Genomic DNA, 144,179 nt, shown 5'->3' on the forward strand with positions numbered 1-144,179 from the left:
CTTGTAGTCCAAGCTTGGGAGGCTGAAGCTGAGGGATCACTTGATTCCAGGGGGTAAAGGCTGCAGTGAGCAATGATCATGCCACTGCACTTCAGTCTGGACAACAAAGCGAGACCCTGTCCCCTCTGTTCCCCTTAAAAAAAAAAAAAAAAAAAAAAAAAGACAGATTTTTCTTTTCTTCATCTTTAAAATAAGAATGATAATATTACCTACACCAAATATAGTTGTGAAGATTAAGTGGCAGAATACATTTAAAGCCCTGAAAGCAATAGTTATGCGTATCAAGTGTATGATAAATGATAGTGCAAGATGAGAGATACAAAAAATGTAGTCTTTCCTATAATTAAAATATTAGCAACTATGTACACATGCATGGATTAGTATGTAATCATACACTTCCTTCCCCTATAGTTGAGAGGGCATAGACGTAATAACATCCAAGAACAACAAGCAAACCCAGCACCCAGATCTTGGTGTCTAATATCTTTCTGCAATAAAAGGAATCACAGATTCTTAGGGGAAATGGCTGATTCTAGGACTGGAGCAACAAATACACAAGATGAGCCTGGAGCATCCTGTAGTGCCAGAAAGTGAAGAAGTGCTCAATGAACCCCCACAATGATGGGGGTATGTCAAAGGGACACAGGAACCAGGTGAAAGCTGTCAATGGCCAAAACTAAAGAAATTTGAACAACAAAATAAAGTAGTATTATGTTATTTAAAAAACTTATGAAATAAATATCCTTGAGTCCATACTGACATAAATACATAGTCTTAAAAAAATAAAACAAATAGGAGAGAATAGACAAATTTCCTGTGCTTAAAAAATTCCAAATAATTTGTGTGAATACTCTGCCTCAAAGAGATGGAGCATAACTCCTCGCTTCTTACACGTGGGCTGAGCAAAGTGACTTGCCTCCTAAGAGTACAGTATGGACAAGAGAAAAACAAAAAAGAGAAACTCATCAGTGGAGACACCTGAGAAACACTACCTCAGCCAGGTGATCAACTTTAGCATCAACAGTGACACATTATGTTGCTAGTATGTATCCTTGATAGGATTTGATCAGAGCGCCAGTTTACTTTTGTGGTTTTCCTACCAAAAACCCATAACCCGAATCCAATCATAAGAAAAATATTAAACAAATCCCAATCTGGGGACATTATATAAAATACCTGACCAATACTCTTCAAAACTGCCAAGGTCATCAAAAACACGAAATGTCTGAGAAACTGTCACAGTCAAGAGGAGCCTAAGGAATTAACAAAACAATGACTTCATGTAATTGGGTATCCTGGATGGTATCCTGAACCAGCAAAACGACATTAGATAAAAATTTTAAAAACTCTGAATAAAGTGTGAATTCCGGTTAATAATAATACATTGATACTGAATCATTAATTGTGAGGACTGTATCAAACCAATGTAAGACATTAATAATAAGAGAAACTGGGCGAGGAGCCTAAGGGAACTGTTGGCACTATTTTGAAAACGCTTTTGTAAACCAAAAACTATCCTAAAATAAAAGTTTATTTTAAAAGGCAAATGTCATTAGAAAACTCGTGTGACTGTATGAAATTATTTTTAAAGCAAAAAAATGCAACATACATGTAAAGCATTTTTACATATCTTTATTGATTTTGACCAATTCTCAGTCCCTTTAAATATTTTCTACTTCTTCATGGTCATTTTCTCAATATAGAGCTACTTCATTATCACTAGAATTTGAAGGACTTTGATCAGTATTAGTAATAGGAGAAAAAACTATGACGATAAAGAATTTTTTAAAATCTGGATTTCAGTGCCACCTTTTGGACTAGCAACAAATGTGACCAACAACTCACTTGGCCCCCGATGTTTCCATTGTCCTCATCTGTAATTGTGTTCTAAACTATATTTTATTAAATGCAAACATTTGTAAGTATTAAAATATATTACCTTAGTCATTAATAACTGATAAAATCAACATCTTATCTAGGAAGTCTTCTATAGACTATAGTTGGCATAACCAAATCAGCTATTACTAATCTCTGATAGCAGATAAATTAGAAAAGAAATAAATTAAATAAAAAAATTATAAAAACAAGTCTACTGCTTGATGAATTTGGTTAAACCTCTCAGAAATTTAATTGTTGCCAAATATTCTAAATATTCTATAAACAACTTAAAAATCCTGGCAGAATTTCCTTATTTATACCATTTGTCAATATACTACTTATTTATAGTATCGTATATAGCAAAGCTGTAGACATTTTAACAGTTCTCAAGGAATTTCAATTTTATTTCAAAGCATTATAAACCAGAGGTTTCACAATACTGAGTAGTAGATACTTTTGATGGGAACCTTGCTTTTAGCAATACTATAATGTAATATTTTAGTGTTACACAAAATTAAAACAATTTATTTCCAACTGGATAGCAACAACTTGATATTATAACCAAGAAAATTAAAATGAAAGGTAGCCATGTGCATTTTTTAAGTTAGCAGTCATATTTCACTAGGCCATTTAAAATATTTCAATACCTTAGAGATAAATGAGAAAAAATTCTGTCAGATTTAAATGCAAATATTGAACATTGCATGTGAAAGATCTCTCAACATTCTCCTACTACTGCAACTCTTTCTCCAAAAATTCTAGATTTTTGTACCTCTTTTCCACTAGTATTAATTAGATTCCTAGGCAATTTAGCTGACACCTTAAAAATGTCAAAGACCCGGTTGAAATTTTAGAAACAAAAAAAAGGAAAAATAAATTGTGAAGACCAGGAAACCTGATAATGAAAACAACCAGGTGTGTTGGGCTGGAAGGAAGTGGTGTTCAAATGAGGAATCTTCCTGGATTTGAGTCTGAGTTCGCATGTCATTATGCAAGAAAGAGATAACCAGAGATGGGATATTTAAGAGACTAGAATTTTTCAAATCATCAAGGAGAGACTGGCATTCTACACTAAGGAAAAGTATGTACAAATATATGGTAGGCTCTAGAAAACCCACACAGTCCCAGATTGCTGGATGAAGGCTAAGATTGTATTTACTGATTTCTATAGAAAGTAGTAGGTACAATGCTGCTGAAGAAGTTGTGCATGTGATTAACTGTGATGCCAGGCTGGCTTGGAAGAAATGGGCATAGGATCATTGATGACTTGACAAAAAACTGAGAGTAAATGTATGAGATTTAGATTTTGTAGAATTTGAGAAAATAAAATAACACAGGCTGAAAGAAAACAGAAATTGTTATTGTTTTTTGCTCTCATGTAAAACAAGTCTAGAAAACAGGCAGTCTCGGGTAGAACAGCATTCCATAAAATCAAAGAACCGTTCTCCTCCTTCTATCTTGTCCTCTGTCCTTCAGCTCATGGTTTCCTTCCCATGGGCCAAAGGAGGGCTGGAACTCCAGATAGAACATGAGCTGTTGAGCCAAAAAGCAGAAAAAAATAAAATAAAATAAGTCCCTCCTCTCAACTACCTTTACGGAAAATTATACACAAAATGTTGCTCATATATTTTGAGCAGAACTTAGTCATTTGGCTAAGACTAGCTGTAGTAGATGCTGGAAAATAATAGTCTTTTTTTGGATAGTCACGCTTACTACAAATCATGGGTTCTATCCACAAGGTGGAAAGAGAAAGGATATTGGGAGCATTTTAATATAATATAATTTAGTAATAACCCAATACTTCAAAAATAAAATAGTTATAGATGATGACAATGTCCAGCAGTATCTGTTTTCTAAAGTATAGAGAACATAAAAGACATATATTTGGTTGTACTGAGGAGCTTAGAAGGAAAAAGTTGAGGTGAGGAAGTTGGATGGATTATGCACAAGAACATTGAAATCAATCAGAGCAATAACAGAATGTGCAAAGAATAGGAACTAAAGAATATTCAAAATCCTCACTGAAGTTTGAGAGAAAACTAAGTCAGTTAATAACTGTATAATTGGAAGGTGTGATTTTTCATAAGAAGGGTATTTTTTAACAGAAGAGGAGAATCCTAGTACAGAGTTGATAGATTTTTAACTTCAGCCCTTCAGGTCAGGAGATCCAGAAAGTAAGGAAGGTAAGTGAAGAGCTCTCAGCAATATTGGTAGTAAAAAGAGCATGGTCCCACAGATTTGATGTGTAATGACACCTTTTTCATTCACTAATTTCATAATTATTAGCAAGGTACAAAACTATCTTGTTTCCTCATTTAAGAATTGAGAATAATATCTGCCTCAAAAGTGTATGGTAAAGATTAAAAAAAAAAAAAAGAAAACACTAAAACATTGCTGAACTCATAGTAGAATCTCAAATAATGTTAACCACACTCTCTTCTTCCTACAGTTTCCAATCTGTCTGTAGTGGGAGTTTGCTTTTTTAACTTTATAGTCGTTTCTATAAAAATTTAGGATGGAGAACAAGAATATCATGGGCAGATAATGCATTATTTAACCTTCAATTAAGACAGTTCACATTAGCCTTAATTTATTATGAATGAGGAATCTCTGTTAGGTCATAAATTCAGTCACTTGTTTTCTTAGTACCCTCTATTAGGCATTAGGAGAGAAAGGGTGCTGTGAGTCTCAGTGACATGTACGAACAATAAGCAAATATCCTCCCAGGGTGCCTCTTTGCTAAAAGCCTGCCATATGTCCACAATGCACTGAAGCATTAACAGCACATCTCATTTTATATCCCCGTTTGACAAGCACAACTTAAAGCAAGGATGAGCTTGCACTAAGTGTGCTTGTCTAATTCCCATTACTGCTAATTATGTGCACACAGCAGGAAGACCACATCTCTTCAAAATAAGGCTTACTTTTCAAGAGAGACAGAGGATAAAAGTCAGTAAATTTTCAAAGTACCAAATGATTTCTTACCATTATTAGCATTTTATGTACCTGTGGATATTTTATTTTATAACCTTAACCATTATTCAGTTGTGGCCACAGGCCCTATATGAGCTTTCAAAAAATAAAGTCATTCCTAATCTGTTGCCTGGCAAGACCTAGCAGCAATTTGTCTTCATAAAGAACCCTTGCCATGCTATTTCCTGAATTGCAGACTAGAAAATTTGCTTCAAGATTAAGAGGCACCAGTGAAAAGAATGAAATACATAAAAATAAAAACTTTCCTATCTCTTTATTTGAATTCTATTAAACTAGTGCATGTCGTTTTAAAAAGGAGATAAGGAAATTTTCGACCGGTTTTTCTGTTGATTTTCTATTTTGATTTTTCTGATTATACAAGGAAGTGCTTATGAAATGCTTTGGGCATAATAGCACAATACATGTCATTATAGGATACACTGTACAAACACATTTCTCTGTGCAGTTTTCCCCAGGATATTTATGCTGCAAACAAAAGTTAATATCTAACAACTTTTTCAGTCTTTCACCCTCAATTGTATATTTTTAAGATGTTGAAGATTACAGAACATCAGAGAGAAAGTATATGTTGATAAGATAAAAACACGGTATTACTAAAGCTGCAGAGCCTGACATATCGCTATAATAAACCAAATTGAGCATATTCTTGTGTCAAGATCTGCCTGTGTTTTTAGAAACATTCATTTTCTTATGAAATATCCAATAGTAAAACAAAATCCCTTTCTGCATCACAATGTAGGTAGCAAAATAATCCAAATTCCAATGCTTGGAAATACGTAGATTTCTACTTACCTTCTTTATCCCAATTTGAATGAATATATAATTTCATTTTTATCCATGTCAACTTGCAATCTCTGAAGATTGTTTAATGATTCTATGGCTTTTATTAAATGATTCTACAGCAGATTTCAGGTCTCTGTAAATTCTCCTTGAGATTTCATACTTTGAGCCTTTCCATTTTAATTTTATCATCAGGAGTGTTTGAGGCATTTCATGGGAAAAAAAAAAAAAAACTATGTCTGCCAAATGATTCCTTTAAAGTCAATTTTTATAAAGGGTGTTTTTGATTAAATGGTATGTGATCATTGTATTCAGTTCACGGGAAAGTAAGTGTGTTCCTCAGAGGGGGATGCGGAGACGTGGGATTCAGTTTATGGACAGTAAGGATTAGACAGTTCGTTTCTTTAACTTTACCCTATTCTCTTTAAATTACACATGATTTCATGGGTGTCAACTTCAAAATGGAAAAAGACCAAAGGCAAAAACACATGCTTTGTCTTATTTAGTTGCTTAAGTCTTTCAATTGCGGTCAAAACATGATTGTGAAAATTTCAATTTAAAACTACGTTTATGATGAGTATAAAACGGACCCCCAAACTTCAATTAATCGTAGCAATTGTACCTTTTCTTTGAAAGATTTAAAAGTTGCACTCCTAAGTTCCTGAGAGAGCAGCTCTGATTATTTGATTCCCTACTTACTCCCCAGGTGAGCTCCAGAAGCTACTCCAAGCTACATCTAGGGTCATTTTTTTCTTCTAGGGCATAGAGAGGTAGATATCCTGCAAATAAGAAAACACCTACCTCTTCTCGGCTTCAAACCATTCATTCTTCCCATTCTTAAAATATCAGAATGAAGTATACTTTCTAGGCCAGCTTTAGGACTGGGTCTAGAATACTGCCCAGCAAAAATGTCCCATCCAACAACTGAATCAGTTTATTGAGCAACTTCCACAACTAGAGATAAAATGTGAATGCTCACAGAGAGATTATGTTGACTCTATTGACACTGATGGGTGACCAGAGTAAGAGTTTCAGAATGAACAAATGAAAAACAACTGTGGACTAGCAAGACATTCTTCATAAGTTATGTAAGTGAAAAATAATTTTAAGAGGTCTGGAATTGGTTCAACCTGGCTGGTTATTCTTGGCAATAGTGGGATTAGTTGATTATTTCTCCTGTTTAAATTAGTTAAATACTCAGAAATTGATTGAGGTTACAAATCAAGCTTCTAGAAAGAGAATAAACAAGCAGCTGTAAATGTTTGTGAAGATGCCTCACTAAAGGGACAGCCAAATTACCTGGCTCCAGCCTGGCCCTTTGACTCACCCAATCAAACCAGCTGCCAAGTCTCTCCCCAGAAGGTGGCCATTAGGCTCCTGGCTAAGAGGCAGGAATTACAATATAAACAGCTTTTTTTCTACATATTTCTTCTCCACCTCTTCAATGTTAACAGTATTGGGAAATAAGAAAAAAATCAAAAATATAAGGGTTAAAAAATGAATGTGATTTCTAAACAAAGATGATTTATAAACCATTCAAATAAATGCATTTGCAAAAAAAAAATAGATTCTTTTTCTACTTTTGTATTAAATAAAATTTGTCACACAAATTTACTCATCATACCTACCTATTAGATGTTAGTTTCCTTTAAAAATAAGCATTTACTACCTGAAATTCATAAACTATATTCATCTGTAGGCAAAAACTTGGTCTTTTTCTTGTATTCCATAACTCTGACACTGGCGCAAAACAACCATCCAAATTCAAAGCCTCAAATGTATGTTTGCCATTTCACTTACCCTTACCTCTAATCCTAGCCCTCCTTCCATTGCTCTTACAGTCACTCATTCCAATTCCCCTGAGGTTCAGTCATGGCCTCCAGAACAACTTGTCTGACTCTGATTCTGCCTTGTGCAATGCACTGTGTGCATTCCTGAGAAAGTAATCTTTACATGTCTTATTTCTGGTTATATACCATGCCCCAATGGCTTCAACAGCTCCTAGAAACCTACAAAATAAAGACCAAGTACTTTATTTGCTAAGTATTCCAGAAAGGTTTTCAAGACCACACTCTGATTTGACTTCAACTTCTCTCGCACTCTGTCCCATTGCTCCTCTTCAAATCACACTATGTTCCAGTCAATTAGATCCTCAACTCACACCAGTCCTGCAAACCCTCCTTCTCTTGCCTTGTCTGCTGTATCCACTGCCTGAGTTGCTTCTTCTATGGTCAGCTTCCTCAACTACGCCATATGAGGAATCTCTTCAGATTCCTTCTCAGGAAAGCCTTTGTTAAAAGCCCAAAATAGGTCAGGACCTCTCCTTCACACCTTCTGAAATCAGTGTTTCTCCTTGTAGTATTTGTAGCATGTGTGATTAATTAAATATTTGCAAAATTATTTGTCTAATTCTGTTTCTGTCACAAGATAGCAAGAGCCATGAGGACAAACACTGGTATCTATTTTTTTCTTTGTATTCCCAGCACCTGGAAATGAAATAATTATTTCATTTAATAATAATATTTAATAAAAGGAACCTTGCAATTTTTCAGTTCCTTTACTAGAGTAGTTCTCAGACAGAAGGTGCACTACAGTAATGCATTGTGATAATGATGTGTGTGTCTTATCTTCAGCCTTTATGTTTTAGTTACCTTTGTCTCCCTGATAGCATCTTGGACAAATCTGTGCAGATACTGCTCAGTAAATTTTTTTTAATCTAGTGGGAAGGAAAAATTATTAAATGCATACTGTTTTTCCACACTGAAAGCCCACATTGAAAAACTAACCTTTGGCAGACTGAGATAATTAGCTCTGATTTCAGATAATTTTTTAAATTTGATGTGTTTATTTTTATAATTGTCTAAAATTTTCTACATAAGCACATCCTGGATATCTGGCTTATAACCAAATGCTGCTTCATCATTTCAGCACCTGTTGCATTTTTCTTTACTACAACATTGAGACTCAATAGTTCACTTTAATTGTTGAGGCTAATGACAAAAGAACAGATGTGGACTTAATACACAAGTAATATTTTCATGATGAATGAAGGTTAGATAGATATCACTGAGCACTCTTGAAACAATGGTTATGAAGCTGTTTTGATGAAGAATAGCGGAGGACATTTTGAATTATCCCCTAGCATATGGTGGCATAGGCATGCCAAACTTAAAAGAACCTGCCTGTAGCTCTTGGTTTCATATTTACATTTTGAGCAATGGTTCAGTTTCAGCAAACAATATCATCTGTCACAGTAAAGCAATGTTTCTATATAAAATTTCTTGTGCTGTTTTAGTTTTGCTTGCATTTAGTTGGTAAGCTTATTTTGGAGAGTATGAATCAGGGGTAGAAATTATGGGAAACTACTCACCATCCCTAGCTACCAGGACCACTGGGTAGAACAATAGAAATACAGTATTACAGTATTAGTAGATTTAATGTTTCACATTGTTTTAAACCATAAAACAAAAATTAGTCATTTTCTATTATTTCACATTCAATAATCTTATAAAAGAGGGTAGTATATTAATAAACACAAACTGCTCAAACACTTTAAAATATTGATGATGATGACAAATAAAAATAATTTAAAACTACATTGAGGAGGGGTATAATAATTTCTTTTTCAATTAAAAGAGGTCATACATTTCTCAACTTTGAGAAACATTGTTCTTAGCTTCTCAGTACGCACCGCACCCCCCACCCCAACTTTTAGTAACAGCACCCCACACTTCTCTTGGAAAACCACTCTCCTCCTTGTGGTTTTAGCAGAACTATAAACCATGCTGTTGCTGCTTGTCTTATCTAAGCTATAACCACATGATTCACATTAGAGCAATCATATTCTCTCAACCAGGAATTTGGATATTGTTTGGAGAGACATAAAAGTAGAAGACAGATGGATTTGGGCTATTTCCAATGAAAATAATTGTGAGTTTTTGCTACTGAGATCCCTGAAGCTACAGTGGGTTTCTGTTCTTTCTTGAATCCTTCTTGAGCCTCTCATTTTATATAATGAGTAATGCATTATCCTTCTTACAAACTTTTTCTTCTCTTTTCTTTCATTTTTGCCTAAGTTGATCAGTTGATTTATTTTGGTTACCACCAAGAATCTTAACCAATGCAGTAATCTAAGCAAACCTAACCCAAAGTCACACAAAATTCAGAGGAGAATTTGAGAAATTGAGAAAAAGTATTCAAGAGCTTACAGAAAGATAAGGAAGATAAAAGCAATACCGTGTATAACATTTTCTTTCTTTCTCTGTCTGGTTTATAAGTTTTGAATTCACTTATTAATACATTTTGAAACTGATGTCTCACACCTGACCAAATGTTTCTTGAAAGCAAGAAGTAATTCGTATTCATGTGGTATCTCTAGCATCTCACAGAAGGCTTGGCACACCAAATAGGCAGTCAATAAATATACTTTGAACTGATAAGTTTCACCTCCAAGGTTTATGGTTACAACAGTAGGTCAATAAAGAAACAGTTTTTAAAATTTATAAAGTTTATTGTAAAAAGAGGCACAGGTGAGTTTTCCAGTTACTGGAGAATGATCTTTAGTATTATTGCCATAAACATCCTCCAGTCTACAGTAGGCTGCTTTAGGTTAGAAAATGGTGTTTACCTTTGTACCTCCACAATCCAAAAAATGCCTTATATATAGCTATCACCTCAATCACTGTTTAGTCAATTAATGTAAACTGAGATTAGATCTGTCATTCTAGAGTTTATTTTCAGGATATAAATCAATGTGACTTGAATTTGAAGACAATGTTTACATCATACTCTAGTTTACACATATTGTTGCTCTACTGAAATTAATATCAAACTATCTCTGTTGCTTACCAAATTTCTTCCTTTAAACTAGGATGCCATACAGCAGCACGAGTTCCTCCAATTGTCTATACTAGGTCTGTTGAGGTCTAAGGTGAGAACCACTGAGCATTGAACGGTAAGTTAATTTGTAATACTAACTCTTTCGGGTGTACCGTCATTGTCAACATCTTTATTAAAATATTTTCAGTCATTTTTGCTGAAGTACATGATACAGAAGAGATCACTTTCACCTATGCACTGGTGACCTAGCTAGTTTTTTCATAGAGCATTAAGCACGAGCTAGTCATGCTCAGAAATAATGCCACACATCTACAATCATCTGATCTTTGACAAACCTGACAAAAACAAGCAATGGGGAAAGGATTCCCTACTTAATAAGTGGCATTGGGAAAACTGGCTATCCATATGCAGAAAACTGAAACTGGTCCCCTTCCTTACACCTTATACAAAATTTAACTCAAGATGGATTAAAGACTTAAATTTAAGACCTAAAACCATAAAAACCCTAGAATAAAACCTAGGCAATACCATTCAGGACATAGGCATGACCAAAGGCTTCATGGTTAAAACACCAAAAGCATGGCAACAAAAGCCAAAATTGACACATGGTGTATAATTAAACTAAAGAGTTTTTGCACAGCAAAAGAAACTATAATCAGAGTGAACAGGCAACCTACAGAATGGGAGAAAATTTTTGCAATCTATACATCTGACAAAGGTCTAATATCCAGAATCTACAAGGAACTTAAACAAATTTACAAGAAAGAAACAAACAACTGCATCAAAAAGTGGGCAAAGGATATGAACAGACACTTCTCAAAAGAAGACATTTATGCGGCAACAAGCATATGAAAAAAAGCTCATTAACACTGGTCATTACAGAAATGCAAATCAAAACCCCAATGAGATGCTATCTCACACTAATTAAAATGGTGATCATTAAAAAGTCAGGAAACAACAGATGCTGGAAAGGATGTGGAGCAATAGGAATGCTTTTACACTCTTAGTGGGAGTGTAAATTACTTCAACCATTGTGGAAGACAGTGTGGCAATTCCTCAAGGATCTACAACAAGAAATACCATTTGATCCAGCAATCCCATTGCTGTGTATATACCCAAAGAAATATAAATCATTCTACTCTAAAGATACATGCACACATTTATTGCAGCACTATTCACAGTAGCAAAAACTTGGAACCAACCCAAATGCCCATCAGTGATAGACTGGATAAAGAAAATGTGGCACATATACACCGTGGAATACTATGCAGCCATGAAAAAGGATGAGTTTGGCCAGGCATGGTGGCTCACACCTGTAATCTAAGCACTTTGGGAAGCTGAGGCAGGAGGACCACAAGGTCAGGAGATCAAGACCATCTGGCTATCATGGTTAAACCCCGCTTCTACTAAAATACAAAAAAATTAGCCAGGTGTGGTGGCGGGCACCTGTAGTCCCAGCTACTTGGGAGGCTGAGGCAGGAGAATGTCGTGAACCCGGGAGACGGAGCTGGCAGTGAGCCGAGATCACGCCACTGCACTCCAGCCTGGGCGACAGAGCAAGACATTGTCTCAAAAAAAAAAAAAAAAAAAAAAAAAAGGATGAGTTCATGTCCTTTGCAAGGACATAGATGAACCTAGAAACCATAATTCTCAGCAAACTAACACAGGAACAGAAAACCAAACACCATATGTTCTCATTCTTAAGTGGGAGTTGAACAATAAGAACACATGGACACAGGGAGGGTAACATCACACAGTGAGGCCTGTTGGGGATGGGGGACTAGTGGAGGGATAGCATTAGGAGAAATACTTTGCCTTGTATACTATCTTGTATATGTGTATGTTTGTGGTTATTTATTTTCACTGTTTCATACCTGTCCCTTAAAATGTATCCTAAAAATGAGTAGATTTAGGAATTAAATATATTTTTCTCTAAAATTTAGAACAGCTCAGGGTGACTATAAGTTTGAAGAGAGATATGAAGGCAGCAAATCTGATCATACATTTTATGCAAAAATAAAAAGTCAACAATGAACAAGTAAGGAAACAGCAAGTCATCATTTTATAGCAGAATTTAATTGACCAGTGCAGCTCAAAATATCATGGGGTTGGCACCTAAAGAAAGTCATGGCATCAAGTTTTAAATTAAAAGCTCATTTTACCTCTTCTAAACAATTATCAAAGGATGTTGGTAAGTTATAGAAATTATAGCATCACCAATTGGCATTCAGAGTTCTGATAGCGGTCCTCGTGGTTTCCCAGTAAGAGAGCTGATTAACATAATGAGTGGATGCTTGAAATCCATTGTTCATAGTTTTATCAACATGGTAATGATAATAATAACCAGGAATCCCTCATTAGTTACGTATATACAAATTATATATATTCTCGAATTACATAGTTTTATTCTCACTATTTCTTTTTATATTATTATTTAAAATAATAGTTGCTATTTATGAACTTCTTACTGTATTCCCAGCACTATGCCAAGAACTTTATGGAAATCATCTTTCATTTAATGCTTACAGTGACCAAATTAAAGAGATGCTATTATTATTTTCATTTTATAGTTAAGAGAACTGAGACTTTGAAAGGACTTTTTGATCTAATTAGTGGCAGAACCTGACCACTTCCCAGATCTGTCTAATTCCTGAATCTGCATTCTTAGCCACAAACTTACACTGCTTGAGTAGAGAAATACTGAAAACCATACAATTCAAAAATTTTATTTTCATGACTAACATGGCTCATAATTTTTTAAATTTTATCTTAACTAAAAACAGAAAAAAATTAAATTCTTGAAATGCAAATAGAAGACGCTTGCTTTATTAAGCAAATCTGCTGTTAAACCTTGATCTTCAATTCCACTGACTCTTCATAGTATCACCACTAGCAATGCCAGATTCATAAACATTGTGTACCAAAAATTAGAGCAAGTTTTTCTCTTCAACTCAGCGTATTTTACTGAAATAGAATGCTTTATTTAAACAGATGTGCCAAATAATCACTAAACATTAGTTTCTAAATTATAGGCACGTAATTTAGAGTAGAAAAGAAAGAATATTATACCTAAATAATCAAATCTCAACAAAAACGTTAACAGGTGTCAAATACTGCATAGTTCTGCACAGTAATCTCTAAGCTTGATGATATTCAATATATTAGAAATCTCTTAAATCATACACAGCATATACCATAGGCTTCCCTGGATTGTGTAACTTACAGAATTTTTAAAGATGGCTTTACATCAAAAGCATTTTATCCTCCTCAGGACCTTCAAATTTTATCTAGCTACATTTTTACAACTTAGGAGAAAATATAACCTTGGTTATCTGTATGGTATCCCATTTACCCACCACTTTCATATCCACAAAAGTAGAAAGTTAAGAAGTGTCATGAAAATCCGATGTTCCTAAGAACCCTTTGATGGCCTTTTCTTTAGTTATTAATATCCAAGGTCACCATTCTTCCCATTTTGAGAAACTTTATCTCCCTTTTTCTGATTCTTATTTCTGCCCACAAAGAGCTAAATATGACACTACCGTTAGTGGACTATATTTTATTCTGGATTTCCATAGAAATAATATATATTTTTGTGGGATAATTTCCTATTCAGACCATAGTATCTGAGTTTATATTTTAACCTAAAACATCATTTTTAAACAAAAATTTAAGTGACTTATCTGTATTTGTCTAAGACTTCCATACATTGAAAACTAAGATTCCAACCCACAATCCTTTCATCTGATTGTAGAAATCCCACCATTGCTAGGTCCCAAGACTGTAGTCTTTCATGGCAATGTACACAGAGGTGTAGATATATTAAGTACCTCATGCCCTCATAACAGAATAATGTATAATACAATCATTCCTAAAATGTGGAACACTCAACATTCAGAGTACTTGTTCACCAATAAAACATTTTTAATTTTAGTGGTAGTATGTTTATTGAACATATATCAGAATATATTACTAATATATTAAACTGTAATATTAAGTAAATGATAGTAAGGGTGATATATGAATGAGGCAAAACTTATGAAATTCTACAGGAATTACTGAGGTTTAAAAATAATGATTTAATTGTAATATAATTGAAACTTGACTGTTCTCAAAAGAACATCAAAATTAGGCCAAGCTAAGGTATTATAACTAATTCATAGTTTGTACCTAAAGTAGAAAATACAGGAATAATTTCTCGCTGTGTTAATGAATAATATCTTCAGGCATTCTCAAAGCTAATGTTTTATTAAATGTGACATTATAAACATTAACTTTTACAAACCAAGCCAAGAAGTAAAATATGCTGAATTTTAAATAATGTATAACATTCATAGATTTTTCTCCCACTCAAATTTATGCTTTACCCTGTAAGGACGATAAATAACAGTGGCTTGAAAAGATTTGTAAGTACTTCTTATTAGGCTCTCAAGATATTTATTTGAGACAGAAATATTAAGAATCATGTAAAATCAAGTAAAACTGATGGTAAGTAAGTTCTATTCCTAATGGCACACCCAATAAGCATGTGAGGGAAAGCAAGTTTTACTTATTTGAATGTAAAGGAGAACGCAGTAGATTTCTGTTCAATTAGGTGAAGGTTTGAGCTTTGTCCATTCTTGGCTTCCTCAAATTGTGTGAATTTGTGGCTTTAAAAAAAACTTTAAATGAACGTTAAGTTATGTCTTTTGTTTTATTTTGAACATAGGCTTCGCTTTGAGCTACTACATTCAGGAATAATGCCTATTCACTAATACCATAAATGTTGCAGGAACAGGAAACCAAATACAGCATGTTCTCGCATATAAATGGGAGCTAAACATTGAGACACATGGACATAAAGATGTGAAAAATAGACACTAGAGACTACTAGAGAGAGGAACGAAAGAGGTGGGTTGAAAAACTACCTATGAGGTACTATGCTTGCTACCTGAGTAGCGGGATCATTTGAACACTAAACCTCAGCAATTTAACCATGTGACAAACCTGCACATGCACACCCTGAAACTAAAAGTTAAAATACATATATATATAAAAAATATATTACAATAGAGTATTCGAAACACAAGTGGTTGAATAACAAGTCAGTGGTGTCACAATCCAGAAGCAAATAAGAGATAGATAATTCTATGTTTAAAAGTTTAATGTATAATTTACTGTATATAAATGATATCTCGTTAAACAAAGTTTAGTGGTGGGGGTGGAGCAAGATGGCAGAATAGGAACAGCTCCAGGCTCCAGCTCCCAGCACAAGCGACACAGAAGATGGGAGATTTCTGCATTTTCAACTGAGATACGGGGTTCATCTCACTAGGGAGTGCCGGACAATCAGTGCTGGTCAGTTCCTGCAGCCCAACCAGCGAGAGCTGAAGCAGGGGTAGGCATTGCCTTACCTGGGAAGCACAAGGGGGAAGGGAATCCCTTTTCCTAGCCGGGGGAACTGAGACACACAACACCTTCAAAATCGGGTAACTCCCACCCCAATACTGCACTTTACCAAGGGTCTTAGCAAATGGCACACCAGGAGATTATATCCCACACCTGATCGGGAGGGTCCCATGCCCACGGAGCCTCCCTCATTGCTAGCACAGCAGTCTGCAATCTAACTGCAAGGCAGCAGGGAGGCTGGGAGAGGGGCGCCCGCCATTGCTGAGGCTTACGTAGGTAAACAAAGCATCCAGGAAGCTCGAACTGGGTGGAGCCCACAGCAGCTCAAGGAGGCCTGCCTGTCTCTGTAGACTCCACCTCTGGGGACAGGGCACAGCTAAACAAAAAGCAGCAGAAACCTCTGCAGATGCAAACAACCCTGTCTGACAGCTTTGAAGAGAGCAGTGGATCTCTCAACAGGGAGGTTGAGATCTGAGAATTGACAGACTGCCTGCTCAAGTGGGTCCCTGATCCCTGAGTAGCCTAACTGGGAGACATCTCCCACTAGGTGCAGACCAATACCCCACACCTCACACGGCGGGGTACACCCCTGAGATGAAGCTTCCAAAGCAAGAATCAGACAGGTACCCTCGCTGTTCAGCAATATTCTATCTTCTGCAGCCTCTGCTGCTGATACACAGGCAAACAGGGTCTGGAGTGGACCTTAAGCAATCTCCAACAGACCTACAGCTGAGGATCCTGACTGTTAGAAGGAAAACTAACAAACAGGAAGGACACCCACACGAAAACCCCATCAGTACGTCACCAACATCAAAGAGCAAAGGCAGATAGAACCAAAAGATGGGATAAAAGCAGTGAGAAAAGGTGGAAATTCAAAAAATCAGAGCGCATCTCCCCCTCCAAAGGAACACAGCTTATCAAACAGTAATGGATCAAAGCTGGACGGAGAATGACTTTGACGAGTTCAGAGAAGAAGGCTTTAGTCCATCAAACTTCTCAGAGCTAAAGGAGGAATTACGTACCCAGCGCAAAGAAACTAAAAATCTTGAAAAAAGAATGGAAGAATGGATAACTAGAATAATCAATGCAGAGAACGCCATAAACGAACTGACAGAGATAAAAACCAAACACAAGAAATATGTGACAAATACACAAGCTTCAGTAACCGACTCGATCAACTGGAAGAAAGAGTATCAGCGACTGAAGATCAAATGAATGAAATGAAGCGATAAGAGAAGTCTAAAAAAAAAGAGGAAAAAGAAATGAACAAAGCCTTCAAGAAGTGTGGGATAATGTGAAAAGACCAAATCTACATCTGATTGGGGTGCCTGAAAGTGAGGGGGAAAATGGAACCAAGTTGGAAAACACTCTGCAGGATATCATCCAGGAGAACTTCCCCAATCTAGTAAGGCAGGCCAACATTCAAATTCAGGAAATACAGAGAACGCCACAAAGATACTCCTCAAGAAGAGCAACTCCAAGACACATAATTGTCAGATTCGCCAAAGTTGAAATGAAGGAAAAAATGTTAAGGGCAGCCAGAGAGAAAGGTCGAGTTACCCACAAAGGGAAGCTCATCAGACTAACAGCACATCTCTCGGCAGAAACTCTACAAGCCAGAAGAGAGTGGGAGCCAATATTCAACATTCTCAAAGAAAAGAATATTCAACCCAGAATTTCATATCCAGCCAAACTAAGTTTCAGAAGTGAAGGAGAAATAAAATCCTTTACAGACAAGCAAATGCTTAGAGATTTTGTCAACACCAGGCCTGCCCTACAAGAGACCCTGAAGGAAGCACTAATCATGGAAAGGAACAACCAGTACCAGCCATTGCAAAAATATGCCAAAACATAAAGACCGTCGATGCTAGGAAGAAACTGCATCAACTAATGAGCAAAATAACCAGCTAATATCGTAATGACAGGATCAAGTTCACACATAACAATATTAACCTTAAATGTAAATGGACTAAATGGTCCAATTGAAAGACACAGACTGACAAATTGGATAAAGAGTGAACACTCATCAATTTGCTGTATTCAGGAGACCCATCTCACATGCAGAGACACACATAGGCTCAAAATAAAGGGATGGAGGAAAATCTACCAAGCAAATGGAGAACAAAAAAAAGCAGGGGTTGCAATCCTAGTCTCTGATAAAACAGACTTTAAACCATCAAAGATCAAAAGAGACAAAGAAGGCCATTACATAATGGTAAAGGGATCAATTCATCAGGAAGAGCTAACTATCCTAAATATATATGCACCCAATATGGGAGCCCGAGATTCATAAAGCAAGTCCTTAGAGACTTACAAAGAGACTTAGACTCCCATACAATAATAACTGGAGACTTCAACACCCCACTGTCAACATTGGACAGATCAACAAGACAGAAAGTTAACAAGGATATCCAGGAATTGAACTCAACTCTGCACCAAGTGGACCTAATAGAAATCTTCAGAATGCTCCACCCCAAATCAACAGAATATACATTCTTCTCAGAACCACATCACACTTATTCCAAAATTGACCACATAATTGGAAGCAAAGCACTCCTCAGCAAATGTACAAGAACAGAAATTATAACAAACTGTCTCTCAGACCACAGTGCAATCAAACTAGAACTCAGGACAAAGAAACTCAATCAAGACTGCTCAACTACATGGAAATTGAACAACCTGCTCCTGAATGACTACTGGGTACACAACGAAATGAAGGCAGAAATAAAGATGTTCTTTGAAACCAATAAGAACAAAGATGCAACATACCAGAATCTCTGGGACACATTTAAAGCAGTGTGTAGAGGGAAATTTATAGCACTAAATGCCCACAAGAGAAAGCTGGAAAGATCTAAAATTGACACCTAACATCACAATTAAAAGAACTAGAGAAGCAAGAGCAAACACATTCAAAGGCTAGCAGAAGGCAAGAAATAACTAAGATCAGAGCAGAACTGAAGGAGATAGAGACACAAAAAACCCTCCAAAAAACCAATGAATCCAGGAGTTGGTTTTTTGAAAAGATCAACAAAATTGATAGACTGCTAGCAAGACTAATAAAGAAGAAAAGAGAGAGCAATCAAATAGATAGACACAATAAAAATGATAAAGGGGATATCACCACTGACCCCACAGAAATACAAACTACCATCAGAGAATACTATAAACACCTCTATGCAAATAAACTAGAAAATCTAGAAGAAATGGATAATTTCCTAGACATTTACACTCTCCCAAGACTAAACCAGGAAGAAGCTGAATCCCTGAATAGACCAATAGCAGGCTCTGAAATTGAGGCAATAATTAATAGCTTGCCAACCAAAAAAAGTCCAGGACTGGACAGATTCACAGCCGAATTCTACCAGAGGTACAAGGAGCTGGTACCATTCCTTCTGAAACTATTCCAATCAATAAATAAAGAGGGAATATTCCCTAACTCATTTTATGAGGCCAACATCATCCTGATACCAAAGCCTGGCAGAGACACAACAACAAAAAAGAGAATTTTAGACCAATATCCCTGATGAACATCGATGCAAAAATCCTCAATAAAATACTGGCAAACTGAATCCAGCAGCACATCAAAAAGCTTATCCACCATGATCAAGTGGGCTTCATCCGTGGGATGCAAGGCTGGTTCAACATACACAAATCAATAAATATAATCCAGCATATCAACAGAACCAAAGATAAAAACCACATGATTATCTCAATAGATGCAGAAAAGACCTTTGACAAAATTCAACAGCCCTTCATGCTAAAAACTCTCAATAAATTCGGTATTGATGGAACGTTTCTCAAAATAATAAGAGCTATGTATGATAAACCCACAACCAATATCATACTGAATGGGCAAAAACTGGAAGCATTCCCTTTGAAAACTGGCATAAGACAGGGATGCCCTCTCTCACCACTCCTATTCAACATAGGGTTGGAAGTTCTGGCTAGGGCAATCAGGTAAGAGAAAGAAATAAAGCGTATTCAGTTAGGAAAAGAAGAAGTCAAATTGTCTCTGTTTGCAGATGACATGATCGCATATTTAGAAAACCCCATCATCTCAGCCCAAAATCTCCTTAAGCTGATAAGCAACTTCAGCAAAGTCTCAGGATACAAAATTAATGTGCAAAAATCACAAGCATTCTTATACACCAGTAACACACAAACAGAGAGCCAAATCATGAATGAACTTCCATTCACAATTGCTTCAAAGAGAATAAAATACCTAGGAATCCAACTTACAAGGGATATAAAGGACCTCTTCAAGGAGAACTACAAACCACTGCTCAGTGAAATAAAAGAGGACACAAACAAATGGAAGAACATACCATGCTCATGGATAGGAAGAATCAATATTGTGAAAATGGCCATACTGCCCAAAGGAATTTATACATTCTTTATGATTCAATGCCATCCCCATCAAGCTACCAATGAGTTTCTTCACAGAATTGGAAAAAACTACTTTAAAGTTCATATGGAACCAAAAAAGCGCCTGCATTGCCAAGACAATCCTAAGTCAAAAGAACAAAGCTGGAGGCATCACGCTACCTGACTTCAAACTATACTACAAGGCTACAGTAACCAAAACATAGTACTGGCACCAAAACAGAGATATAGACCATGGAACAGAACAGAGTCCTCAGAAATAATACCACACATCTACAGCCATCTGATCTTTGACAAACCTGAGAAAAACAAGAAATGGGGAAAGGATTCCCTATTTAATAAATGGTGTTGGGAAAATTGGCTAGCCATAACTAGAAAGCTGAAACTGGATCCTTTCCTTACTCCTTATACGAAAATTAATTCAAGATGGATTAGAGACTTAAATGTTATAACTAATACCATAAAAACCCTAGAAGAAAACCTAGGTAACACCATTCAGGACATAGGCATGGGCAAGGACTTCATGTCTAAAACACCAAAAGAAACGGCAACAAAAGCCAAAGTTGACAAATGGGATCTAATTAAACTAAAGAGCTTCTGCACAGCAAAAGAAACTACCATCAGAATGAACAGGCAACCTACAGAATGGGAGAAAATTTTTGCAATCTACTCATCTGACAAAGGGCTAATATCCAGAACCTACAAAGAACTCAAACAAATTTACAAGAAAAAAGCAAACAACCCCATCCAAAAGTCGGCAAAGGATATGAACAGTCATTCCTCAAAAGAAGACATTTGTACAGCCAACAGACACATGAAAAAATGCTCGTCATCACTCACCATCAGAGAAATGCAAATCAAAACCACAATGAGACACCATCTCACACCAGTTAGAATGGCAATCCTTAAAAAGTCAGGAAACAACAGGTGCTGGAGAGGATGTGGAAAAATAGGAACACTTTTACACTGTTGGTGGGATTGTAAACTAGTTCAACCATTATGGAAAACAGTATGGCGATGCCTCAAGGATCTAGAACTAGAAGTACCATATGATCCAGCCATCACATTACTGGGTATATACCCAAAGGATTATAAATCATGCTGCTGTAAAGACACATGCACACATATGTTCATTGTGGCACTATTCACAATAGCAAAGACTTGGAATCAACCCAAATGTCCATCAGTGACAGACTGGATTAAGAAAATGTGGCACATATACACCATGGAATACTATGCAGCCACAAAAATGGATGATTTTGTGTCCTTTGTAGGGACATGGATGCAGCTGGAAACCATCATTCTCAGCAAACTATCACAAGAACAGAAAACCAAACACCGCATGTTCTCACTCATAGGTGGGAACTGAACAATGAGATCACTTGGACTCGGGAAGGGGAACATCACACACCGAGGCCTATTATGGGGAGGGGAGTTCATTCATGATTTGGCTCTCTGCCTATTATGGGGAGGGATTGCATTGGGAGTTATACCTGATGTAAATGACGAGTTGCTGGGTGCTGACGAGTTGATGGGTGCAGCACACCAACATGGCACAAGTATACATATATAAGAAACCTGTGTGTTGTGCACATGTACCCTAGAACTTAAACTATAATAACAATAAAAAAAAAAGAATTGAAGAAGACCTCCAAAAAAAAAAAAAAACTTAGTGGGAAAAACATAGGAAGACCTATGTAGTGAAACTGATAAAAGAATTACAGAATTAACCAGCACCTGGTAATAATGAGTGCTGACTGACAATCATTTCATGGAATAACACAAAAATATCAAATTATACTATAAAAAGCTTTGTCATAAAAATTATGACAGACAGTAGCTCAGAGGCAAATTAGACAGCTGAGCCTGAGGCACTCTAGTCGGCTTGTAATAAATCAAATATATGTCCAGTGAGACTAAAATATATACAGCTTCAACACAGTAAAAGGACTGGCAAAGTCATTAAGAATTATTGTTAGAGATACACAGCATCTGCACAAAATAATAATCATAATCAGAAATCCATCATGTTGACTGACCTTCCTCTCCACTATCTACCCAGAGGAAGAGAAAGTATTTGTTTAGGGTGCAGGAATTAAGAAAAAATTTCTCTCTGGGCCGGACATTTTGTGGCTCACAACTGTAATTCCAGCACTTTGGGAGGCCAAGGCGGGTGGATTGCTTGAGCTCAGGAATTCCAGACCAGCCTGGACAACATGGCGAAACCCCATCTCTACAAACACACATACACAAACACACACATGCACACACACACACACACACACACATAATTAGCCAGCGGCAGTGGCACACACCTGTAGTTCCAAGTTTCAGTTACTTGTGAGGATGAGGGGGAGGATCACCTGAGCCCAGGGAGGTTGAGGCTACAGAGAGGCGTGATCATGCCACTGCACTCCAGCCTTGGTGACAGAGTAAGACCCTGTCTAAAAAGAGAAAAAACAAAGATCTGTCTGCCTTCAAATTTATGAAAGGATTTACATTGAGTACCCATTCTTACCACTCTGATTTTTTTTTTTTAACTTTTCAGTTCAGGGGTACTTGTACAGGTTTGTTACACAGGTAAACTTGCATCATAGGGGTTTGTTGTACCGATTATTTCATCACCCGGATAGAGGCCTAGTACACATTAGTTATTTTCCCTGATATCTGTTGTTCCCCTCTATGTGTCCATATGCTCTCACCACTCTGATTTTGTATTTGTAAGTATTTCTCCTTCTCACATGTTGCTTTTAGTTTGCCTTTTCCTCCTTTTTCTTTTCCAGTTTAGTTCTGACTATATTCAGTTATTTATAGTATAGTGTTCATGACTGTCATGATAATCACTGGTCCTTATGAGTCTCCTTAGTTTCTGTATCTGTTATATATTTATCAATTATTTCCAGCACCATTCATTTACTTCCTTCAACCAAACTTCCAAGTTGCATATAGATTTATCTATGATATATAATAGTATTATATGTGACTATAACTTACAATTTAAAACAATGGTGTTAAACAAATTTTCTCTATTGTACTCTTTCCATTCAAATTATGTATCTTGATATTCATGTTGCTATACAGTCTAAGTCTATTCCTTCTATCCTGTATATAGTATCCCAAAGCATACATATGGCACATTTGCTTATCCAATACACCTAGCAGCAACAAACATCTGCATATCAGCCTCCCTGCACACCATGGGAATGTGTCCCAGGAGTAGATATCCAATAGCAAAATGACTATGCTTTGCAATATGCACGTATATCAACTGATTTTTTTTTTATTTAATATTACTCTCACTCAGGGATTCAACTTCTTCCTGGTTTAGTCTTGGGAGAGTATGTGTCCAGGAATTTATCTATTTCTTTTAGATTTTCTAGTTTATCTGCATAGAGGTGTTTATAGTATTCTCTGATGGTAGTTTGTATTTTTGTGGGGTCGGTGGTGATATCCCCTTTATCATTTTTTATTGCATCTATTTGATTCTTCTCTCTTTTCTTCTTTATTAGTCTTGCTAGTGGTCTATCAATTTTGTTGACGTTTTCAAAAAACCAACTCCTGGATTCATTGATTTTTTGAAGGGTTTTTTGTGTCTCTTATCTCCTTCAGTTCTGCTCTGATCTTAGTTATTTCTTGCCTTCTGCTAGCTTTTGAATGTGTTTGCTCTTGCTTCTCTAGTTCTTTTAATTGTGATGTTAGGTGTCAATTTTAGATCTTTTCTGCTTTCTCTTGTGGGCATTTAGTGCTATAAATTTCCCTCCACACACTGCATTAAACGTGTCCCAGAGATTCTGGTATGTTGTGTCTTCGTTCTCATTGGTTTCAAAGAACATCTTTATTTCTGCCTTCATTTCGTTATGTACCCAGTAGTCATTCAGGAGCAGGTTGTTCAATTTCCATGTAGTTGAGTGGTTTTGAGTGAGTTTCTTAATCCGGAGTTCTAGTTTGATTGCACTGTGGTCTGAGAGACAGTTTGTTATAATTTCTGTTCTTTCTATGTAGCACTTTCTAATTGGTTCTTGTTGATATAAAGAATGTTGCTGCTCTCCACACAGCATTTTTACAACTGGAACTTTTTTTAAAAAAATCTTATTTTTTCATGAGAAGTACTTTGATTATTTTGATTTTTCAATGTAAATAATCAAATGACATATAATTTGAAAATAAATTGTCCCTTCCTCTCAAATCTTGTGGATTTTAAAAATTTCTTCCTGTTGTTTTGCAGGATCCATCTAAAATCTCTCCATTTATTATTATGCTTGCTATAAGGTTTTAGTGTATATCTTCTCCTAGATTAAAGAATTTCCCTTTCTGCCTATTTGAGGGTGGAGGGTGGAGGGTGGAAGGATCAGGAAAAATAACTGATGGGTACTAGGCTTAATACATGAGTGATGAAATAATCTATACAACAAACCCCCGTGACACAAATTTACCTACGTAACAAACCTACACATGTTCCCTTGAACTTAAAACTTAAAAAATTAAAAATAAAAGAATTTCCCTTTATAATCCCAGCTTTCTGAGAGCTTCCTATCATCTATTTTTTTTATTTTATTGTGTTTTTATTCACCTATGGAATTGATTGTAGTTTTTTAGTCTTTTTATGATTAATTGCACAGATAGTTTGTATAAATGTTTATTACTTTTGCTGCTAACACAAATGCCCATGATAGAAAATGTACAACATATAGCCAATTTTTAAAAAGAAAATAGTCACTAATAATCTCAACACTCAGAGAAAATGTCTTAATGATTTTGTATATTTCCTTCCAGGTTTTTTTTTCTTATTTACGCACATTTACATATTTTTTAGATAAAATTTGGAGTACATGTGGCCTGAGAAGCTTGCACTCTTTTGTTCATTTAAAATTATATTGTGAAAATTTTGCAGAATCATTGCTAGTATTATACGTGTGTAGCCTGTATCAAAGATATTTCAACAATTGCATATATTAAATATTTAGGTTGCTTTCAATGCTGATACTTAATGCTCTTTACATAAATGCTTATTAAAACAAGTCTGTTGTTCAAAAACCCTGGATTTCTAGGGAACATATTTATTGAGACTGTGTCATATGAGTTTTCAAAAATTTCCTTAGAAATAGTACTAAGTTCCTTTTCAAAAATATAATAGCAAATACAGCATTTAGCTGGGCATGGTGGCATGCACCTGTGGTCCCAGCTACTCAGGAGGCTAAGGCAAGAGGCTCACCTGAGCCTGGGAAGTCGAGGCTGCAGAGAGTCATGATCATACAACTGCACTCCAGCATGAACGACAGAGTGAGACTCTGTCTCAAAAAAAATTTTTTTCAGTTATATGTATATAATATATATTATACATTTATAATAGCAGTTAACAATGATTCCAGCCAAATACAAGAGTGCTCATGTAATCATACTTGTCAAATTTGAGTAAGTGCAATAAAGAAATTATTAACCAAAATCTTACTTTCTCCTACCCATAAATATGACACTATTTTACAGTTTGAAAGAATGTTTAAAACAGAATTACATATTCATAAATGTAGAAATGAAATTCAATGCTAAGTAGTCTAAATGATGCAGTACTTTGAAAACTATTAATATATTTGTTGTCTCAGCAAAAACATATATCAACAATAACTAGTTAATACATTGACAATTGCATTTAATATTCAGTAACCTGGCTCTCTCCCTCTAACTCTACATAATCTGAGTTTTGGCCCTTTTTTAAATAGCTATTCTCTTTCACTTGTGTCTTTACCAGTACTGTTTATATTTTCAGTTGTTCAGAGACCTAACTTTTGGCTGTATTTATCATCTGTATTTCTTGTTTGCTTCCTGTTACATTAGTTTCTGCATTTCTCTTTAACATTTTCTTCCTTCTGCTTATTTTGGCTTTATTACATGAGTCTCTTTTTACTTTTTAAGATACTTAGCTTTGAATGTTAAATCTTTTACCCCAATGTGGGTATTTAAGACTGTAGACACTCTCCTAAATATGACATTAATAGCAACCTACTGGCCGGGCGCGGTGGCTCAAGCCTGTAATCCCAGCACTTTGGGAGGCCGAGACGGGTGGATCACGAGGTCAGGAGATCGAGACCATCCTGGTGAACATGGTGAAACCCCGTCTCTACTAAAAAATACAAAAAACTAGCCGGGCGAGGTGGCGGCGCCTGTAGTCCCAGCTACTCGGGAGGCTGAGGCAGGAGAATGGCGTGAACCCGGGAGGCGGAGCTTGCAGTGAGCTGAGATCCGGCCACTGCAACTCCAGCCCGGGAGACAGAGCGAGACTCCGTTTCAAAAAAAAAAAAAAAAAAAAAAAAAAAATAGCAACCTACAAACTTTTAATGATAAATACTACTAAAAACACACTGTATTACATTATAGACTGGGGGCTATTAATGCTCAGAAATTTAATGAGGTTTATTTTATACCCTATATGAAACATGAGCTATTTTAATAAATTTTCTGCATAGGCTTGAAAATAGTACATTCTCTAATTCTTCAATTTAATATTATGCATGTCAGTTTGAACAAGTTTAGTAAGTATGCTGTTCAAATTATCTGCAGTTTCATTGGTTTTATTATACACCTAGTTGAGCAGTTACTGAGTTATTTTAAAATATTGTAATATGATCGTAGATAGTCCTTGTGAGTTTATAAATATCGGCTTTATGTATTATTAGACTAAGTTATTTAGTGTACACCAGGTTAGGACTGTTGCATCTTCCTGGACTATATAACTTTTTACTATTTTCTAATGATTTTTGTCGTATATATATATACATGTATATATTATCTGTGTCTGTGTGTGTATAGAGAGAAAAATGTAGATCCCTCTTAGAAAAAAATATAAAATTGTATTCTTAATCCTACTTGACAAACCTTGTATGTTACTTTCATCCTTTCACATTTATTGTAATTAACAACATATTTTAGTGTAGTGTTGCCATTCATATTGTACTGTTTGTCTTCCTATTTCAATTTATTTTTCTATGTTTCTGACTACTTATAGATTGATCAAGAGGTTATATCCTTTCTTTTATTCCACTCCTACAAATTAATAAAATATACTCTCTAAACTTTTTTTGTGTTCGCCTTAGATATCTTAACAGGCACACTTAATATATAAATTTAGTGATCTTTACCTTTCCTTCAAGCAACAGATGGATCTTTAATGATTTAACTCTGTTCATTCTTTGCCAATTTATGTTATTTTTTCCAGTATTTTAGTTTCATCTTTTACTTAAACCCCGTAAGTCAGATATTATTTTATGATTTCATAAGGTCATTGCTAATTTAGGTGTACCTATATATTTTTCAACATCTTTGCTCATAATTTTTTCCCTTATTTTTAGCATCTTTAGATTACTTTCTTTTGTATCAGGCCAGTGATGTATTTTTAAAACTTATTTTTATGTTTAATCTAGCATTTTTAAATTAATGGATCTCCCAGAGTAATTAGACTCTTGTTTTATCTGAAATTATTTATATTCTTTACTTTTTTAAATTATTCAAATAAGTTTTACTTGAAAACCAGACGCTAATTTTTAAATACACTATTTGATTCAATTAGCTAATATATTATTGAAGACTATTGCATCTATGTTCATAAATGAAATTGGCCTATAATTTTGTACAACCATATCTAGTTTTGCTACCAAATTCTGCTATCCTCAAAAAACACTTCCTGCTTGTCTTTCACTGAGCCTATTATTTAATTGAACTATGAGAAAACATGCAAACCTAAAATATGAAGCCAAGTAAGGGATAGATAGAAATTCGAGGGGGTTTAGAAGTTTAAACAGTGCTTGACCAAAAAAAAAATGAGCCAACATTTGCAAAAACAAATTTTACTGACATTCCCAACTTACTGTTCTTCATTATGAAATGTGAGTCGATTATATACCAACTTTTTAGGAATATCAAATAATAGGAGACAAACTTGACTGAAACTTTTACTGTTTTATAAACTAGGAAAGATTGTCAAAATGTATATGTTCATATAAATATAAACATAAATGTATATATTTAGTATGTTAAATATTAACAAAATTTGTTGTATTATAAGCATAAATTATAAGATATATATTTAGATGAATGCTTGACTACATTCATCTAAGTAGAATTACAAATTTGGGAAAATAGATACTGCAGAGTATGGCTTTTCCATTTCTTAAAAAAAAAGTATTGAACTCGCTCTTAGAAGAGTTTTAAAATTTCCAGCTGATATTCACAAAGGCATGATTTAGCGCAGTATTCTCTTTTCCTGTGTTGGCACAGTATCTGGCATGTGGAAGTTACTATGTATTCATATACTTTTATTGTGATAACATCCCTCACTTTTTCCCTAGCCTTAGAATAACGGTCAAGAAACTATTGTATTTTTCCTATCATTGAACTATTCCAGAGATACTGGTACTTGTTTGATCTCTATCTCTTTCACTCACAAAGCAGGAAATTGTCTTCTTAACCTCAGTTTTTCTTCTTGACAATAAAAAAGCTATTTACAGTATGACATAATATATTGACTCATTAATTAGCCTTAACTGATCACAATTGATTAGTTTGACAAGCAAATGACTTAATAGAAACAATTCTATAAGCAGTGATAAATAGAACTAAAAGTATAAAATTATGAATGTGATTAAAAATACTTTCACCATGATCAAAAAAATCAAATAAGAATACAGTAGGTGTTTAGTTTTAAGCTCTCTATGTAATAAGTGGATTTAAAATATTTTCTTTCTTTCTTTGTTTTGTTTCTGATGCCAGGCCTGGAGTGCAATGACGGAATCACAGCTTATTGCATCCTCAAATTCCTGGACTCAAGCCTTCTTCTTCTCAAGCCTTCTTCCTCAGCCTCCTGAGTAGCTGGGACTACAAATGTGCACCACCATGCCCAGCCAATTTTTAAAATTTTTTGTAGCTACCAGGTCTCACTATATTTCCCAGGCTGGTCTCAATTTCCTGGACCCAAGCAATTATCTTTCACCACTTCCCAAAGTGTTAGAATTACAGTCATGAGACACCATGCCCAATAAAATATATTTTCTTATTGTTCTGCAACAGGTAGGTGGATCATTAAATTTTGTGATTAATTTTATGAGGAGAAAAGTAAAACTATAGCAAATAGATATTTGCTGAAGTAGTAAATAGAAAACTCATACTCACTTGCAAGAGAATTCTGGAAACCAACTGATAGCTTTAACTCTGATTTCTTTCCCTAGATAACTTTTATTCAATACATGGAAAGTAAAACAACTCAGGTGGAAACAGATCAAAACATTTGAAGAAAGTAATGTCATCGAATTTATGAGAAAGGAGCGCTGACTAGTGAGAGGGAAAAGAAGAAAACAGTCAAGAATTATGTGCCTAAATACTTCACCCTGAACACTATTCATGTTATACAATGAAAAACTGTGGATGAATCTTGACATTATTTATCTGGCTTGATATCTCTCTCAATACAACAGATTTTGAAAGCCGACTTCTATTTGAGGATATAAATACATATTCTTCCTTTTTGTCCAAATCAAGGAAGCATCAAGCACTTAAATAAAAGACACTAAAAATTGTCACTGAACATATCACACAATATAAGCAGCAACTCTGATAAACTAAATTGTCATTTTTTTAGATTTTTTTTAAGATACAGGTAGAAGCATGGATCCAAAGTAACACACCAATGTATTACAGATGTCAGTTGTTCTAAGTGTAGTATAATGAATATCCCATCATTATCATCATCTTCTATTCTCTAGGTACCATAGAAAACCAGAATTAAGCAATCTTTTACATTCCATATGTATTTGTCTTGGAATTATTTTGATATAATGGAATTTGGTGGTTAAGGATATGGCTTGGCCGGGCGCGGTGGCTCAAGCCTGTAATCCCAGCACTTTGGGAGGCCGAGACGGGCGGATCACGAGGCCAGGAGATCCAGAGACGATCCCGGCTAACACGGTGAAACCCCGTCTCTACTAAAAAAATACAAAAAAACTAGCCGGGCGAGATGGCGGGCGCCTGTAGTCCCAGCTACTCGGGAGGCTGAGGCAGGAGAATGGCGTAAACCCGGGAGGCGGAGCTTGCAGTGAGCTGAGATCCGGCCACTGCACTCCAGCCTGGGTGACAGAGCAAGACTCCGTCTCAAAAAAAAAAAAAAAAAAAAAAAAAAAAGGATATGGCTTGACCCAGATTATCCCTGTTCAAATAGTGGCTTCAACATTTCCTCACTGTGTGACATGCTCTGGTGAATTAATTTGCTCACTGTGCTTCGGTTGTTGAAACTATCAGGAAACTTTTTTTCTTAATAATGGTACCACCCTTAAAGGGTCATTTTGAGGGTAAAATAAAGCATATCAAGTGCTTGGAGACATACAGCACTTAGAAAACAAATTTTGCTGTTTTATTATTGTGAATACTTGAATACATTATTATTTTTTATTACTATTAACATTGTTCTTAATCCTTAACTTTTCCCCCTTTTTGTCCTTCCTGGGAGATAGAAATATTAACAATTTGAGGTTGTTATGACTGTGGTGTAACTATACAACTTGCTGATTCTGAAATAATTTATTCTTTTTCACTCTCTACCCCTGGAGTCTATATCAAGTTAAAGTCTCTTGTTTTTGAAAGTAAAAAAAAAAAAAAGATATACATAATGAATAAATAAAGCATATAGTTAATATTTCACAACTAACCTTTAGCAGAAAAAGACTGTCAAATTATCTTCCATGTAATTCATCACTGTCCTTTATTTTCTGAAAAAGTGGAGAGATGTCCTTGATCCACACAGCTTCACAGGACATATTTGATTAGTTCCTAAGGATACACATGAAATGTCAAGGAAATATTACTACTAGGGATTTTAATACCTTAATGAGATCCTTTTATTCTCCCTTCCTCTGCTCTATTACCTTTTCTTATGGATCCCAGTTGCTTATTACTTTGGCAACAATAGATGATGTTACTGATGTGACTACAGAGTCTCTAGACTAAAATTTAAGTTCTTTAGCTGATGATAAAATTGTCAGAAATTCATTGTAACAAAGATGTTCATTTTTTCTCCCACTTCTTTGCTCTTAGGACCTTTACAAAGGCTTACTCTACAACCTCCAAGTCCCAACCAGAAACTTGAATTCAGAATTATGAGAAAAGAATATGCACTTGGGAACCATATAGGCTGAGCTAACTTAATGCTGTGGTGGATAAACAAAACATATTTGAATAGTTCCTAGTATAATGTTCAGTTTTTAAAAAAGTACTCAATTAACCTTAATTCCTTTTTCTGCTTCTTTTCTTTTGAAGTGTCACTTTTTTGCCCTTAATTGTGCTCTGTATTTTAGATGTCTTCCAATTGTCAAAAGTCTTATCTATCCTTCTTACCCAACTCACCTTTCACCTTCTTAACTAAGCCTCCTAATATCACTATTAAAGAATTTGAATTTTTTAGTTCTTTGAGAGTAGTAACAATATCTTCTGTCAGAGTTTCTAAAAGAGTAAGTGGCTTGAACACAATGAAAAAGTAAATTCCTTTGAATGAACTATTTGAAACTGGAATGTGAATTTGGGTGTGAGGTCAAGAATACTGGCATGCATAAGGATCCAACTTGTGCTGCGTAGAAATCAAATAGGCTGTATCAAAAGTAAACCAAGATGCAGCTGGAAGCCATTATCCTAAGCAAATTAATACAGGAATAGAAAACCAAATACCACATGCTCTCACTGATAAGTGGGAGCTAAGTATTGAGTACACATGGACATAAAGATGGGGATGATAGAAACTGGGACTACAGGGGAGAGATAAAAAGGGGAAATGGGCTGGAAAACTACTTATTAGCTAATTGAGTACTATGCTCACTACCAGTGTACCGGGATCATCTGTATTCCAAATTTCAGCATCACAAAACATTCCCATGTAACAAACCTGCACATATACCCTTAATCTAAAATAAAAGTTGAATTTTTTTTTATTTTACTTTAAGTTGTGGAATACACGTGTAGAATGTGGAGGCTTGTTACATAGGTATACATGTGTCATGGTGGTTTGCTGCACCTATTGATCTGTACTTTAAGTTCCCTCCCCTCGTCCCCCCACCCCCCAACAGGCCCTGGTGTTTGTTGTTCTCCTCCCTGTGTCCATGTGTTCTCATTGTTCAAATTCCACTTAAGCAAGCATGCAGTGTTTGCTTTTCTCTTCCTGTGTTAGTTTGCTGAGGATGATGGCTTCCAACTTCATCCATATCCTGGCAAAGAGCATATTCTCACTCCTTTTTATGGCTTCATAGTATTCCATGGTATACTATGGAATGTACCACATTTTCTTTATCCAGTCTATCACTGATGGGCATTTGAGTTTTTTTTTTTTTTTAAAGTAAACCAAGGTTCTAATATTGGGGGGCAAGCACATAATAAAAGCACAAACTTTTAACTATTAAGTGGGAGTCTCAACATGAACCTTTAGCCTTAGAGAGCAAAACCAGTGCAGGGAAATTTTCTTAAACATGAATAGCACATTGTTCATATACTATGACTCTGTTTTTTCTACTAAACCTTTCTATTGCTCTGCAGCTAGAAGGTACTTATTTAGACTTTATGTAAATAATATTATTTCTACCTACTGAACTCTTGCTAGAATGGCCTGCTAGCATTTGTAGTTCTATATTCACATAATTATGGTACTTGTACATTCCAGTTTGCATGACAAATAAATTCTACAGTTTTCTTAGCAGGGACTTCTATGATAAGGGGGGAAAATGCCTAAGGATGTGATTGAAATAACTACATTGCAGAAATAACTAAAAATAAGACCACCAAAACTATGAACATTGATTCTATACAGGAAATAAATTATTCTGGAACAAAAATAAATTTTCAGAAATATGTACAATGAATATCAGGGTAATAATAAATACCAGAAAAATCAAAATGCAATTATGTAAAATGTTATTTTGGCACTGAAAGATTAAGTAACAGCTATATTATGAGAAGGATTGGATTTGCAAAGAGTGAAATGTAGGGAAGATTTCAAAAGTAGTAGGATATTCAAAGGTTAACAATTGTTGCATGTAGGAGTAAGGGAGATGAATAAATTAAAATCATTTCAAGTATCCATGCAACCACTGAAATGATTCATTTTATTATTTGTCAATTTACAAGAATGTTGGTTGTAAAATACACAAGCAAGCCAAAAATTAAAAAATGTCAAATTTTTGAAAGCATGTAGACCCATTGTTAACAGTGTTTTGAGATTTTCTGTGTTTGTTTTTCTTTGTTTGGTTTGGTTTTAGGCAGTTATAACCATTTGATAGTTTCAGGTTCCTTTCAACAAAAAGATAAGCATAAATGGGACCTTTTTTCAACTTTTCTTTATGGTGCAATAATTATTTTATTGTCCATTTTTCACAATTTGCAAACAAGATTAGAGTACAATAAATAACTTGGAACATATATGACTATATATATATATATGTCTGTATATATTTGCAAAGTATACCTATAGTTTTAGAAATAAAATTACTGAAATAAAAGGTAAAAACATTTTACATATTTATATATTTCACAAAATTTCTCTAAAAATTATTAGAATATAGAATACTAGAGTATTATACACCTACTAGAGCAGTGGCCTTCTGCTCATATTTTCAATAACGCAATCAATATTTTTTAAATGTTGATTTTAAGTGTTGTTAAAACGTTCCAATGGAAGCACTTTTTCCTCTCTCTCCAGTACAGCAAAAGTGAAAGGATTATTTCTATAACAAGGCCAACAAGAGAGAAGACATACATGCAAATGTAAATCCCAACTAAGAAAACAGCTCAAACTCTCACAGAAGGTTTATAGTGAAAAACGTAGTCCACATAATAATTAAAATAATATTCTGTTATGCATAAATTCTTTGTAGGTTTTCTCCAACTAGTCCAAAGATGAACTTTTCCTCACTTTAGAGAAAAATTGTGCTGAATCAGAAAATAATTTCCAACTCAAATATTAGTCTTATTAAAAATATAACAAATTATCTGATGTCTGTGATAGTAAAAATTAAGACTGTCTTCTGAGTATAGACTAAGTTTTTTTGTGCCTTTCTTAATATGTTTAAATTTAGAATCCACTGACTACTGTACATTAATTTGCCAATTTAAACTTTCCAGTTTTTTCAAACAAAATATCATATTATATGATATCAGGATTGAAGTAAGGACTCTAGGGATGTTGTATTTTCTTTAAATTTAATATAAAGGAGTGAACTAGAAATATAATTATATTCAACTTACAAAATTAAATTTAAGACCACCGCTTACCTGAGTCCTTCAAACACTCATTTAATCGATATGTGTTTTTAACGCTAACAGTTACATGCTTACTCAGAGAGCTTAATTAAGAAATACAATGATGAAATTAGCAAAGGTACTAAAAGAGGCCATCTGGACATTTAGTCTTTCAGCCCATAGACTATCTGTATTTATTTTATGTTTTTAAAATTCATCTAGGAACAATTTAGAGAACCAATATAGCAATGCCAGATGTACTTTGCAAGATGATTAGGAAGCAGATGGTTTTATGATCACATTTGTGTTTTAAAAGGTGTTATTCTATTATATAAGGTTCACATTCACAACACATGCTTCTTGTTTAATATCGTGGATGGTGTCATCCCATCAGAGCTTCTCACACATTTCTCTTCCTTGCATCTGTTCAGTAAGTATGCAGACTGATTCTCTTAGCAAGGTGTATAAATTATCTCATACATTGTTGGAAGAATGGTATATTACGCAGTCCTAATTTTCTTATTGACATGATAACATCAGTAAAACTTATACTATAGGCAACCGTGGAAAATCAACACAGATGCCTAAAAGCCAACTTGAGTTGTGTCCAGTTAGATTTGATGTGACACTTCACTTTTACTTAACTAAGCTCAAAGGTACAACATACTCTGAAAGTAAGTCTGTATTAAGAGACTATAACTGTGATTTTTCTTGGCTTACTCAATTACTAATAAAAATATTAGGCTTTAGTTAACCATGATAGAGAATAAATGTGATTATAGTAACAGACGTGCCCTAGTGAAGAAAGCAATTAAGCATTATGCCTTTTGCTCATGCAGTAAATTTTGATTTTCTCACTTTTTTAAGATATAGTTAAATGTAAGAAAAGCATTTCAGAAAAAGCTTGCATTGGCTATAAACTCAGTCTGTGTCCTGACATCCTGTCACTGTTCCCTGCCTGACTTGTGTAAGTAGCCTAATTTTGGATCTGAATGATCCAGTGGGAATGATCCTATTACCTAAACTGACTAGATTAGTGCTACTGTGAGAAGATAATCTCATTCATTCAATTAGCATTTATTTACCACCTGCTAAATGGTCCTAGGCTACTCACTGGGAATGCAGATATATGTAGATCATTGCACATGCCCTCAAGGGGATCATAGTCCAATGGTAAAGTAGGCATGCAAGTAATCATATGTATATGTACATATTCAGAAACATGTATTTCAGAGAGGATAACATATTGCACATGCATATTCTATAATTACACAAGTATTATATACAATAATTGTTTTAATATAATAATCATATTTAAAATATACAAATAATCATATATCAGAGAGATTACTATTATTGTAATATTGTATTATTGTAATAATATTACAATAATAGTAATTATATTATTATTTATAAAAACTTCAGTTAATGACATTCATTCTGAAGTATTAAAGGGGAAGTTTATGGACATCTGAGATGTCCTAAAATGTACCTTTAAAATGTACCTAAAATAAGATGGATTAATGGTGGAGAGATAGATAGATGATAGATAGATAGATAGATAGATAGATAGGTACACAGATAGATAAATAGATAATGTTGTAAAGCAAATATAGTAAAATGTTAATGATAGAATCCAGGTCGTGGGTTACACGTATTTACTCTCAACTTTTCGGTATGTTTGAAAATTTTTTTCATAATAAAATGCTAGAAAGGAAAAGAAAGTAGGATGGCTGAGAGTGATCAGATGTTTGAGAGTTAAAATATGGTAAATGGAATCAAGAAAAAGTTTGCTGAATGTATTAGTCCATTTTCACGCTGCTGATAAAGACATACTTAAGACTGGGAAGAAACAGAGGTTTAATGGACTTACAGTTCCACATGGGGGAGGCATCACAATCATGGCAGAAGGCAAGTCATGTCTTACATGGATGGCAGCAGGCAAAGAGAGAGAGTTTGTGCAAAGAAACTCCCATTTTTAAAACCATGAGATTTCATGAGACCCATTCACTGTCATGAGACTAGCATGGGAAAGACCCACCCCCATAATTCAAACATCTCCCACTGTGTCCCTCCCACAACACATGGGAATTACCGGATTTACAAGATGAGATTTTGGTGGGGACACAGAGCCAAATAATATCACTTGCTTTGGCAAAGTCTCTTAGCTCCTTTAGCGCATTTGCCCTTGCCTCATGGTATTCTAAATTCCTTCTTTTATCTGGTCCTGCACTCTATTTATACAGTTTGTCGAAGCAAGAAGATTAACATTTCCGTGTGTATTCTAGGACTTCTGAATTCTGCTTTGACCAGAGGCCTTTTTTTTTTTTCTTTCCGTGTGTGTGCATGTGTGTGGGTGTGTGTGTGTTTAATACTTTCTGTAGCCTTTATCTGTGTTCTTTGATTTTTGGCCTTTTGACTAGGGAAGGGAAGACACTCTCAGCGTCCAGGTGTAAGTGCTACATGGGATGTGAAAAGGAGGCAGACATTCTTTTTATTTTTATGTAAATGTGATGCTTCATAATATTATCTCACCAAACTGCATTGAGTGTTTTTGAGTAGATAGGTAATTGTCTGGAAAGAAAAGTGACAAGTTGGTAGGCAAATCAGCAGAAACTTTTTAAAAAGATGGTTACTATTACCTTTCTGTACAGGAGGCTAACCTGTAGTCTATACTCTGGACAGGAGAATATATTTTTAGTTGTCCCAGTTTTTTAAAAAAATCAGTAATTCTCTTAATATATCACATAAGGAGAACAGGTAGTAGAAAAAACTATCAATCATAGTTAGAGAATTATCAGTCTAGAATAATATATAATAAAATAGAGAACTTGAGAGTCCTGCAATCAATATTTCAATGGATTAAAAAAATGAAACCAACTGGAAGTAAAATATAGAAGGCGACAATAGAGTTTAGTGGCCCAGGAGAAAATTCAATGTGTGCTGAATCCTCAAGGACGTATTGGTGTTTCATTGTACTAGATTTGGTCTCAAACAGAATAAGCAGAAATGGAAAGTAGGAAATATCTTGAATTACCCTTGACTAATATTTCTTTTTGATTAATTAGAAGATAATGATGGTAAGTAGTAATTTGCCATTTCCTCACATTGGGAATTGGACAGAGAAAGCATATCTTCAATTTGTCAAAAAAAAAAAAAATCAGAAGTAAATTTATGAAACCTTTGGGGTAGGGAGTGCTGCTGTCCCTTTTGTCTTGTGGAATTGAGGTAGTCGATGTAGAGATCTATCTACCACCCTAGTTTTACAGGTGATGATCCTGAAGTTCAAGATGACGTGACTCTCCCAGGGCCACAGCAGTAATAAATTTTCATATTGGCACTAGACACAGAAGCATTCTGATTCATAGTCTGTGGCTCTTAAATCTCTAAAAATTTTCTTGGCAGCATCTAGCTATTCATCAAATTTTAGCCTCCTCAGTCTTGGAAAGGTATCAGCACGTCAATGTAGAATTATTTTCAGATCTTTGTAACATTGAGTCAAAAAACCAGTTTAACTCAGAGTCCCTTTAAAATTATCTAAATTCAGCATTTTTATGAGGATTCATTTAATCCATTGCTCAGCATGCTTTTGTGTACATACTGACGTAGCTTTTTATTCATCTTAGTGACTATTAATAGTAGTTTTGAATATTAAGAAAATCTGACTTTGCTATTTTTTATTAATAATATTCTCAATTTAACCAAGTACTCAATATCAGCATGCACAAAATGCACGTCCCTGTTAATAGCATAGATATTCAGCTAGATGCTGGGAATAAGATGGTGAGCAAAATCAGACACGGTTCCAACTAATACTGGGCTTAGAGTTTAGTGGGGAGACAGACATTTAACAAGCACAGTAGTGGTCACATAATTTTAAAAATTACAGAAAATAACATGCCCAATAAAAGCACATGATAAAGACCTTCAACAAATATGTATTGAATGAATTATTGGACACTGACCACATATGGGAAATGGTAGACTGATTTGAAGTGAGATGGTAATTTTAAGATGCATCAAATTGTTAAGGGCTTTGAAAGGCAGGATAGGACTTTAGACCTTGTACAATAAAATGTATGGATAAAGAGAGTCATTGAAGCTTATAAAAGAAAAAACAAAATGATCCTCTTATGTTTTGGGAAGAAAGGTTTTGATATGAGTGAGAGAATGGCATTGTAGGGTGTAAAACAAGAAACAAGCAGATCAGTTTGCTGGCAATTTTAACAGTTTAGGTAAGAGATAATGAGAGACTGAACAAAGGTAGTGAGATAGAGAATGAGGAATGAATTTAAAAGACATTTCATGGATACTTATGACAGAAACTGGTGACAAATAATCCTTTGAGGTGTCAGGGATAAGATAAATGAGATATTAAAATTCATCCAATGTTTCTGGTTTAAATGACTAAGATTACATCAGTAAATAAGACAGAACGAAGAATAAGTTTTGTAAATAAAGTTGAGGAAGAAAAACAGCCACTCCTGATATTGGAGAACTGATCTACAACTCACAGTCAGGCTTCAGTGTCGTTACAAGTTGGTTTGATGCTCAAAACTAGGCCATAGTGTTCTGCTCTTGAACATAAACAGTCTCACAGAATATCAACATCAAATGAGGTTACTCTGAGACCATGACTAAGTGAAACTAAAAAAATGGTCATTGCTCAACCACAAAATACCAAATATTCCTTTCCCCAAATAAAATGTGACTGTTTTTATAAACCAATTTCAATTTTATCTTCACTGTAGTCAGCCCTCCTCTATACATAAGATTTATTGAGATATTCATGGATTTTCCTTCTGCTTTCTGAAAGCACCCAATTTAGATCTAACTCCTGCTTCATCAGATCCTCTCCAAAATTACTCAAGCAAACCCATAATTCTATAAATGCTTTCAAACACCTTCTTACCGAGACCCTGTGTTTCCCTATAGTGTGCATTCTCCCTCATTGAAACAAGTAATAAATCTAACTCATTTAACTACAGCTGTGCTTCTGGTGGTCTTTGGCTGAAGGTCATTGCATGGCAATAGGCCTAATATTAGACAATGTCATCTTGAAGTGTTTCTTGGGATATAAGATACTACTGGAAATACAGTTGCTATGTTGTGTCATTCATTTTCTTTTGGTTCATTAAGTTCTTAGAGATACACTTTTCTGAGGAAAATCATTCTGGAGGAACCTAAAAAGGGACCAAAAAATTCAGAATTGCTTAAGAATCTACTATCAGTGTCTTCTGATAAATTCTGTGTATCCAAAAAGAAAGCAACCATGTAAAAGGTTAACTTAGATAAAAGTAATGTAAATGTCTTTGTGTGTATTAACATGCTATAAAAAGTACCATTCAAGGCAAAAAATAAATAGGAGGAGAAGAGGTAATTTTTATAAAAAAATGGAGCAGTGAGGCCTGCTTTTTGTTAAAAAGATTTTCTAAGGTTTGTCATAAATATTGCCATTTGTGCAATTACAGTATGACATTATATGGTAACTGGTCATACATAACAATCTACTGCATAAATAGAATGACTTGGATTAATCCGGTATGTTTTGTAGCATATATACAGTTAAAACCCAGCATGAAAGGTTAAATAGGAAATATTGCCCAATATTGCTTACAAGTAAAATGCTCCATTGTGATGAGATTATTTGGTTTAATATCATATTACTCTCTGATACCTTTTAAACTTTTTGGGAACAGGTATAATTTGTAGAAGAATCTTGATTCAGTTTAAGTGTAGGTTTTTAAAACTATTAATGTCCTTTTTATATTTTTATAAAAATGTACAAGGAAATTACTTTTGAAGAAAATGAGCTTCTATTTAAATGTTGAAATATTTGTATGCTGTGAGTTTAAGAAGCCTTTAATTACCTGTAAGTTTTAGAGAACCATCTGCTTTCCATGATTGTAAAAAAGAAAAAACTATGAAAACATCATTTTAAAGGCTCCCTACAGATTATATTGATTGTCAAGTATATTTAATAAAGTATTAATCAAATGCAAAAAGTAGAGACATTCCTACATATTGGTGTGTCACAGCATTCCCTAATAACATTATTGTCTTTGTTTTTAAGCCCAGACTTCTGCAGATATTATCCTGTCCCACAGCCCAGCCCTTAGTATTTCGTTGCACTATACAGTTGGTTGTTACAGACATAAACATAGATCAGGGGTTTTCAACCTTAGCACTATTGACATTTGGGCTGGATAATTTTTTGTCGAATCAATAGTGTCCATGTGGCTAGGTCAGGTATGAAAAAGTCTGATGTGAAGCAACCACTACCTGATGAGGCTTATAGCTTAGACAGTGATACATGTTGGGAGGCAAGAGAGGAAGCAGTAACTGACTCAGCCAACACAGTCAAGTCTTGTCAATCAATGGCAAAGGACTGGGATGATGATCTCATACTAAAGCGCTCTGAAACCCAGCTTAGTGCCTAAGAGGTCACTGGTGACATTAACAAGTAGACTTTCAGTAGAGTGGTAACAAGTAGTTACCAAAGTTCAGTGAGCACACTGAGGAATCTCTGTAAAATAATGAAGCAGAGATATCATGCTTGACTATGAATTGGGCAAAATAACAGAGCTTCTCTCTCTTACTCTTCTTCTTACTAGAGAAACAGCATTTGATTTCTTCAAGCAGAGGCTAGGTGACCTGCTAATTTTACCTCTCCAGGCTATATATCTTGCCTCTCTCTTGGTCTTGATGGAGAAGTGGCCCAACAAATTTGCTACAAATCCTTTATTCCCTGATGGACAGATTAAAAATGTTTTCTCTGAACAGGCTTACATTGTAAACCTTAAGTAAAACTATTTAGAGTTGAATTTCCAAATAAACAAGTTATTTGGGAATAATATACAAGGATTAAAATTGCAATTCAACGCACACAATCCAGAGTAGCTTTAGATGTGTCTGAAAAACGAAAAGAAAGGCTGGAATTTTATTGAGAAAAAGAGAAAAGGTATGTACATTGTTTTGAAAGAAAGTTCATTGGCACTGGCAGTGTTGAGCTGAATGAGCATAGGAACTTCTGAGCTCTGAGTAGTAAGTGGCAGCAGTTACTACAAAAGATGTAATCTTCAAGTGATGTTTTTTTCTGTTGAATTGCAAAAATACTTCCTGGAACAGGGACTTGGGTGTCTTTCCTCATGGCTTCCCAATTCCATTTTAGTTGGGTATGACATGAATGTCTCCATTTTGAATAAACAACTTTCACAATATCATTCACTTTACTCTCGTTCAAACTTCTATCTTTATGTTTAAGTATAATGCAGCAAAATTTCCTTTAGAGATTATTCAATAATTTACAGATCCATACATTTCCAGGTATTCTGAAACCTACTTCTATCAGTCTACTAAGATTCATGTATTTTGTGTTTTGCCTTAAAACACCTTACTTCAGTTTTTCAAATGTTTAATAACTTAAGAAAACTATCATTTTTTAGGAGGGATGTGTGTAGAAAATATATTTAAGAAATTAAAAAGGTTTTAATTTCTAGGCATAACAATGTTTTTGGAGACTTTAGGGGTTTATGAAAGATCATTTGGAAGCTTTATTCTATTTGTGAAATAGTGTGTCTTCTACTACCTTACTTTTATCTAACTAATTTCCTCCAGTGGAAACTTTTTCTTCCTATTATTCAGCTTCCTATTAAAGTGCCTTCCTTCCTTGAAAATGAAACTCAAATTCCACCTCTTGTAGTAAGCATTCTCGTCAAACTGCTTACTCACTGCCCTATTATACTCCAATAGTGCCTCACACTCTTACTACAGTACTTAATGTAGTCTATCTTGGTATTAGAATCAATTGAGTTAGTACTCTAAGTCCACGGTGGACATGGACAATGTCTTCATCATTTTTGTATCTCCTATTGAACCTAGTACAATGCTTTGTAAAACAGATACTCAAAAATGTTTATTAAAATGAATCAAAGCCAATCACGATGTTGAAAAGAATCTGAACTGGGTTTTAATAAGGTTTTCTGAACTTTAAATTATTACAGGCTTTGTTACAATAATCTTGAGCCTATCTTGGGCTAATTGGCAAATAATTAAAAGAAGTAAATTGTATATGTGAAGGAAAGTATAGTTTATAAATTGTATTACCTCATTAATTATTGATATTAATAAGTAATTAGATGAATGGGAATTAATGACATGGTGGCTACCAACTATTAATGTAATTTATACATTCATATCATAGAGCTGTTATAAAACCGCTACCAGTGATTTTATGTCAAAAGACTTGGACTGTCTCCTTATTACCTCTATGACCTTAGGTATATTTTTATTCATAAAATATGAATCCCTCACATGTACCATGCCTATCTCACAAAGTTACTGTTAAGATCAAATGAAATAATAAAAATAACAGTAAGTTATTTAGAGGTAAATATTCATCAAGAACTCTATACTGTGCTTTCATTTAAATATCACAACAATCCTGTGAGATAGATTTTCACTCCTATTTTCACAAATAAAGAAGCCTTGGCACAGAGCGCTTACATAGTTTCCCCAAGATCATATAGTTATTAAGAGGTAGAATTAGAATTTAATATCAGATAGTCTGATTCCAGAGCCAAAGTTCTTAGCCCAAATGTTAAATTGCTAAGTAAGTATTAGCTCTATCACTTTGAATTTTATAAAACTTGGAGTCATGACATTAACTACTTACTGAAAATTTTTAAGATATAAAATTTCTAGAATAAAACTTTCTTAGATTTCCTAGAGACATAAAGTAACAAATCTAATCAAAATGCTCCATAAAAATTAAAATGCAATTTATGCCAGAAATATATTAGAAGGTTGATTTAGTAAAGCTGTTAACTTAGTGACTTGTCAATTATCTGCCTCTTATACAGTAGCTGGTTACACTCTTTAGTTTGTCATATATTTTTTAAAAACAGAATCTTAAATGAATCCATTAGTGTTTCACTTAGACACTTTATTGTTTAGTGACTTAAAATCAAAATTTGAAATCTTAAGGTGTTAATCCTAACCATTAAATAAATATAAGACCTGGTATATCCATCTATTTTCTTTCTAATTCAGAAAATGCTATGCATACCATATTTAGATTGCTTTCCTCAACATCTGCAATTTGGATTACAATGTGCAATTTGGAGAACAACACTGCCACCCAGGGGATAGAGGATTGAAAGTGCAAAGTCAAAATAAAATTTGAGAGCAGTGGTACTGGATTGTGGATGAAACACTCAGTTGTGTTGCAATCTGTTGTGAGGTGAATTACTAACAATAGTTCAAATCCCAAAGATTGTAAACAACATGGTATAAAAAAGATAAGATTCTAAATAATAACTTCTCTTTTTTCTATTCATTTAAGTAAAAGAGAAAAATATAGAGTTACATCTACTTTCTTAATAATGGCCCATAACTTTCTAACAGCTGCGATACAATTAGAACACATATGGGGAAAATGCCTTAAAAAGAAAAACAACATATCAAAGCAATTAAGGCCCCTAGTAAAATAGAAAAAAAAAACCTGGATTTGATTAAATTATTCACCATGAAAAACATCAAATATCATTCTAAGTTGTGAAATTTTAAAGCTCTTCCTATTAAAGTCAGGAAAAAGTAAAGGGTACTCACTATCACTGTTATTACTTACACGGTTATTACATTTGTTTGGAAATTCTAATAAATATAATCATTCAAAACAAAATAATTGCTATAAATACTGAAAGAGGTAATTATCTTTCTAATAATATGACTACAAACTTAAAAATCCTTCTCACTTCCAAAAAAATACTTGAAAAAGTGACTGGAAAACATATACAAAAAAAATCATGATTTATAGTTTGTATCTATATTGGTAACCAGCTAAAGTATATGGAAATGAGAGAATATATTCCTTTCACAATTGCAACAACAACTATGAGACTACATTTTAAATTTTATTTGGTTTAAAAGTTAATAACACATGGTACAAAATTTATAAGGTACAAAAGGAAACATGGTAGAAAGATTTTACCTGTTTATCCAGCTCCTCACTTCCCCTGTAAAGAACAAAGATACTACACAAACAATTGTGGTTTATGTGTGTATGTGTATACATATCTTTCTTTCTAAAACACACAAACAATAGCATACTATTGTGTAGTGATACTTGATTTATTCATTGCACAATATATCATGAAAAGCCTTTCATTCCAATAAAGAGCTGATTATTCTTTTTAATGGATTATTAATCAGTTACATATTGATGGACAAGTTCCCTCCAATCTTCTATTATTACAAACACTTATATACTGAATAGCTTTTTACATGCATCAGTAATTTGTACCAGTGTAATGTTACCATATTTTTCTAGAAGTGTAATTGCTAGTCCAAGGGTAAACATATTTATTTAACAGTTTTATTGAGCTTTAATTGACACACAGCTGCATATATATAAAGTATACATTTGATAACTTTTGACATGTGTATCTACTGTGATAGCATCACGAAAATCAAGATAATGAACATATCAATTACCCTCCAAAACTTCCTCATGACCATTTTAATTTTTTTTCTGGCATCTTTCTATCCCTCCTCTCTCACTTCAGCAGGCAACCATTGATCTATTTTTGTAACTATACATTAGTTTGCATTTCCTAGAATTTTATATAAAAGAACTAATATAGTATGTACTCTTTTTGTCTTGATTCTGCCACTCAGCATAATTATTTTGAAATTCATCCATGTTGTAGTGTGTGTCATTGCTTTCTTTTACTGGATGATGTTAGTGTGTGTGCGTGTGTGTGTGTATGTGTGTGTGGGTATCAGAGTTTATTCATTTGCCTGTCGAATAAAGTTTTGTATTGTTTTTATCATTTGGCTATTAAAAGTATAACTTCTCTGAATATTTAAGCACAAGACTCTGTATGGACACGTAGTTCCATTTCTCTATTAATCTAGATGAGAAGGCCTAGATCATATACTAGAAACTTCTTTTAAAACTCTGTCTATAAATTGTACTACGTTACATTCCCACTAATGATGTTTGAGAGTTCCAGGTACTCCGCATCCTACTTGGTATAATCAGACTTTTTATTTTAGCCATTCTAGTAGGTAGGTAATGAAATCACATTATGGTTTTAATTCGCATTTCCCTGATGTCTAATGATGCTGAACATATTTTCATGTGCTTATTTGCTATTCGCATATCTTTCAAGAGTGAAATATCTGTTCAAATCTTCTGCCTGTTTTCTTAACTTTTGTTTTTGGAGAGCTCTTTACATAGTCAAGGTTAAAGTCCTTTATAAAATACGTAATTTTCAAAACTTTTCTCTCCATGTGTGGTTTCTCTTTTGACTATCCTCCCAGTGTCTTTTGAAGAGTAGAAGTTCTGTTGTTGATTCAGTCCAATTTTTAAATGTATTTTTATGTGGATTCTGCTTTTTGTCTAATATCCTGGAAATTTTTGCCTAACCCAAGGTCACAATATTTTTTTCAATTGAAAATATTTTTTTCTTAATTTTTTGTATTGTTAATTTTTATGGATACATAGTAGGTGTATATATTTATGGGGTACATGAGATATCTTGATGCAGGTATACAATGTGTAATAATCACATCAGGGTAAATGGGGTATTCATCACCTCCAGTATTTATTTCTCTGTTTTATGAATGTTCCAATTATACTCTTTTAGTTAGTTTTAAATGCACAATAAATTATTCTTGACTGTAGTCATATACTAGATCATATTCATTCTATATACCTATATTTTTGTACCCATTAACCACCCCACTTCCCCCATCCACTACACTTCTCAGCCTCTGGTAACCATCATTCTATTCTCTATCTTCCTGAGTTCAATTGTTTTAATTTTTAGCTCCCACAAATAAGTGAGGACATGTGAAGTTTGTTTTTTTCTATGCCTGGCTTATTTCACTTAACATCATGTCCTACAGTTCCTTCCATGTTACTGCAAATAACAGGATCTCATTTTTATGACTGAATGTATTTCATTGCATGTATGCATCACAATTTCTTTATCCATTTATCTGTTGATGAACATTAGGTTGATTCCAAATCTTGGCTATTATGAATAGTGCTGCAATAAATATGGAAGTGCAGGCATCTCTCTGATAGTCTGATTTCCTTCATTTTGGGTATATACCTAGCAGTGGAATTGCTGTAACATATGGTAGTTCTATTGTTAGTTTTTTGAGGAATCTCCACATTGTTCTCCATAGTGGATGTACTAATTTACATTCCCACCAATAGTGTAACAGAGGTTTCCTTTTCTTCACATTCTCACTAGCATTTGTTATTGTCTGTCTTCTGGATAAAAGTCATTGTAACTGGAATGAGAAGACATCTCATTGTAGTTTTCATTTGCTTTTCTCTGACGATCAAGATATTGAGAATCTTCTTATACCTGTTTGCCATTTTTATGTCTTTGAGAAATATCTATTAGATATTTTGCTCATTTTTAAATCAGATTATTAGATTTTTTTCTACTAAGTTGTCAGGACTCCTTATATAGTCTGGTTATTAACCCTTTGTCAGATGAATAGTTCCCAAATATTTTCTCCCATTCTGTGAGTTTTCTCTTCACTATGTTGATTGTTTCCTTTGTTGTGTGGAAGCGTTTTAACTTGACGTGATCCCATTTGTCCACTTTTGCTTTGGTTGACTGTGCTTGTAGACTATTACTCAATAAATCTTCATTCAGACCAATGTCCTGGAGAGCTTCCCCAAAGTTTTCTTTAAATAGCTTTATAGATTCAGGTCTTAGATTTAAGTCTTTAATCCATTTTTATTTGATTTTTATATATGGTGAGAGATGGGGGTCTAGTTTCATTCTTCTGCATATGAATATCCTGTTTCCTAGCAGCACTTATTCAAGAAAATGTCCTTTTCCCAATGCATGTGCTTGGCACCTTTGTAAAAATTGAGTTCACTGTAAATGTGTGGATTTACTTCTGGGTTCTCTACTCTGTTCCATTGGTCTGTGTGTCTGTTTCTGTGCCAGTACCATGTTATTTTGGTTTCTATCACTCTGTAGAATAATTTGAAGCCAGATAATATGATTCCTCCAGTTTTAGTCTTTTTGCTTAGGCTAGCTATGGCTATTCTGGGTCTTTTGTGGTTCCGTATAAATTTTAGGATATTTTGTCTATATCGGTGAAAAACGTCATTGATATTTTGGTAGGATTGCATTGGATCTGTAGGTTGCTTTGGGTAGTAAGGACATTTAAAAAATATTGATACTTCCAATTCATAAACATGGAATATCTTTCCATTTTTGTGTGTGTCCTCTTCAATTTCTTGCATCATAGTTTTTCTTGCATTGTAGTTTTCATTGTAGAGATCTGAGATCTTTCACTTCTTTAAGTTTATACCTAGGTAATTAATTTTATTTGTAGCTATTATACGTGGGATTACTTTCTTGATTTTTCACATGGTTCACTGAACACAGAAATGCTACTGATTTTTGTATGCTGATTTTGCATCCTGCAACTTTAATCAATTTATCAGTTCTAATCGCTTTTTGGTGGAGATGTTGTTTTTCCAAATATAAGATCATATAATCTGCAAAACCAGGATAATTTTACTTCCTTTCCAATTTAGATGTTATTTCCTTCTCTTGTCTGATTGCTCTGGCTAAGACTTTCAGTACTATGTTTAATAACAGTGGTTAAAGTGAGCATCCTTGTCTTGTTCTAGATCTTAGCAGAAAATCTTTCAGGTTTTCACCAATCATTATGATATTGGCTGTTTCTGTCACGTGGCTTTTATTATGTTCAGATATGTTCTTTGTATACTCTGTTAAGTTTTTATTGTGAAGGAATGCTAAACTTATCAAATGTTTCCTCAGCATCGGTTAAAATTATCATATTTTTGTCATTTATTCTGTTGATATGATGTGTCATATCAATTGATTTGCATATGATGAACCATCCTTGCATCCCTGGGATAAATCTCACTTTGTCATGATGAATGATTTTTTAATGTGTTGTTGAATTCAGTTTGCTAGTATTTTGTTGAGAATTTTTGCATCAATGTTGATAGAGATATTCTGTAGTTTGCTTTTCTAGATGTGTCTTTAGCTTTGGTATTAGGGTAATACTGGCTTCATAGAATGATTTTGGAAGTATTCTCTTCTTTGTTTTTCAGGATAATTTGAGTAGGGCTGTTCTTAGTTCTTCTTTAAGTGCACAGTAAAATTCAGCAGTGAAGCCATCAAGCCCCAGGCTTTTCTTTGCTGGAAAACTTTTTATTAAGGCTTCTATCTTATCACTTGTTATTGGTTTATTCAGGTTTTGGATTTCTTCATGGTTCAATCTTGGTACATTGTATGTGTCTAGGAATTTATCCTTTCTTCTAAGTTTTCCAATTTGTTAGCATGTAGTTGCTTACAGTACAAAGTTTTTGTCCTATGATTTCTTGAAGTTCTATAGGTTTTACATTTGGATATAAACTCAACCATTTTGAGTTGTTTTTCTAGATGGTGTTACATGTGGGTGAAAGTGGTGTGTGTGCACGTGTGTGTGTTCCATATAGATATCCAATTATTCAGGCACAATTTGTTAAGAAAACTAACTTTTCCTCACAGAATTGCCTTTGAAACTCTCAAAAATCATGTGTTCATACATGTGTGAGTAAGCTTTTCAATTTTATTGTTTGCTAAACATCCATGGTTAGTTGTAATCTATAATAGTATGACTAAAACTTAAGAAAAGTGCAAAATGAGAATAATGGTAGTAATCCAGCTTGTTAGATAAGAAAGAGATTACTTTGATGTAGTCATGGAAGAATTCTCAAGGAAAGTGGGTGTTGCGAACTGAATTGTTTCCCCCGCCCTTCAAATTCATATGTTGAAGACCTAACCCTGAGTATGATGCTATTCAGAGATAAAATCTTTAGGGATGTAATAAGTTTAAATAAGGCCATAATGCTAGGACTCCAATAGGATTGGTGCCACTATAAGAAGAGGAAAACACCAGAAAGCTCTCTCTCCACATGTGTACAGCAGAAAGGTCACATGGGGTTGTGGCCACAAAAAGGTGGCTATTTGCAAGCAAAGAAGAGAACTTGTACCAGAAACTAATCCTGATGGTACTTTGATCTTGGACTTCAAGCATCCTAAATAAATCTGTGTTGTGTAAGCTATCCAGATTGTGGTATTTTATTTTGGCACCCCAAACTGACTAACACAGTGGGATCTAAGAAACTCTTGAAGAACCTGACATTGAAAAACTTGAGTCTCTATGGAATGTGTTTGTGGACCCTTAGTTCCACTAATTGGAACACTGTAATAAAAAGAAAAAAAGGTCTCAAACTAGTTACTTTTAATTATAATAGCTTTGTCATTTCATACATCTGACAGCATTGAATTGATCCAGGTCAGCCCTCCATGAATAAAACAGTGAGACAGTTTGCTTCTTAGAGAAACTTTCAACCTAATTAACACAAATACATTATTATTACTGGAGAAACTGGGCATTGCTTAATGAAAGCCAGTTAGTAGAACTACCTTTGTTATCAAACAAAATAATTTTTGAGACTGTAGGAAGTCTCAAAAAAGAGGCAGGAAGATTGAGTTGGAGGTGATATACCTGGAACAAATGATTTCACATTAATATTGTGAAAATGGAACAATACTAATCTCTTTAAAAACAAGAGTATCTAAGGTTGTTGAGAGCTTTTAATATAAAAGAATAACCAGTACACAAATTATTTCAAATTAAAGTAGACTGTCATAAATAGTATAGTATGCCCCACTGGTAGACTATCATAAATACTATAAATATGACCCACTGGTGAGCAAAATTAAACTTATCTCTGGGGCTGTGGAAATAATTCTTAAAAGAGATGGATGGAATTTGACCTGGTCTTGAGAAGTAGCACTTGAGAAAGCAGATGCAGCAGAGGAAGCCTCATAGCTAATGGAGACAGCATGGGCTAAGGAGGAAAACAACTAAGCAAGTGCTGATCCTGAGGAGACTGGTGGTTTAAGAACTGAGATTTTAGGGATCAAAAGAAGTGGTCAAGAGAAAAGGCTGCAAAGCTTTTTAGAGTTACAGGAAAATTTTGTATTAATAATACATTTTCTGAAGCATTATGGGATCATAACTCCTTTCTCCCAAATTTAAAGACAGATTTTCCATAAAGCTCTCTATTTTTCTTGATTATTTGACATTCCTCCCTATGTATTTATATGCAAAGTACACTACTCACCTGGAGATGAAAAAGCTCCTACACTGCAGGAGTTCAGCTTTAATGACAGAAAGTAGACAAAGTAAACAATTACAATTCAGTGTACGATTTAGTAATGGCAAAACTACCTTCATGTAACACTGGTCAAACAAGAAGTCAGCTGTTAAATCCATTTGTGTCCAAATAATGCACCAAACTAAAAGAATACCTATTTCATTTACCAAGTCAGAGCTATTCTAAGTGGAGTTCAGTTTTATGAGTTAACAGCATGGGGTCTGGACAAGGCTGGTTTCTTGGGCAAAGGCTTAGAAGTGGGCCTTGGTTAACTGTGCTTTGGGAACATCTTAAAACTATTAGTAATTTCATTTTGGAATTTGAGTTTTGTAAGTGAAGTCCAGCGGGATAATGGAACATGTGCCAAGGCCTTGTTGTCTCAGGTCATGTGTGGTCCTATCTCCCACAGCCTCCCCAGGTGGACTCTCTGGTTTCCTGCTCTCTTGTCTCCACCCAGCAACTGCTGCCACCTTGTTCCAGTGCATACACCCCTACCTGAGTCTTGGGGCAGGGGTCTCAGGCACCTTTGAGGGTCTGCCCTAACAACCTAATGTCTCTGTGCTTTAGGGAGCATCTCATTAAATAATAAATTTTAAAACACCATGAAGAGTCAAGAGACACTATAGAAGAAACTGGTTATTTTATTTGTTTTGTTTTGCGACGAAGTTTCACTCTTGTTGCCCAGTCTGGAATGGTCTTGGCTCACTGGGACCTCCGCCTCCCGAGTTCAAGTGATTATCCTGCCTCAGCCTCCCAAGTAGCTGGGATCACAAGCATGCGTCACCACGCTCAGTTAATTTTGCATTTTTAGTAGAGACGGGGTTTTGTTTCTGGAATTGGTTCCTTCCGGTGGGTTCTTGGTCTCACCAACTTCAAGAATGAAGCCGCGGACCCTCGCAGTGAGTGTTACAGTTCTTAAAGATGGTGTGTCCGGAGTTTGTTTCTTCAGATGTTCAGATGTGTCCGGAGTTTCTTCCTTCTGGTGGGTTGGTGGTCTTGCTGACTTCAGGAGTGAAGCCACAGACCTTTGCAGTGAGTGTTACAGCTCTTAAAGGTGGCACATCCAGAGTTGTTCATTCCTCCCGGTGGGTTCGTGGTCTCGCTGGCTTTCATGAGTGAAGCTGCAGACCTTCCCCGTAAATGTTAACAGCTCATAAAGGCAGTGCGGACCCAAAGAGTGACCAGCAGCAAGATTTATTGTGAAGAGCAAAACAACAAAGCTTCACCAGAACAGGTTACCCCACTGGTGGCTGGGGTGGCCTGCTTTTATTCCCTTATTTGGCACCACCCACATCCTGCTGATTGGTCCATTTTACAGAGTGCTGATTGGTGTTTACAATCCGTTAGCTAGACACACAGTGCTGACTGGTGCATTCACAATCCTTTAGCTAGACACAAAAGTTCTCCAAGTCCCCACCCAATTAGCTAGACACAGAGGGCTGATTGGTGTGTTTACAATCCTTTAGCTAGACACAAAAGTTCTCCAAGTCCCCACCCAATTAGCTAGACACAGAGCACTGATTGGTGTGTTTACAAACCTTTAGCTAGACAGAGTGCTGACTGGTGTGTTCACAAACCTTTGGCTAGACCCAGAGCACTGATTGGTGCATTTACAATCCTTTAGCTAGACAGAAAAGTTCTCCAAGTCCTCAACCGACCCAGAAGCTCAGCTAGCTTCACCTCTCAGTTTCTCCATGTTAGTCAGGCTGGTCTCCAATTCCCGACCTCAGGTGATCCGCCCGCCTCGGCCTCCCAAAGTGCTGCGATTACAGGCATGAGCCACTGTCCCCTGCTGGAAGAAACGTTTTTCCTGTATTTTAAATGAAGGGGCCTGGATTTTCATTTTGCACTGCACCCCACATATTATGTAGCTGGACTTGAAGTCCTATAGCAGTGGACAGTACCAGGCAAGTGACTCTGGGCAAGGCACTGGGTGCCTCTGAAGTCACTTTACACATCTGTAAAATAATTGTTCAGAGCAGAGTTGGGTGGCTCACTCCTGTAGTACTAGCTATTTGGAAGGCTGAGGTGACAGGATGGCTTGCATCCAGGAGTTTGAGGCTGCAGTGAGCTATAAATGTGCCACTGCACACCAGCCTGGATGACAGACAGACCAGGTCTCTAACAAAATAATAATAATTATAATAGAATAATAATATCTATCTTGTTGGATTTCTGTGGAGATTTTGAGCTAATTTATGTAAAGCTCTTGGATCAGCATTTGACACATTTTAATGGTCAATACTAGAAAGTGTTGACAATTATACATTACCTAATTCAAACACATTCCCTTACGTGTCCTATGCCCGCCGGCTAATATTTCTAAACAGCCATTCCCACAGGCAGTACCAAATGTGTATCCTGGTTTTTCTTCAAACGTTCATTCCTTAAATTTAAACCCTTCTATAGTGTGCAGGAAAAAATGTTCGCACCTCAGCTATAATGTGAGGTTGGAACAAAAAGCTGTGAGGATTTAAAAAGGCGTGTTTGTTAGAAAAGCAAAACATATTCACAAACACTAGATTTAAAAAAATGGAAGCAAAAAATCGTTCATTCAAGTGCTTGACCATTTCACAAGAGCTCTTTCACAGCCGCTCAGCGCCCCCCTCGCCATTACGAGAGAAAAACCAAGGCCGGTACAATGCGGGCGCAGTGTACTAAGGGGACACACACATACAGTGTACTAAGGGGACACACACACACACATACACACACACCCCCCCACATCTTGAAAACCTGTACGTTCCACCGCTACCAGCCCGCCTCTGGTTTCCATAGGAACGCGCAATTCCGTTGCGTCGCCCTTTGCGCCGGAAGTTGCTCTATATCAGTTCCGGTTTTCCCCTCCAAGCGTCAACGTTTCCTTTTCCCAGGCGGCAGCTAGAGCAGACGGCGGATGAATTGTGGACAGAAGAGGCTTCCGTTGAGGGGCGTGGCGACGCAGCCGCAGTCTGGGAGACTCAGTTCACGTGCAGGCAGCGGCGGATCATATTCCGTAATCTACCATGGCTCAGCCGGGAACTCTGAACCTCAATAACGAGGTGAGCGCCGAGGAACCTATGGGGCTGACATTGAGGGTCCTCAAAACCAGGTCTTTTGAGACGCGTGGTCGGAGGCGGGCAAAGAGGGTGCGGCTGGAGGAACTTTCGTGGTGGGCCCAGGGGAGTTTCCCACAACTTGGAGTTTGGCAACCGGTAATTTCCCTTTTCGGTCTCTAGGTGACTAAAGTGACAGACATGTGTCAGGCCCCACGAATTTATGTGTATGGGACTTTGGGAAGACCCTTTAGCCTGGATATTCAACATTTTCGTCTGTAAAGCGGAACTCAAGATAGTTCGTCCCAGGGTTGTGAGATTAACTGAGATACGTGAAGTATTTGCAAGTGCCTGACCCTTAAACTTTCAGTACACATTACCTGCTCCTTATTGCCTGTCGAAAATGAAAGAGAGAAATTAAGAGCTGTAGCTTCTAAGAAATTGCTGATCTTGAATGAGACTGTATGCTCAGTACTTCGTTTCCTCTTCCAGTTAGTGTCTTACTCCTTTGCTTCGATTTACAGCGGAACTTCAATAAAGAACTGTTCATACTTGCTATCCCCAATTCTTTTTTCTGCTTCTTCAGTCCATTCTCATCAGACATTTGTTCTCACCACCGTCTCTTCCCTAATGTGCTAAGGTCAACAAAATACTATTCCTACCACTTACCCGCCTCTGGTTTCTGCTTCTATTCAACAAAGTAATGTCATCCGAAGTCTTAAAGTAAGCTGGAAACGTAAGGATCGAGTAAGGAACTCACAGTGACATACAGAAAGGAAATTCTTTATCCCGTGTATGAGCAGGTCACTGTTTAGAGTACACATAGTAATGTAAGAGATATTTCATATTTTCTAGTAACAAGGCGGGAAAATGAAGTGGGTAATATTTGTACTTGGTCTTTAAGGATCTTCCCCAGGAATCACTTAATCAGTGACTCAGGAAAGGGGAAGAAGTCATTCCAGGCAGAGAAACTGGTATAAGCAGGAAAGGGTTAGTAGCAGAAGAAACCGTGGGTAATATAGGGATAGGTAACTTCACTGATGGGAACTTGTGAGATGAAGAAGGAAATAAAACTGAAATATATTCCCTACTGCCAGATTCACGAGTCTGGATTTCAGTTGAAAGTGGAGTACAAGATATGCTGAAGAGGGAAGCTGCAAGCAGTTACTATTTACTCATAAACATACATTAAGCTTATGCTTTCTGCCAGAAAGCATTTGGTGGGCTATTTTCCATTAGGTTACCTGTGATGTATGAAAGATCGGAGTAATGTCCTTGGGATTTCAACCCCAGGGAGCTTCATATCAAATTTTGTAATGACTTTGATGATGGAAATGACAGGGGATAAGCCATTTAAGACTGTTTTTCCACTTAGCTAACTTCTGTTCTTCTTCAAAACAGTTAAAATTTGACCTTTAGGAAACCTTCATTAACTCACCTCGGTCTGGGTTAGGTGTCTATTCTTTGTGCAGCCAGATTGCTTTCTCCTCTGGAAACACTTATGTAACTGTTTCTGTCTTCCTGTGTTTATGTGTCTGTCACGTGTAACACATATGTTTACTAGGTAATTAAATGAATTTATGAAAGCAGGAACTATACACATCCATCACTGAAGTCTAGTGTGTTCTAATGTGAAGGGGATAAAAAGATCAGAAAAAAAGTGGAGATGATGGAGGATATTATAATTTAAAATTAGTGGGGGGAAAAACCACAAAAGGAAAGATAGTTATAGATTTATCTACATTAAAAAATTGAATAACATACCAAAGAAAAGAAAAAGGACAACCAACTAGAAAAAAAAATATGCAGCAAATATGACAAAGGACTAATGCCTTTAATAGGAAATACCTCATAGAAATTAAAAGAAACCATCTCAGAAAATAGGCAGAAGTGAATTAACAACTTCTTAAGGAGGAAGTGTATCTGAAAAATAATTTGAATTTGCTTTCAATCTTTTCACTTCTTTTCCATCACCACTAGAATCCTAGTACAGCTGCTGTACTAGCTTCCCAGCTACTTACATGGACTCTTCTCAAACTTTAATCTTTTATATATATATATATATATATATATACACACTTTAGGTTCTGGGGTACATGTGCAGAACATGCAGGTTTGTTACATAGGTATACATGCGCCATGGTGGTTTACTGCACCCATCAACCTGTCATCTACATTAGATATTTATCCTAATGCTATTCCTTCCCCTCCCCCCCCCCGCCCACTGCCACAGGCCCTGTTGTGTGATGTTCCCTTCCCTGTGTCCATGTGTTCTCATTGTTCAACTCCAACTTATGAGTGAGAACATGCGGTGTTTGGTTTTCTTTTCTTGTGTTGCTTTGCAGAGAATGATGGTTTCCAGCTTCATCCATGTCCCTGCAAAGGACATGAACTCATACTTTTTTATGGCTGCATTGTATTCCATGGTGTGTATGTGCCACATTTTCATTATCCAGTCTATCATTGATAGCCATTTGGGTTGGTTCAAAGTCTTTGCTATTGTAAACAGTGGCACAAAAAACATATGTGCACACGTGCCTTTATAGCAGAATGATTTATAATCCTTTGGGTATATAGCCAGTAATGGGATGCTGGGTCAAATGGTGTTTCTATTGCTAGATCCTTGAGGAATCACCACACTGCCTTCCACTATGGTTGAACTAATTTACACTTCCACCAACAGTGTAAAAGTGTTCCTATTTCTTCACATCCTCTCCAGCATCTGTTGTTTCCTGACTTTTCAATGATTGCCATTCTAACTGGCATGAGATGGTATCTCATTGTGGTTTGGATTTGCATTTCTCTAATGACCAGTGATGATGAGCATTTTTTCATATATTCGTCGACTGCGCAAATGACTTCTTTTGAGAAATGTCTGTTCATATCCTTTGTCCACTTTTTGATGGGGTTGTTTTTTTCTTGTAAATTTGTTTAAGTTCTTTGTAGATTCTGGATATTAGCCCTTTGTCAAAGGGGTAGATTGCAAGAATTTTCTCCCATTCTGTAGGTTGCCTGTTCACTCTGATGGTAATTTCTTTTGCTGTGCAGAAGCTCTTTAGTTTAATTAGATCCCATTTGTCATTTTTGGCTTTTGTTGCCATTGCTTTTGGTGTTTTAGTCATGAAGTCTTTGTCCATGCCTGTGTCCTGAATGGTATTGCCTAGGTTTTCTTCTAGGGTTTTTATGGTTTTAGGTCTGACGTTTAAATCTTTAATCCATTTTGAGTTAATTTTTGTAGAAGGTGTAAGGAAGGGGTCCAGTTTCAGTTTTCTGCATATGGCTAGCCAGTTTTCCCAACAACATTTATTAAATAGGGAATCCTTTCCCCATTGCTTGTTTTTGTCAGGTTTGTCAAAGATCAGATGTTTGTAGATGTGTGGTATTGTTTCTGAGGCCTCTGTTCTGTTCCATTGGTGTATATATCTGTTTTGGTACCAGTACCATGCTGTTTTGATTACTGTAGCTTTGTATTATAGTTTGATGTCAGGTAGCACGATGCCTCCAGCTTTGTCCCTTTTGCTTAGGACTGCCTTGGCTATGCAGGCTCTTTTTTGATTCCATATGAAATTTAAATTAGTTTTTTCCAATTCTGTGAAGAAAGTCCATGGTAGCTTGATGGGAATAGCATTGAATCTATAATTACTTTGGGCAGTATGGCCGTTTTCACAATATTGATTCTTCTTATGAGCATGGAATGTTTTTCCATTTGTGTGTGTCCTCTCTTATTTCCCTGAGCAGTGGTTTGTAGTTCTTGAAGAGGTCCTTCACATCCCTTTAAGTTGTATTTCTAGATATTTTTTTCTCTTTGTAGCAATTATGAATGGGAGTTCACTCATGATTTGGCTCCCCATTTGTTATTGGTGTATAGGAATGCTTGTGATTTTTGCACATTGATTTTGTATCCTGAGACTTTGCTGAAGTTGCTTATAAGCGTAAGGAGATTTTGGGCTGAGATGATGGGGTTTTCTAAATATACAATCATGTCATCTGCAAACAGGGACAATTTGACTTCCTTTCTTCCTATGTGAATACCCTTTATTTCTTTCTCTTGCCTGATTGCCCTGGCCAGAACTTCCAATACTATGTTGTAAAGAGATTAAGATTAAAGTTTGTTGTTATTCTTGCGAAGTAAAGTAAAAATGTATCTTTACTCTTCTAAAAAATAAACCATCACTTTTTACTCTATCTTGATGATTATTTGTTGCATATTCTTGGTACTTAGAAGAGAGAATTTTTAATTGCTTTTTATAGCAGCTTCCCTAATCTCCAGCACAGTACCTTGTCTATAGGTAAATTTAAGAAGTAAATATATATTGGGCAGATGAAAGCATGGATAGCATAACTGTCAACTAATGTTCAAATGAGAGGGAAAATCTCCTAAATGCTGACTTTTTTCTCCCTTTCCATTAGAACTAGAGGAGAAATGCACAATTGAAAACCAGTGCCGTAGAATTTAGTGAGTAAAGAATTTGCAAAACTAGAGCTAGATTTTCTCAAGTCATCTGTTTTCTAAAATTTAGACAGCAGTGATATGTAAAAATCAGAATTAGGAGGTGTAGCAATCTGATAGAGTGCTTTAATTTCATAGGAAGGCCAAATCCTATGTATACAACTGACATTATTTTATTCTTTTTTTCTTTTTTTTTTTTTTTTTGGGTTGGAGTCTCCCTCTGTTCCCCTGGCTGGAGTGCAGTGGCGCAGTCTCGGCTCACTGCAAGTTCCGCCTCCCAGGTTCACACCATTCTCCTGCCTCAGCCTCCCGAATAGATGGGACTACAGGTGCCTGCCATCACTCCTGGCTAATATATATATATATATATATATATATATATATATATATATATATATTTTGTATTTTTAGTAGAGACGGGATTTCACCGTGTTAGCCAAGATGGCCTCAATCTTCTGACCTCGGCCTCGCAAAGTGCTGGGACTACAGGCATGAGCCACCGCACCTGGCCTATTTTATTCATTGATAGCAAATTACCAGTAAGCCCATTAGAAAATTGGTTTTCATTTCTTGTAAGACAGTAAAGGTAGAAACTAAAGTGCCAAAGAACAAAATGAGTTTCCTCCACATATTGTAAAACATAAGAATGTCCGGAACCATGTTTGTATGTGCTTATGAAGTTACAAAACTCCGATGTCATGATTAGGTGCAGAGTATTTTTTAACAATTTTTTTCTGAAATATTAAATTAGGGCCTATCTGTAAGAAAAGAACCAATTTGTGTTTAGTTATTAAACTATTCTGGAAAGTTTTGCTAGGTGGCAGCATGTGCCCAATAATGGTTAAATTGTAGATAATCACTAAGCACTCGATATTTTTAAAAATTTTTGCTCATCAGAAATAAAAAGTAAAATCAACAATAAGTTATCATCCATATGACATAATTAGGATCCTTTTTATAAAACAATAATTTTGGCCAGGTGCAGTGCCTCACTCTGTAATCCCAGCACTTTGGGAGGCTGAGGCTGGCGGATCACTTGAGCTCACGAGTTTGAGACCAGCCTGGGTGACGTGGTGAAAACTCGTCTCTACAAAAAATACAGAAAAATTAACCAAACATCGTAGTACATACTTGTAGTCCCAGCTACTTGGGAGGCTGATGTGGGAAGATGGCTTGAGCTCGGGATGGGGCGGAAGTTGCGATGAGCCGAGATCACACAACTGTTCTCCAGCCTGGGCAATAGAGCCAGACCTTGTCTCGAAAAAAGACAAGAAACCCAATAGTTTTGTTAACTATGAATTACTTCAAACGTATGGAAAATAATGTAATGAATCTTATAATCTGCTTCCTCTGTTTAGGAAATGTCAGTGTTTTGCTATATCTTAATGTTTAATTCCACCAATCTTCTTTTCTACCTCAGCTGTAATTACTCCTCTTGGTGTGTGTTTTTCTCTTGATATTTTTCACAATTTTTGTAACATAAGTATCTATACCCAGTGTATAGTATTGTGTTGTGTACTTTTAAACTGTATATTGTTTTACAAATTATAAATTATAGTAGTCTCCCCTTATCCATGGGGGTTATGTTCAAAGACCCCCAGTGTATGCTTAAAACCTCAGATAGTACCAAACTGTCTTCATTATTATTATTATTTTCTGTACTGTAATGGGCAGGTAACAGATACAGCAGGAATACACTGGATGTATGATTTACATCCCGTGTGGGATGGAGTAGTACAGTGAGAGATTTCATCATGCTGCTCAGAGTGGTACACAATTTAAAATTTATGAGTTATTTATATTTGGAATTTTGGCTAACCGCAGGTAATTGAAACTGCTGACGACAAAATTGTTGGTAAGGGGGGACTTCTGTATTTTATTCACCAAATGTTACTTTTCAAGTTTTATCCATGTAATACCTACAGATCTTTTGCATTGATTTAGAATACTACATTGCTATATGCTTTATTTATATACATTATCTTCTCTCTCATGCTACATTTTGTTAAAGTGCTGCCATGAATAATCTTGTGTATAGCCTTTTCCTGTTGTTGAGAAGGTGTCTTCGGAATATATTCCTAGAAGTAGGACTTTTGTTAAAGCACAGCAAGGTTTCCTCCAAAGAAGTAAACCAGTTTGCATTTCTACCAGCAGTGTATTTGTCTGTTTCCTCACAACCTCATACACAGAATGTGTTGTCATAGTTCTTTTGTATTTCCTAACCTGATAAGTAATTAATGAATAACAGAAGTTTTAACGTGTTCTTAGAAACACAGATATAGTTAGATTTTTCTGAACACTGCAAGTTCCCCTGGAAGAATACTAGCTCTTGGAATAACTATTTTCTAATAACTATAGATTTTTATTACAGGCTAACTCAAAAGCATGGTAAAGTTGGTGAATTATCAGAGGCTAACTAGTTGGCCAGCTAACACATAGCCAGCCAAAAGTCAATTCAGGTAGCATTTAATTTTGTCTTTGGACCAAAGTCTGCTGTCTGCTTTGTATATCAGAAACTTCCTATCATTGTCACCACAGAAATAGAGCTCATTCTCTAAAAAGCAAATTCATATTAAACATAAATGTATAAGAGATTCTGTGAATGAGAAAGGTAGCTTATTTTTAAAAATCTGATATACATAGTAATGCTCACATTGTAAAATACATTCTTTTCCTGTATACGCTGACCATCAGCTGCTTGGTATGTAGAAATGCAGAAAAGGGTTTTAGTTGCATGATTCATGTTGAGCTATGATGCATCTGTTCCCATAATTGAGTTATTCCAGAACAGATTAGATTTCTCAAGTCTCTGAGCTGGGGAACCCTTTCTTTGGAATTTCCTTGAGTTGGACACTGCCAACTTTTGCCTCTCTGTGGTTTCCTTTCCTGTGTTTATGTTGACTCTTCTGAGTCATCTCACATGGTCTTTTCCCAAATAGCTATATTAGACTTCCATTGTATTTATAGTATTTTTATATTGTCTATGCAAGAGATGCCCTATGTTTAGATTTTGCCAGGTTACCTTTAAAGGCCTCTGTATGCCTAATTTATAGGTGGTACTTCACTGTCAGTACATATATATTCACTGTGTATGTAAGTCTTAACTCTTTTTCTTTAGATCTTATAGATTGTCTTAAATGCGTTCTCTTGCTGTTTGGAAGCCCCTTGGCTTGGCTTCGTTAGTCTTGTTGGTGATGGCTTCAGATCTTCACTTCAATTTCTGTCTTCATACCCCTTCTACTTCTCTTTCATTTGCTTTCTTCTGTGTCAGCATATTTTATTTACATTTCTAAGCCTCTGTTTTCTCTGTGCTCACACTATTGCTCTGTTCTTTCCCTCCTAAACAATAATCATACTGTTTTTACAATTCTAACAATGATAGTTCTTGCTTTTGGTTAGAGTTTTGCCAAAGTGTACTGCCATTAAGCAGTGCACTTGGACTTCTGGCAGTATTGGTGTATTAGGTCTGTTCATTGCCTTCTGAGTTGTCTGTCAACCAACTTTATAACTCCTGGGTGACAAATGAATTGGCAGCCTTTTAAATCCTAACTTAAAGGCTATATTTGTCATCAGTTTTGCAAAAATCTAAGTGTTTGGGGAAACCTAAGTCTTAAATATATGAGGTATTCTTTTTGGTTTTAGAGTTCCCTTATCCATTAATACAAATATAGTATTTCTTAAATTAGAATTTTAAAATTGGAGACAAGCTTTCTTATGATTGGACTGCAACCAAGGACCAACTCTGCCCTCTGCAGTTTATTAGTTAAGTTTGGTTAACAGTGGTTAGCAAATGGTATATTATCATCTCATGCACCTGCAAAGTTAAGCAATTAGAAACATTTGTTAATATATTTTAATGTGTAGTTCATCACTTGCTATTAGTTTATTTTTTATGGATAACTTTTACAAATGTATCATGACACCATATAATTCTGTTTATGCAATGTGGCAGTTCTTTTTTTTTTTCCTTAAACCTTGTCTATGTGCCTTTTCATTTATGCAAAGTATGTTTTTTTTCTAAATGGGTCTAATTTTGAAACAAATTCCTAAGAGGTTAACTTATCTAGGGGGAAAGAAGCCTGATTACTGTGCATTTTTAAAATATATTATGCATTTGAAACAGTGAATAGACTGTGTATTGTTATATTTCTGTTCATTTATTTAACCAATATTTATTGGACATATACTGTGTGCCATGCACTATGTTAGGTGTTGAGATGCAGTGTTGGATAAAACCAGATACTTGACCTTCACAGAATTTATAACCTACTGGGGAAAGACACATTAAAAATAATCAGATTAAAAGTAAAGTAAAAGTTACCAAGTAAAGGTACTTGTGACCCTCTCAGGGAGGCCAGAAGAGACTCTTCATAGAAATGACAGTTGGTCCAAAATCAGGATGAATAGATGTTAACAAGCTGACATGGGAAGAAAGAACATTCTGACCAGTGGAAATGGTAGGTGTAAAGGCTTTGTAGTAGAAGTGAGCATGGTGAGGACAGGGGACTGAAAGGCCAGTGTGGTTCTTCTGAGAACAATTGGAGACCGTTAAAAAGAGTTACGTAAAGGTGTGACATTGGATATATACTTTAAAATATTTTATTCTGATGGCATTGTGGATAACTGATTGGAGAGAGGCAAGAATAGGTGCGGAGAAACCAGTTAACAGTATCTCAGCCACGATTGTGAAAAGGTCAAGGTAGGGGAAAAAGTGGTACAATTTGAAAGATAGTTAGGATTTAAGATTAATAGGACTTGGAGATTCATTGTGAAGGATTAAGAGAGCTACCTCTAATGACCCTTAGGTTTATAACTAAAATAATTGTTCCATTCCCTGAAATATGAAACTCCCCTCCCCAACAAAAGAAGGGAAGGGTCTTATTGGAGGTGAAGAACATGAGTTTAAGTGTGAATTTGAGGTGATTTTGAGCACACTCAGAAAGAAATGTCAAGCAGAAAGTTGCACATTTGGGCTTGAAGCTAAAAGGAGTGATCTCAGCTCAAGGTAAAATTTTTGACTCCTCTTTGTTTAGGTGACAAATATGCACACATAACATCTCCCAGAGCTAAACAATGTATTGTGAAAAGAAACACTGGCTTGGGACTGCCCCTTCAACTCTTAACATTTTATGAGTGGGTAGAGGTGGATGAATTTTCAAAGAAGATCAAAATAGAGTGAGTAGAAAGGAAAGAAGAAAACTGTCTTGGAAAACCAAGGGAAGAATGTTTGAAGAAAGAGAAAGTGGTCAAAAATGTCGAATTTCCATTGGATTTCAGGGGCTTTTTTGGAAATCATTGATGCCCTTAGTGACATCTTTTAGTAGACTTCATGAGGATGAAAATCAAACTGGATTTGTGTGGCATGCAGAAATAGAGATACTGAGTTTGGATGTCTCTTTCTAAAAGCTTAATTCTCCACATAACTAAAGAGGGGGTGGTCCTAGTGAACTATGTAATGAGGATGTTTATTTAGTCTCTAATGAAAATGACTCAAGCATGTTTAAAAATCAGTGAGAAACAAATGTGTTAAAAGGAAGAGAATGACAATGCTATGGTAAAGGGATAATCCGTAGTAGAGGTTCTAGGAAGGCAGAAGAGAATGGGCTCTAAAAGACAGTTAAAAGATTAACTTCAGATATGTGTAGTGGTATATCTTGTATTGTAACTTTATTTGTAAAGGAAGATGGGGTCATGGAAGTACATTTGCATTCATGGTAGTAGAAAAATGATGGTCCCCAACTGATAATTATTTTCTCCATGCGATTGAAAGAAAGAAGGGAGGATGGAGACTAGAGGATTCAGGACAGTAGGCAAAAGTTTAAAACAGGCATTGTAGAGTGAATTGAACAGAAAAATATAGGATGGCTAGAAAGAATGGGGGTCCACTTGAGGTTAATTATGATGAATTTATAGTAGACAGAATGTTACAAGTATTTGCTATTGGCATACAACAATGAAGAACTCAGAGTGTTTTTTTCATTCAAGACTATGGTTTCTTAACCAGAGGGATAGGAGTTTAAGAAATTGGCAAGTGTTTATCATGTATCTAAACTGCGTAAAAAGAGGAACATGTAAAGGATTGGTGGTCCTAATGAAGTCAAAGATGGTTGTGGTGGGTGGAGTTGAGCAAGCAAGCTGATAGAGGTTGTGATCACAGTGTGGAATATTTGAATTAATGGTTTTAGAAATTGAATATTATGAATGAAGACAAGGTTGACAGTGTAGCCATGGAAGTGGATGGCTGAGATAGAATAGATTAGGTCTTTAGAAAATAAGTAAAGAAGTGAAGATATAATTATCAAATGGGCTATTCAACTGGACATGTAAGTTACACAGAATGATGGCAGAACTTAGGGTATAAAGAAGTTGTAAGTTGGTTGCTAATATCTTCAGTGAATAAGGGAGTGAATGATGTGAAGGGTAAGAGAAGATATTATTAATTAAATGGAAGAGCCTTAAAGACACAGAATGATGTTGATAATGTTATTTTGGCAAGAAGAATTTGAGGAATTTTGTGTGCCAGGCACTCTTGCAGGACAAAGAAAACACTATATAAATATTACAAGACTCCTATTTTCTAGGAGCTTGCTGTCTATAGAAAAAGACAGCCACGTGAGCCATTAGTAACAATGCAGTGAGGTAGATGCTTTAATGACAGAATCTGTATAGTGGGGGCCGCAGGGATGGAGTGGTTATCTCTAACTGAGGAAGTCATTGAAGGTTTCACTGGAAGGACTATATCGGAACTGAATTCTATGTAGTCCCTAAAGTGAAGAAGGGGAAGAAGGACATTCCAGGAGTAATTTTTAAGATGTATGCCTCCTAACTGTGATAGACAAAACATAAACTCCGTGATTACATGCCATTGCACTGAAAGCTATTATGATGTGTATTTTTTTTTATAACTAGAATTTCCATTTCTTGGTCTATAGCTCTGTTTTTTGTTCTTAGAGTTAAACATTGTTCTCTAGTAGGTTGATTTAAAGTATGTATTTGTATATGTGTGGCGGGGGGAGCATTTATGTTGACATGCACATATGCTTGCACACAATGCCCTTGTGTTTGTGGAGCTGCTTTTAAAATTATACTTGAAATAATTTATTACTAAAAATAATGAAAGGTTTGTTTTTATAAATAAATAAAATAAATTGCTAATTAAAATAGTCATTCAACAAATTAAATTCCTACCCTTATGAGTGAGGCTTTGTTTTAAATGGTGAGAATACAAAGATGAATATGACAGGTTCCGATTTCAGGGAACTCACTGTTTATTGTGTTCCAAGCCCAGCAAGATATAAGTGTAACATTAAAATACTTATCTCGGGTAATACCATGACTTTTTAAAAAATTATAACTTGTTTTTCTTAAGCCCTTAGACACATTTTTAGACTGCTGATTTATTTCTTCACTATTTATGGAAGAGGTTTGATTACATCAAGCTATGAATATAGTTAGACAAAAAAGGTAAAGTGGTAGACTAAGTCTACAATATTAAGACTCAGAATAAAGTGTGTTTGTTCCTGAAGTAAGTGTGTTTCTTCTAATTATGACTTTATTCTTCAAAGGTTGTGAAGATGAGAAAAGAAGTGAAGAGAATTCGAGTTTTGGTTATCCGAAAACTTGTCAGGAGTGTTGGCAGACTGAAGTCAAAAAAGTTAGTCATTTAAAGTCATGAACTTGTGACTAAAAAAATGTCAAAAGTTGTTTTTATTTGATGCTTTAAAATGTTTAGGGTGGGATATAGAGAAGTAATCAAATATCTTACTCATACAGCATTTTTGTTTCATATGTGGAGATGATGTGAGATAGAATGTGCTGTGTCAGCATGCCCTTCTATGGTTTGGACATCATTGCTCAAGATACAGGATGAATTTTTCTGCTGCTTTTGCAAAACTCTCTTTTGGTCTTTTCAGAATAAAATTCCCTTGGGCTTATCTGTTTTATGTTATTAGAAGTTATTTTAAGATGCTGATACAGCTTAACAAATCTAGTAATACCTTAACAATCAGTTTTGAAGATTTTATATCACATTTTTTCTTGAATTGCTAAGCAATTTGAAATCTTCAGTACCTTGTGAAAGTGTTTATTAGAACATTGTGTTCCATGTAATTTTTTGGAAAAATACAATATTTTGTATTTTCAGTATCACTAGTGTTAGTGAAAAAGTATTTTATTTATAGTTCTTCTTATAATGTAAGCATGAATACTTAGCCTTCAAATATGTTTTGTTCCTGATTAATTTCCTGCTCTTTCATAAATATGTCAGAATATAGCCCTTCTTTATTTTTTTCTTAAATTCCAGAGAGCAAATTTTCATTAGATAAAATTGTAGCCAAATTCTAATTGTAACTTATGAAATTTATATTACGTTAAATATACTATTGATTGATTTAAAAAGTGTTGTTAAGGAACTAGAGAAGGCAAACTGTCAGCAATGATAGTCATTAATACAATGCCAAGACAGTACTTATTTTTGCCAGTTACTGACATATGGGTTTGTTTAGTAAATTGAGGTTTCCTTTGGGAGTGGGGAAAATGGGCAGTGTAGGATAGTGGCATGTTTGTTGTTTAGAGATTTATTACACTTTTCTAAAAAGAAATGAAGTGATTATCCATTACAGTATGAGTCTAAAAATTAATGCTTTGCCTGGCTACATATTGTAATGTATTTTTTGCAGGGGTACTGAAGATGCACTGTTAAAAAACCAAAGACGGGCGCAACGATTGCTTGAAGAGATCCATGCCATGAAGGTAAGGACTTCTGTGGGTGTGAATGTGCGTATGTTTCTGAGTATCCTGTTATCCTGCGTTTTGTTTGTGTGTGGTATTGCTTACTTGAATATGCTTGAGAGTTGCCTAAGATATCTTGTATCAGTCTATTTGGTGAAAATGTAGTACATTTAGAAAATTGTAATGTTTAACCTTGCATTTTTCTATGTTTTTGACTGAATTTGTTAAAGTGCTAGGCTAATTTGAGTCAAAATTGTGCCAAACTAAAGTCATCTATGTTTAATAATGCCTCATGCCTCAGGTTTTTAATTTTTACTGTAACTTTAACATGAAGCCAGTTCGAGAATTAAAGTCTTCACGCTATTTGGGAATGTGGATGGTGATATTGGTGGCTGACATCATGCTTTCCTTGTTGCCAACTCAATAAATTTTATGTATTGGTATCTGCATTTTATTCAGTTCTGTAGTAACTTCAAGTAAAATTAGTGTTAGGCCAACATGATCCCATATTTTTGTTTTTTTTCAGTCAGACTCTTCACTAGCATAATTTTTAGGTCTTCTCGCTGCTCTTACTTTGAGGAAACTTTCATTTACCAAATGACATGACATTAAATGTCTGGGAGACTGTTTTACTGTAGAACTTAAAAACAACATTTGGTCCCAGCAATTTTCTTAATTGCAGGGTCATTTTGCATGCATGTTTGCCTATTATATTTTGGTATAACTTTCAAGTTTTGAATTAGGTAAAAGAGAAAGAAAACTCTCTAACAATATTTTAATTGAGTTAGGTTATCAAAGCTTCTCACCCTTTCTTCCTTTTAAAGGGATACTAAAGTGTTTAATAGGACAAAGTTATCCCAGTTAATCTGAATAAAAACATCTAGGAAACGACTCTTTGATATGAAGTATATTTGTTTCTTGTGTTCTTCCCTCCCTTCACTACACACTCTTGTAAAATTCATGGAATCCATCTGATAAAACTTTTCTTTCTCAAAGTTATAATCCCCTTTGTATCTAGTCATTCAAGAAGAAAAAGTATTCTGTATTTGACTGTCAGTGATGATTTGTGTCTCTGTGGTTTGCAGATTATTTAGTCTTTTTCATATACCTTTTTTTAATGATAGTCCTATGAGAAATAAAATTTTTAGAGATTTTGCCTTGAGAATAGCAATAAAATAGGAAGTTACAATTTATCTCTTTCACTTTCTCTTAACCAAGGTTCTTACTAAATTACATTGCCTACCTAAATTTTTCCCTGTAATTTCTTCTGAATAGTCATTTTTGTAGTCTTAAATTATTCAGAGGCTTTGAGCTACTATATAATTGCTGATTTTATTTTACCATGGAAAGCATGTTGTGTGTGTGTGTGTATGCATGTATATATATACACATACACACACAATGTATAGTTGGCTACTCTGACTTTAACTTCTTTTGTAATGCTGTTTAAAAACTGGAATAAACTGGAATTTAAATATTTATATATATATGTAAAATATATATATGCACACACTACATTCTTTCCATGGTTTATTATATATAATAACTTGTATGCAGTGTACGAAGAGTTTGAGAACAAAAGATACTCAATCTTTAGAATACTTCCCTGTTGTAAATTTCAGTGATACATTTGGTTAAGTTAATTAGAAAGAAAAGTTGTCCTTTTTGATCTAAATGTAAAGCCTGTTTTCTTTTTTTTGTTTGTTTTGAATCTCATCAGCAAAGGGAAATCTGATTCAGTGATAAAGTTTGTAGTTTACAAGATTACCACATCACTACCGTGGTTTGGTTTGGTTTGGTTTGGTTTGGTTTGGTTTGTGTTCTATTTTTCACTGTGATTATGCAATGGAATGGTTGCATCATAGAAAGCCAGATTCATAGCCTATGTATTCCTTGAATTCATAAAATTCATAGTATGTATATGTCTTGAATTTGTAGCAGGAATTAGGGCATACTGGGTTGGCTACTGTGACTTCAACTTCTTTTGTAATGCTTTTTAAAAACTGGAATAAATTTAAATATAAAGTGAATACTAGAAAGACTATATATTTGCTGTTCTTAGATGTCAAATTTTATTCCTTATTTATGGTTCCTTTACAAATTTTTTTGTCTTTTCTAAACAAAGCAAATACATACAGCATTTTTCTTAATTAATAGGTCATTTGTAATTGTCTTAGGAAGTGGTTATTACCTACTTGAGAGTATCAAATAAATGGTGACAAAACAAACTCTCAGTCTTAATTAAATTTGGAGAAAAGACCTCTGCTTATTTATTTTTCCAGAGAAATTTTTTCCTTGGCTCAGATACTGCTTCATTTTTATAGTCTTATTGATGACATACTGTCCTATTCTTGCTTTCTATAATAATAGGGTATTTTGTTGCAGGATGACTTCTTTGTGAAGAAATCCTAAGTATTTTTAGAAATCAGAGTTTGCTTTTTCTGCCCAACCAAGAAAAAAATTGACTTGATCTTTATCCTTTAAAATCATAGGTTCTAATTTTATAGACTATGGTGTATGAAACCCAAGTCTTTGCTGCCTTTTCTAATAGTGTCTATACTTTTAACGTTGATATTAGTAGAAATATTGGCTTCTAAAACAGTTTCTTTTTCTTTGAAAGTTAGTTAAATTAGCTATCAACATTTAAAGATCAATAAGTTACTTAGCTGGAAAAGGAAATGGTAAAATTCAAACATATACTGAAATTACTCAAAATGTGCAACAAATCTCTTACTCGATGATGAAAGTAACAACTAGCTTTTACTGAGCATTTACTATGCGCCAGGCAGTATATGATGTGTTTTATATTTACTGTCTCACTAGGTAGATACCATTTTTATCCCTGTCTTACAGAATAGGAAACTCAAGCTTAGAGAAATTAAGCAACTTATAACTGATTATAAAGCTAATTATGTTATCCACTGTAGTATACTCCTTCAGTAAGATGAGAACATCCTGTAATATAGCTAGACACTTTCCTAGATATTGGAGGAGATAATTTAATAAACATGAAACTTGCCATCTAGGAAAAAAAAGACCCAAAGATGTGCAACATGTCTTCAGATCCTTTAATTCCTCACAGGTAAATATACACAGTAGCCTATATCTGTATTTCTTTTTTTTTTTTATTTGAGACGGAGTCTGTCTCTGTTGCCCAGGCTGGAGTGTGGTGTCCCCATCTCTGCTCACTGCAACCTCCGCCTTCTGGGTTCAAATGATTCTCCTGCTACAGCCTCCTGAGTAGCTGGGACTACAGGTGCCTGCCACCATGCCTGGCTAACTTGTATTTTTAGTAGAGACAAGGTTTTGCCATGTTGACCAGGCCGGTCTCAAACGCCTGACCTCGGGTGATCCGCCTGCATCAGCCTCCCAAAGTGCTGGGATTACAGGCGTGAGCAACCACTCCTGGCCTATCTGTATTCTTTTTTAACCTCTTCCTCTCTAAGGCTGTTACTTCTTCCTATCCTGAATATTCTTAATATGAGAATTTATGTGTTCTTCTTTGAGACCTTGTTCTGCCTGCTACCTCTTCTCCTCTAGTTTAAAACTCTCTCCTTTTGTTTTATTCTTCCCCTAGTTTTATATTCTGAAATCTATTATTAAAACCAACCTTTGAGCTTGTAATCAGTAGTTAGGATCACTTTGTCTCAGGCTTCTGCACAGCTTGATCCTAAGTGGTTGTCATTAGGAGATCACAAATAAAAAAAAATAGTATAGGTTATAATCTGTAAAGGCATAAAAGTTAAGTGAAATGATATATCATCAAAATAATATAATTATCATATCATTTGAACCTCATCACAACTCTAGGGAGAATCCCATTTCAGAGGACATGTTCAGAAGTATTCTAGGCTGCGTATACCCCTTAGATTGGAGGTTTATCGTTGTATGTATTCATATACTCTTTAGAATTTTGTGATGTTTCTGGTTATATATGCTTTTTAAAAAGTTATTGAGTTTTTTTCTATAGTTTCACATACTGTGGTTTTGGTAAATTTTTTTCCTATGAATGCCTAAACAAGTTCCTTCATAGGGTAAAAGATACCTTATTGAAGCCTGTAAGTACACTGTACTGTGCTAATTAGCTATGTCAACTTGACATTTTGTTCGTTTATTCTATGAAAGTAATCATATTAAAAGTATCATTAATCTTATACTATAATTATTTCTGACAATTTTATTTATGAGCTAATATGTTATCAAATCAGACTCAATGTGTTAGAGCTCTTACCTAGAATCAGCTTTACTAATAATTGTAAAGATGCAAATAGTCAAAGGGGACAGGTGAAGCAAGGAGAGAGATCTGGGACTCTATGTAATTCCATAGGCCCTTCCTTTCCACATCAGACGTGTACTTTCTAGCGCAGAGTCTCCAAATGAGGAAGTCTGGTTATTACCTCATATCAGAGAGCATTTACATTTGGAAACTTCTCCATGTAATATCCTCAGGTTATATAGCTTACATGATATTCTCCAGTGTGCCAGGCTTCATAAACCCGTAAATTCTGGGTTTGTTTGTTTTAAGCATCCTTAACAAGGGACAGCCTACTAAGATCATTCTTCAGATAAGGACCCTCCTCCTAACAAAAACTCATTATCCTATCTACCAGAGGGACTGCTTACCATCATGTTAACACGAAGACTAAACTGCGTCACTTCCCTTTCCTAGAGTTTCCTCCTGTTAAAGGAAATGAATAGATCCCAAGATAGCTACTTTAATTCTCCCCTCCCTGATATGTAATAATCTTCCTTTTAGCTTTTCTTTTGTGTTTCATGATGTATAATACTGTATTTATACTTTAACTTCCAACTTTTTGGAAAATACTTCAAACCTATAGAAAATTGTAATACTGCAATATGATAATAATAGTGCATTGTATCACATGCATTTTTGTACCTTTACTATCAGTGCTGAATTTTCTGGCACTTGATTTAAGTGCCATATGCCAGATTTCTCCATTGTAAAGGTATCTTTTCGGTTTGCTGTTACTAAGTAATCTGTGAAATGATACTGTGAGACTGTGTGAATATCCTGTAGTCTTTCACCCAGTGATTAATGTTCTATGGCAACATCTGTTAAAATATTTTTATTGTTTCTATTTCTCTTCTGCAATAATTTATTTCTCTGATAATATTTTCATTCTTTGAGAGGAATTTTTTTTGAACACCATCAAGGATGGTGATAATAGCTATTTTTGTTTATGGAGAAGAAAAATGTTCTTTTTCCTTTCCTGTTCATATGCTGGGTAATTTTGGACTGTACCCTGGCCATTATGAAGTTGCAGAGATTCTGGATTTGGTTATTTTTCTCGAATAAGTGGCTGTTTTAATGAATTTTCTTGGCTAGATTTTAACTTTAAACTATGTTTCTTAGACAGCAGTTCCAGTTTCAGATTAGATCTTTTGTCTTTCAGCAAGATGCTTTAAATCTACTACTTATCTGAATGCTTAAGATATTTAGAGATTTTTTCTCTCTCTCCCTTCTGGGCTTACCCTGCTCTCTCAGCAGATAAAGTATCCTGGATTCATTTTTTCAGGGGTAGCTCTGCCACTGTTTCTAAATCCTGCTGATTGCAGTTGGCCTTAGGCTAAACCTTGAAGAAATGGTAACTACTTGTGCTGTACAGCTTTCCATCTTCTTTCCTCCAAGTAAGCTTGGTGGACCGTCCATTAGAGTCTGTCTGTTTCCATTTACTTTCTAATATCTTCAGATAGGCAGATAGGGCTTTTGGGTAGCATGTCCAGGTGTTACGGTTGTTTTCAGGATTGGGGGTATGGGGATGATTAATCATGTTATCTTATTCTGAGGGCCTCAAGACACACTACAGTTTTGATTTTAGGAAGATGAAGAAGAATAAGTAAAAGAGACTGAAAAAGTGTAGCCAGTGAAGGAGAAAAAGAACCAAGAGTATTGAAGAAACTCTTTCAAGAAGGGAATGATGAATTAGGTGTTTTTGAAATGAGCACATTTAAAAACACGTTCAAATCATAATAGACTTCCTGCCTCTGGTGTCGCCTTCAGATCATGTTCTGCACTCTAACCAGTGACCTTTCTAAAATGCATATCTAATTGGACTTCTTCCCTGCATGATATACAAGACCCTTTGTGGTCTGTACTCTAGCTACCCTTCTGTTGCTTCTCTATCTTCCACTTACCCTGTACCTTTTTTTTTTACCAGCTAAACTGAATCCCAAACTTAGCAGTTTCATGCCCCATTGCCTACATCTGAGTTTTTAAACATAGCACATCTCTCCCACCTGAACAAACACTTCCTCTTCCTTCAACACCAAATTCTTATGTTATTAGCTCTAGGAAACTTTCCCTGGCACTTCTGGAACTCTAACCCCAGAAGAATTACTTACCTACTCTGTACAGGCCCTTTTACTTCGTGTATTTGTGCTATCATATGGTATAGCAGTCTGCTTTCATGCCATTCCTGCTGCTTAGAGAGAACTTCTTAAGAAAATGGGTTATTTTACTCAATTAATTGTTCCTAACACCTAGTAATGTGTCTGATACATAGTGAATGCTGCTTGACCAGCTGACGGAGTGATTTCTACTGCAAATTTTTTTTTTTTTTACATGTTGGCACGTTTACAATGTTGAGGTTGTTCTGAGTCTCTAAAGATAAATGGAATACTATGGAACTGTTATTAAGAAAAATCTGTAATCAGAGGCTTTTCTTTTTGCTTGTTAAGTATCAGAAACAGGAGGCAAAAGGTTCTTCATTTTATACAGTCACCTTAGCCAATACCCTAAGACCATATAACTTCCAATTTAATTGTTTAAAAGGTAGAACTTTTGTTTCTAAAAGGAGAGCAAGAAAGATGTCCTGGTTTGTTAGCCTTCTGTACTTAACTGTGACCTTTGAAATTATAAACAGGAAATCATAGCACTATTTTAGAAGATCGGTATATAATGCTCTCCTCACACTCATGAAACAGCATTCAGTAACAGATCATCATACTGAAATCCCAGTTTGCTTTCTGACATGTGGTTTCTACAGCTTTAAGTTACTATTTTGTATAGGTCATATTCCTGAAATTCTTACTGTTGCATTTTTAATATATAGGGGTCATGATTTTCATTGTAGACCATGTTTATGTAAAGTCTGTGATTGCCTTAAAATATTCTTGTCTTCTAAATAAGAACATATGTGAAAAATAACAGTAGTATATATCGTCTGTTTTTGAACTTGCTTGCTTCTGTTTGAACACAAAGAACAAGTTGCAGGCCTTTGTTGGCAAAAGAGATGAAAATGCTATTACTATTTACTGAGTCATAGTATACAACTAAGTTTTAAATAAGGAACTGATTCTGGAATTCTTTACGTAGATAAGCCTACTTCAGAGGCTACTGAGTGTATAAACAAGATTCAGCAGTATGAAGGAAGAAAGCAGTATAATATGGCTTTTTAAAAAAATATTTCCCATTTATTTTTGTTTTGTTTTGATTGGATTTTTTGTTTTGTAATTCTGGAAATTTGAACCTAAACCTTAGCCAAACATTTCCTAATAACTGTGAAAGTATCCAAAGCATTTTTAAATTATTAATTCAAAAATTTTGGACAACCAATACTACTATCATGATTCCAGTCTGAAATAATATGGTGCTTGAGAAAAGAGTTAAATATTACAACATATTTTGTTGGAAACACATAATAGGAGACAAAGCGCCCTAGAGAAAAGCAGCAATAGGATCAGTAAGTAACTGGTCTTACAAAATGGGATGTTCTTTTTGTTTTTTTAACTAGATATCACCTCAATTTGGGGTTAAATGGAGACAAATTATATGCAAACAGTAAGCTTTTCTTCACAAGGCCATCCATTTTGTTAGAAGGAAATGTCCAGAATGAAAAAGGTTGTTCAACTTATTTCTTAGAATACAGAAGTGTTCTATGTAGAATCTTCAGCCTGATGTAATTGCTGGGTGTCATTTTCTCTGTCTGCCTCTTTGAACCTGATAGAAGTGAGTCATTTTATATGCCAAGAATAATTTTGATGTTTTTATTTGGTATAAAAAATGTGATCATGTTTAATCACTTACATTAAACAAGCTGTTTTGCCTGATTTTCTAAAAAGTATTTTACTGTGAGAGATAGGACTGTATGGTAAAACAGAAGTTTTGGGAGCTTCATTTGACTACATTATTTGCTAATGTTTATGTTGAATTAATATTTTTTGATAAGATGCAGATCATTCTACAATTGAATTATACAAGTTGTTTAAGCTTTTGTTGACTGACACAATTATTTTTATATATTGATGAAAATAATTTATAGGTGAAAAATGCATTAAGCTTAGTTTTTAGAATATGAAGATTCAACTTTTGACATGAAATTCAACTTGGAATTAAAGTGAGACAGTACTATTTGTAGACATTTAGTAATTCTTTAACTGGCTGCCAGCAAAAACCTGACACTAGTAAAATTTCTTAGTAGTAAACTTACTTTGTTTTATTATATTGTTCTCCTGTTCAAGACCCTAAATTAGCTTCCTATTGTCTGCCAGACGGGATCTAATTTTTCATGAGTATTAAGAGCATTTTCATCAGTTGACCCCTGTCATCATGCACAACTGTATTAACCTCATTTCTATGTACATACTACAGTCAACATTATATTCCCTATACATTACGCATTCTTGTTTTTTAAGTTTCTACAGTTTTGCCTGATAACAAGGCAGGATTTTCCACCACATCACACATACTTCTGCAAAATCAGACTATCATTTTCACAGCTTTCACCAACCTCTAAAGTAGTGATTTTATTGGGAAAGATGGAGGATGTATGCATAAGGCTTCATGCCTTAGGGCATATGTCATAATGGATGGGGGTTTTGTGTGATTGGAGAAAGCTCCTCTAGTAATTTGGTTATATTTTTATTGTTCCCACCAACTGCGCTAAACAGAAATTACCCCACTTACTTAAAATTACCCTGCTTACTTCATCCTCATACACACAGTGCTTCGGTAATCAGTTTTTAGAAATCTATTATTAACACATCTTTCTTTTTGTTACTATGACAGGTTATTGGCATGTTATTTCAAACGTGAAACTGTTTGGATTGCCTTTTTACACAGTGTTCTGCACATAGAAGGCTTTCTGTGAAGTTTCTGTGACATGTTTCAAATATAAATGGGCACATCTATAAAAAGATGTGTAAGAGGTTATAGCAGTATATAATTTTTGTTTCACTTATTTGCTGTGGTGAGTAAATAAAATATACAACATCAACATTCCTAGCCATGGTACACTTTAATTTTTAAGAATTTGAATTTCTATAGTCTTTTAATCCATATAAATGGCATAAATGAAATGTTATTTAAGATGACCATTGCCTTCAACACGATTATGAAAAGTTACACTAAAACTTTTCATAATGACAGAGGGATCCAGAACAGAGATATTTTCCAGACCAGCTATACCACACAATCCGTTATCATTGTACAGATTGCATTGTGACTTTAGACCAGAAGCTAAAGTGGCTGTCTTTATTTCAGTTAGCACTGTAGGATTCAAAAAACAAAAGTTTTACTTAATATTTTTTAGTCTGGTACTTTGCCAGAAAAGTTCAAATACTTACTTATAATCTCATCTCAGAACCATCCTCATGACCAAAACATTTTATTTTGGCTCAACAAAAATATATTATGTCTATACTTTGTGTGCGCCATGTTTGGCTAGTTTACAAAAATATAGAAATTAATATGGTGCCTGCCTTTGAGAAGCTTAAAGTCTAATTAGAAAAATGGAGAGAGCTTCACTGTGATGTGTTGAAAGATGCTGATAGACGTATTTGAGGAGGGACACTTAGCACTGCTTGAAGATTCAAGGAAGTCTTTCTGTAACAGGAAGCTGAGTCTTAAAACTTGAGTGAAACTTTAGAAATTGTGGGGTGAAAAACTTAAATTTGTATTGCTTCATTATTTTGTTTTGGTATTGGGTTTTGTTTTTCTTTTTTACATTGTAAAGGAAGTATCTGTAGAATCAAGAAATACAAAGCTTTTAGATTATTAGTTTCTATTCATGAAGTCTGTGTAAGGGAAGATAGTGATTTAAACTCATCTCAACATGATCAAGAGTAAAGATTAACTGCTGTATTTTTTTAATCTAGGTAATAGAAAATAATAAACCTGAATGAAGGACATAGTTATTAAATACACTCTGCCATGGTTCCTGCACAGTGGCAGTGTTTACTGACCTGTCTGGTTTATGTTATATCTAATACTGTGATAACTGAGATATTTAGTGTAACAATTTATAATACCTAACAAGTAAAAATAACTTCAGTATCCATTCTTTCAACAAGCACTTATTGAGCATTTACCAAATGCGGTGTGCTTTTCTAGACACTTATGGTATACCTGAGAAGAGTAGACAAAGGTTTCCGATCTTTTGTAATTTATTTTTGTGGGGAGTTGGGGGATTATGGTAGACAACATAATAAATAAGTTAATTGTGTAGCATGTTAGTAGATTATATACTGTGGAAGAAATAGAGCAGAGTGGGAAGGATTAGGAATGATGATGTGAAGTAGACACTTGGTTATGTAAGTCTGGAGTTCAGAGAAATTATCTTGGCTACAGATGGAGATTTTGGGGAGATGTCCACATATATATGATATTTAAAATAATGAAACTGGATGAAATCACTGAGGTATTATTAGATAATAGTAAAAGGAAGAGTACCAAGGACAGAGTCCTGGTCCATTCTTAAGTTAGAGAGAAGAGAAAGAACTAGCAAAGGAGACAAAGAAAAATTAACCAAGAATATGGGTCTGACGTAAGTCAAATGAAGATAGAGTATCAAGAAGAAAGGAAGAATTAACAAAAATTGATAGGCCAAGAAAGGGACAGTGCTGCTGATATGTTGAGTAAGAGGAGTACTGAGACTTATTCATTAGATTTAGCAGCTTGGAGATCATCACGGGCTTAAAATAATGGGATTGATGTAACTGGGATAAAAGCCAATGAAGTGAGTTGGAGAGAAAATAAAGAGCATTTGGAGATGGCAAGTGTTGACAAGTGTTATAATTAGGGTGATCATATAACCAGATTTCCCTGGGATTGTCTTGGTGTTCATTCACCATGTGCCTTATTTTATTCTCAAATGGGCTGTAGTCTGAACAACAAATATATGATCAGTGTGGTTGTGATTCATTGCTGTCAGTATGCTTTTTGACACCCAAATTTAGCCAGTGGTAGCCCCTTTAAGCCAGCCTACGTAACTTGTTTGAGACCCTAATTTGAACTCCTTTTGTCCTTTTCCGGCATAAGAAATTATCACAGGGTTTATACTTTTTCTGCCTCATATCTGTAATCAGCCATTTCTCTAAGAAGTCCTGCTTCATTGTTAGTGGTATTTAAAAACCAAAACTCAACACATGGATAGTTTTTGATTGGAAGGAAAGGGAGTGAGAAAGTTAGGTAGCCAGTTAGAAGGCATTCTAAAGACAAAATTTTAAAAAGCAAAAATATTACAAAGATATTGAGGTAGAAAATTTAGTCAGGTGATTCTATGTAGAATTGAATGTTAAGCATGGAAGTGTGTTATAAAATTAGAGCAGTTAGAGCAGAAAGATACATTGAGACCAAGTACTGAAAAGATTTAAATACCAAACTGAAAGTTTGACTTCATTCTGTATTCCGGATGGTGATGTAATGGCCCTTGGAGTTACTCATCCTGGAGTCTGGAAGAACAATTAGGCTATTATAATCCACACAATCCATAAAGAAGTCTTGAACCTAGGAGTGGGATAATGGTAATACAATGGAGGGAACAGATACAACTGACAGTACCAAAGAGAAAGCAGAAACGGTGATAGGAGCATAACAGAAGCATAGTAAAGGGACTCCCAATATCTCATGACACTGAGTTGTCTAATCCTAGCGGCAGAAGATTGAGATGCAATTTGTTTCCATAGAGAACAAAGGAATAGGTGTAAGAAGAAGGTAGTGATATTTTATTTGGGAAAAAAAGTCTATTGGCAATATGATGATAGAGTATAACTTTATTGAAGTTTCATCTAGAACTGTATGTAAAAAGCAGAACAGTATTTAGGAAATAAAGTTTTTGTTGTCACTGAAAGGTAGTCATAATGAAATTCTCAACTATAGAAAAGTATGAAGATTTTGATGTCTCTCACTCTCTCACAAGTTATTTCAGATTCTTTATTTCAGAGAAATGACTCATTTTCAAATAGACCAAAAATCTAGAACTCAGACTTTTCTTGGCACCTTCTAATTTTTTGTATTGGGGATTAATCCCTTATAACCTAAATATACTATTCCAATTTTGATCACACTTTGGAAAATACAAATGTGTTTTGTATTTTATTAAGTTAAAAGCCTGACTCTGATAAGATTCTCTTGAAATTAAAAATGTCAACATGATTATTGCCTCCAAGTTGCTTTTTGTATTTACCCAATCTCCTTTCCCACAGCACAATACAGAATAGTTTGGTTACAAATGTTTACTTTCCCTACTTAACCAGAGGCAACACTACACTGCTTATACGGTTATGAGTCACTATATTAGATTGTTCAAACAAAGTCCCTGGAAAGAAGAAAGACAAGGTTGTAGCCAAATAACCAAAATTGGGATTACCTAATTTTGACTTAGTTTGATATTTTATGTAAAAGCAAAAAGTGACATCTAGCACTGTGTGGAATAAGAGAACTAGAATAATTCTGATGGATCTGGTTATTAGGGGATGATGTCTTTAATGTTGAAAACATGAATAATATTAGTTTAACATAATTACGAAGGAATTAAAACAATTTTTAATTGATCATCACTGACAACAGAATATAGCCGAAAAGCAGAAGAGTATTTGCAGTTATATTCAATTTAGAGAAAAATCTAAATTCAAGAGAACTATATTTATCTGAAAAAAAAAAAAAAAGACATTGGAATTTGTTTGTTTGCTTGTTTGTTTGAGACGGAGTATAGCTCTGTCGCCAGGCTGGGTTGCAGTTGCATGATCTCGGCTCACTGCAACCTCCGCCTCCCGGGTTCAAGCGATTCTCCTGCCTCAGTCTCCTGAGTAGCTGGGATTACAGGCACCTGCTGCCACACCCAGCTAATTTTTGTATTTTTTTTTTTTTTTTAGTAGAGACAGGGTTTCACCACATTGTCCACGATGGTCTCGATCTCCTGACCTCATGATCCGCCCACCTCGGCCTCCCAAAGTGCTGGGGTTACAGGTGTGAGCCACTGCACCCTGCCTGGAATTAGTTTTAGATGAAGGAAAGCTAAGTGATGCTGTCTGGTTAATCATCTTACTTAGCATTAACAATATGCACTAGGAAGAACATGGTGTAACAGTATCATATAAGCACAAACTAGTTTCTTTCACAATTTTAAGTGCTGTTAACCAGGATTAAGTGTGGTGCGTGAGGGACTACGTGATCTTTAAACACTGAGTACATATAAAATGTCCTTGGAATAGGTATATAACTTCTGTCTAAAATGTCTATTACTGGGTCTGGAAATGGATCTTAGTTTTCCATTTGGCATGAAACCTTTCCTCAGAAAGAACAAGGTTGTATCTGGGATCTGCCTGGCTTGTTACCTAATGTAGTTTCTCAACCATTCACAATTATAAATCTGTATATTTCAGTGAGTCTTTAAGTAGTGCTTTACCTTCTCCCATTATAAGTAAAACCAGAGTAATGTAGAAATGAGCAGTAAGTACTCTTCTTTGCAACACTCTAGTAGTCCTCTTGGCTGATTTTTTTTTTTCCCCTAGTAGTTGCTCTCTTTCAACTTTGTTTCTCTAAAGAAAAAGCCTAGATTGGCAACTGAAAATTTTTTGGCAAATCTTGGATTTGACTTTTTGCTAATAAGAGACTTAACTGATTTTTTTTTTCTCACTAAGAAATAGACTTAAAACGGAGCTGCCATTCAACCCAGGAATACCACTACTGGGTGTATACCCAAAAAAAGTAAGTCATTCTACCAAAGACACATGGACACCTATGTTCACAGCTGCACTACTTACAATAGCAAAGACATGGAATCAGTGCAGGTGCCCATCAGTGGTAGATTGAATAAAGAAAATGGTCCATATATACTATGGAATACTGTGCAGCCATTAAAAAAAAAAAAAAAAAGGGAAATTGTGTCCTTTGCAGCAACATGAATGGAGCTGCAGGCTGTATTCTTAAGCAAATTAACAGAGGAAGAGAAAAGCAAATACTGCATGTTCTCACTTATAAGTGGGAGCTAATCATTGAGTACCCATTGGCTTAAATATGGGAACAATAGACACTGTGGACTACACAGTGGGGAGAAAGCTGGGTTTAAAAACTACCAATGGGGTAGTGTCCTCACTCCCAGCACGAACGGGATCTGCACTCCAAACCTCAGCATCACACAATATTCCCATGTAACAAATCTGTACATGTACCCTTATATCTAAAATGAAAGTTGGGGAAAAAAGGAAATAGACATTTAAAATGTTTCTACACTGGTCCAGTTCTGTTCAACATGTGTCATTGTGCTTGAGTCTGACAGTCAAAGCGAATAAGACACCATTCTTACCCTTGAAGAACTTACACTCTAGGCTCTTCATTCCATTTTTATGTCAAGAATATGGAGAACAAAGGTTATTATAAGCATAAGTTGTTTGTTTTATGTATGTCCTCAATGCATTTTTTTTTTTTTTTGACTACATGTCTTATTGCCCAACCATGTTCTCACTTGAAGCAGAATTGTTCTCAGCAAGCTGGTTAGAATATACGTACACTTCTGAATAGTTAGCCAGAAAGCTGTAGTGATTCTTTAGTGCCTAAGCCTCTACATACCATTTGTCTTTCAGAGTTTGCTACTTTTTTGCCAAATTAGGGCTTACTTGCTTTCCAGTGCACGTGTAGAAAACAATTTATAATGAAGAGAGTTGATGTATTGTCAGGTAAGGGACCCCAGCCTCAAATCCAGGGACGTTGTCCATCTTCCCAGGCATTCTTTGTAAATAATTAATTACTTCAGATCTTGAAAACTCAATTCTTCATGTCTCCTCCAGTTTTAATTACTGATCTTCTAGATTCTACTGAGTTTTGCTATGACTGGCTTCCATAATCAATTTGATAAGTAATTTATATGTTCTTAAAACATAAGTATTTTGTGACCAAATTATAATGTATTATTGACACTGTTAAATTCAGTCCTACAGTGATAAAAAAAAAAAGTTTTTTAAAATTCTCCCTTAAAAAATGGATATTCTGAGTTAAAATATATGTAAATCTAGGTTTCAGAGCAGTTAGAGAAATAATTTGCTAGTCCTCACAATTTAGTATGAACTTCCCAAGCAGACTTCACAGCAGACTCTTAGGAGGATTCAGAAAAGCTATGTGTGAAATTTTCTCTAATCTTTTAGTAGGAACACTAATATTTAAGGTGCTATCTGTGCAATTGTAATAGTACATCAAAAGGAGTCTTACTCTGAAAGTCAGTACCTGATTTCTTCTGAATAAGAATAACTTCATAATATATCATTTATTGCAGTTTTGTGTGTCTTAAAAAAGTCTTAGTTTCTCATTGTTTACTTAAAAGAGTACCTGACAATTCCAGTTATAGCACAGCTTTCCTATCCATCCATATTTGCTAAACACAATTTTTACATTTTATGTGAACCATGTTTTAGGAGATAGTATTCCCTTTTAATGACACAAAGAGCTGTATTTAAAACTAAGGTAATAAACGAGTTGATCCAAAATACTGAAGTATAAATGGTATAAGACAAAAAGTTTAAGCCATCCAAATACATCTATATTTTGCTTAGTTTTAAGGTAAATATTTAATTATTATTTATGGCATATAGTGTTTGTCCAAATAATACGGTATAATGAATTATTTTGTAATACAAAGATTGGTAGGAGATAGAAAATACCTTAATTTCCTAGTGCCTCTGTATCAAATTATGACAAATTTAGTGGCATAAAACAACACAAATGTATTGTCGTACAGTGCTGAAGGTTAGAAGTCCTAACGGTAACAGGGCTGTATTATTTCTGTAGGCTTTCAGTGGGGCTATATTCTCTTTGTAGTCTCTAGGGGAGAAATTTTCCTGCCTTTTCAGCTTCTATAGGCCACCTGCATTCCCTGACTCATGGCGTCTTTCTCCATCTTCAAGGCAAGCAGCATAGCATCTTCTCTTCCCTCTCTCTCTTCCCCCTCCACCTCCCCCATTTCCCACACTTATGTTTTTGTTTGTTTGTTTGTTTTCTCTGCATCTCCTTCTCTTTGACCTTTCTGCTACCCTCTTGTAAGGAAGATTGTGATTACATTTGACTTACCTGGATAATCCAGGATAATAACCCCATCTTAAAAATTCTTAATTACATCAGCAAAGTCCTTTCTGCCATGTGAAATAATGTATTCATAGGCTCTGGGGATTAGGACATGGACGTCTTCCAGGAGCTATTCAGCCTAGCACACGGTGTGTAATTAATCACTACTTAGGTTCTAAAAGTAGAGGTTATTGTAATCATGCTTTGTGTTTGTGTATCATGCTACTAGAGCTACAAATGGTTTTCCCTTTCTCAGTCAAATAATATCTTTTCCACTTATTAGCCCATTTTAGGGGTATTGTATTCCTAAACGACTCCCTGTAGTTTTTATTACATGGATTTTTTAATGTCTTAAGTTTAATATCTACCATGTATCTGGGGCTTTGGGTTTCTGGGGAAAAAAAAGTAAAACAGTGAATGAGCTTTTTAAAAATTTTGATACTCTGGCTCCTGCTATTGCTATGAGTAATAAACTGCCATTTGTCTCTGACCCAGAGCCTTGTGTCTTCTACCAACATCTGTCATACAGTATGTATTTGACTAACTTGTTAGCTTTCAAATCTTGACATTGGGTATTGCTAATAATTACTCCAACAAATTAACAGCCTTAGTGGCAAACGTATTTCTTTAAATATACCCAACCTGAGTAAATTCCTATCAACTTCACTTTCTGTATGTCTTTTAAATATATTTTGTTTATTTTGAACCTTCACATCATTCTGCCTGAAATATTTCTGAAAGACCACAAAAGTTGCCAAAATTACTCGCTTGGGTTGCTCAGTGCCTCACATTTATTAAAAAACATATGTATATATTCCCTTCTGCTGAAAGGGTTATAATAACACTTAGCTCATATAAATCATGCTTCATTTTAAAACCTGTGTTTCTCATACCTAGAAGATTCTGATGGTCTTGGTTAAAGGATCATATGACATCACCACAAACTGTGAAATATAAACTCGTTTTTTGTTAGTTTTTCGTGAATGCTTTTAAACATGGTAGAGATTTTTTAAATTTATCATAGAGGCAGTAGACCAGAAAGATGATGATCTAATAAAGATACTAGTTAAGATCAGTCTTTCTACCACCTAGTTATAGGACCTTGGACAAATCACATGATTTGAGTCTTACTTTTCACTTGTTAAATGAGGAATTGACAGAGGTAATTTCGGTTACTTTTAGTTGAGTAATTTAATTCACTTACTATCATTATTTTTATTTACCAATGCAGTTGTTTTAAGGCTAATAACCACTTTAAATGCTTTTCGTAAATTTTGGTACGTAGTATTTTCTTGTTGTTACAAAGTCTGACGTATCTGTTTATATTTCCCCTTTCTCAAGACTTGTTTAGTTGAGGTGGTTTTATTTATTTATTGTTTTAATTCCAGATGGAAAGGCCTTTTAAAATTTTTCCTTTGTTGATTAGTTGATTTTCTTTCATTTCTACTTTTTCATTGTGATCAGATAATGTTGCTTATAGTATTTTACTTGATGGAGCTTACTGTTGCTATACTTTCTTTGACTTAATGATAATTTTTATCAATATTCCATGTGTACTTGAGAAGAAGATACAATTGTTTTTAAGATCTTGTAATTTTATTTCCCTATTTTCTTTCTTGACTGGAAGTTGTGTGTCAGAGTCTTGAGCTAATAAATAGTATTTCTATTTCCTTTATTTCGTGAAGTTTCTGCTTTATGTAATAGTTGTGTTTTATTTGACGCATAGTCATAAATGTTATCTTCTGTCTTAATTTTGTTTTCTTTGCCTCAGCTTTGTCTGAAACACAGTCTCAGCACCTGCTTTCTAATTTTTCCTGTTTGCCTGCTATATCTTTGAGCCTTTTTAAATACTGTGTTCTTTGTCTTTATTATATACAGTATAGAGTTAGGTTTTGCTTTGTGATTCAGTTTGACAATATTTTTCTTCTAATAGGTACATTATACTAATTCACATTCCGTTATATTCCTGATGTTTCCTTTCAACTCTGTCATATTTTATATTCTAATTACTGAATATTCTATGTTGTATTTACCGTTTATTTCTCTACTTAATGTGTCTTCTTTGTCAAAGATTTTTTAAAAATTATTTTGGTATTTAGAAAAGTCTGTATTTTCTTTCCATGGATGACGTATTTATATCTCATATTGCCTATACTTTTCCATTTTCTTATGTATCTTTTATTTTCTACTCTGTTCATTTTGAACAGTATCCTTCAACTCCTGTTTACCCGACCTAGATGGTAGTCAGTAATCTTATTCTTTCCCCATCTCCTCTACTTTTTCTAGTTGTAGTTTTTCTTGCTTAATCAAAACATATAAAGCCTACCTACTGTTCTTTCTCCTATACCCCCACACTTATTTTAGTCATAGCTCTACAAATAGATACAGTACTCAACATCAATTATTTTATCAAAGTTATCTTTTGCTGGCTTCTAGAAGATTCCTCAGAAGAGGCACATATATATAATATTTCCTGAATTCTTGCAGTTCAAAACTGTTTTTCTATACATTAGATATTTGAAGAGCTGCTTGACTGGGTATAAAATCCTAAGGTTAGAGTTGTTTGTATGGAGTTCCTTGAAAATACTGCATCTTACTTGCCTTGTATGTTGTTCTCAGAAAGATTTGCTCTTAAAGTCATTTTGCTGTGGCTATTTTAGTAGCATGATAATATCTTACTGTGGTGGGAGTTAATTCGTTTCTCAAAATTAAGATGTTATTTAATATTAAGTTTCTTAAGACATAGAAAGGAACTTAATAATAGTGATTAATTTAAAGATAGATACGTAACTAAAATTTGTTTTATTCTTTCACAGGAATTGAAACCTGATATAGTAACTAAATCTGCTCTTGGTGATGATATCAACTTTGAAAAAATCTGCAAAAAGGTATATCTGCAGTGGATTATATTTGTCTTATGAAGTTTCTCATTTATATTTCTTACTTTGTTCTTGAAGAGAAAACTTACCAAGAAGCCATGCTATTAGTTTGTAATTACTTTTCCTAAATGAACTCCATTACTGCCACCAAAAAAAAATTTTTATGCTAATTTATAAATTTTGTTTTGCTGTAATATCATACCTTCGAGGTCCTTAAAGGTATGTTGAACTTAATATGACATTTCATACATTATATAAAAATCAGTCTGTTGATCATACTACTTAGAACTAAGATTCTTTATTATTTTTCCAAGTATTTTTTATGAATATCTCATTTAATCTGTACATTTGCCCTTTGAAAGATGTTTTTTCACCCTCTTTATACAAATGAGGAAACTGGAACCCAAAAAGAATTAAATGAGGTAATTAAGAACACACCACTCTTAGGTGATATCATCATTATATTTTTCTACATCTTCCGCTCTTTGGATTTTCCACTCCTGCTTCTTCCTTAGTAATTCCCTTTTATAATTTGTACCCACGTTGTTCCACTTGAGAACAGATTTTGTATTGATTGATTTTTCTATATTGTGTTTGTTTTTACTTTCATTGATTTTTGTTCCACTCTATATTCTTTCCATCTTCTTGATTTATGTTTTTTTTTTCTGGTTTCTTAAAGTGGAAGCTTAAATTACTGGTTTTAGACCTTTTCTGATAAAAGCATTTAATACTATTCATTTATCTGTAAGCAATACTTTAGCTGCATTTCATAAATTTTAATAGGCTGTTTTGTTGTCTTAGTTTAAAATGTTTTAAATTTCCCTTGAACCCTCTTTGACTCATGGTTTAATTTGAAATGTGTTGCCTAATTTCCGAACGGGTTTTCCGGTATCTTTTTGCTATTTTTTGTTTATTTAGTTCTTTTATGATCCGTGAACATACATTTTGTGATTTCTATTCCTTTGAATGTTGTACTTTTGTTATAGTCCAGAGTATAGCATATCTTGGTAAATATTTCATGTGCACTTGAAGACAGCATATATTCTGTTGGGGTATCTGTAAATGTTAAGTCAAATTGGCTGATGGTATTCAGATTATCCATATTTTTGCTGTTTCTTTCTGCCTACTTTGTTAAGAGGTGTGTTGGAACCTCCAACTATGAATATCAGTTTGCCTATTTGATCTTTCAATCTTGTCACTCTTTGCCTTAAGCATTTTGAAACGTGTGTTAGGTATGTAAACTTTTAGGATTTATGCTCTTGGGGCACTGATCCTTTATCATTACGTAATGGCCCTCCTTAACCCTGATAATGTTTATTGTGCTAAAGTCCATCTTGTCCGAAGTTTATATCACTGCTTTAGCTTTCTTTTGGTTAGTGTTTACATTCAGTATCTTTCTCCGTCATTTTACTTTTAAGCTGCATATGTCTGTGTACTTAAGGTGATTTTTTTTTAAATCAATAGCATATGTTTGGATCATGCTTTTTATCCAATCTGATAATCTCTCTTTTAAGTGGTATCTTTAGGCCATATCTCTTCAATGTGATTATTGATGTGGTTGGATTAAAATCTACCAGTTAGCAGTTGTTTTCTATTTGCTTCATATCTTTTTGCTTTGTTTTTCTTCTTTTTTTGATCTCCTGTTAGTTAATTGAGCATCTTATCTCTTCCGTTGACCTATTTATTACATGTACATTTTTATTATTGTTTTTTAGTGTTCACTCTACAGTTTATAATATACACTTTAATTAACCAAAATCTGCTTTCACATAATTTTATGCTGCTTTATATGCAGTATAATGATCTAAGAACAGTAAATGCCAATTACTTTATGCCTTCTATTGTGCCATTGTTGTTAAACATTTTACATATGCTATAAGCATATAATAGATTTTCCTATTTTTGCTTTGAACATTTGAACCATTCAGTTTAGAAATAATTAAACATAAGAGTAAATCATTTTTTTACTTTCATTTATTCAGTTTTGATTGCTCTTTATTTCCTTGTTTAAATCCAGGTTTTCTGCTGGTGTATTTGTTTTTCCTGAAGACTCAAAATATCTTGAAGAGTAGGTCTAGTTTCTACAATTTTTTGGCAAGAAAGTTTCTGTTTGTCCTTTATTTTAAAAAATATTTTTACTAAGTATAGAATTCTGTGTTGATAGTTCTTGTCTTTCTGCACTTTGTCATCTAGCTTCTTTAATTTTGTACATGTCTGCCATAATTCTTATCTTTGATCCTCTGTATATAATGCCCCACCTCGTCTCACTCCAAACTGAGTATAAGATGTTCAGTCTAACTGGTTCAATGTGAATTTGCTATTTGTCCATCCTTTTTTTTTTTTTTTTTGGCTCTTTCTGGTTCTCTAACTCTCCAGATAGGAACCAGAAATTCACAAGTCTCAACATCTGAATTTTAGAAGAAAAGAAACCAGAAATCTAAATTTTGCATTAATTTTTATGATAAATTATAAGACTACCAAATTTTGGGTTGTCTAGAGTGTAACCTTGAGCTGTCTGTTCCCAGAGGATACATTATCATTCTTTCTGCCTTCAGGGGACTTGAATAGAAAAAATTGACATACACTGACTCTGGATGTCATGTTTTTCATCAATAAAATACTTCAGTGAGATCACCATTAAAGGTCCCTCCTCCAAGTTCTTAAGTTTTTCTCTTATTTTAAACCTCCATAAAGTTTTGCTTTTGTGAATCACTATTCTCAAAAAGTGATGGGATAATTCAAATGTAATAAATCAGAGCATACTTTATAATATACTATGATAATTATATAAAAGTTTCTAATCATAACTACTTGAGTAAAATGAATAAAAGTTTGTGTAATGTTAAGATCTCTCAAACTGTTGGAAATTTTGCTATAACAGGTTGGTATCTAAATACTCATTCAGTGGATGTTTATGTGCAAATCAGCATGCTAGATGATTTAGGGCCATGATTTCAAAACTTTTATTTCTCTCAGAACCTTTTGTTAAAAATTTTACCCCACACTAAGTGTTGTATATTAAATACATGAAAACAGCTGCTGTAGGGATTGGGGCTGGCAGTTAAGAAGCCAAGTCATCCTTTGGTATCTTAAAAACATTGCTAAGGACACTACAAGAAAAGATAAGAGATAATCTTAACCACAGAGTTTATTTCTAAAGGAGAGTTTATACTTGTAACTAACTATAAGATGTGTGTAAGAAAAAGATTTGAAAATACTCATTCTTATATTACAGATTGATTTGTCTTTAAATTTGAATTATTTATTAAATACAACATATATTCAGTGCTATAGTTTTCACTAAAGTGTGTTAGATACAATCACATTTAATTTTTAATATTTGCAACTCTAGTGGAGGAGTTTTGATCGGGAGAGAATTACAACCCCATTGTATAAAGTAGAAACTAGAGCTCATGGAGATTAGTTTGTCCAGATCAGTACAATCAGCTAGTTAACTGAACAAGAACGTAAATCTGTGTCTTCTGAAGGTTTCATTAACATAACAAGCTTTTGATCTGGATTTCATTCTAATTCATTCTTCTGTATAATCTGATGTTTCATCATTAATTATGACAAATACTGGATTTTCCTATGTTTACTTTTCTTCAGGATTGCTGTGGAATCCATGTAATGGGCTTACTCTTTGAATTTTTAAATATAGTACAACTTCAGAAACTAAATTCTTACCAAAGACTTTTGTTTGAGGTCCTGATTAGATTTAGATTTAGCATTATGTATTGTGAAAGGATATTTGGAACAGATACTGCATAGTTTTTACTTTTCTTCCTCTCCATCATACCTAAGGAAGAATCATCAATCCACTGGCATCATTAATAGTTCATGGCAGTAATTATTAATAGTACTCATAGAGATGTAAGAAATTGTTGAATATTAGAGTCTCAAAGTGTTGAGAATATTTTTCAGGGAAAATCCAAAGATTAAAAAGTTATTTGAACTGTATGATGTTAAGGTTTTTTCCCAGCCTTAAGAAAAAAAGTACTGATGCTACATTTATGTAGCATCATTTCTCTACAATTAATTGATATTAGTCATTTTAAATTTTAAGGCATTTTATGGCAAGAAAAGCTGTCCTTGTCAGAAAAGCAACACAAAAGTTATGAGTGCAATTTTGCAGTATTTTTATTCCGTGTAATTCATTCATAAAGAGAAGAAAGGCTTAGCATGGCGGCTCAGCCTGTAGTCCCAGTGCTTTGCTCCCAAAGGAGGCCAAAACAGGTGGATCACTTAAGCCCAGGAGTTCAGGACTAGCCTGGGCAACTTGGTGAAACCCCATCTCTACAAAAAAAAATCCAAAAAATAAGCTGGGCGTGGTGACACACAACTGTAGTCTTAACTACTCAGGAGGCTACATTGGGAGAATCACATGAGCCTGGGAGGTCGAGGCTGTAGTGAGCTGTGGTCATGCCACTGTACTCCAGCATGGGTGAAAGAGTGAGACTGTGTCTCAGAAAAAAAAAAAAAAAGAGAGAGAAGAAAAATGTTAACCCTAAAATGGTTTTAAATTTGTGCTCAGGTCTTACTGAGACAAAATAATGACATGTTGAACAGAATAGTGCTAATTAAATAAAAATATGGCACAATATATTTGTTTTTAATTTTGTTGAGATGTCAAAATATATAATAATTTTTTTTTGCCATATATGTCTTTAGCATACTGATTTCCTTTCCTTTGGATATATACTCATACCCAGTAATGGGATTGCTGAATCTTATGGTAGTTCTATTTTTTATTTTGTTTTAGAACCTCCATACTGTTCCTCATAATGGTGGTATTAATTTACATTGCCATCCAACAATGTACAAGGGTTCCCTTTTCTCCACATTCTCTCCATCACTTGTTATCTTCAGGCTTTTTTGTAATGGCCATTCTTATGGGTTAGAGGTGATATCTCATTATGGTTTTAATTTGCATTTCCTTAATGATTAGTGATATTGAACATTTTTATGTATCTATTGGCCATTTGAATGTGTCCTTTTGGGAAATGTTTGTTTAGGTCCTTTGCCCATTTTTAATTGAGTTATTTACTTGCTAGTGAGTTTCTTTTTGTTTGTTTATTTTTATTTTTATGTTTTATTTGAGACAGGGTCTCGCTGTGTCACCCACACTGGAGTGCAGTGGCAGGATCTCAGCTCACTGCCACCTCCACCTCCCGAATTCAAGCGATCCTCCCACCTCAGCCTCCCAAGGTGGGAGGTGCCAGCCTAGAGGCTGGTGTTCTAGTGCTGGTGTAGCAAGTGTAGCTGGGATTACAGTCATGCGCCACCACACCCGGCTAATTTGCTAGTGAGTTTCTTGGGTTCCTTTAGTATTGTGGATATTAGACTCTTACCAGATATATAGTTTGCGTATATTTTATGTTTTCATAGCAGTTTTATAATTTCCAGCCTTACATTTTAGCCTTTAATCCATTTTGAGTTGAGGTTTGTGTATGGTGTGACATAGTGGTCTAATTTTTTTTTTTTTTTCATGTGGATATCCAGTTGTCCTAATACTGTTTATTGAAGAGACTGTCTTTTCCTTATTGTATGTTCTTGGAAGCTTTGATGAAAATCAGTTGGCCGTAAATGCGTGGATTTATTTCTGGTGTCTCTATTCTGTTCTTTTGGTCAGTATCATTGGTGTTTCTGTGGTTATCAGTTGTAATATTTCCTCTTTCGTTTTTCATTTTATTTATTTGAGTCTTCTCATTTTTTTAGTCTAGCTATATAGGTTTGTAGTTTTATATCTTCAGGAAACCATCTCTGGTTTTGTTGATCACTCTTGTTTTTCTCATGTCTCTTTCATCTGTTTCTGCTCTAATCTTTATTATTTATTTTCTTCTGCTCACTTGGGTTTAGTTTGTTCTTATTTTTCTAATTCTTTGAGGTGTAACTTTAAGTTATTTATTTGAGATCTTTTTTGATGTAGGCATTTATTGTTATGAACTTCTCTCTTAGAACTGTTTTTGCTGTGTCCCGTAAGTTTTGGTATGTTGTGTTTGCATTTTCATTTGTCTCAAGATACTTTTTAATTTTCCCTTCAATTTCTTCTTTGACTTATTAGTTGTACAGGAACATGTTATTTAATTTTCATGTACGAGTGAATTTTTCAAAAATTCCTTCTGTTACTGATTTTTAGTTTTATATCATTGTGGTCAGAAAAGATACCTGGTATGTTTTCTGTTTTCTTAAATGTGTTGGGCCTAATTTTGTGGCCCAGCATATCATCTGTTTGGGAGAATGTTCCTTGTGTTCTTGAGAAGAAGTTTTCTGTTGCTGTTGGATGAAATGTTCTGTAGATGTCTATTAGGTCTATACAGTCTAAGGTGTACTATTAGCCTGATGTTTCCTTATTGATTTTCTGCCTCGATGACCTGTGCATTGCTGAAAGTGGAGTATTGAAATCCTCTGTTATTATTGTATTACAATCTGTCTCTCCCTTCAGCTCTGTTAATATTTGCTTTATATATTTGGGTCCTGATACGGGGTGCTTATATATTTACAACTGTTATATCTGTCTGATGAATTGACCTCTTTGTTTATATAATGACCCTTGTCTCATCATACAGTTTTTGATTTTGTCTTTTTTAACTAAGTATAATTACTCCTACTCTTTGCATGGAATATCCTTGCTTCGTTTCTTCACTTTTAGTCTATGTGTCCTTACAGATAAAATAAGTCTCTTATAGGAAGCATATAGTTGGGTCTTATTTTTTGTTTGTTTGTTTTTTGTTTTTTAAATTCATTCAGCCACTATGTGTTATGATTGGAGAATTTAATCTTTTGACATTCAAAGTAATTATTTCTGCATATGGATTTACTACTGCCATTTTGCTAATTGTTTTCTGGCTGTTTTGTAGCTCCTTTGTTCCTTTCTTTCTCTCTTGCTGTGTTTCTCATTTAGTGATTTTCACTAGTGGCTACTTTGATCATATTTTAAAACTCTATACTTTTATTCCTCCTTCCGCTGCGTTTTGGTGTTATAATTTACATGTGTATTCTTTAACAAACTATTGTAGCTAACAATATTTTAATAGTTTTGTCCTCTCATCTTTATATTAAAGATACAAGTGATTTGCACACCCCCATTTAGAGTATTAGTAGATTCTAAATTTGACTATGTACTTATTTTAGCAGTGAGTTTTATCATGTATTTTAGTGTTAAAAGTAGTGTTCTTTTCTTTCAACTCAAAAAACTCCCGTTATCATTTCTTCTTGTAAGACAGGTCTGGTGGTAATGAGCTCTCTCAGCTTTCGTCTGAGAAAGTTTTTATTTCTCTTCTTTTCTGAAAGACAACTTTGCCAAGTACAGTATTCTTCATTGGCAGTTTTTTTTTGTTTGTTTGTTTGTTTTTCCATCAACACTTTGAATAAATCATCCCACTCTCTCCTGGCTTATCAGGTAGGCCTTTACTGAGAAATTTGCTGCTAGTCTTATTTGAACTCTCTTACATGTTATTTGCTTCTTTTCTCTTGCTACTTTCAAGATGCTCTCTTTGTCCTTGATTTTTGACAATTTGATTATGTGCCTGAGTGTAGTCTTCTTTGGATTGAATCTGATTGGAGACCTTTGACCGTCCTGTACCTAGATATTTATGTCTTTCCTCACATTTGAAATTTTTTCTGATGTTATTTCTTTATGTAAGCATTCTACCCCTTTGTTTTTCTCTTCCCCTTCACAAACTCCTGTAATTCAAACATTTGTTCTTTTGATGCTGTTCCATAAATCTCATAAATTTAATTCATTCATTTTCATTCTTTTTTTCTAATTTCTCCTCTGACTATATATTTTCACATAACCTATCTTCAGGTTCACAGATTCTTCTGTTTGATCAGTTCTGCTGTTGATGTTCTCCATTAAATTTTTATTTCAGTGTATTTTTCACCTCCAGAATTTAAATTTTTCAAATAGTAATTTTAGTCATTCTGTTAATTTTCTCATTTTGGTATTTTATTGTTTTCTTTATATTACTAATTTGTTTCTGTATATATTTTGAAGTTCTGTAAGCTTTCTGAAAATAATTACTTGAATTCTTTGTCATTCTGTTCTAGATCTTCATTTATTTGGGGTCAGCTACTAGGATATTATTCTGTTATTTTTGTAGTGTTGTATCTCTTAGGTTTTTTCTGTCTCTTGTTGCCTTATGTTGATTTTTGCCTATTTACAGAAGTAGGGACTTATTCTAGTATTTGCATACTCGCTTTGTCTGGGAGAACCCTTCTCCAGTCAGCACATCCAGAGATTTTGGGCAGGGTGTCTGGTGTGATTTGAGGGCAGGTTTGCTGCTGGAATCCTTGGGCAAGCCGGCCTGGTGACCAGGTCACCATGTGGGCTGGCCTGGCATCTGGGTTCATGTGATAGGGCCTGAAGACTGGATCAATAAGGGCTGGGCTGAAGACATAGTCTACATGGGTGGTCTTGGGGCCTCAGTCCTTGGCATTCAGCCTGGAACTGTGAATGCTGAGGTGGACCTGGACCCTGGGTCTACTGGAGTAGGCCTGGACTCTGGATCCTCTGGAGCCTGGAACCATGGGGGCTGGCTGGGTATCAAGGCCAGCATGGAGCATAGGTCCACAGGGCTAGTCTAAACTTAATATTGCTGGTGCTGGCGTGGTGCCTGGAATCACTGGGACTGGTCTGGATCCTGGGGCCATGGGGACCAGCCTGGATCCTCTGTCTTTTGGTGCCAGCCTTAGAAGCTGATGTGCAAGTGCTGGTTTAGAGTCTAGGTCGACAAAAGCTGGCCTGTATCCTACATCCTCGGGGCAGGCCTGGGACCTGTGTAGACAGGAGTGGTCCTGCACCCTGGGTCTGTGTTGGCTGGTCCAGTGGGAGTCTTCTGGGACAGACCTGGACCCTGGGTCTGCTGGAGAATGGGGCATCAGAGGCCAACCTGGAGAGTGGGGCCTTGGGACTCAGCCTGGCACTGGGCAGGTCTGGAGCCTCTGTCTACACGTGCCTGCCTGGTGTTTGTGTCCAAGGGTGCCAACCTGGTCATGGGGCAGGTCTGAAACCTGGGGCCACAGGGGCAGACTTAGTGCTGCATAGGTCTGTATCCTCAGTCACAGGTCCTGGCCTGGTGCTTGGGTGGGCTTGAAGCCTGGAGTTACAAGAACCACCTCGGTACTGAGGTCAGTATATATCCTGAAGTGACTGAGGCAGACCTGGACCCTGGGGTTTGTAGGATCCTGCCTGGTGCCAAGGCAGGCATGGAGGCTTTGTCTGAATGTACCAGCCTGGAGCCTGGGATCTGACAGGTCTGACAGAGGGTGACCTAAATGCTGAGACCACAAGTGCTAGCCTGATACTGGGCTGCCCTGAAACCTAGGGCTGGCCCAAAGCCTGGGACTGTGGGGATCATCCTATGCTGAGGGCAGTACTGAACCTGGGGCCACTGATGTTGGCCTGTCTTGGGACAACCGAGAGACACAATTTGCTGTGTAGGCCTAGAGCCTGGGACTGCGGCATTCAACCTAGCACTGGGGTGAGCCTGGAGTCTCAGTCGTTGGTTACCAGCGTGGAGTCTGGGCCGGTGACAGCCTTCCTGGTGCTGGTTTTACTGGAGTAGGTTGTGTTTTGGGCTCCCAGGCAAAGTATAGTGCTCACCTCTCCCTCCCATCACCACATGGAAAGTATTTCTCACCATGGTTTGCTGCCTGGGGTTGGGGAAGGGGTGATTTGAGTAGTGTAAAACTGTTCTTCCTACTCCTTCCAATGTCTTTTTGTTGTTGTTGTTTTTCTTTTTTTCTTATTTCTGTGCTATACCTAGGTGCTGTAATCTCTCATCTGTTTTCGTTAGCTCTTATAAAGGTATTTTTTTGTGTAGATAGTCATTCAAATTGATGTTTCTGTGTAGGTATGAGCCCTAGAAAGTCCTGTTCTGCCATCTTACTGACATCCATCCCTATGAACATTGTTACACATTTCTTTTGGGGAATATACCTGAAAGTGGAGTTACTTGGTTATGGAACATGGCATATTTCAGAAACTAGGACCAAAAATAAAATATTATAACAAAATATGCTCCTTTCACCTTTATTTTCTTATTGCTTATGAAATGACATGAGTTTTGGGAGCTCTGGCCAGGAACCAAGATAAACACCAAATATATATTTCTTTATTCTATAACAGTATCACACGTATGTTCAATTTAGGAGATACGCTGGTTTTCCAAAGTAAATGTACTAATGTATACTCCCACCTTCAGTATATGAGAGTTCTAGTTAAGATTGTATTGCTAGTCTTTTTCATTTTAGATATCCTAGTGCATGTATAATACCTAAATTTAATTTGCATTTTTCCATTGACATGTCATCATTTTGTTTGGTCATATGCATATCCACTTTTGTATAGTGCCTGGTTTTATCTTTTTTTAAATATTTAATTGGTTTGTTTTCTTAATGATTTATACGAGTTCTTCAGATATTTTGGAGTGAACTCTTTGTCAGGTTGGAAATAGCTGCCTTTATTATTTGGCTTCCTTTTACTTTATTAATAGTGTCTTTTGATGTATACAGTTTCCTCATTTTAATTAGTCTCTTCCATTATAATAATATTTTCTCTTTCCCCCTTTTCATGTTTTCTGCCTACTTTTATTTGGCATTTTCTTACTATATTTTATATCTATGATCTTTTAAGTTCTTTTTGAAACTGAGAGGTGGAAAATAAACAGATGAAGATGTGATATTTTAAAACTCACAGGAAGTATTCCATTCTTCAGATGGGTGGAAGGATAGATTCATGCATAGTTCTTGGTAAGTTTTCTGAGTAGGGTGGCCAGAAATGGTTAAAATGACTGTCCTGTGTATGTGCATCTTTTTATAGTATGTAGATGAGCATGGTCCTGAAAGGATTACCTTACCGATTTCTTGCCTATGTACTATTCTTGCGAGCAAGTCGAGTTGAGGAAAGTGGTTCATGTTCTGCGATAATGGCAAGGATAATTCCCATAATCTCTCAAGGGAAAATATTCTGGGCCAGGTTTGTCTTTGGAATTTTTGCTTTCTATATGTCCTGAATCTTTTCCATTTTTCTTTTAGAAACTAGTGCCATAGTGGAACATCCCATCCTGGTCTGTTCAGTTGTTCTATGCTTCTTTTCTGGCACTCAACTCCATCCTCCCCTTTAACCTTCCCTTCCCAGTAACTCTGCCACCAGTACCAAACTGTAAGATCCAAAGACCCATAAAATAGTGATAAGTATAAGCATTGTTTGATTCAGTTGTGTCACATCACTACTGAAAATTCGTTTTATTTTTTTCATTTCTACACTGTTAATTTTCTCAAGCATTCATTTCCTTCTGTCATATTATTAACTCCCTATGGCTTTCCAGTGTTAAAAGGGCAAGTTACAGAGAGGTTCATTTTTGGCCTCTGCTTGCCTAGAATTTGTTATAATTACATGGAGTTCTGCATAGTTTTCCTTTTTGTTCTTGTTGTTTTGTCCTATTTTTATGTGTTTGTTCTTCCTTAGTTGACTATAGGACATATACGTATGGTGCTCTGGGACTAAATACCTTTAGAAATTGATCCACTCCTGGAAATAGGAACCAAGGAAGAGTGTAATTGGTATTTAATGTAAGTTTTAACTGAAGATAAACATCACTATCACTTAAAAAGCAGACCCAGTGGCTTAGGAGAAGTAGAACAGTGATTATGTCCTCTCCCTTTTCATGCAGAAAAGAAATAATAGCTGCAGATACCCCTACTACAAAGCTATTACTTCCTCCAGTTGATTAATGAATGATTAGCTTGAATGATTAAATGACTGGCTTTATCACTTACGCTTATGTTCATTCCCTCACAGTAATGTTCACATATAACATTTTGTGTGTATGTATATGTGTGTATCAAATTCCCATAAAACTTTATTTAATTTTCACAAAAAATCTATATATGACCAGTTTTCAGTGTTTTTATTAAATGTCTTCAAACGCAGGAACACACAGTAGACAGAATATTGGAGAGTATTTTTTTCATCACCACCTAAATATCCATGTTTAGTTAGCCACATTACTCGTGATCCAGCCAAATGGACTGTTTGCTATTATTTTTCTAAATGTTTTTGATAAATACAAATATTAATATGTGGGTTTATATCATCAGATAAAAATCTATAATTGAAATTAAGTCCATCTGATATTCAAAGTACTGCTACTAGCATTCTACCTCCACCAGTTTATTTATAGTCAGTTTGTTTTAGGTAGTATTTCAAAGAAGAGATCTTTTTCATTTTGGGGTTGTTTACATTCTGAGATACATCCAAATACTTTTCTGTTTATAATAAATACCCATATACCCAAATAAAAAATTTCCATTAAAAGGTAAGGTGTTTTCCCTTTTTTATTTAATGTATTTGAAATGGAAGAAACTGGAGGTATGTTTCTGAAAACCACAGTTTCCGAAGAATTTTCCATGGCAAACATTACGTCAGTTTTAAATAAGGAAAGCTGTGGTTTCCTTCATACCTCCTGATATTGGGAAGACTTTTTCATGCAGGTGTAAAAACTGTTTTTTCATTGAGATTACTTAGTAGCCTTTTAAGTTTCAAAATAAATTTATTTAAGATACATCAGTGTATTTCTATTCCCTTTATAAATCTCCATTTTCTATCTCATCTATGAAGCCTATCACATTCTGCCTTGTACTAGTTGTTTGTGCATTTGTCTTAGCCTTTTAAATTAGAGCAACATTGTGAGCTTCAAAAGACGATCTCTGTGTCCTCATGTGAAAGATAGTGTCTTCACATAATAGTAAGAGTTTAGTAAATACAAAGAGGGAAGAAGTTAAGTGAGGAAGGAAGATGGGCAAGAGAGAAATGAGGAGGGAAAGAGTCTGTTCTACTCATTCTTGTGAGTTTCTGCACTTAACCCAGTGCAATAAGCAAGAAATGCAAATATTATCCCAGTGCAATAAGCAAGATGCATATATTATCTCAGTGCAACAGAGACCCAAAACCCTGCCAAAGTAATAAACCTGAGCCCATCTGCTTCATCAACTTTTTGTTTTAATGCTTATATTTCATTTCTTTTCAAAAACACATGAAGGGAGCTTTACGCAATTTATAGTGTAAAAAACATCTGGAGTTGGGTCATGAAACGTGAAAGTTATCTCAGAGTTGAAAAGAAAATTTGTTGAGAATACTAGACTGAATTCCGAAAACAGATTTTGAGTTCTAGCTTGTTCCTAATTGGGTAGGTAACCTTGAAATCAAGCCTAGAAGGTTAGTCTCATTGATTGATAAAATCTTTGGTCCATTTCTCCTTTAGATCTTGTTGAAATTTGAATTTTAAAAGTTAAATGTGGGATTTTCTAAGAATAAAATTCTTAAGAATAAAATTAAAGATTTAAAATGTAAAGCTAAAAATATTAAATTTGACTTTCTCTTAGGAAGAATAAAAATACTTAAATAATTGCCATAATTTACTAAATTGGTATGTCAAAGACTTTCTTTAAAACCAATATTTTTGGGCGCGGTGGCTCAAGCCTGTAATCCCAGCACTTTGGGAGGCCGAGGCGGGTGGATCACGAGGTCAGGAGATCGAGACTATCCTGGCTAACATGGTGAAACCCCGTCTCTACTAAAAATACAAAAAACTAGCCGGGCGTGGTGGCGGGCGCCTGTAGTCTCAGCTACTTGGGAGGCTGAGGCGGGAGAATGGCGTGAACCCGGGAGGCGGAGCTTGCAGTGAGCCGAGATCACGCCACTGCACTCCAGCCTGGGAGACACAGCGAGACTCCGTCTCAAAAAAAAAAAAAAAAAAAAAAAAAAAAAAAAAAAAAAAAAAAAAAAAACCAATATTTTTAAGTACATGTGTAATTTTATTAGTCTTTTAAGAATGGAAAACTAAGTTTAGTATTTATAAAACATATAACTAATGTGTATGTTATTAAGATTTTCATTTGCACAGTTTTTTTCCCATTAGAATATTTTTTCTACTCCCATAATTGCAAGCAACTGACATTTGCAAATTACATGTCATCAAGATGAAATACAAATTAGTTAAAAATAGCTGGCAACTAAATATAAGGAATATTGAAGGACCAGATATATACGAAGGAGATATATGTCTCTCCTACAATACACTCTGATGTTTAGGAATGCCTTGATTAAATAATTTTTAATTCAGTGAAAGCCTCAATTCTAATTATTATGATTTCTTATAGTGTTATAATAACAGTATTCTAATTAGTACTTGAGCATAACTTGTGCCTTTTTCTTTGAGACTGACAATTCAGATACACTTCTAGGGAGTGATTGTTAATATCCTCATTATAAGTTGTGAACTCACACTCTGCAAAGATTCTTGTTTAGCAAAAGTTAGAGGTTTCTAGGAGTTTCTGCATTTCAACTAGTGTTACCTTCTCCCTAGCTTTGTGACCTTAGGTTACTTACCACCTCTGACTCTTGTTGCTTCTCATTTCTGTAATAAAGAGCTCTTCCAGATCAAACGTCCTGATGTTGCATTTTAGTCCCTCTTCAGAGTTGTTATGGCATCTGATAAAAATGACAAAGCTCATCTTCCCAGTGTTTAGATTTTTTTTGCCTCAAAACTTCACTGTGTCATGCACTCACTATGTCTGTATTGTAATTTTTAAATATGTTTTGTTAAGTATTATTAACTCTAACATTTTACCTATTTCAATATAACAAGTAGTTCATTCTCTAAGATGTTTGGCCATGGTATTGGATAGGCAACTTTATCAAAATTTCATTTATAAAAATTAGAAGCACTGAGTACATTTTGAACTGTATATACACCATAAGATTATGGTACAGAGTAGGTACAGCACATACTTCACAGACATTTTTGTTAAAAAATTCTCAATAAAATAAACAAGAACTTGAGAAACCGTTTATTTTCAACCCATTGTTCTTAAACAGAATGGTATTTCTACCCGTGAAGCGATGTTTCTCTTAGCCATTGTTGAGGACATGGATACTTCCACATAGTATAAACTGGATTTTGTATTTATGGTTATTCAGAACTTTCCCAGAAGCAAAAAGTGTATTCTCTGGTATGGTGCGATCATAGGAAATCAAATGCCCACATGTCATCCTTTTCATGAATAAGCCACATTCTCATCAAATATTAGCCGAAGCATAAAGCATCAGAATATGTTTTATATTTTCCTTAAAAATAACTACCCTTATCAAAAAGTACTTATTAATAGAAAAATATATTTGGTGTAGAGGTTATTTTCATAATCTAAAACTCAGAAGTCATGAAAGTTTGACTCATGAAAATTTTAAATTTCTCACCCAGAAAATTGTCCAAAAAAAAGATTTTAAAAAATACTAACATTGCAAATACGTGTGAAAGGACACAGCTAATTTTCTAAATCTATGAAGATTACTTATGATGAACAAACCAGCAGAAAAAGAACAAAGCAAGATTTATGAACAGATGTTTGTAGAAAAGTACATACTAGTGGTCTACTAACATAATGAATAAAAAATAACGTTATAATGACTTACTGTTTTTAGTTTACATTACAGAGTTTTTAGATTACAGAAAACAAAAAGTCTGCTAACATTCTGCATGGGAAAACCACATAGAAAAACATACTTTAATATATTGCTAATGGAAGTGAAATTTGGTAGAGCTCACTTGTATGTGGAATCTAAAAACGTCAAACTCGTGGAAATAGAGAGTAGAATGGTCGTTACCAGAGGCTGGGGGCAGGAGTAGTACAAACTGGAAAAGGGAGAATTGGTCAACAGATAGAAGGTTACAGTTAGAAAGAAGAACCAAATTTTGGTGCTCTGTCGCACAGCAAGGTGACTACACTTAAGAATATATTTCCAAATAGCCAAAAGAGAGGATTTTAAATGTTCTCATCACAAAGAAATGATAAATGTTTAAAGTGATAGATATGCTGATTACTCTGATGTGATCATTCTACAATGTATACATGTGTCAATATCACTTTGTACCCCATAAGTACAGAAAATTATTGTCAATTAAAATAAAACAACATATCCTAGAGTTTTATAGCAATATTTGTATATTTATAACATTTTGTCAGCTGATAGCATTAACTATTATTCTTCAAAAACACAAATTGCATATAATTACAGAACCTAAAGCTGTAGTATACATAATTCTACATAACTACTCATTTTATATCCCTACATACCCTGTAGACCCAGACTTTTATGTTCTCCTTTGGCTCACTGCTGTTATATATGGCTGCAGAGCTGCAATTTGACAACTACAATGTGAGTGACTATCCTGGGATTATGCAACACTGTGGCCTTTTTCGAATCAGTCTCATTTTTTATTAACTTGATATTCTTCCACAAATAAGTGCTCCACAAAGATTGCAACATAAAAACACAGTTATAGAAGAAGACATTAGAAAAAAAAAAATCTAAAAAATCTTCATTGATGAGATTTGTACATAATTATAGAATTGTAAATCTTTTTCTAGAGTCTTTCAGAAAAAAATGAAATTCCCTGAAATCAGATTACTAAATCAGAGTTAGCCTGGGATATCTTCCAGGGCAGAGAAACAGCTTTGCTAAATAAAATTAATGATAAAATGATTCTTAGCAAAATAGCATTTACCCCCAGAGTCAACACTAGATATGCAAGTGTTACCACTGCTCTTCTAAAACTTGTTATAACTAAGATGGGAAGGTATAACTAACTCTGGAAAGAAATACCCAGTTCTGCAAAGATTTTAGTAAGTTGTCAAAGCAAGGATTTGGAAACAGCAGTATACTACACAATTTTTTCTTTCTTCCTGATTTTTTAGTTCTGCCCCACCAAGGATTGTATTTGCCTGTAATTTAGAGCAGGCATCATACTTTTTCTATAAAGAACCTGAAATGAATGCCTTTGTAAGACACACAGCTTCTGTCACAACTACTTTGCTTTGCCATTGTGTCATTAGTGTAGACATAGGCAGTATACATATGAATGTGATTGACTTTGTTCCCATAAAACTTTATTAAATAAAAGAAGTTCCAGCAGCAGGCTGGAACAGCCCCCATGGGCCAGTTTGCCAATTCCTGGTTTTGAAAATCGAATACTTCTACAATAATTTTTTTATAAAAATGGCAGTACTCTGTTATTCCTTTCCTGCTTCAATTGCAGTTAGTTCATACAGAGTTTACCCCTACAGCAACATGTTTATGTACTGTATTAGCTTTTTCATTTTAAGCACTAGCTGTTAACTTTATGTTGTGGTAGGTAAGGATTTAGATCTCTTTTCTCCCTCAGGCTCTAAGTCATATATCCCCTCCATCCTCCTCATATACTTATCTCCTGATATCCCTCCTTATCCCCTCCATCCTCCTTATATACTTGAATCAGATTAGATGAACATTTAGTGATTATGTTATTGTTACTGTGAGTCATGTACTGAGTTATTATTACTTTTCTTTTTCTGCATAATATTTCTGTTTTCTACCATTTGTGATAGGTTTATTTTGTTAGTTTTCTGTCTTATCTCTAGTGTAACACCAGTCTCTCCATCTGCTATTGACATGTCCTCTCCAGATATTCAACACACCAAGTATCCCTAACCTAAGTCTCTTGTCACCATCATACTGGAAAATTCCTTTTGCCTGATCTTCTGTTTCTTGTCTCCTATGCCATTCTTATTACTTGTATCCTTCCTCATTTTAGGGGAGCCAGTAGCTTCTTGGGCAGAAGTGTACACGGGATATAAATTTTTTTGAAATAACTTTGCATGTGTGGAAGTATTTTTCTTCTTCCCTAAGTTGGAAATTCTTTTCCTTCATAATTTTAGAAGCATTAGCTGCTCTATAGTTTGAGTTCAAGAATTAAAGTCTGAAACCATTGTGATCTTGTACATCTTTCCTTTTTAGTTTATTATTTGGTGACTTGTTTTACTATCTGAAATCTTCTAGGTCCCAATATACTGATGTGACTATTTTCATATATTGTTTTCAGTCTTCTTAGCCTGAAAATCATGTTTTCCATTGGGGTTTCTATATTCTAGCTTTTAATGCTCAAGCAAGCATGTTTGACCTATGCCTTCAGCAGCCCAGGTTGTCACTAAGTGACTCAGGATACTAGCAATAGGCTTCCTTCCTAAATTCTCTTCTGTCTGTCTTTCCTGTATCAGGAAAATCAAAAGCAGGTTGAAGAAACGGGTTCACTTTGTGCTGTACTTAAATGAATGGTCCATAAGTAGACGACATTTCTTGGAAAAGGTTGAACAGAAGCTGTGTCTAATAGTCGGAATAGAGGTGTATCAGTTTCCTAAGGCTGCCATAAGAAAGTATCACAAATTGAGTGGTTTAAAACTACGTAAATTGGCCAGATGCGGTGGCTCATGCCTGTAATCCCAGCACTTTGGGAGGCTGAGGCGGGCGGATCACAAGGTCAGGAGTCCAACACCAGCCTGGCCAACGTGGTGAAACCCCATCTCTACTAAAAATACAAAAATTAGCCAAGCGTGTTGGTGGGTGCCTGTAATCCCAGCTACTTGGGAGTTGGGATATAAAGAGACAGGAGAATAGCTTGAACCTGGGAGGCGGAGGTTGCAGTGTGCCGAGATCATGCTACTGCAACTCCAGCCTGGGCAACAGAGTGAGACTCCCTCTCAACAACAACAACAAAAAAAGGTAAATTTATTTTCTCACAGTTGATGAGGGTGAAAGCTTGAAATTAAGGTGTCAGTGAGGCCTCACTTTGTCTGAAAGCTCCAGAGGGGAAACCTTCCTGCTTCTTTCAGCTACTGGTGGCTGATGCCAGGATAACTCCAATCTTTGCCTTAGTGTTCACGTAGTCTTTACTGTGTCTCTCTGTGCCCCTATATCTAAATATTCTTCTCCTTATAAGGAAACCAGACATACTGGGCTTAGGACCACCCTGAGCCACTGTGATTCCATCATAATTTAATCTGCAAAGACTTTGTTTCCAAATAAGCTCACATTCTGAGTTTCCTGGTGGATGTGAATTTTGAGGGGACACTATTCAACCTAGTACACAAGATAATTAAATAGCAGGTGGTCCTGGCACAGGATTTGCACCAGGTGTAATTTAAATATTCTTTGAGTGACATTACTCAGATGAATCCTCCAAACAGAATAGCTTGCATACTGCCATCATCTTGTTTTTATTTCGGTATTCGTACATTTATAATTCTGGGTTGGAAACACCTTATATTTGACTATTCACAATGAAGGGTAAATTTAGGATAAAGACATTTGAAACTGGTTGTTTTACTTTCACACACTAGTGAAATTTATTCACTAGCTTTATTAATGTATATTGGGTGCCTACCACTCACTATTCTAGGCATTGAATCTTTAGCAATGAGGCAAACAAAGTCTCTGCCTCATAGATATGAAAACATCTACACTGCCATGCAGTGGTAAGTGATGTGAAGTAAATAGTGATGGGAAGTGTTGTGCTAGTTGAGATGACATTTAAGCAGAGACCTGAATACAGTGAGATGATCACCCGTGTATATATTTGGGAGTAGAGTATTCCAGGTAGAGAAGAGATTGCATCAGAAGGCAATAAAGCTTAAAGAAGAACAGATATGGAAATAGCATGATTTGATTACATTTTTAAAATCCGCCATGGCTGCTATGTGGAAAACTGACTGTTTAAAGAGCAGATTGCAAAGGAGCGTGCCCAGGTATAAGTTTAATTATGTCGGTCCAGGTGAGAGGTGTTGGTGATTTAGTCAAAGGTAGTAAGAATAGAAATGATGAGAAGCGACTGGTTTTGGATATATTTTACATTTGGAACCACAGAGTGTCTTGTGAGTTTTGAGGGAAAGAGAAATATTGGGAAAGAATCCTTACAGTTTTAGGCCTGAGCAACCAGAAAAATGGAAATTACATACAATCAGATGGAAAAGCTACAGGAGAAGCAGATTAGCGAGGAAAAAACAGAATTCCGTTTTGACAATGTGAAATAGATGTCAAGTTAGGTGGTTTGATGTATCAGCTTAGAGCTCAGTTGGAGCTGGAGGTCGAAATTTAGATTTGTCAGCCTTCATATGGCATCTCAAGTCATTAGCCGGCATTGTGATTTTTCCAAATGTATAAATATATTAATATTGTATATAATGTCCCCATTCAGTCATTATCAAATATTTATAACGTGTTTTCTATGATCAAGTTATTGTTCTAGGCCCTGAGAACGTGTCAGTGATAGTAGACATTTAAAATAGAAATATGGAGCATTAGATAATTTCTGGGTCTCTGTTAAATGGGACTTCAAGTATTACAGTAGTCTCACCCAGTTTAGCACTAATATGTTATTTGATTCTTTGATATTTAGTCATCTTAATTAGATCATTTAAGCTCTTTGATAGTAAAAACTATGTTTTTTTTTTTTTAATGTTACACATGGTGCTTATCACAATTCTGGGAACATTAAGTATCCAAAGAATATTTATTAATGAGTAAGTGATAATTTTAATTATTCAAAGGCAGTAATATTTTTGTCAGGATGATCTTTGTCTTTAGCATGGCTCAATTATACAGATAACTTATCTAAGGAGACTATTAACTAGTTCTATTCTCAACTCTAATTTTAAAGACTATGATAGATTTTATTTTATTCACTTTCAATGGTGTCATTTTTATTTTATTTCCATACATTTATTATATTTTTAAATTTGCAGCCAGATTCTACTGCAACTGAAAGAGCAATTGCCAGACTAGCAGTACATCCTCTTCTGAAGAAAAAGATAGATGTGCTAAAAGGTATGAATTAAATGACTTTTAAGCCATGTACTTAATGCCTTTGTAGACTTTGGATAATGGTGATTCACTTATTTTAACTCTTGAGGTTCTATTATAAATGTAAGTTTCTTTCAAATATTTACCAATGTGGAAGGTGTCTGAAAATACAGAAAGTGTGATCTCTGAAGAAAAACCAAATCTGTATTGTTTAATAAATTCAAATATATGAACATATGATATGTAATATATATCTTTCTATATATAATATATACAAGATAAAGTTGAATAGTTTTTTAAAAATATTTACATAACTCATTACTTTTGGTTTTCCCACTTAGGAACATAATTTTTTATATATTTATTATAGAATATATTTATAAAATGAAATGTTTTTGTCACATGATACTGATTTTTATGTCTGAAAGCACAATTTATAATACTCAATGCATTATTATTATATAAATTAAAGTTGCCATTTCCTTTTATTTGTATAATGTGATGTTTTTACTGTTCTTCATAACTCCAACACATGAAGAAAAGATTTTCTTTTCATTTTCACGATTTAAAATGAATACATCTGAGCATATCATATGTTTGGTTTTTAAGAAGTCAAAAGATTTCTTTGTGAATTCAGACCCATTATATGTATTTAATATCAATTCCAACTGCCCTGTTAAATCTTTTCAAATAATTTTTTTAAATATTGTTCTAAAACAGTCATGTTTTATGTGTTTCAGTGCTAAAATGAGTCATGCACTATTTCTCTTGCAGCTGCTGTCCAAGCCTTTAAAGAAGCAAGACAAAATGTTGCTGAAGTTGAGTCATCAAAGAATGCTTCAGAGGACAATCATTCTAAGAATACTTTGTATTCAAATGATAATGGAAGTAATTTACAGCATGAAGGAACTATTATCAGTGAGCAAAAAGTCAAAGAAACCAAAATACTGGCGAAGAAACCAACACACAATTCAAAGGAAAAAGTAGCCAAGATGGAACATGGACCTAAAGCAGTGACTATTCCAAATTCTCCATCAAAGCCTTCAGAAAAGGATTCTGTAGTTTCCCTTGAGTCCCACAAGACACCTGCTGACCCAAAGCTGAAAACACTAAGTCAAACTAAAAAAAACAAAGGATCTGATAGCTCACTCTCTAGTAACAGTGATGGCGGAGAAGAAGTATGTGAAGAGGAAAAGGAGTATTTTGATGATAGCACAGAAGAAAGGTTTTACAAGCAGTCTTCCATGTCTGAAGATAGTGATAGTGGTGACGACTTCTTCATTGGGAAAGTCAGACAAACAAGAAAGAAGGAAAGTAGTTGTCATTCTTCAGTTAAGGAACAAAAACCACTCGAAAAAGTGTTTCTTAAAGAAGATACAGGTGAAACTCATGGGGATACAAGAAATGACAAAACCAAGCCAAGTACAGAAACCAGAAAGTTAGAATCAGTGTTTTTCTACTCTTTATCTGGATCTAAAGGCTCTAGAAGGTAAGATTCTTTTTCTGTTCTGAAATAATCATTAGTTCTTTTTTAAAAAGCTAGAAATATCTATGTGTCCATATATGAAGAGACTATAATTCTAGTTTGTACAACCCATCCTGTTTTTAGACATGGCCCTCTCCAAGGTTATAGTGGGATATTAGGTACAGATAACATATGGCAATGCCACATTTGTCCAGTTTCATCAGAAAATGAGATGTTATAGCCAAATAATATGCCAGCTGATTTAAATTTTATACCTTCATTTATCAAATCTTTGAAACTTTGAAATCATTTTTGATGAAAAACTTTTGAAAATGTTTCACATGTCTTTTTAAACAGAACTTTCTGAAAAGAATATGGTGTATTTTCTTGATGACCCAGGACCATTATTGTAAACATCAGTCATTTTACTGTCTAGTACCGTTTCAGTATGTAAGGCTGCTTGCCCTTAAACTGAGTTTCTCCAGACTGCTTTTTATGTGGTGATGTTGCTATCTCCATCTCTGTTGCTCACCACTTTTCATAGTTGTTCTGTTATAAATCAGTAAGTTTACCCTTATTTGTAATTCCAATTTGATAAAGGATATCTTCACATTTTAGAGTAAAGGTTATGTTTAGCTGATTTCTTCAGTAACAGCTATAAACTGTTTTTGCATATATTTACAAGTCAGGGATAGTTTTTAATGAAATAGAAAAATGTGATGTAAAAATTTTTCAAAAATGTCACAGTATGTATTGCAAAGACATAAAAACACGTGGAGTGTTGAAATAATTAAAATATTTACTTCTGTTTTCCAAACTTGCCTCAAAAGGCTACATTTTTTTCTCATTTGAAAATGGCATACCACTATCCCTTTACTACAAAATATAAATCTTTTTTCTTTTTTTTTTTTTTTTTTTTTTGAGACAGAGTCTTACTCTGTCACCCAGGCTGGAGTGCAGTGGAGTAATCTTGGCTAACTGTAACCTCTACCTCCCAGGTTCAAGTGATTCTCCTGCCTCAGCCTCCCGAGTAGCTGGGATTGTAGGAACATGGTGCCACACTTGGCTAATTTTTTTTTTTAAGTAGAGATGGGTTTCACCATATTGGCCAGGCTAGTATAGAACTCCTGAGCTTGTGAGCAACTGTGTCCCGCCAAAATGTAAATCTTAATTTTTGATGTATGAGAGTCATTCTTTCTGTGAGAAGACTTTAGAAATTCTTTATCTAGATAATCCCCAAGAGTAAAGGCAAGGTAACCAAGACAAGACATTTTCCATTACAAACAAAATTATCTTTAAAGGTGGTGAGGGAAGTAGGTCCTCACATGTCTGTAGTAACATTGGATTCTAACAAACCTTTATTTGATACACAACCTGGGACTTTCATAATTATCTATTGTTTGCTGGTGTGACTAAGGAGTATAGTAGCCTTTTGAATTAGTTTTATCATCAATTTTGTTATGTTATTTTCTTAAGATCAGAGGATTTATCTTCAAAAAGTCATAATGGTGTTTTTCTTCTTTTAGAAATTACAAAGAACAGGCTCCAAAAACAAGATCACTAGGTATGTATTCACACTTGCCTAACCTTCATATGCAGTTAAGCTATGTTTTACCAAAGTAAAAGAATGAAAAATTGTTGTTGCTTAGTATAGTCTGAATGAATTATGTACCCACAGAAATATTAACAGAGCATCTTATAATTATCAATATAATTTTTTGTTGTTGGTTTTCTTTTTTTCTATGTCCTGCCAGAGGGAAAAATATAGATAAAATTTATCAGGAAATATTATGTCTATTTAACTTATCTCAAATTAAATCAACACATTTTTAAGTAAATTATGTAAGTTATATCTTAATTATTAGTGATCCTAAACACTAATGCCATGCCATTAAATATTGAATAACAAGTATATTACTTTCTTAGGCAAGAGTATAATCAGAATATTTTCAGATTAATTCATAACAAATCTAAGTTTAATGTATTTGGGGAGAGTGACTTTTCACACAATCCTAGACTTTCACTAACTGAACATAGCAAAAATTCATTTCTCATTCACATCACAGTCCACTGTGATGAATTAGCAGAGAGGCTGTGTTCCACATAGTCATTCAAGGATCAGGCTTCTTCCATCTTTTGGCGTTTTCCTCCTCCAGGTTCCAAATATTCTCCATTTGCCAATAGAAGGGAATGAAGTACATGGAGAATTTTGCAGATTTTTGTGAGCCAGGCCTGAAAGTAGCAGAAACCAGTTTCGCTCACATATCATTAGCCAGAATTCAGTCACATGACCCCATCTAGCCACAAAGGAGCTAAAAAATGCAGTCTTACTATATATCTAGGGGAAAAGAGAAAGTGGAATTTTGTGAACACATAACTTTTTCTGCCAGTGACCATACTTTCTCTCACCAGATGCCCATTTTGTTTGTCCTCCTACACAGAGCACATTTACCTCCTTCCCAAGGAAGCCAACCCAAAGTCACATCCAGTCACTGCATCTAGCTCAAAGTTCAGGATCACTGGTCATGCAGTACTTTCCAACAAATGTCATGGATGAGATTCCTCAAAGTTTGGTGACCTTTGTACTGAAAAGAAATTCATACCATGATATACCACGTATCGAGTAGCAGAACAGGGACCAAGTAATGAAAATAAAAACTCTTAATTGCTTAAGGGAGAAATGGAAGCCACACAACAGGTCTACTACCTGAAATTCTGCTGAGCAAAGATTATGAAGGCTCTGAGAGGAACTTCCTTATCCATTGTTTTTCATGGTCCCTGTCTAGGAAGGGTCTTTGTTTCATGGCCACATCTGAGGTGGGTATTGAACATCTCTTTGGAGTTTGCCCCAAATCACTGGTACAAATATAAAGTGATGAAGATTGTACAAAGTTCCGCAGAGGTTTTTTCCATCCCAGGCTTGTGATTTCTTTCAGTATACACTTCCTCAAAAACTCAGTGGATTTCTGACCTGTGTTTCCTTCAGTCTATCTGTGGGCTAGTTACTGTACTGAAAATTCTTTCTCAGAGCTAGTTCTCAAACTTGTCTTATTTATGTTTGTTTGTTTGTGTTTTGTTTTGTTTTTCCCACTTCCCACTCTCATTCAGCATCTACTGCACTGAGAATTATCAGGTTTGGATGGGAAAGCCATACATTTAGTCTTATCTCTGCTCTAGGGCTGAGTTGCTGTGGGCCTTTTATTGCTTAAAACTTTTCTTAGACTTGCAGGTTACTGTTTGGGAGTCAAAAGCTTTTCTAAACCTTAAGTTCCCAAATATCTAGATTCTTTCTGTTCTCTCTGTTCTCTTTTGTGTAGTGCATTGTCAAGGACAGCCAGTAACACACTGATCTTTTTATTCTTCCCAACTGGTTACCTTTGTACAGCAAACTCCATAGGCTTGTGGCCTGCTTGCCAAGTTATCACGGACAACAGTTTTATCTATTTCTTTGGCACATAGGTTTCTTACTTCTCATTGTCAGTTATCTGTTTCCTTGCTACCCACCACTGAACTGCTAAGCCAATACCAAATTTTTATGTTATTGTAATGGTACTTCAGAGTACCGATTTTAGTATTATTCATGGTAGACTACCTGCTATAACAAGTAACTACTAAATCTCAGTGGTTTGTCATCCATCAGTCTGTCTGCTCCTTGGAGTTTTATTCTATCTTGTGCCTCTTGCTGCCTGTGGATCCTAGGAGTTCTCTTCATTCATCAGCGATAGAGAAGTAATGGAAGATGGAATGTGAGGTTTTTATGGTCCAGGCCTTTTACTCACATTTTATTGGCCATCACTCAATTAGCCATATGACCTCACCTAACTGCAGCAGGAATGGAAAATATTCTGATTGTATGCCTAAAAGGAAGATAATACAGGATTTGGCAGAAACATGTCAGTATGCCCCATTTATACCATATATTCACAAACATAGGATAACTGTAAATATAAGACATACCTACATTTTCACAATGAGAATATCCAAATAAAGGGTTTTTCGTGCTTAGCTTGTATGCTTAAAATATTTACCAGTTTATTTACATATACAACTGTATGTAATATATAAAATAATACTTTCATTTAGAAATACTGCCTTATTCAAATCTCAGTTTTTATGAAACAGGTTCTTTTTAAACTTTTCATCACTACAGCCACTCTGAATATTATAACAGATTTCTAGAGCGCATGTGATTTGTATAAGATAAGGTTGTTTTGATTTCTGTCTAGATAATGTTTTGTAAATATTATCCCAAACTATGCACTGGTTTATATAACATTATTACATTTGTTTTCTTAAAGAAGTCTTTAAAAGACTTCTGACAGGCCGGGCGCAGTGGCTCATGCCTGTAATCCCAGCACTTGAGGAGGCTGAGGCGGGTGGATCGTCTGAGGTCAGGAGTTTGAGATGAGCCTGACCAATATGTCTCTACTAAAAATACAAAAATTAGCCAGGCGTAGTGGCACATGCCTGTAATCCCAGCTACTCAGGAGGCTGAGGCAGGAGAATTGCTTGAACCTGGGAAGCGGAGGTTGCAGTGAGCCAAGATCACGCCACTGCACTCCAGCCTGGGTAACACAGCAAGACTCCATCTTTAAAAAAAAAAAACAAAAAAAAGGCTTCTGACAATGATTTCTAACTTGCAGTGGAGAAATTACGTAGTCATAGGACTGATTAGTAAGTCTATATTAAGTTTCTTGTCTCTCTTTTCTTTCTGATTCTGTCTTCTAAGTTCTGTAAGCACCTAAAATGTGCATTGATTCTTGTCTTTTCATGCTAGTATATCTTCCCCAAATAAGACTTGATTCAAAATCATATAAAGTGATAAGATACTATATGGACTAGAATACAAGTTGCCACCTTCATACCTGGAAACTAACGTTACAACTAAAAAAGAACTTTGTCTTATATTCTTCAGTAGACTTAGTAATTTACCTTGTAATAACCATTTTTGGTTCAATAACAGACAGAAGTGGAATCAATTTATAGCCCTTTAAAAATAGGTAAACACTATCAGTATTGTCAGTCCCAGTGGAGTGTCTTAGCTAAGATGTGAATTTTCTGGCTACATCTGCTTCATGTACACAGATATCATAAGCTAATGATGTTCCTTTGAAAATACAAGATGTCCTTCTTTTTTGCCTTCTATGCTAGTGCAACAGGGTGATTCTTTTCTTAATGTTGTTATAAATAAGACAGCACAGCATAAATTAAGAGGCACTCAATAAACATCTACTTATAAGGGTTAGAAAACATGTGTGTCAAAATTGACTACTCGTATGTAAATTTTCAACTTCAAACTATTCCCTGTTGGACTTCAGTTTTAAATTGTGAAATATTCCATTAAGAAAACAAAATTTCTTTTTTTAATATTGGTTTGAAAAAGATAAAATTTACTTCTCCTTTATGCTCTTTAGGTATATAGTTAGTTACTATTATTTTTGCTTTCTCCTCCTAGATTTTCCACAGAATGAGCCTCAGATCAAGAATCAGTTTAATAAGAAGCTACCAAGAAGACTTGAAAATACAAAACAGCAATTGCAGCTGCCTCTTCATCCTTCATGGGAAGCAAGCAGAAGGCGAAAAGAACAGCAATCTAATATTGCTGTGTTTCAAGGGAAAAAAATTACATTTGATGATTGATTAGTGCCTCTTTCTGCGAACTTTTTCATCTAAAAAAAAAAATAATAATTTTTTTTTAAGACAGGGTCTCACTCTGTTGCCCAGGCTAGAGTGCAATAGTGCAGTCACAGCTCACTGCAGCCTCGAACTCCTGGGCTCAAGTGATCTGCCTCCCAAAGGGCTGGTACTGCAGGTGCATGCATTACCATGCCCTGCTTTCTCACCCCAGGCCCTGCAGCTATTACTTAAACTCGTATTTGAATAAATCTCTTGGGGGGAATTATAGAATGTTTGTTTTTGTATTTCTTTTTTTTTTTTAAGTAAATTCAAGTTATGTTTATGTAAGCCTTTCACAAATCCAATATGTACTTAAATTGATTTTTAATATCCCTCAGACTGTTTCCCTTATGAAGTAATTTGGGGATTTTAGTAATCTCATATTTTCTCTTTAGTGCTTATCATGTAATGTGCTTCACTGGTTCAGCTCTGTTGTTTCCTTAAAAAGTCAATGTATATTTAAAATAATAATGGAAACATAGGAAATCATAGCTATTTAAACCAGATCACCCTTGTTAAAAATCATTCTTGTTAGCAAACTAAAATAGTAACTTATGGATGTACAGATAAATAAATACTGATTTTATTATTGTTTTACATACTTGTGATCATGTACTTTTTGATTCTAAAATAGTTGTCTAGGACAATTTTGGGATTCTTAATTATATTTTAGTTACTTAAGAAAATTGTTTAAATGTAGCAATACAACCAATAATTGGTTTTATGTTTCACTGCATATAAATATTTCCATTAAATCAAGAATGTATATTATCTAGTTTTGACTATATATTCTGATTTTAAAATTTTTGAGGAATCATAGATTCTAATTTTTAAGAACAAATTCTGAAGGCGATTGGATTAAAAGAGCATTTCCACTGATAGCTAAGCAAAGAAGTTGTAAGATGACTCACTGAGGAAAGGACTGCTTTATACATTACAGTACTGCTATTTAAAAGGAAAACAGAATTTTTTAAATCCTTTCAAATGTTTCACTTTTGCTATGCTGGGAAAAATTTTGAAGTTCTTGGTAAACTGAATAATGCTAATCCATGTTTCCTGCACATTAGTTCCTTTAATGGCAGGGAAGGCCATCTGGTTAACCTGTATTCACAAACTCTCAAGAGTTTCTACTTATTTCAAGAACTTAAGAATTTAGATAACTAAGCTGGACGTGGTGACTTATGCCTATAATCCCAGCACTTTGGGGGGCGAAGGCAGGTAGATCGCTAGAGGCAAGGAGTTCAAGACCAGCCTGGCCAACATGGTGAAACACTGTCTCTACTAAAAATACAAAAAAATTATCCAGGCGTGGTGGCCAGCACCTGTAATTCCAACTACGCAGAAGGCTGAGGCATGAGAATTGCTTGAACCTGGGAGAGGTGAACGTTGCAGTGAGCTGAGATCACACCACTGCACTCCAGCCTGGGTGACAGAGTAAGACTGTCTCAAAAAAAAAAACAAACTTAGATAAATAGAATAATGGAATTCAAGAGATTATGCAGAGAAAATTATTTTTGCTGTGTCAAATGCAAACATTGCTTTTGTACTTCTTTCTTTTAAATTTTATTTTGACATAATTTCAGACTGACAAAAAAGTAAAAGGAAAATGTCTCTGTACCTACCCAGAGTTTGCCAGACTGCGAAGTTGGGGTCACTATCCTCCACACTGCTAAGTCTGTCCATGAATTTTTACCTCAACTGGAAGGAGTTAGTTAGAGTCCAAGTAAAAAGTTAAGAGGGAAGAGTTTTGTTAGCTGTTAGCTATTAGATTTTGTTATAAGTTCTGTTGGACTTTGTTCTGGGATGCCGTGAAGTTACTTAGAATCAGATTGGTCATTTCGAGGTTTGTGCTTTGTTAGAATGGATCTACAAGAGCCATTAGTCTAGGGTATTGGTTCTCAACTTGGAGTGATTTTCCCCCCAGGGAATATTTGTCTACATCATCTGGAGATATTTTGAATAGTCAAGGGTGGGGAGTGGGAGGGGGCTACATCTAGCAAATATAGGCCTGGGATACTGCTAAGTTGTCCATAATATATACACACACACACACGCAAAGAATTTTAGAGCCCCAAATGTTAAGAGTGCTAAGGTTGACAAACCCTAGTTTAGGGTTCATCTGACTCCACTACGAGACATTACCATTTTAGGAACTATACCTAATACTGTGTCTATCAGGAAATCTTTCTGCAATGGCTGGTCAGAACACAAACTATACCTGGGCTTGTGTAAGGCTTAGTTCCACTTACTCCTTTCTAGTGTTTGGTTTTTTTCCTGGCCTTAGTATATTCTTTGTACACCTCACGCAGGTTGATCTTCTACTAAAGACTTGAAAGAACCCTTCTACAGATCTTTGGAGCACTTTTTCTCTTTCTGTGTATTTCCTTCCTCTAGTATTTTGGCCTCACAAATTCTAACCACACTGACTTTTCTGAACTCTGAAGTCTGTCTCTAATTTCAGTAAGGCCACTTAGCTCTTTTGGGGTTCTCTCTGCACTGTAGTTTGGAAACTTCATGCAGTAAGCTGGTATACTTGTAGCACTCAAACTCATTTGTTTTTCTTCTGTCAGGTATGGTTATCCTTTGCCACCTCTTCTCCATTGTCTGAAAACTGTTTGGTGTACTTTGTGCAGTTTCCTAGTTGTTTAATATAGAAGGGCAAATCCAGTCCCTGTTATAACGGTCAAAAATTGAAGTCCTTCTTAATTTTAATGCTCAAATTCTACTTAATTTGGCCAATGGGAGCCTCCACAAGCTGTCTCCTGTGTCCTTTTAACATATAAGTTCTTTGTATAATCGTGAGAAAATTGATTACCATTATCGAGGATATATTTACATATTTGAAAGTTCAACCCTAAAATACATACACAAGTTAGTTTCAGAATTGCTAAGTCATAGCTCTGCAAAACAGAAGCCTACTAGCCAAAGGGTTCAATATTTATTTAGAGTTCTTTAAAAGTGACATGGGGTAATAACAGCTAAAACGGCGGAATAAGAACATCCAAATTTTTTTCTCTCTATGAAAGCAATAAGAAAACTGTCCAAACTATCAGAATCAACCTTTTCAGAACTCTAGAATTAACCAAAGGCTTGCAGCAATCCAAGAAGTATTTACTAAAGAAAAAATATCTAAATCTTGAACCTTGAATCTCAATCTTGATGAGAACAGAGATCACTGTGAAGCTTTGCCCTATTCTAATCTCTGCTTCCGAGATTCATGGTAGCTGTGAAAACCAACAGCCCATGATCATAGTGCAAACCAGCAGCCTGGCAGCCACTGGAGGGAGTTCAGAACAGGGTTAGAGTTTCTTCAGACACATTCCCTAAGAACTGTCATTATTTGACCTGATCGATGGTTCACTGGAAGACTTAACTTGCAATGCCATATTTGTTTCATCTGAGTTATAGCTTGCCCAATGAGAGAAGCTTTTTCCCAGAGATTGTTTTTCAAAAACAATTAGAGGCATTTTATTTTTTTTAAACATCAAGACTACCTTAGGCAGTGAGTAACAGTTGGGGTAAACAGTAACTTAACCAAAAAGTAAGTTAAAATAGCATCTTTAATGTCTTTTTTTTTTTTTTTTTTTTTTTTTTTTTTTGAGTAAGTCTGAAGTCTGGGCTTCCTCAGGGAATTTCTATTGTTTTTTTTTCTATTACTCTTTTTAACCAAAATAACCACACTACTAAGCTTAATGAATCAGAGATTTCAATGACCATACACAACAAAGAATATAGACCTTACACACAAATAGTTAGAAAGGTTAAACAACTAAAAGATAGGGACTTTGATAAGTTATGACTTATTTTTTGAAATCAAGGAGATTATGTACATGCATAAAACTGTGTACGTATTCAGAAGAAAGCTGAGAAGGCCCTAAACTCCCACCAGTGGCTGACCTTGAGGCACTGCATAAGTAGGTGAAGACTGAGGAGAAGCTGTTAACTGTGGCTAAGTATTAAAGGTGTGCCCCAACACACAGAGTCCCCAATACAAAGAAAAGTATTGATTTCAGGCATTGAAGGAAATCTGTCCAATTATTAACACACTACTAAGCATGTGAATCAGATATTTCATACACAACAAAGAATATAGACTTTACACATATATAGTTCAGAAAGGTCACTAAACGGCAAAATACAGCAACAACAGCAAAACCTGGTGAGGGAAGGGAATCTGATTTATAGAGTTGTAACATTATGTTATTTAAAATGTCCAATTTTCAACAAAAAATTATGAGACATGCACAAAAAACAAGCAAGAACGGTCCATGCATTAATGGGGTGATAAAAAGCAATAGAAATTCCCTGAGGGAGCCCAGACTTCAGACTTACTCAAAAAAGACATTGAAGACACTATTTTAAATGTGTTCAAAGAGCCAAGGTAAACTGCCTAAAGAGCTAAAAGGAAGTCTGAGAACAACATCTTGCCAAATAGAGAATATCAATAATGAGATAGAAATTATGAAGAAAAGCCAAAAAGGAATGAACAGATTCTCAGAGACCTGTGGGACACTATCAGATGTACCAACATAGGCATGATGAAAGTCTCATGTCACCCAGAATTTTCCATAGCCATACATGCCCAAGAGAATTGAAAACATGTTCACATAAAAACTTGAATGTGAATGTTCATAGTGGCATAATAGCTAAAAAAAGAAACAACCCAAACATCCATCATCTGATGATGAGTAAACAGTGTGGTTTATACATAGAGTGGACTGTGATTCGGGCATAAAAAGGAATGAAGTATTGATACAGACTACAACGTGAACGGATGAGCCTTAAGAATATCACGCTAACAAAGAAGCCAAACACACAATATGGTTCCACTTATATGCAATGTCCAAAATAAGTAAATCCATAGAGACTGAAAATAGATTAGTGATTGCTAGGAGCTGGGAGAGGGAAGAATAGTGAGTGCATGCTAATGAGTCTGACATTTATTTTTAGAAAGATGAATGTATTCTGGAATTAGCGCTGATTATACAACCTTGTGAATATACAAGATCCACTGAACTGCACTTTAAAAGGGTGAATATTGTGTTAATTTTATCTCAATTTAAAAAATAATATAAAGTTCCCTGGGTGAATACTGGTTTCCCTCCTCACTTCAGTATATGTAGTACTTCATTTGAAATGTAGTGAAGTTTATATGGTTCTGACAGTATTTTATTGTAATGATTTTTTCCTCCATCCTTGCTAGTTTTTTGTTGCTGTTGTTGTTGTTGTTTTTTGCTTTATGTGAAACGGCAACACTGTTCCTGAAGTCAGAGCTACACAAAATACTATAATCAGAGGAGTGGAAACTCTCTCCTTTCCCATTGTTTGTTCTTTCCACCCCATTCCCGCCCATCCCCTGTAGACAGTAAGTCTCATTAATCCCTGGTAAATGCTTCCTGTGTTCCTGTTTGCACAGATGAACAAATATATGTCTATTTTCTTACCTCATGTTATTTCTTATGCAAAAATTAGCAGTCTCTAGATGATTACGTGAACTTTGCCTTTTTCATTTAAAATATATCCTGGCAATCACTGCAGATTTGTTCATAGAGATCTTCCTCATTTAAAAAAATTGTCTTATAGTACTCCACTGGGTAAATGTATAAGGACTTACTAAACCACTCTTCTATCTATGGCTATATGGATTATTTTCATATTTTGCAATTACAAACAATGTTGCAAAGGAAATATATGAAAAAACTATGTATTTCATGTTGTTGCAGGTCTACAGGGTAAATTTCTGGAAGTGGGAATGTTGTGTCAGAATGTAAACACATATGTGGTTTTGTTGAAAATTGCTAAGACTCCCTCCATGAAGGTTGTACCAATGTGTATGCCCACTGCAGTCAGTGTATGACAGAGGCCTATTTTCCCATGACCTCTTTGTGATAGTAAGATAGGTAAGAAATGTTACCTCTGTGTAATTTGGCTATGTATTACTCACTCTTTAGCAGGATAGTTGAATACTTTTTAATGTTTAAGGACCACTTTTGTATCAATTTTTTGAATTTTTAATATTTTTTTGCCCATTTTTCCACTGGTGAGGGTTTTTTTTTTCTTTTTCCCCCTAATTTTTAAGATTTATTTATTATATATTAGGGATAGTAGCCCTTTACCTATTTTATGTATTGCAAATATTTTTACCAATTTGTCAATTATCTTTATTTTATGTTGTTTTTCTATCATGTTATTTTTTTCTGCCATTTATTTCTGCCATGTAATCAGACGCATGAGTTTCTCTTTTTATATCCTTTTATTCCATTTTTACAAATGGATTGAGAAAAATAGTTCAAAAATCTTTCCTTACAATAGTTTGCTTGCTTTGCTTGCTGCTTCATCCAATATCAGTATTGTATCAGTATTGTGCTCCTGCTTTCTTTCTTTTTTTTTTTTTTTTTTTTTTTTGAGATTAAAGTCTCACTGGAGTGCAGTGGTGCCATCTTGGCTCACTGCAACCTCCACCTCTCAAGTTCAAGCAGTTCTTCCTGCCTCAGCCTCCCCATTAGCTGGAATTACAGGCACCTGTCACCATGGCTGTTTTTTTATTGTTTTAGTAGAGATGGTGTTTCACCATGTTGGCCAGGCTGGTCTCAAAATCTAACCTCAGGTGATCCACCCACCTCAGCCTCCCAAAGCGCTGGGATTACAGGTGTGAGCCCCCACGCCCGGCCAGTGCTTCTGCTTTTTTGTTTCCATTTGCCTGGAAGACCTCAGATATTCTTTTAGTCTTTTTTGGCTCACTGCAGCCTCTGTCTCCCGGGTTCCAGCAATTCTCCTACCTCAGCCTCCTGGGTAGCTGGGATTACAGGCACACGCCACCATGCCCAGCTAATTTTTATATTTTTAGTAGAGACGGGATTTCACCATGTGGGCCAGGCTGGTCTCGAACTCCTGACCTCAGGTCATCCACCCGCCTCAGTCTCCCATGGTGCTAGGATTACAGGTGTGAGCCACCGCGCCCAGCCTATTTTTAGCCTTTCTAAATAATTGTTTTAGGTGTTTCTCTTGAATAGAGTGTATAGTTGGTTCTTTATGAACCAAAATGAAGATCTTTTCCATTTAATAATTGAAGTAAGCCCTTTCACATGTGTTAAAGTGAATGTTTGCTATCAACCCTGCCAGATTATTTTATGCTGTAATTGTTACATTTATTACATTTAGTGTGTTTCTCATTATAATATGTTTACTGTGTTCTCCTTTAAAAACAAAATCTTAAATTTGGTATTTAGGAAGGTTTATGTTTCTGTTATCCTTTTGCTTATACTTTTTTTAATGCCCTTAGCGGCGCCCCCCACCCTCCATTTTTTATTTGGAATCTATATTGTCCATCTTTAATAACATTCTTTAACTTTCACTTATTGCTTAAATACCAGTTATTGAGTTTCTCCTACTTTCCTCTTTTCATCTACCTTCTCTTTCCATTTTTAGTTGCATCTTTTTTTTTTTTTTTTTTTTTTTTTTTGAGACAGAGCCTCTCTCTCTCTCCCAGGCTGGAGTGCAGTGGCGCGATCTTGGCTCACTGCAAGCTCCGCCTCCCGGGTTTACGCCATTCTCCTGCCTCAGCCTCCCGAGTAGCTGGGACTACACGCGCCCGCCGCCACGCCCGGCTAATTTTTTGCATTTTTAGTAGAGACGGGGTTTCACTGTGTTAGCCAGGATGGTCTGGATCTCCTGACCTCGTGATTCGCCTGCCTCGGCCTCCCAAAGTGCTGGGATTACAGGCCTGAACCACCGCGCCCGGCCTAATTTTTTATTCTTCAGAACATACAGCATGTAACAAATAGCATTATCATATAACCTATTATTATTCTACCCCGTTCTCACCTTAATTTTTTTCTTAGATTTGCAATTAAGTATATTTTAATGCTAAATTGCTGAAGTTCCTCTAGTCATTTTTTTGTTTGAATAAAGTTTATTTTCTAGCAGATTTCTTTAAAAAAAAAAAAAAAAAAAAAGACTCATGGAAAGAATTTTTTGAGCTCTTGATGTTTAAGTTTTTCTGTCGTTTTGATACTTAATGAACCATGGCTAAATCTTGGGAGTGTAACTCTCAGTGATCCTGCCACTCTTCCGTGTGACAGCAAAACTCTTCAATGTATCTTTGATAAATCTTTTCCAGGAGTGTCTCTTGCCCCTTTCCGGATTAGGAGATCTATCTATTAGTCTGGGCGCAGGATAGCTTTCTGCCCCTTTCCAGGGATACAGGGTTTTTGTTGTTGTTGTCGTTGTTGTTGTTGTTTCTTTTACCCTTTCACAAGTCACAGTGAGTCTTCACCTGTCTTGAGTGACAGTATTTGATGTCCTTCCTTCCTTACAGTGTCTTAAGTTTTGTTTGTTTGTTTGTTTCCAGTAGGGAAAAAGGGTCCTAGTGGAGATTTGTATCTTTCCTATAGCAGCAGCCCCTCCTCTTTCAGGCCTACATCCTCAACAGTTTTATCTGCCCTGACTCCCATCTTTCTCCTGAGTGTCCAGTGTAGGCTCATATCCATGAGCCTAAGATTAGATGCAAATTCCCCTTATGTCAGCAGCTCTCAGAGCTTCATAGTCTCAAGTTAGCCCACGTTCAGCTGCAGCAATTCATCAGAAACTTTAATCAAATACTTCTTACCTTTATGGCACCCCCATTTTCCTTCTGTGCTCTGTCACAAGTGAGCCAGTGCTCTTAAATCTTGCTCCTAGGAGGTGCTTGTACTTCCCTAGATCTCTGGCTGCTTGGTTTTCCGACCACCTTATCTCTTTGTTGGATTCAAGAAAAGTTATGATTTTGTAATTTTTTCTGTTAGAATTTTTTAGAGTGGAAATAATGATCATTCTGGCTTACTATATTCTATGCCCCAGTTTCATTTTTATGGTATCTTTTGTGCTGTATAAGTGTTTTTATGTAACCAAATTTATCAATCACTTCAATTTGCCATCTGTGTTTTATCTTATTTAAGAGATCCTACCCTTGTTGGACAATGCAATGTGCCATAAGCCTTGAGCCTCCCTGAAGGTGCTCGCTAAGTATACCAAGAGGGCAAAGCCCTGTTCACCTTTTACCTGGGTAATTTTTCAGGATTTTATTTGCACTGAGCAAGCTTGAGGAATGAGTAACATCTCCTACAGGACAAAAATCAGTCAAGTTCAATACTCCTCTCCTACAGTGAATCTATAGGTATCAAACAGTGTTCCTTTGTGTTTCCTCCATAGGACTTGGGAGAATACAAGTACACAGGAAGGGGTTAATTCAACTGGCCAGGGTTGCTCAAACTCTGCACATTCCCAAGGTATGCTTGTCTTCCAGACTGTTTCTTGGTCAGCTCCTGGGAGATGAGCTTTGAACTAACAATTCTTCCTGATAAGAGCATGTTTGTATGCATAAGGCCTTGGACCTTCTAATACCAGTTTGATCAGCTAGTTTATCTAAGTGATGGATGGTGAGTACTGATCTGTGCTCTGGGAGACTGGAGTCTGAGTAACTGAGGTCATCATTCAGGTGATTTATATCTATGTGACTGACCACCACCACCCCCTTTAAAAACTATAGACAGCAAGGATCAGGTGAGCATCCTAGTTGGCAACACTTTGCACAAGTTGTCACACATTGTGCTGCGAGAAATAAGTACATCCTGAGAAACGCCTGTTTTGGTGACTGGCTCTTGGACATCTCCTGGGAGATGACCTCTGAGACTTTTGCAAACGTGGTACCGATTTGATCAAAGAGTTTATGTTAACAATGCGATTTATAGTGAACATTTCTTTCTCTGGGAGGTAGAGACGGAGAACCTGAGTTCAGTCCTGTAAGTGATTTACGCCTATGTGATTGACCCTCTATGAAAACCTTCAGGACCAAGGCTCATGTGAGCTTCCCTGGTTGACACATTAGTACGTGTTTTCACACGTCATTTCTAGGAGTGTGTCCATATGACCCAGCTGGGAGAGGACACCTGGAAGCTTGCCCCTGTTTCGTCCTAGATTTTGCCCCATGTACCTTTTCCGTTTGCTGATTATAATTTATACCGTTTAATCTGTGATCAACTATGACTATGAGTATAGCAGCATTTTCTGACTCCTATGAGTCTTCTTTTTTTTTTTTTTTTTAAGAGATGGAGTTTCACTCGTGTTGCCCAGGCTGGAGTGGCAATGGAGTGATCTCAGCTCACTGCAACCTCTGCCTCCCTCCCAGGTTCAGGCGATTCTCCTGCCTCAGCCTCCTGAGTAGCTGGGATTACAGGCATGCACCACCATACCTGGCTAATTTTGTATTTTTAGTAGAAATGGGGTTTCTCTGTGTTGGTCAGGCTGGTCTCAAACTCCCGACCTCAGGTGATCTGCCCGCCTCGGCCTCCCAAAATGCTGGGATTACAGGTGTGAACCACTGCGCCCAGCCTCCTGTGAGTCTTTCTAGTGAATCATTGAGCCTCAGGGGGGTCTTAGGGACCCCCAACCCAACGGGGAAACGGACACAAGCATCATGCTCACACTGTGCCTATTGTTTTTGCCATGACTAATAAAATTATTTGTCTCTAATCCAGGAAATCACATGTCTTCTGCCAGCATCCCTAAAATCGTTGCAGGCTAACTTAGTAGCTTGCAGACAGGGTAAACTCCCATTCCCCATAGAATTCTTGCCATCTTCAACTTATTCTGTGTTTTCCTCTAGTATTTTTATAGGTATATGTTTAAATGTAGCTCTTCTCTTTTTATTTTTAGAGTCTCACTTTGTCGCTCCGTTGAAGGGCAGTGGTATAATCATAGCTCACTGCAGCCTTGGACTCCTGGGCACAAGGAATCCTCCTAAGTAGCCAGGATTACAGCCACATGCTAACACACCTGGCTATCTAGTTTTTATTTTGCATTCTTTATTTTTTTTTTGGTAGAGATGGAGCCTCACCACGTTGCCCAGGCTGATCTCAAACACTTGGCCTCAAGTGATCCTTCCACTTTTGATTTCCCAAGGTACGGGGATTATAGGCATGAGCCACAGTGCTTGGCCTGAATGTAGCTCTTAATCCATCAGGATTTACCCCCATGTGTTCTGGCAGAGATTTGCAAACTGCTTGATCAAACCAATTAGTATACAGCTAATCTACATTTTCCAAACTCTCTTGAAGTTAGGTTTGGGTCATGTGACTTAGGAATTGCTTAATCCTTAAGTGGAACATGAGTGAAGACTATGTGAGCCATCTCCAGGTGTGGCCCATACAATCTCATATTTCCCACTCATTTTTTATGTCTCAGATGGAGGCCTGCCTTTCTAAGATGAAGGGATAGTTATCACAACCATCAACCTAAATAACTAAGAACCTCCTCCACTTAAGCCATTTGGACTTAAGTGATCATCAAATAAACATCCGTTTTGTTAAACCAATGAGAGTTTGGAATTTTTTGTTATAGTACAAGTAGCACTATTCTGATACAGAAATTGGTGCTAGAAAAATGATATTCCCATGGGGGTGGTGGATAGGGAAGAAGCCCAAAAGTCCAAATTACAGGGTCTGGCACAGGGTCAGGAGGAAAATGACTACCCAGGGCTAAAAAACTGGAGATTCATGTCATGCAGTGATAAAACAATTATTAAAATGGTCATCTGCAATTTTTTTGGAAGGTGGGCCACGTGGTTCCTAACCCTGTAGCTCTAGGAAAAAAGACTGGAAAATGGAAGGTTATTAGTGAGTGTTGGGTTGTGGGAATCATTTGCTGGTTTGCAAGCAAAACAAAAATGAAAAGCAAAGGATGGAAAATCACTGCTTCCAGTCCCAAGTGATAAGAGATTGTGTACAAACATCCGCTGAGACTCCTGGCTCCAGCACAGACCTGAGTAAGGGTATGCAATTTCTTTACAAACATGATAGCCTTTAAGGCATAAGGACAAAGGAAAGAAAATGCAAGGCAGGCTTGAAAACTTTATTTAGGAAAGAACTTTAAGACATGCTACCAATGTATGTAATAGAATAAACACCCTCCTCTCAAACACTAGAGTCATTTGCCTATTTTTGTTCCCAAAGTAATTGTGAGACTGGACTCCATCAGCCTTTGAATGTTCTACCATTAAACATACTCTGGGACTCCCAAACTTGTTCAGGGAAGAGGTGGGATGCAAAAACCATAAAAACCCCCAAGGAGGGTACACTCTCCATCATTTATTTCAAATGTGGCATATGGTAATCACGAAAAAAAAAAAAAGAAAATCTCCAAGAGGATGGCTCTAGTGCTTTGAAAAACAATGAACAAGTACTTCCTTCCAGATAGCAAAATTAAAATCAAGGAAATGCCCTCACTCCTGGATCAGAGGACTTCAAAATGTTTGCTAGTGAGATATCATAACTATAACAGAACTGTGTGCCCTCTGCATCTCTCACATTCCCTAATGGGAATGGCAGCTTCTATTATAAATTTGTCCTTGCTCACCCTAATATGTTGGGCCTGGTGGCAGGGGAGAAATTTCTATAACTGGTGTTTAAGAAGATGTATCCAGAATTGATGGAAAGAACCATGGCTTCATTCAGAGATCTTGGACTTTGAGCTAGTTACAATAACTGGATGGAACTTTGAATTGCCTCTGTTGAGGAAGGAGGGAGTATATTCTAGGTGTGGTAGGATATTCGGTAACCAGAAGGACATAGTAGGTTAAAAACTGGCTAAGTGTTCACTGAATCTATTTCTTCTTTCCTTAGGCACCAGGGCAAATAATATTTCCCGGCCTCCATAAAGTTAGGCAAATTCTGGCCAGTGGAACATAAGTAAAATGATTACATGATTTTGACAAAACTTTCCAGGTAATCTTCTGCACTTCTTCCATTATTTCCCAGCTAGGCGTTGACATACTGGGCAATTTTCAAGATTGAATTTTCAAGATGGTGAAGTTTCTATTTGCCAGGTTCTCTGAATAATTGCATGGAGCAGAAAATGAATGAGTATTGAAGTGACTGAGATTTAGGGAATTTATCTGTTACTGTAGTTAGGATTATCCTAACATGTATTTTATATATGGTTGGGATCTTACTATTCTATTTTGTCCAAAATGAATCATGTTCTAATGCTATGTTTGAGTAATTGGGTTATCCTTATTTGAAATGTCACCATATAATCATGTGAATGTTCCTGGACACTCTTTTTGCTTATCTCTTTATCTGATCCAGTATTACATTTTAAACTATTATAACTTTATATTTACCAGATAACCAGTAGCTTGGTTTATCCACAAATCTTTCCTTCCAAATTTTCTTAGCTATTCTTATACCTTTTCTTTACAAATAATTTTTTAATCAATTTGTGAAATTTTATTTTTTAAATTATGTTGGGTCATTACTTTTATTACTTTTAGAAATTATTTGTAACCTGGGAAGTATTTGTATTTCAAACATCTCTCTTTGTTACTCTCTAATTAGTTGCATAAAATCATGGATTTGCCTCTGTGAATTGGGCCCATACTATAGAATTGTAGAACAAATTTTATGTACAGGAACATGTTCAGTAGCCTAAGTATGATATCATCCTTCAAAAATTAAGTAGCCTTAAGCTGAATACTGGAATGTTGTTTGTACTTTGAACATGTGTTTCTCTTCAAGGGAAAACTTGTTTTGAAAGAAAGTCATTCTCCATGTTGTTTTCAGGATAAAATTAAAAGGGTGTTTTTCAGTAAAGACAGCCAAAGCTTAGAGGGTCAATAAAGGGAGGAGGGTATTTGTGTTTATTTTTCAACTGACCATGGAATGAATACTCAATGCTTAGCTTTGCTCTCTATCTGAACAGAAGTTCACAGCCTTCACATACACCAACAAGCAAGCAATTTAGCTCATATTCGAAATAGATGTGGATTAGTTGATATCATAGGTATACCAGCTGTGATAAAGGAGAGGTTGTCAGGCCCTATAAAATTTTTAAAGATTTACAAGCACTAAAATTACACAATTAATATACCTAAAGTCAATGTTCTTGAGTGCTTGAATTTATGTTCTGCACTTTAATACCTGCAAGCCTCCCTCCATCAATTTTTCAGATCTCTGTTCAAAGGTCATCTTGTTAGAACTTCTCTGACTTCACTTAGAAAGTATCAACAGGTTATTTCCCCCTTTGCTTTTTCTTCTGTGGCAATCATCACCTGACATATATGTTTATATAGTTTTCAGCCTCCCCCATCTAGAATATAAGATTTGTGGGTTTAGGGACTTATTTTCTTTTTCTCCATGTCCCAATTTTGAACAGTGGTTGATACATAGTAAGTGCTCAGTTAAATATTTGCTTTTTCTAAAATATGTATAAGTTTTTCAGTTTATCAATGACTCACATGGTTGAATAGCTGTAGTCACCAGTTAGGAGGCCTTAGAATCATCTAAATGGGAGATAGGGTGGCTTGGGCTTGAGTAGTAGCAGTGGAGAATGAGAATGGGAGGGAGAGTGATGGCTATTTGATTATAGATAAAGGAATGAATCAATCCCCTAAGGAAAGTATGGTAGAGTAATTGAAATAAGAAACAGTATGATTACTGGGCAGTATATGGGGCCCATTTGAACTTTACCGTCATTGATTTAAAGTGAAAGCAATCAGTATAGGCATTTGTATTTTTATTTCTGTGATATGTGGTTTCTTTTAACCATATCTATTTTGGGCTCTTGATCGTTTTCATTATTGGTTTGTGGGAGCGCGTCATATGTTAAAGGAATTAGCCCTTTGCCTACCATGACTTGCAAAGAATTTTCATTTTGTCATTTGCCTTTTAGCTTTAATTTTTTTCCAAACAGAATATTTTATTTTATTCATGTTATAAATGTGATCTGATCTTTTACATTCTAATTGACTGTTGGTGGTATGTGTGAAGATTATGAACTGCTATATACTGATAATTTTCTCAGCCACCTTACAAAACTCTCACTATTTTTAATAGTTTGTTGTTTCTCCTGTATTTTTCCAGGTTCAGAATTGTATCATCTAAATACATTAATAGTTTTACTTATCCCTTTCTAATTTTCACAACTCTTTCTCTTGCCTAATTAGAATTGCTAGTACCTCCAGTAAAACATACAACAATAGCAATGATAATGGCCCACCTTGTTTATTTCTGGCTTTAATGAGAATAATTCTAGTGTTTGCTTTTAGCATGAAATTCACTTTTAAATTTAGATAGATATGGTGTTAAGATCTATTCCTCTTACTGAAATGTTTTTTTTTTTCAGTTCAAGAATAGGCATTGAGCTTTATCAGCTACCTTTTAAACATTTGTGAAAATGAAGATATGATTTTTTGTTGTTCTTTAAACATTTCCTGGAATAACTCTGAAAGAGCATTTGTGCCTGGTGCATTTTGACAACTCTATTTTTTCTATATTAAGTTATCTGTTTCTATTTTAATCTGAACTCAATTTAAATTTTTCTTTAAAAGTAACAATTTTGTCCCTGTTTTATATGTTATTTGCAGAGCTAAACAATGTAACCTCTTGATTTTTTAAATTTATTTTTTATTTTTTGAGACAGGGGCTCACTGTGTCACCGAGGTGAGTGCTATAGCACTATCATGGCTCACTGCTGCCTTGAGCTCCATGGCTCAAGCGATCCTCCTACCTCAGCCTCCTAAGTAGCTGTGACTACAGATACATGCCACTACACCTGGCTTTCTAGAGACAACATCTTGCTATGTTGCCCAGGCTAGTCTTAAACTCCTGACCTCAAGTGGTCCTCCTGCCTTGGCTTCCCGAAGTGCTGGGATTACAGGCATGAACCACCTCTTGACTTTTAAAATAACTTCTGCTAGTTTGAACTACTTTGCCCTTTTTCTTATTTTGCATATTTGTGTTTTATACTTCTTTTCTAGATTAGTTAGTTAACAATTTTCCTAAGGAAGGTATACAGTTTTTCTTTGTGTGCTCTTTTAGCCATATCCCATAGGTTCCAATGCATCGTGATTTTTAGGATACTGTTTTTCTCTTTTCTACCTTTTCAAAATTTCGTTTCAACTGTTTTCTCAATTTTGCTTCTCTGTTACTTTAGAATTTCTTTTGGTATTAACATTTAAAGTTAAAAGTATGTATTTTCTTAAAATCTAAGTGAATCTCAGTTACTCTACAGGCCTACCAAATAATATATAGGCCTCAGAAGTCTTTTGCCGCTCTTTTATCTTGCATGCGTTTGTGTCAAATATTTTAATTACTAGATATTATTGCTTAAAACAGTCAATGTTCATGTAGATTTACCCACGTTTACCAGTTTCTGTGTTCATCAATTTTTCTTTGTCTCCATCCTTCTTTCTAATATTATATTTCTACTTTCTTAAGTACGTATTTTTCAGCGTTGTATAGTCTCAATCTTAAATAATAGTCTAATAGGGTAATAATAATTATTTTCTTCCATTACTATGAAAATATCTTACTGTTTTCTTTTCTTTTTTCAAGATTGAGTCTCCCTTTATAGCCCAAGCTAGAGTGCAGTGGCGCGATTTTGGCTCACTGCAACCTCTGCTTCCTGGGTTCAAGCGATTCTCCTGCCTCAGCCTCCTGAGTAGCTTGGGATCGCAAGCATGCACTGCCACACCCGGCTAAGTTTTGTATTTTTAGTAAAGACACGGTTACACTCTGTTGGCCAGACTGGTCTCAAACTCCTGACCTCAAGTGATCCGCCCACCTCAGCCTCCCAAAGTGCTAGGATTACAGGCGTGAGCCACCATCTGTAATCTGTTTACAGTCTGTCACTGTAAACAGTCTGTCCCAGTCTGTCACTGTTTTCTGACTTTCTTTTGTTTCTGTTAAGTCAGCTCTTGGTCACATTGTCATTTTATAGGCAACTTTCTTGTGTGTCACTGATTCTTTTACAATATGAAACAATTGTATTTCTTTACAGAGGCTCTCTTTACAGTTGTAATTTTGTATACTAGTAATACTCTATGGCTTTAGAACAAGGGTCAGCAAACTTTTTTTGTAACAGATGAGGTTGTAAATATTCTAGACTTTACAGGCCATAAGGTCTCTGTGGCAGCTACTCAACTCTGGTATTGTAGCACAAAAGCAGCTATGGATAATATAGAAACAAATTATTCATTAATTTTTTTCTTTAACTTTTAAGTTTTAGGGGTGGATGTGCAGGTTTGTTATACAGGTAATCTCCTCATCACAGGAGGTTAGTGTACAGATAGTTTTGTCTCCCTGGTAATGAGCATGGTACCTTACAGGTCGTTTTTCTGATCCTCTCCCTCCACCTACCCTCTACCCTTAAGTAGGACCCAGTGTCTGCTGTTCCTCTCCTAGTATCCACGTATTCTCATTGTTTAGCTCCCACTTGCAGGTGAGAACGTGCAGTATTTGATTTTCTGTTCCTGTGTTAGTTTGCTTAGGATAATGGCCTCCAGCTCTATCCACATTGCTGCAAAGGACATGATCTCATTTTCTTTTTAATGGCATCACAGTATTCTATGGGGCATATGTACCACATTTTCTTTATCCAGTCTAACATTGATGATCATTTAGACTGATTCTATGTCTTTGCTATTGTGAATAAGGCTGCAGCGAACATACATGTGCATGAGTCTTTAAGGTAGAACAATTAATATTCCTTTGGATATATACCCAATAATGAGATTGCTGAGTCGAATAATAATTATCTTTCAAGTTCTTTGAGGAATTGTCACAGCTACTTTCCACAATGGCTGAACTAATTTACACTTCAACCAGCAGTGTATAAGTGTTCCCTTTTTTCCACAACCTTGCCAGCATCTATTTTTTTTTTTTTTTTTTTTTTAGTTTTTAATAATAGCCATTCTCACTGGTGTGAGATGCTATCACATTGTGGTTTTGATTGACATTTCTCAAATGATTAGTGATGTTGAGCATTTTTTCATACACTTGTTGCTGCATTTATTTCTTCTTTTGAAAAGTGTCTGTTCAAGTCTCTTACCCATTTTCTAATGGAGGTTTTTTTTTTTTTCTTTTCCTTGTAACTTTGTTTAAGTTCCTTATGGATTCTGGATATTAGATCTTTGTTGGATGCATAGTTTATAAATATTTTCTCCCATTCCATAGGTTTTCTCTTTATTCTGTTGATAGTTTCTTTTGCTGTGCAAAAGCTCTTTCATTTAACTAGGTCCCACTTGTCAATTTTTGTTTTTCTTGTAATTGCTTTCAGTGTCTTCGTCATGAATCCTTTGCCAAGTCCTATGTTCAGAGTGGTATTTCCTGGGTTGTCTTTCAGGGTTTTTATAGTTTTAGTTTTTACATTTAGGTCTTTAATCCATCTTGAGTTGATTTTTGTATCTGGTGTAAGGTAGGGGTCCAATTTCAATCTTCTGCATATGGCTAGCCTATTATCCCAGCACCATTTATCGAACAGAGAGTCCTATCTGCATTGCTTGTTTCTTTCAACTTTGTCAAAGACCAGGTGGTTGTACATGTGTGACACTATTTCTCAACTCTATTCTGTTCTGGTCTTTGTGTCTGTTTTTGCACCAGTACCATGCTGTTTTGGTTACTGTAGATCTGTAGTATAGTTTGAAGTCAGGTAGTGTGATGCCTCCAGCTTTGTTCTTTTTAAGATTGCCTTGGCTATTTGGGCTCTTTTTTGGTTTCATATGAATTTTAAAATAGATTTTTCTAATCCTGCAAAAAATGTCATTGGTAGTTTCGTAAGAATAGCATTGAATCTGTAAATTGCTTCAGGCAGTATGGCCGTTTTAACAATATTGATTCTTTCTATCCATGAGCATGGAATGTTTTTCCACTTGTGTCATCTCTGATTTCATTGAGCAATGTTTTATAATTCTCATTGTAGAGATCTTTCACCTCAATAGTTAACTATATTCCTGGTATTTTATTCTTTTTGTGGTAATTGTGATTTGGATTGTGTTCCTGATTTGGCTCTTGGCTTGTATGTCGCTGGTGTATAGGAATGCTACTGATTTTTATACATTGATTTTGTATATTGAAACTTTCCTTATCATATTGAGGGGCTTTAGGGCAGAGATGACAGGGTTTTCTAGATATAGAATCATGTCATCTGCAAACAGAAATATTTTAACTTTCTCTCTTCCTATTTGGAGAACTTTTATTTCTTATTCTTGCCTGATTGCACTGGCTATAGCTTCCAATACTATGTTGAATAGGAGTGGTGAGAAAGGACATCCTTGTCTTTGCCTGCTTTCAAGGGGAATGCTTCCAGCTTTTGCCCATTTAGTATGATGTTGGCTGTGGGTTTGTCATAGATGGCTCTTATTATTTAAAAATATGTTCCTTCGATGCCTAGTTTATTGAGGGTTTTTAACATGAAGGAATGTTGAATTTAGTTGAAAGTCTTTTCTGCATCCATTTAGATAATCACGTGGTTATTATTTGTAGTTCTGCTTATGTGATTAATCACATTTATTGATTTGCATATGTTGAACCAATCTTGCATCCCAGGGATGAAACCCACTTCACTGTGCTGGATTAGCTTTTTGCTGTGCTGCTGGATTCAGTTTGCTAGTATTTTCTTGAGGATTTTTCCATCTATGTTCATTAAGGATATTGGCCTGAAGTTTTCTTTCTTTGTTGTTTCTCTGCCACATTTTGATATCAGGATGATCTTGGCCTCATATAATGAGCTAGAGAGGAGTTCCTCATGCTCAATTTTTTGGAATAGTTTCAGCAGGAATGCACCAGCTCTTCTTTTTACATCTGGTAGAATTTGGTTGTGGATCCATCTGGTCCTGGGATTTATTTGGTTGGTTGGTTTTTATTACTGATTTAATTTCAGAAATTATTATGAGTCTATTCAGGGATTCAGCTTCTCCTGATACAATTTCAGGAGGTTGTATGTGTCCAGGAATTTATCCATTTCTTCTAAGTTTTCTAGTTTGGGTGTATAGAGGTGCTCATAGTAGTCTCTGTTGGGTTTTATTTGTTTGTTTGTTTTTGTTTGTTTGTATTTCTGTGGGGTCAGTGGTAAAGTCCTCTGTTGTTTCTAATTGTGTTTATTTGAATCTTCTCTTTTTTCTTTATTAGTCTAACCAGTGGTCTATTTCTCTTATTAATTTTGTCAAAGAACCGAAACCTGGATTCATTGATCTTTTTGTATGATTTTTTAATGTCTCAATTTCCTTCAGCTCACCTCTGATTTTGGTTATTTCTTGTCTTACGTTAGCTTTGGAATTGGCATACTCTTGTTTCTCTAGTTCTTCAAGTTGTAATGTTAGGTTGTTAATTTGAGATCTTTCTTACTTTTTGATGTGGGCATTTAGAACTATAAACTTCCCTGTTAATGCTGTCTTAGCTGTGTCCTAGAGACTCTAGTATGTTGTATCTTTGTTCAAATCAGCTTCTAAGAATTTCTTGATTGCTGCCTTAATTTCATTGTTTCCCCAAACATTATTCAGGAGCAGGCTATTTAATTTCCGGGTAATCGTTTGATTTTGAGTGGTTTTCTTAGTATTGATTCCTATTTTTATTGCACTGTTATTCTAAGAGTGTGTTTACTATGATTCTAGTTTTTTTAAAAAATATTTGCTGAGTATTGTGTTTTATGTTTGATTGTATGGTTGATTTCAGAATGAGAAGAATGTGCCATTTAGCAATGAGAAGAATGTATATTCTGTTGTTTTGGACAGAGTTCTGTCTGTTAGGTCCGTTTGGTCAAGTGTTAATTTCAGGCCCTGAATATCTTTGTTATTTTTCTGCCTCGATAATCTGTCCAATACTGTCAGTGGAGTGTTGAAGTCTCCCACTACTATTATGTGGGAATCTAAGTCTTCGTAGAGGTCTCTAAGAACTTGCTTTATGAGTCTAGGTGGTCCTGTTTTGGCTCCCTGTATATTTAGGATAGTTAGGTCTTCTTGTTGAATTGAACTCTTTATCATTATGCAATGACCTTCTTTATCTTTTTTTTTTTTTTTTTAAGCATTGTTGATTTAAAGTCTGTTTTGTCTGAAATTAGGATTGCAACTCCTGCTTTTTTCTGTTTTCCATTTACTTGGTAGATTTTTTTTCCGTCCGTTTGTTTTGAGCCTATGGATATCATTGCATGTGAGATTGGTTTCTTGAAAACCCTTCTTGGGTCTTGCTTCATTATCTAGCTTGCCACTCCATGCCTTTTAATTGGGGCATTTAGCACGTTTACGTTCAAGGTGAATATTGATATGTGTGGATTTGATCCTGTCATCATGTTGTTAGCTGGTTATTATGATCCTGTCATCATGTTGTTAGCTGGTTATTATGCAGACTTTTTGTGTGGTTGTTTTCTAGTGTCACTGGTCTGTATACTTCAGTGTGATTTTGTAGTAGCTGGTAACAATCCTTTCCATGTGGAGCACTCCTTTCCATGTGGAGCACTCCTTTTATAAGCTCTTGTAAGGCAGGTCTGGTGATAATGAATTCCCTCAGCATTTGGTTGTCTGAAAAGGATCTTATTTCTCCTCCACTCGTGAAACCTAGTTTGGCCACATATGAAATTCTTGGTTGGAAATTTTTTTCTTTAAGAATGCTGAATTAGACTACCAATCTCTTCTGACTTGTAGGGTTTCTGCTGAAAGGTCCACTGTTAGCTTGATGGGGTTCCCTTTATAGATGACCTGCCTCTTCTCTCTAGTTGGCTTTAACATTTTTTCTTTCATTTGGACCTTGTAGAATCAGATTATAATGGTGTCTTGGAGATGGTCTTGTGTAATCTCTCACAGAAGTTCTCTGCATTTCCTGGATTTGAATGTTTACCTCTCTAGTGAGGTGGGGGAAGTTTTCATGCATGATATTCTGAAATATGTTTTTCAGGTTGCTTGCATTCTCCCCATCTCTTTCAGGGATGCCAATGAGTTGTCGATTATGTGTCTTTACAAAATCCTATAGTTCTTGGAGGTTTTGCTTTTTACTTTTTTATTCTTTTTTCTTTATTTCTGTCTGACTGAATTATTTCAGAGTGCCAGTCTTCGAGCCCTGAGATTCCTCCCTTAGCTTGGTCTATTCTGCTGTTAACACTTGTGTTTGCATTATGCAATTCTTGTAGTGTGTTTTTCAGCTCTATCAGGTCAGTTTAGTTCTTTTTACAGTGGCAATTTCATCTGTCAGACACTCCTGTATCATTTTACTGTGATTCTTAGCTTCCTTGGATTGAGTTTCGATGTTCTCCTCAATCTTGATGATCTTCATTACTATCCATATTCTAAATTCAATTTCTGCCGTTTCGTAATTTCGTGTCAGTGAAGAAACTTGCTGGGCAAATAGCGCACTCATTTGGAGGAAAGAGACTTTTTGAGTGACCAGAGGTCTTGTGCTGGTTATTTCTCATTTGTGTGGGCTCGTTTCTTTAGTCTTTGAAGTTACTGTCCTTTAGATGGATTTTTTGCTTTTCTTTTTTCTTCAATTCCCTTGGGGATTTGATTATGGTATAAGGTGGGTTTGGCTGACTCGCTTTGATTCTAGTCAGCTCCTGGATCTTGGAGGAGCCCCCTCTAATTACTGTCTCCATATACATGTTTCTTTTGCTGGGTGTCCTGGTCCATGGGGCTGCCTCAGGCAGGGGCCACTATTGGCAGACAAGCCATGTCCTTGCCCAGTCAGCCCTCATCTGTTGTCCATGTGCTTCCTCGGAAAACACAGGGTTGCACCTGGTCACAGAGTTCTGGTGGAAGCCAGACCATTGGGTTGGAAGCTTTAGCAGGTGTGTCCTGTTTGGCTATAGGAGGCGGGGGTGGATGGAGTTGTCTGCCTTGCCCTCTGGATGTTTGCAGGGTAAGAAGAGGCTTCACCCCTTGGCAAACTCACGCAGAAGTAGGACTTCTGAGACAGAAGCTTTAGCAGGTGTTGCCTGCCTGGCTTCCAGTGCTGGGAGTCAGTGGGTTCCTGTGCCCTGCCATTGGGGTGTCTCCCAGGACAACAGGAAGCTGCCCCCTCCAGCTGAGTTCATGCATAAGTGGGGCCACTGGGCCAGAGGCTCTAGCAGGTATTGCCTACCTGGCTATCAGTGGTAGGGCTGGGTGGGCTGACCTGCCCTGCCATGTGGGCGCTTCCTGGGACAACAGGAGGCTGCACCCACCAGCTGAATTCACACAGAAGTGTGGCCGCTGGACTGGAAGCTCTAGCAGGTGTTGCCCACCTGACTACCAGTGGTGGGGACAGGTGGAGTGTCATGCACCCTGCTGTCCAAATGTTTCCAGGACAACAGGAAACTATACCCTCCAGATGAGTTCACACAAGAAGCAGGACCCCTGGGCCAGAAACTCTAGCAAGCATTGTCTTCCTGGCTATCGGTGGCAGGAGTAGGTGGAGTCACATGCCCTGCCACCCAAGTGTTTTCTGGTACATCGGGAAGCTGTACCCCCCAGCTGAGTTCACACAAAAACAGTGCCACTGGGCTGGAAGCTCTAGCAAGCATTGCCCACTTCACTACCAGTGGCAGGGTAGGTGGAGTGGCCAGCCAAGTTCAGGCTGAATCAGAACTGCTGGGCCAGAAGCTGGCAGCAAGCCCCATCCAGCAGTGTGAAATGGAGCAATCTTTCTGCTCTCAGGCACCACAACTGCAGCCTTTGGTGGGACTGTTGCACTGATGCTGGTCTGCTCCAGGGCCCAAGCTTGTAGAGGTCCCTTTGGACTTGATTGTTGCCCCCACAAAACATCTGAGTGGCTCCCTGCCTCAGTCTAGAAGTGTGTTAGGGGTGTCTGGGAGGTCCAGGGGGATTCTCCTGTTCCATCTTGCACAGTTCCTGTGGAGAACATGAATTCTCCTAGGGGCTCTCATTCTCTCACCTTTTCCATGTTGGAGAGGTACTCCCGACTCTGAGCTAAGTCCAGACAGTCTGGTGCCCAGCTTCGCTCCTCTCTGCTGTTTGTGTTCCCCTGCTGCCTTCCTGGGTCCCCAGTGTGGTTTCTCAGATCATCAGCCTGCAGGGTCCATGTTCACTAGCCCTTTGTTTCCTGTCCATGAGTGTGGCATACATGAGCTGTTTCTAGTTTGCCATCTTGGCTTGAAACACACTGTAACTGTGTTTCAATGAACTTTATCTACAAAATCAGGCGGTATGCCAGATTTGGCCCATGGTTCCTATTTATTGACACCTGCTGTAGATGGTACCTTTTACTGCCTTTTCTGAGTAATGATTAATTAATATATTTCTCTCTCAGTTTCCTTTCCTCCACTACTATTAGTTGGCAGCATTATCTTCCTTAGATTTTTATTTTGTAAACTATAAAATGGATGTATTTATTTGCTTTAAATTGCATATTTTGACCCCAGCTATAAAAATATGAAGAAATGGAACACACCTTTTCATTTTTTCCCCTCAAATTTCTTTGTTATGACATTTCTACCTTATGAAGGCTTATGACATTTACATTCTGTAACAGCACCCCCATCGTTGTGGGTCAGGTGGCTTATTGAAGATCACAGAGCCAGTAAGTGATGAAGCTAGGATATGAACTTGAGTAAACTTTGCTGTTGACAACTGTTATTGTCTTAGCCTGTTCAGGCTGCTGTAACAAAATACCATAGATTGAGTGGCTTGTAAATGACATACCCTTTCTTTTTCACAGTTCTGGAGGCTGGGAAGTACAAGATTAAGTTTCTGGCAGATTTAGTGTCTGGTAAGGGCCCATTCCTCACTCATGATGCCTTCTTGCTGAGTCCTCACATGGTGAAAGGGGCAAACAGGCTCCCTTGGACCTCATTTTTAAAGGCACTTATCCCACGGATGAGCACTCCTCCCTTGTCATCTAATCACCTCCCAATGATCTATTAATATCATCACCTTGGGAGTTAGGATTTCAGCGTATAAGCTTGAGGAGAGAAACACATTCAGACTGTATAGCAGCCACACTTTTCTGAAGCTAGGAAAATCCCAATACTAAAACCTAACAAAGATTGTGGGGGTGGGAGGAGCCCAATCATTTATAAATGTAGATGTGAACATGACAAATGAATAATACAGCAAACCAAATTCTATACAATTTTAGAAGTTGTCCAGCATTATTGTGTTAGTTAAATTTTAGAAAGTAAATTTGATTAAATATATCATTCTAGTAAAACCAATAAAAGATATTTTTTCATCCCAATAAAAAACCAAGACATATTTAGTAAAATCAGTTTATTTCTAAGAAAACCATTATAAATCTAGGGAAAGAAGGGTGATTTCTCAACATGAAAATTGTGTCTTAGACAAATAGTGAATATTGTATTTAATGGCAACATGTTGGAAATTAAAAACACAAGGAGGATGGTTGCTATTACCATTTTCACTTAATGGTGGTGTGAAAGTTGAAACCAGTGAAAGGAAGAAATAAAATTAACATTGAAGCTACCTCTCTTTATTTGTAGGGGAACTTCCCACTAATCTTACTTGTTTCCTGTTTGGTCAAGGAGTAAGAGTTTTGTTTTGTATATGCCTTCATTTTTATTTAAGGTATCTGAATTCCCTAACCACTTTCTTCAGGACTCAAACTGCCCAAGATTGTTGAATAACAGGTTTCTCATAGGTGAAAAAATTAGAGAACTTTTCACTCTGTTCCCCAAACCTCTGAAAGTTCTTGTCCATTTTCTTTCTGTCCATTCTCCCTCTCTCATTTGACTGCCCATTCTATCTTCTCTCTCTCTTTGTCCCAGTTTTAGTTTTAGAGGCAGAAAAAATAGCCCTACAAGTATGTCATAAGAACTTGTCTGGCAATTTAGGGCTGATCTTCTTTGAATCTTTGTTCTTGAGTGGTTATGAACTTAGGGTAGAACAATGACCAGCTGAATATAAATAAGGAAGAAAAGAGGATGGGAAACAACTAGAAATCAATCAAATAAATACTAAAACGTAGCCCAGCTACATTTGCAAGTAGGATTTTACGGTTAGAGCAATTTGGCAAGCACTCAGTAAATATCAGCCACTAATTCTTGAGAAACTCATCTGGCTGCCAATAAACATTCCTAACCATCATCAATCTTTTAGTCATTTACATAGAATTAAAATTTTAGGGAGAAAGCACTAATCCAATTTATCTAGCTTTGAACCTGGAGCTATTTATTGCTTGGTGTGGAACATCATGATTAACAATTCCATGTGTGGGATGTGTCTTCCCAAAAGGAAATTAAGGTGCCAATTTTGTTTAAAAAGTAAGAAGACAAGTTGTTAGCCAAGAAACACTTTGTCTTGTTAGACTTGTAGCTGTCCCTTACAAGTTGAATAAGAGAAGATGCCTCTATGTGAATCTACAAAAAGTAATCCAGCACCTTCACAGACAGAAAGGTAAAGTCCCTCTGTATCCACAGGGCATGTACTTTACTCCTGGGGAAATAAGAGGTCTAAGGGAAATAGTTGTCTAGAATGGCCAGAGGAAAGAATACATGAAAAACAATGGGATATGAAACCAGTGAAGAGGGCAATTGGGACCAGATAAAGGAAGGCCTTTAATGTCAGTTAGGGTGCTTGAAATTTAGTTACAGGAAATTGAGAAACCAAATTTAAAATTGAAAAATCTGAGGAAGAAGAATGTTATGTAAAGCATGTAATATAACCACCTTGCCAAATGTCCTTAACTTTCTTGTCTTTCCAGTAACTAACCTCTTTGAAAATGTTCTAGGTCAAAGTTTTCCCATGATATTTCAAGTCAACAGATCATTTGTATAAGGTTAAAATTACACTTGACCATAATGGGAGAAAAATACACATGCACATGACAAAAACAGCTCCAAAAACAATGTTTTGGCTTTTCTCATGAAAGAGCACAGCACCTTGAATATCTTTCATGAGATTCCAAAACTATCTCAAATTACTATCAGAAGAAAAGGAAAGGTTTATTATCAAGTTTTCAGATTATTATTTAATGAAGCTCATTAATGAAAGAAACAAATAGTCCAGCTCAAATGAAAAAAAACATATATGTCATTTGGATTGCTCTCAGTTCTTTGTATGTGTGTATGTGTGTGTGTGTTTGTGTGTGTGTGTAGAAATGAGGATCTCACTATTTTGCCCAGGCTGGTCTCAAACTCCTGTCCTCAAGTGATCCTCCCTCCTCAGTCTCCCAAAGTGTTGAGATTGCTGGTGTGTGCCACCACTCCTGGCCTGTTCTCAGTTCTTAAAAAAAAAAAATACTGATTTTGATAATGAATCTAGCGATGTTCACTAATGGCTGCTAAAATGATTAAGTGAAACTCTGATGGGGAATTTTTTAGTAGATGGATCAGACTGACAACATTGAACCCACTGATCATTCTTAACATCACAAAAAGATAGCCAGAGACATTATGGGCTTCCTCATGTGATATAATTATGAGGGCACAACACCATACCACCAAGTCTCATTGCTTCCTAAAATCAAACCTAACCTACATCTGGTTAAGCCTCTAAACATGACTTTTTAAACTAGTAAACACAGAGAATAGAAGAATGTGTTAAATGACATCACAGGATATAACAGCCAAATCCAGAATGTGGAGAATTCTATAAGACATAATGCCTATTTTTTTCCCCACACATTATTAGCAAGACAAGGAAAAAATCATAAAAGGAAAACATCCGTTTATATGTTTTAAAGACACTTAATATACATAAAAACCAAATTCAGTGTGTAGAACTTGTTTGAGCCTGATTCAAGCAAACCAACTTTTTAAAAAAAGAAAACAATTTTGAGACAATTAGTGAAATTTAAATACTAACCAGAAATTCGATGATATCAAGGAACTATGACTTTTTTTGGGTGAGATAAGGATATGGTGATTCTGTTAGAAAGATTCCTATTCTTTTAGAAATACTGACAGGAATTTAGATGAAATTACATGACATCTTGGATTTGCTTTAAAATAACAGAATGAGCATGGGGCTTTAGAAGTAGTGGATAAAGGAATAATCAGTTGATAACTACTGATAATAACTGCTGATGCTGAGTGATGTGTACATGAAGTTTCAACAGATTATTATAATGTTTATATGTTTGATAATTTCCATTAGAAAATAATGCATGCTATCCAGAGAAAATTCATAATATGCAAAAAAAAAATGAAGGAAAAAATAAAATCTTTCATTATCCAAGGTTTCAAACTTAACCACTACTAAACTTTCGTTGCATTGTCTGTGAGTCTCTTTTTTTATATAAATGCATTCAAAACACACATATAGAAAAATGTAAACCAATACTACTATTTTTATATTACAGCAGAGCGTTTTCTCCTACCCCCAAATTTAAAACAGAGTCTATAGAGGCTGCACCATAATTCTTTCGGTAGGATTGTAAGTAAACAGTTATTTACATGGGTTATTTCTAATGATTAAACTGTTTTGATTATGCTTCATAAATCTTTATCTGTGTAGAGATAACGATTATCTGTGTATTTGATTATATTATAAAATTTTATGTATTATAAAAAAAGTTTTTTTGAGACAAGATCTTGCTTTGTCACCCAGGCTGGAGTGCAGTGGTACAATCACAGTTCACTGCAGCCTCCAACTCCTGGATTCAAGCAATCCTCCTACCTCAGCCTCCTGAGCAACTGGGACTACAGGCATGCACCACTACTCCTGGCTAGTTTTTAAATTTTTTGTAGAGACAGAGTCTTTTCAAAATTGCCCAGGCTGGTCTCGAACTCTCAACTCAAGCAATTCTCCCTCCTCAGCTTCCCAAAGTGCTAAGATTACAGGTATGAGCCACCATGTCTGCTGGCCTTGATTATATTCTTAAGAGAAGTTCCTTGAATTGTAATTATTGCCCAAGAGGAATTCTTTAAGGTTCGTGATATATATTGTCAAATTATTTACATAACAAATGATGTCCATTTAACCTCAAGCAGTTTATCAAAGCGTTATTCTCTCACTGCCTTGATAGCATTATAGGGGAATATTATTTAAATCATGATTTATTTGCAACGTTCAGTCTTCCTATAGAATGACATAGTACACTTCCCTATTTGTTCAACAAATATTTGGGGTTTTCTTCACGAGCACCATTCAAGATTATTTATAGTTATAAACAAAATATTTTGAAAAGTACATTTTTAATTGGCTATTACTGGCTTAAGAAAATTTTTGTATCTTTTACCTAATTAGTTTTTTGGATTTATATACATTCTAAGATATTTGATTGATTTCCTTGGGTTTTCTTTGGAATTGTCATAACTTGGGCAATGGCTTAGCTTCTTGAAGCCTCCCAGTCATCTGTAGAATGAAGAAAATGATAGATCCTACTTCATAGCTGTGAGAAGACAATGAGATAGTGTGTGTGTGTGTTTGTGTGTGTGTATGTGTATAAAGGCCTATGTCTAGAACCTAGTAACAATTCATTAAATATTTAATATCTATCGTTATATATCTGGGCTCTCTCACAAAAGCTAACACACTTCCCCTTAACTAGCTTCTAAAGATATTGTCCATTGTTATTTTATATGGGACTACATTGTAAAAACTCGGCCTTTCATGTTTATAGGGGCATTTGATTTAATATTTTTTAGGTAAGCCCCAAAACAGTGGTAAATTTGTGATTCTGTGAACTGATGGTGTTTGTGAAGCACTGGTAGCATGGTACCCCAGTGAAATGAGCATTATTTATTTATGCTAACCAACTAAAATTATTTCAGTGAAACCAGGATGAAGATCTAAAACATACTGATGGGCAAAATCCAATTCTTAGATTTTTCTGGAAAATTCAAATGAGACCAACATTGAGGTTAAAGCACTCCCACTGGCCTCGTGTTGCCAGGTCATTGACATAGAAAGAATGCCAGAGGGTCCCCTGTAGTTAAATTGTGAAACCCTATACATGAGGACAGAGAAAAGAAGAATATGTAGTTTTTTTCCAAGTCTCTTTTACTCAGAAGTATTCCCCCAGAGAAAATGGTAGGGGATGGGGCAACAAGGCTTTGTGAGACTCACTCCTGACAAGCCTTCTCAAACTCTGAAAGAATAACAGGGTAACTCCCTGTGGACTAAAAGGCATCTCTGGTCAGTCTAGACCTTGGAGAAAGTTATTTTCTTGAGGTTGGAGGTCTGTTATTTCCCAGAGAGCAGGTTGCCTAAATTAGTGAGGAAACTGTACCATGTATGTGTTTTTTATCCCATCCCTCTGACCTCATCCCCTTACATCTCTGATCTGCAATGCAAATTTAATGCAGTCACAGATATTCTCGGACTCAGGTTTAGGAACGTCTGGGATGAGTTGTCACTCCTGCACACATCTCCCACTTTACCCCAGCAAAAAACTACATGTAAATTTTTCTATACCCCTAATTAAAAGGAGTGGTGAGAGTAGTAAGAGATAATATTGGGAGAGGGATGGATATAGCTGACTACTTGTTTCTCTCATTCAAGCTTCCCATGACCCCTGCAGTTCTTGAAGAACATGGAT

At 35.6% G+C, this 144,179-nt stretch overlaps 1 protein-coding gene across 2 annotated transcripts; it reads left to right on the plus strand.

Annotated features, from left to right (window-relative positions):
* The first annotated feature begins 53,702 nt into the window (after positions 1 to 53,702).
* On the plus strand, positions 53,703 to 114,543 carry SRFBP1 (serum response factor binding protein 1). 2 transcript variants are annotated; one of them, XM_015140623.3, is made up of 8 exons: positions 53,703 to 53,934; positions 65,791 to 65,879; positions 66,904 to 66,976; positions 86,066 to 86,137; positions 106,748 to 106,829; positions 107,580 to 108,294; positions 109,797 to 109,834; positions 113,726 to 114,543. In XM_015140623.3, exons 1-8 carry the CDS (start codon positions 53,746 to 53,748, stop codon positions 113,908 to 113,910), a joined length of 1,443 nt encoding a protein of 480 aa, XP_014996109.3. In that variant the 5' UTR covers positions 53,703 to 53,745; the 3' UTR covers positions 113,911 to 114,543.
* The last annotated feature ends 29,636 nt before the right edge of the window (positions 114,544 to 144,179 follow it).

This window comes from Macaca mulatta, chromosome 6 (assembly GCF_049350105.2).
Source record: "Macaca mulatta isolate MMU2019108-1 chromosome 6, T2T-MMU8v2.0, whole genome shotgun sequence".
In the NCBI taxonomy this organism is placed as follows: domain Eukaryota; kingdom Metazoa; phylum Chordata; class Mammalia; order Primates; family Cercopithecidae; genus Macaca; species Macaca mulatta.

Bases quoted from the DNA above. Each gene is read 5' to 3' on its own strand.
- SRFBP1 (XM_015140623.3), top strand. From the start codon at position 53,746: ATGGCTCAGCCGGGAACTCTGAACCTCAATAACGAGGTGAGCGCCGAG. The intron at 53,935-65,790 runs GTAATTTCCCTT...TATTCTTCAAAG, and splicing joins AACTTGGAGTTTGGCAACCG to GTTGTGAAGATGAGAAAAGA. The intron at 109,835-113,725 runs GTATGTATTCAC...TTCTCCTCCTAG, and splicing joins TCCAAAAACAAGATCACTAG to ATTTTCCACAGAATGAGCCT.